This window comes from Peromyscus californicus, unplaced genomic scaffold (genome assembly GCF_007827085.1).
Source record: "Peromyscus californicus insignis strain IS unplaced genomic scaffold, ASM782708v3 Scaffold_5__1_contigs__length_169319896, whole genome shotgun sequence".
NCBI classification, from domain to species: Eukaryota; Metazoa; Chordata; class Mammalia; order Rodentia; family Cricetidae; genus Peromyscus; species Peromyscus californicus.
This window is the reverse complement of record NW_026294573.1, coordinates 76,942,912-77,087,090: the sequence shown is the minus strand read 5'-3', so window position 1 is coordinate 77,087,090 and position 144,179 is coordinate 76,942,912. Positions and strand designations below refer to the sequence as shown.

Below are 144,179 nucleotides of genomic sequence, written 5' to 3'. Positions count from 1 at the left end.
GATACTACTGGGCAGATTAGTATATGTGCTCTCCATATATATAGATATATTATGGGGAGAGAAAAAATACACACACACACACACACACACACACACACACACACACACACGTATGTGAAAATGGTAAAATAGGCTGGGTGGTGGTGACACATGCCTTTAATCCCAGCACTCAGAAGGCAGAGTCCCAGCACTCAGAAGGCAGAGCCAAGTGGATCTTTGTGAGTTCAAGGCCAGCCTGGTCTACAGAGCGAGATCCAGGACAGGCACCAAAACTACACAGAGAAACCCTGTCTCAAAAAAAAATAGTAAAATAGGTAGACAGATGATTAGATAGACTGACAAAAAAGGTAGATAGATAGATAGATAGATAGATAGATAGATAGATAGATAGATAGATAGATAGATAGATGACAGATAATTAGAAAATTTCTAATGCAACATCTGTGTCTTGGGTAAATCCTAACCTGGACATAGCTTATACAGAAAGAAAGAGATAAGGAATTTGGTATGTCAGGCAAATACTGGTCCATGAAACATTTCTTTTGCTAGTAGACATTGAGACCTCATAGCACACAAAACTATCTCTGAAAACCCCAAGTTCTGAGAGTACCTCAACTCTTCTAAAATTCTTCACATTTAGAAGTAGATCAAATGTTGTATCACTATATGACACATCACGCTATTTTAATTACTGGACTACTTGTATTTCTGCTAGACTGTGAGCAGTTCAAGGAAAGAGCACTTCTTTTGTTTTCCAATTTTATATTCCTAACAGAGAACACTGAAGTTGTCACATCACAGACACAATTAATTAATAACTATAGCCCTGAATGAATGAGCACCAGTGGGGTTCAGAATAGGGGCTCTAAACTGAGGGGATTTCCACTTACCATCTGGTTTCTAAAACCACCAACACCAAGTCCAGATATGACCTTGGTATCATAGAAAAGAATCTTTCTCATCTAAATCACTCCCATCTGCCTGTCTACTACCAACATAAGGTCTAGAGGCTGAGACACACACCTTCATTTGTTAAGGAGGGAGAAAGGGGGAAGCAGATGGTAAATTAAGGTAGGAAAGCTCATTAATTCCTAATGGAGGCTTTCTCTTGGATGTAATTAGAACAAAAAGGCAAGAGAGCCAAAGGATGGATGTTTGGGGATTGAAGTCAGCAGCTGGAAGAGGTTTATGAAAAGTATAAGCCCTCAGGGAGCTTCCCACTACAATATCCATACCTCATAAGTACATAAAGCTTTACAACAAGCAAAACATTTCTCCTCATATGGTTCCAAAGGAGTCTCAGGGAATGATTACAATACATTAGGGAAAGGTTTTTATCTCTGTAATGATTTGAACATATTGTGGCTATGAATGGAGATTATTTTAAGGCCATTTCTAAAGGTCACATGCCAGTTCACCTAGCTGACTTCTATACACCAAACTTCCTTTCTGCAGTTCCCACTATCACCCACTTACAGAATTTCCATTTGTGTCTCTTTCTGATTGGCAGATGGATCACAAATGTGCTAATAATCAAGCCTAGTCTTTTATATTTGTAAGTTCTCATAGAAAACATTGGTATCTAGTCAGTATTCCAAACCAGGAAAGAAGGGATATCATTCCATAAGACTAGTTGACATTTCCTAATTTCTTACTACTATTCCTAGCACAACATAAAGATATTCACATGCATAGTATAATAGTTTACATGAGAAATGTCCTCATAGGCTCAGGATTTTGAACACTTGGTCCTCAGTTATTGTTGCTGTTTGGGGAAGTTTAAGAGGTGCAGCCTTGCTGAAAGAAGTGTATGTCACTTGGGGCTGGCTTTCAGAGTATGAAAGCTAACTCTACTTTCAGTCCTTTCTCTGTTTCTTGCTTGCAACTGAGATGTGATTTCTCAACTTCTTACTCTTGGTAGCATTCCTGCCACTTGCAACCATGACTCCTCACCATGATGGACTCTTATCTCTCTGAAGCTTACTATAAGCCTGAATAAACTCTTCCTTTTATAAGTTGCCTTGGTCATGACATTTTTATCACCAAAAGAGAAATAAAACTAATACATATAATTTCATAAAATTTTAGATAGGAACTCTACTGTGATCTACTGAAAAGTATGAGGTAAGCATCTAAAATATCAACATTAAATATGGAGGATTAATTACCAAAAGCTCTCAAGAAAGTGTGAGTATCCTTAGACAATCCAAAAAGAAGTTTATTACTTGAAAAATGATTTCTTGTGTCAACATTAGCTTGCCCCTTGATGTCTTCCTCTTCTCTCAAGTGTACATAGCCGATGTAGATTAAAAGTAAGTGGAAATTAGCAAGGACAGTGCTCTGTTTAACCTGGATCAGTTGCTTGTAGCCACCTACTTCTCAATAAATATTTTATCCTCAAATAAGCATTCATCCAAAATTATTATTGGACCAATGCCCAGATGTGCTTCATTAATTTGTGCAGTTATCTATGCTAGAGTGCTACAGTATTGTCATCCATGAATTTAGAGACATCAGCGTGTTTCTTGAAATGTAGCAGTTTGTATTACAAATAATCCTAAAGTAACTGCATACATTATACCTTCAAAGTTAATCCAGGAACACTGAATGCCTTCTGTAATTTGCATCATCTTAACGCCACCAGGCATAGCATTTTACTTACATAGCAATTTACCTAGATTAGCTTCATAGTATTGGGTCCTTTGGTTTTATCGGTCCCACTGTGGTATTTTTGAAGATGACTCATCTGTAAATCTTACTGGAAATTGTTCTGATTTGTCAGTTTTATCAGTTCACTCCCCCTTCTGGTTATGCTTTCTTAAGATCTATTACAGCAGTGATGAGGGACTTGGATTGTTTTTTATCTCTAATATTAGAACTGTTAAATAACCAAAAAAAATTAAAATTTTAAATTTTGTATGAAACCTGTCCATTTTTTTGCTCCTAAGACATAACTATTGTATACTTAATTATTAATTTAGGTACTCTGTCATTGTAAAATTATCACTACACTAGCATGATAATAAATTATTTTTATACATCCATTTTAATTCCAACCAGTTATAAAGCAAGCCATATTTTCATCCTTTAAATGTACTGACCATCTTTTAGTGACTGTACTTGTCTCAGAGGAAGAGTCTAAATGAATGAAGCATTACCCAGGAAAGAACCATAGAAGTATGTTGATTTACTACATTACTTTTAAAGGTAATTAGAAACATAATGTTCTGCAATATACTGATTTGAAGATAGTATGGAACAAACAAATTCAGAAAGCAACCATGACATTCATCTATTTTCTTATGACCTAAGAGCAAAAAATTATTTTTAACTTCTATAAAGATGTGTGTGTGTGTGTGTGTGTGTGTGTGTGTGTGTGTGTGTGTGTGTGTGTGTGTGAAAGAATAAGAATTGACCTATAAATAAAGATCATCTACCATTAAGATCATTTTCATCTTCTCATGTGGGTAATAAGTGGCTTGCAATGAAATAGTTTAAGAAACAATATTTACCTGTAGTAGAAAAATTTGTCTGAAGCATTATTGGAACTAAAAGTTTAACAGCATATAAATATTCCTGAAGCTTAGCAAAAGTTGTGAAGACTAGACATAAGGAAGCTCGTGTCCTCAGATGGCAAGCTTTCCAGGGGTATTTTAGAAACTTCTGAATGGACTTTGCTTTCCTTCTTCTTTTCAAAGGCTGCTCTGACATATTCTTTGAGACATGAGGATAAAGTCTACTCTTAGGAATTAAGGGAGCAAAAGACTTCCTGACTTTCTGAGTCTGTTCAAGTGATTCTATGAGAATATGTTTATCAGGCTGAACTCCATTCCAAGCCTACCTGTTAGTTAAAATAAACAATTTATATATTTTACAACCTGACTACATTTTCTTCTCCCTCTTCTCATCCCATTCCCTCCCCCAACTTCCCTTTATACCTCTTCAATCCACTCCTCTGTTTCTGTTCAGAAAGGGGCAGGCCTCCCATGGGTATCAACAAAATATGACATATCAAGTTTCGTTAAGACTGAGCACATTTCCTTGGATTAATGCTGGGCAAGGCAATCCAGCATGAGGAATAGGTTCCCAAGAGCCAGTCAAAGCACTAGGACAGCCTCTGCTCTCATTGTTAGGAGTGCCACAAGTAGATCAAACTACATAACTGTCACACATATGTAAAGGGCATAGGTCAGTCACATGCAGGATCCCTAGTTGTTGGTTCAGATTCTGTGAGTTACTATGAGCTAGGCTAGTTGTTTCTGTGGGTTTTTTTGTGATGCCCTTGACTCCTCTGACTCCTGCAATCCTTCCTCTCTCTTTTCAGCAGTATTTACTGACCTTGGGCTAATACTGGCTGTGGGTTTCTGCATCTGTTTCGATCAGTTACTGGATGAGGGCTTGCTGATGACAATTAAGGTAGTCACCAATCTGATCATATAACAGAGCCAGTTCATGCTATATATCTACTACTGTTAGGAGTCTTAGCTGAGGTCATCTCCATAGATTTGTGAGTGTTTCCCTTGCATCAAGTTTCTACCTGACCACAAAATTCCTTCCCTGCTTTCCAGTCATCTCTTTAATGTAGACGAATTTCTAAATTCTTATTAAATAAGTCTAAAATCTTACTAAATAAGAAACACAGAGCCAAATACAGGGGTGCAAGCTGTAGAGATCAGAGTGATAGTGATAGTCACCAAACTAACCTTAGCTCACCACACCACTGTCGCTTCCCAAGAGAAATGAACCCGTTTCTTCCTGTCTAACCTGTGCCTTTATTGCCTTGCTTCTGCCTTCTCATTGGCTCTAATGCCAGCCATATCACTTTCTCATCACTGTCTGTCTATACAGACCTCCAGGTCTCTGTGGTTGGTACTGGGATTAAAGGTGTGTGTCACCACACTTGGCTGTGTCCTTGAACACACAAAGACTCTGCCTGCCATGTGATCAGATTAAGGGCATGTGCTACCACTGCCTGACTTCTGTTTATGGCTGGCTATGGCCTCTGATCTCCAGGCAAACTTTATTTATTAACATACAAATAAAATATCTCCACACTTTAGTATTCTTCCCCCTCCACCTACTCTCTAACCTAATCCTTCAAGTTCCCATCCCCCAGTCCTTGTTACCTAGCCTCTCAAGGTCTATTGATTACAGCATAGTTTTCCTTTACTTTGTAGCTAATATCTACTTATGAGTGAGTACATACCATATTTTTTTACTTCTTGATCTGAGTTAATTCACTCAGGATAATTTTTTTCTAAATCCATCCATTTGCCTTCAAATTTCATGATGTCATTGTTTTTAACAGCTGAGTAATACTTCATTGTGTAAATGTACTACATCTTCTTTATCCATTCTTTGGTTGAGGGACATCTAGGTTGTTTTCAGATGCTGACTATTATGAATAAAGCTTCTATGAACATAGTTGAGCTTGTGTCCTTGTGGTATGATGAAGCATCCTTTGGGTATATGCCCAAGAGTGGTATAACTGGGTCTTCAGGTAGAATTGATTCCCAGTGTTCTGGGAAGATATCATACTGATTTGCAAAATGGCTGTACAAGTTTGTATTCTCACTAGCAATGGAGGAGTGTTCTCTTTGCTCCACATCCTCTTTAGCATATGCTGTCATTTGTATCATTGTGTTTTTGATCTTAGCCTTTCTGACAGGCAGACAGGTATAAGATGGAATTTCAGAGACATTTTGATTTGCATTTCCCTGATGGCTAAGGATGCTGAAAATGTCTTTAAGTGTTCTCTGCCATTTGAAATTCTTCTGTTGAAATTCTCTGTTTAGATCTGTACCCCATTTTTAATTTTTGATTTTTTGCTATCTGGTTTTTTGAGTTCTTTATATATTTTGGAGATCAGCTCTCAGTTGAATGTGGGGTTGGTGAAGATCTTTTCCCATTCTGTAGACTGCAGTTTTGTTCTACTGACAGTGTCATTTGTCTTACAGAAGCTTTTCAGTTTCATGAGGTCTTATTTATTAATTGTCAGTCTTAGTGTCTGTGCTACTGGTATTCTATTCAAGAATTCTCTTCTATGCAAAATGAAGCATATTTTTTTTTTTTTTTGGTTTTTTGAAACAGGGTTTCTCTGTGTAGTTTTAATGTCTGTCCTGGATCTTGCTCTGTAGACCAGGCTGGCCTCAAACTTACAGAGATCTGCCTGGCTCTGCCTCCCAAGAGCTGGGATTAAAGGCGTGCACCACTGCTGCCTGGCAAAGCATATTCTTTATAAATTCCTGAATGTTCTGATCCTAAAGGTGCTTTTACCCAGTAATGAGTTTCAGAATTTTTTCTTGCTCAATAGAACAAAAATATCTGAGGTCATCTAGTATCTAGTGGCAGAAATTTAAGTAAAGACCTGACTCAGAGTATAAAAAAAAACATAATTTTTAAAAATATGTAATTTAACCAAAACAGTAGGAAGCTATGCTCTGAACTAATCATTTGGTATCTGCCACAAATCCCTAAATAATGTTAGGTGATGAATAGGGCTAACTTGATATGATGTCTTTTCTAATGTCCACTTGATTGGTAAACTTCATAAACCACAGATTTCTGCTTTTTACGTTATTTTCACATTAAGCTTGCCCAAATCAATAGTCTCTTTTATTAAAACAAAGAATTATGAAATTATGTTTAAAATACTGGCTTGTTTTCTCTTTTAGAAGTAGTTTAAGGTAGTAGGATTATGTTTTCTGGACAAGGTAGAAGAAATGTGTTCTCCAAATCCAGGCTCTGACTTTTTCTTTATTGGGATCTTATTCTACAAAGAACTCTCCAGAAATACTGATCCTGGTTATTAACTCTCAGAAACAGAGCATGTCTTCTAAAATACGTTGCAAAAAATTCTTGTACTGTTTTAGGTTCTATGTCCATTGCCATATTGTTCTTGGCCCAAAGGGGTAGAATACAGAGTGAGATGACCAATGTCCATGGCCAAGAGCTGAAGCAGGAATCCTCCAAGGAAACCAAAGTGAACGGATTTAGGACTGAAGTCTCAAGACAAGACAAACAACATGTGTCCATCACAAAGGAGGTTGGAGGGAACTCAACAAGTCTGCTAATTGAGGTATTGATTATCATGCTTGAGACAAGTGAGATGGTGATAAGCAGAATGTGTCTATCATGGTTTGAGTAAGTATGGTTCACATAGGCTCATATATTTGAATGCTTAGTCACCAAAGAATGGCACTATTTTAAAAAATTCAAAAGTATTAAGAGCTGTGGCCTTATTGGAGGAAGTATGTAATTGGGGATGGATTTGAGGTTTCAATAGCCCATGCCCAGAGTGTCTCTCTCTCTCTCTCTCTCTCTCTCTCTCTCTCTCTCTCTCTCTCTCTCTCTCTCTGCCTATGCATCAGGATGTAGTTCTCAGCTACTTCTCCAGAACTTGTCTGCATTCCACCATGGTCCCTGCCATGATGACAATAATCTAAACCTTTAAAAGTGTAAGCAAGCCAGTAAGCAGTACATCTCCATGGCCTCTGCATTCAGCTTCTGCCTCCAAGTTCCTGTTCTTATGTATTTCTGCCCTCACCCATTCAATGATGAACTGTTATATGGAACTGTGAGTGAAATAAACCCTTTACTTCCCAAATTGCTTTTCATCATGGTATTTCATCACAGCAAAAGTAACCCTAACTAAGAGAGTATCCAATGAAAATTGTGATGTGAGCCGTGCAGGGTTGACACACTCCTATAATCCCAGCACTTGAAAGGCAGAGGCAGGTGAATCTCTGAGTTCTAGGGCAGCCTGGTCTGCAGAGCAAGTTCCAGTATAGCAAAGTTTAGGCAGTGAAGTTAACCATAGAAAACAGAAAGTTAGTGAAGATGTACTTGAACAGGGCCCGTGTTCTAGCCCCCAAAAGCAGCTGAACTTGGCAGCTTCATCCATGTTGTTCTGGCTTCAGAGCCAAGGATAGAAAGAAGGAGTTACAGAATCTTCCCCGTAGACTGAGGAAAGCATGTGAGACCAGGAATATGGCAGGAGTGTCTCTGCATGGAGGCCTATAGAGGCCATTGCATGAAGCTATGAAGGTGAAGCCTGAATTGGCTTGGAGAACCCAAGATGTTGGAGATACTAGAGTCATGGGATACTTACTGAGGAGAGATCCTGACAAGGAGTAGAACCAGCCCAAGAGAAAGAAGTGTGTTGCAATCAACAAAGCTAAACAGAGTTGGAGATCTGAAGAGTGCTTTGACATCAGACATGGAGATGCAGAGGTTGGAATTTCCCAGCTTTATTTTGGCATTGCTTTGGTATAGTATTTCCTTACTATGTTCCCTTTCTTCAATGTTGGAATAGTAATGCATATCTTGTACCATTATATATTAGAAATACATAATATGCTTTTTTATTTTGATTTTACATAAATTAAAGTTAAGAATTGCATGATTCTCAGAAGAGACTTTGAACTTTGGACTTTTAAACAAGTATTAGACTGTTTTAGACTATGAGGACTTTTTAAGTTATACTGCCACCTAAGCCATATGATGTCTGTGGTCCATGCTTAGCTGTCCCTGCCCCTCACTGGTCCTGGGAAAGTTGTCTTCCCCAATCCTCCACATGGGCATAGAGGCCCCACCCCTCAACAATCTGGGAAATCTGTGCCTTCCCCTCAATGACCACTGCAGCAGAAGAGCTGGCCGCAGTGACTTGAGCATGAGAGAGCTGGCCCTGCCCCTCCCCTGAAGAGGGTGTCCAGACAGAGACTCAGGCTGATCAACTTAGGCCCACATCCAGTGTTTTGACTTGGCCCACCCAAAAAACTACACCATCTATGACCTGCTGTAGCATGTGAAGGGACTAATCATGCAGAATCATAGCCTTAGGATATCCATAACTTGGGACAACTGCAGGATATCTAGAGAAGTTTTGTTGCAGATCCACTATTGATGACATAGCAGAGCCAGACCATACCAACACTCATTACAATAAACATTTACAAGTGAAGATGCTAGGGCAAAATGGTATACTGTGTGACATACCACTACTCCCAATGCCACTATGATGGAAAAAAATATGAGATGGAGAGCCAAGCAAGACAGAGGAGCAAAGTGGGGTTTTTCAGTATGATTTTCTTTTCTTTGGCAGGACTTGACTACAAGGAAGGAAGATGGGCATGAAAGGACTGAGAAATGAGTGGGATTTGGATGCATGATGTAAAATTCCCAAAGAATCATTAAAAAATTGTTAATATATAATATATTAATATAATAATATAATATATATTATAATATATAATATATTGATATAATATGTATATTATATAATATTATCTATTTGATATATTATGCTAATTAATTTATATATTGATTAATATAATATATTAATATAATAATATAATATAATAATCTATTTGCTTGCATTATACTTAAAATTCTGAAATGCTATAATAAAATGACAATTATATTTGTGCTATAGAATAATCTGAATTAGAAAACAAATACATGACCCTTTCTAAAGAAAATAAACTAGTTTTACAAAAATGCCATGTAAGAAAACATGTTTAAACCTTTATAAATGTTGTGTGTTCAAGATAGCGGGAACATTTAAAATATGCTAGTTGATTTGTTACCTAAATTACTTAATGTTATAGTAACTGAACCATGCTAAACGCATTAATAACTTTGAGTAGCTCTTACTCCAACAGACTAGCCAAGCAGAATGTGTTTTAAGAAGCTTCTACATGGAAGCATGTGACTCCAGAAAACCCATTTTATCACACCTCTCTGCACATTCCTGAACTGGCATCTCACACATACTGGTAAATGTCTTCTTCCTTCCAAAATTCTGTTTTTACATGGACATAAATCATTACTGGTACCTGATAACACTAGTAAATAAATTGGCCATTCTCAATAACTCTGGATGTATTATCTCTAAAAGATCACACGTTCTCATTTTCATTTATTATTTTAATTGTACCAAAAGTAAAAATGATGCTGTTCTACAAAGAAAGTCTATTACAGACAAATAACAATAATCTGTTAGATCTGGTACCCAACTAGAGAAACCACTCTTTATATATGATATTGCTGACCAGTAAGAGAAAGTAAAACTGAGATAACATCATGAACAGTATAAACCAAGATACTCGGTGAAAATGGTTGTTTTGAAGCATGTAATTGGAGCTTCCATTCTGGACATGTCGATTAAAAACCTGTCTGTCAAATACAAGTTGATTCAAGGGCTGAATCTTTCTCCTTCCTCAAGAAATAATTTTCAAGCCTTGTGTTTTAGTGTGACTTTCATGTTACATAATACTCAAAATTTGTCTTATGGAGCAGGAAAAATGCTTTTTTTAGCCACATGTATTAAACTATAATTTACAATGATCAGAATTCATATTTCATGTGCATAGTTCTAGGAGTTTTGACAAGCAGATGTAATCACACTGCTGCTATCATAATCAAGATGAGGCTAACTGTACCTTTAAAAGCTTCCATACCCCTTTGAATGTTTTATGTACTTACTCTTTTCCTTAGCCCAAAAAGTTATATAACTGTAACCAAAGCTTATGAGTAGGGTTCAAGTTTGGCTTCACTTACATAACATAGTGCATTTAAAATTTGTTCATGTCTCTGTATATAAGTCACTCAGGAAATAAGAATTAGGATGTTTTTCTTTTGAGATTTTCTTACTTTTTTTTACTTTTTTTCACATTCTATTTTTTTATTAAGAACTGTCTGGATCCCATTACCTATGGGCAGACATCTTGCTCACGCTTGAAGCATCGGGGAGGGGCTTGGTCCTGCCTCAACTGAATATACCAGGCTTAGCTGTCCCCCCATGGAAGAACTTACCCTATTGGAGTAGGGAATGAGGGATGGATGGGTGGGGGAAGGTGGAGGAGGGGGAGTGGAAGGAGGATTGAGAGGGGGATCTGTGGCTGGTAGGTAAAATAAACTTTAAAAAATTAAAAAAAAAAAGAAAGCTAATGGAGCATAGACCTGGGAATATGCCAGAGAACAAGTAGGCAAGCAGTATTGCAATATTGCTCCATCGTTTCTTTTCCAGGTTTCTGCTCTGACTTACCTTAATAATGAATTGAGACCTGGATGTGTAAGATAAATTAAACCCATACTCCTTCAAAAAATTTTTTTTATTTGTTTTACATACTATCCACAGATCTCACTCCCATCCTTCCTCCCACTTTCCCCCAGCCTTCCCCTCCAGCCCACTCCCTATCCCCTCCTCTGAAAGAGTAAGGCCTATCTTGGGGAGTCAGCAAAGCCTGGTACATTCAGTTGAGGCAGGTCCAAGTCCCTCCCCCTACGTCAAGGCAGTGCAAGATGTCCCACCATAGGTAATGGGCTACAAAAAGCCAGTTCGTGTACCAGGGATAGATCCTAATCCCACTGCCAGGGACCCCTTAAACAGACCAAGCTATACAACTGTCTCACTTATACAGAGGATCTAGTCCAGTCCCATACAGACTCCACAGCTGTTGGTCTAAAGTTCATAAGTTCCTACTAGCTTCTTTTGGTTGTATCTGTAAGTTTCCCCATCATGATCTTCATGCCCCTTGCTCATAGAATCCCTCTTCCCTCTCTTCAACTGGACTTCTGGAGCTTGGCCTGGTTCTTGGCTGTGGATCCCTGCATCTGTTTCGATCAGTTACTGGATAAAGGCTCTATGATGACAGTTAGGGTATTTACCAATCTGATTACCAGGGTAGGCCAGCTCAGGCACCCTCTCTACTATTGCTATTAGTCTAAGCTGGGGTCATCCTTTTGGATTCCTTTTGAAGTTCATCCTTTTGAACTTCCCTAGCACCAGGTTTCTTCATATCCCCATGAAGTCTCTCTCTATCAAGACATCCCTTTCAGTGCTCTCTTACTCCATCCCTGTTCCAGCTCAACCATCCCCTACCCTATATTGCCCCCTCTCACCCCAAGTTTACTCAGAAGATCTCATCTATTTCCCCTTCCCAGGGTGATCCATGCATCCCTCTTAGGGTCTTCCATGTTACCTAGCTTCTCTGGAGCTGTGGCTTGCAGTCTGTTTATTCTTCGCTTTATATATAGTATCCACTGTGTGAATAAATACCATGTTTGTCCTTCTGAATCTTGGTTGCCTCACTCAGAATGATATTTTCTAGTTCCATCCATTTGCCTTCAAATTTCATGATGTCATTGTTTTTTACTGCTGAGTAGTATGTACCACATACTATGTACCACATTTTCTTTATCTATTCTTCAGTTGAGGGGCATCTACTTTCTAAAGCAAAATTCAATATATGGAACTCTAATCTCTGGCCACTGGAACCTTTGTCAGTGTTAGATGAGGTAAGAATGTAAGTATGTCTGTGCTGGTGGTCTACATTCCACAGAAGATTATAAACAGGGACTCTAACAGGCCCCAAACAAATAAGTGTTTATTTTTAAGTGATTAGACAGTATAATTAATCCCAACCATTAGGCAAAGCTTGAGTATGTTTTTAAATTATATTTTCATTACTATAATAGTAATATTCACATTTATGACTTGAGTATATAAAATATTAGGTTTCTTTTCTGACTGACATTTCAGAAAATATTTAATTACCATTCAAACAGCATATAGTCATAGTCAATAAGGCAGATATCTTAGCAAGAGAAGGTGATGGATGGTATTCTATACACCAATACTTCCATTATTCATATGCAATATTCATGACCTGTAGTCTGCTCACACATCAACTTTCTTATTTATTTAACAACTAACACAGTTTATAGTATTACTAAAGTAAACTTTTTAAAAATGAATTTATGAATATTAATGAAAAGTCACAGAGTAAAAAAAGATAACTATAAAAAGTAGGCAGCAATTTTAAGATTCTGAGTCCGTGCATAACTCCTATTCATATTGAACACTTGAGCATAACTGGAGGTGTCCATACATGCTCATATATTCTATTGGAAACCATGTACCTGCAGCAAATGTCCTTGGATAAGTAAGACCAAATCCAATGTGATCCAGTAACATTCTTCTTATAGTATCTTACACTTGGTAGATAGTGTATGTCTCCTTGTCTTGGGAACTAAAAACTGAAATATAAATTTAGCCTCTCAAAATTTTGTTGACGAATGTGCTTACAAAAGGCAATATGCACATCTTCACTCTTGTATGACTCTCTTACCTAACCTGGGTTGTTCTAGGACTCTACATAGACAAACTTCACATTTTGTAAGGAGATATAGTAGTAAATCTTCTGATCCTTGGTCACTGTGGCCCTTGACAAGACAGTTGGCTTCTGTGGTGTTAATCATTTAAATGATTTGAAGGAGACCACAGTGGTTATCCTGTTTCCTGTTTAATAAAGCTATCAAAAGGATTAATGAAAGGAAACCTCTAGAAGACTCCACACGCTTTCCAATAAGGCAGCAGCAAAACAGCAGGTGCTCCATGTGAACACACATTTGTCTTCCTCCTATGGACTCTTCCTGAAGGACATCCAGCTTCTAGCTTGCAACTAATGGGCTGATTATGTTGTCACTCTTGAGCTCTTTGCCAGATTGCAGGGAAGAGTTTTCTTGGAAGCCTTAGTTTCCAAACTTTCTCCAGCTATGCAGTTTAATTATATCTAGCAAAATGACAACAGAGCTCATAATTAGCCTGGAGATTAATTACTGCTGAATCAATCCAAACACAGGTGCTTAGGCAAAAAGAAAAGAGTTTTCTCAACACCTGGCAAAAGGTGGACATGAGAGATATAGTTTATGACTTCTCCTATGAGCTTAAACATATAAGTACTGCAAAATGTCTTGGACCTTCATTGCCAATATGTCCCTAAGTAATTTGAAAAGAACCAAACCACAGATGATCAAAATAGCGATATTGTATTTGCTAAATTATATGTACTATAATCTATAATTGCTAAAACAAATATTCCTTCCAGACAAATGCCTACAGTTAGAATTCTTTTTCTTTCTCCATTTAATCAAGAAAATATTAGTCAGCAATCAATCCGCTGCTTTACAAGTGAGCTATAGATGAAAGTTACTGTTTAATTGATAAACTAGTTATATTTCTGCTGCTGTGACAAATGCCAAGATAATCAACTTAAAAAGAAGAGAAGAGATAAGAAGTACATGCAGTCTTACTATTCCATTCCAGGTCAGGCTTACAATGACTTAATTTCTTTCTACTAGGTCCTACCTGTACCTCTTACCAGTACTGTATGTCATTTGGGAATTCAGACTTCAACATGTGAGCACCAGTACAACACTTCAACCCAAATCGTAGTCAATAGCATAGTTTCCATTATGTAAGATAAGTAAGTTCTAGAAATGTGCTACACAGTGTAGATCCTACAGTCAACAGTATCACATAGTTAAAATGATAGATCCCATTTAACATAAGTTAGATGTTTTTAACCACACAGAAGATAAGAACACCAAAAACAAAAGACACAGAAGGTATTTGAAGAAGATGTTTGTATCTCTGACTTTGATTGTGGTGATGGTTTCACCAATGCATGCTTATGTCCAAACTCATCAAATAGTAACTATTAAATATGTACAGGACTTTATATATCAATTATACCTTAATCAAGCTGCATTTTTTTAAACAAAAGAAAAGGCAAGGAAAATAGATCATTGTATCTCAGGTATATTCTGTGACCCTAAAAATGCCTGTGAACACACAGAATAGACTATCCTACTCCTAGACAGAGCAGCAAACCACTTCTAGATCAGACTCTAAAGCAATTAACCATCAATTTGGGATATTAAATTTCCTCTTAGAAAATCACAGGAACAGTAAAAGGCTAGATTATCTGAGTGAAAATAAAAGAAAAGAATTGATATCATTTACATATGTGTACTATTTCATATCAACACTTAGCTACAAAATATTTGAGATATTTTAAGTGCACACATATATAGGATCCAAAAAACCTAAATTATATTTCCAAGTGATTCAAATGTGTAGCCAGACTTCAGAATGGTTGATCTGAAGTCACAAAGAATTGGCCATATCGTGTAGTTACATAATACATGAGAGAACAGGGCAAAGTAGAACCTAGAGGACAGAGAAAATCAATACAGGAGACAGAGGGATTGAAAAGATGAAATTCAGAATTCAAGAGCCTTGTGTCCTAATAAAGTTGGTTAGGGCCATACTGAAGAATTCATCTAGTAGTTTAGAAGATATGTGTTATTTTGATTGTCTATTTGCTTCCGTGCTCAAACATTTAGACAAGTAAGGATTTCTTCCCATGTTTTTAATGACTCTATTACTGACTACAGAAAGTAAATTATATTCATACAATCCAAAGAAAAACCAATGAAACGAAGGAAAAATGACATTTAGAGAAAATTTATGAAAAGTTTTAAATAGATGAAATGAATGGAAGCAAATGTGTAGCAGTCCTCTCCCACCCCAGCCTACAGCAGCATGTCAGAGAGGCTGCAGAAAAGCCATTTGCTTTCAAAAGACTGGAGCAGAGAGGACATGGCAGCCAGGAGAGGAATGTTGTCAGAGCAACTTCTGAACGAGCACAGCAGAGCTCTCCAGTGCTGAAAGGCCCACAACTGTGCATCCAGCCGCACCACCATCTGCCTGCCATACCTGCCTTCTCTTCTAGAGCTTGGCTAGGCCCTGAGAAGTCACTGCTTTACCACTGGAGAAACAGACAGGCAGCCCTCTATAATGCAGTTCTGTAAAGAGAATTTCAGGAGTGCAAGGAACCTGTCTTACAGGCACACAAGTGCTTGCCATGAAACTGGAATGCATGTCTGGGTCTGTCCCCAGCTCACCTGAAGTGGCTCACATCCCGTTGTGTAACTGTAATGTGAAACCTAAAAACACAGTTCAACATTCAGTTCTCTTTACTCTTTCAAGGCTGCTAACCGGCAAACTATCTCATCCCTTTTGCTCCTTTGGAAATACAGATATTACAAAATTAAAAGTACATTTTGTAATTGGCAAGGGCTCCAGTGCACAGCTCCACACTGCTACCTCCACAAACCTGAGGACTTCCTCTAGAATTTTAAAGACTAGACTCGGGCCAGACCAGGATTCATGGTTTTGGTGCTGAAAAGAATTTCAGGACTAACAAGTATAGTGAAGCTGAGTTGGAAATTTTGTTAGAGGTATTTTATATACAGACTTAAGCATAAGAGTTCAGGGACAGAGATGTGTTCAGAAGACAATAAGACAAACTGGGGATAGGAATCTCCTCAAGACAAAGTAGGGAGAAGTAAGATGAACTCTAGTGTAAGTATAAACTTATCCAAGAGAAAGTAAGCAATTGATTGTTTTAGTATTGCACAGAGAGACAAAGAGAGAGACAGAGAGAGAAACTTTTGGTGACTCTCATGTTAGAGCTGTAAACAAATACTCAAGAGAAGACCACTAGCTTCTGCCAACCCCAAAACTAATAACACCATCAGATACCATCTTAGGCCTGTAGCAAAGCTCTGCTCCCCCCCGCCCCACATCTCTCTGTACATACTTCTTTGATTTAAAATACACCAATATATTTTAAACTTGCTTTGATTGATTACTTCCTTTGCTCTGTAAAACCATGAAAACTTTATGAAATTACTTCCATGTTGGAACATGGAATGAGGAGTCACCTAAATCTGTGTTCATGACAAAGGTCACAGAAAATGGCTACAAAATAAACTGTGTCTTATTCTCTTTCAGATGAGAGCTGTGGGTTTTCTCTTGACACATCTCATTTTTTTCTCTCTTTATAAGAGAGGGAGATACATGAAGTGGCTCCAGAGATGCCTTGAATAAAATTGATGTCTGGTAAAAAACAAAACTAGAAGAAGTTAGTATTGCACCTAGGAATCGATGTTACTGGAAACCTAACCAACTAACTAGCATTACTGAAATCATGGATCTTTGAGGAGAAACAACCACCATTACTTTACTTAACCACCATAATCCCTAAGTACATTCTAAATCATTTTCCTTAAACTCACAGGTAAGTGTAGTTCTCATCCCCCACTGAGGCAATTTCTCTTTGCAACAGATGGAGGTCATACAGAAAACCACAAGTCAAATGAAGAGTTGTAGAGCCCAGACCCAAAAGATGCACATACAATATAACTCCCAGATCTAAAGCTCAGGGATCATTTCGGAAGAGGGTAAAAAGATTGTAAGAACCTGAAAATAAGGAGGGTTGCTGTGAGGTTGTATTTTCTAGAATGTCAGAAGCTGCATCCATAAAGTCTCACCATCATGTTGTCCCCATCATGAGCTGAACAAGAACAACAATAGAATGGGGAACATAGGTGGACGGGGAGCATCCAGGAGGCCTCAGGCCTAAACAAAAAACTACAGACTATCATTGAATTCTGAGAGCAAAAGCAAGTCTTCAATATCAAATATCCAGTCCTGAAAACATACATACAAATAACATTATACTGACTGAGTAGGCTGTATGTATATTAATATACAGTGTGTACATAAATATATGTGTGTGTGTGTGTATGTTGTTACACACATATGTGGATATATATGTGTGTGTATGTGAAAATAGATGCCATAATTTGACATGCATTTGCAAAAAAAGCAAGGAAGAGTGTCTAGGATGATATAATTATATTAAAATCTCAAAAAAATAAAAGAAATAATTTTAAAAAGTACATCTTTGTCAACAAGACTTTATTGCAAATATTCATATTGGTAAATTTATTAATGGAGTAATCAATATTGTGCTTTAATAATAAATCTATGAAGCATGCATTATATAATAAATAAATTATAATTCATACATAATGTATGCTGAGCGTGAATGATAACTTTTGAAAGAAGCTATGTCTGCAAAGGCTAATTGATTGATTAGAATTCAGTGATGGGAAGACATTGGACTGTTGCAGAACCAGAGCTTAAATCCAATTTATTTTAGGATATGTTTCATCCCCTGTATTTGTAGTTGAAAGATTTCCTGTGTCCCACCTGGCCCACAGTCAGGACAAATCTCTCTCACCTGCAGTCTCGCAGCTGCTTATAAAATAATCACTCAGAGACTTAATATTAATTACAAACTGTATGGCCTATGGATAAGAATTCTTGCTATCTAGCTCTTTCATCTTTAATTAACCCATTTCTATTAATCTATGTATTGCCATGTGGCCATGGCATTACCGGTCTGCTGGCATGTTGTTCCTTGGGCAACAGGTTGGCGTCTCCTCTGCCTCTGCCTTTTTTCTTCCTGCCTCTCTCTTGGATTTCCTGCCTGGCTATAACCTGACTCACCACAGGCCAGAACAGCTTCTATATTAACCAATCACAGCAACATATATCCACAGTGTGCAGAAAGATATCCCACAGCATGTATTAGTTACTTTTGTATTGCTATGATAAAACATCATGACCAAAACAGTTTATAGAACACTAGTTCTCAAGATTCCTAATGTTTCAACCCTTTAACGTAGTTCCTCACATTGTGGTGACTCCCAACCATAAAATTATTTTTGTTGCTACTTCATAACTTTAATTTTGATACTTTTATGAATCATAATATAAATATCTGTGGTATTCCAATGGTCTTAGGCGACCTCTGTGAAAGGGTCATTCAACCAGAGGGGTTGTGACCCACAGGTTGAGAACCTCCAACAAAGCACATGTACTAAGCCTCCCCAAATAGCACCACCAACTGGGGGCCAAGTGTTCTAATGCCCAACACTATGGGGACATCATATTAAAATCAACATGCATTCTAACTAGCCATTTCTTATCCACATTTCTGTTGGACCCAACATCTTGGAATAACATTTAAAAAACATTAAAATATATTAATATAATAGAACCTTAGTCTCCCACAAACCCAAGAGCTAAGAATGCTATCAAATAACATTTAAGTCCTCTAAGCTACCCTTCACCTATACTTCTGTAACCCCAATAAACTCACTAGTTCACTATGTAGATATGGATATAATAATTTTCTTACCTATCATCAATTGTCTATACCAAGAAAAGTCACACAACAGACACAAATCAAAGATGTGTGGCTACAGAATTATCCTCTCCTAAAAGCACAGATAACTATGTAAGTTCACATACTGATATGGACTCCAGAAATGTCAAGATGAGGCCTGAAGGTCAGGATGAGGATTTTCCTGAGATAAATGAAAAAGAAAAAAGGTACCATCACAACTAAGACAATGGCAGTCACTTTTATATATGCACGTGATACACATATGAACAATTGAAAACACATTTACAGATATACACTGTGAAGTTTCAAAGGGAAACTTAAGGGTAGTATTTCTCAATCTATGAGTCACAACCACTTTGGGGGTCCAACCACCCTTTTACAGGGGTCTCATATCAGACATCCTGCATAACAGATATTTTCATTGCAATTCATAACAGTAGCGGTTATGAAGTAGCAATGAAAATAACTTTATGGTTGGATTCACCACAACATGAAGAACTGTATTAAAATGTTAGAGTATTAGGAAGGTTGAGAACAACTGCTCAAGAGTCTCTCAAAGACTCTCTTAGGGCTGTTTCTGTGATATATTTGAATTAAAAATCTGTGGAAGTAAGACCTTTCTTGCTTTACTAGAACAATTGGCTTTAGCTGGGGCTAAAGAATTACCTATGATTAATAAGAAATCAGCATCATTGAGACAAATCTTCTGGAAAGTGTTTCTTCATGGTCAGCATACAAAGAATATGGTCTAGTAAGGAAGGAGAAGCTAAGTCGACATCTCAGGATGGTAGCTGAAGTTGGCATTATCTAAAAGTCGCCTACACAGTACCAGTTTTGAAGGAATGAAGAGCACTTGGAGAGCTTCTCAGACTGTCACCTTCTGGCAGCATTAGAGACTCTGCAGAGAGAGATTCTAAGGAGTCATTGGTAAAGGTGTAGCCAATGGAGACCACTAGGTATGAAAAACACCACAACCATGTGACATTTGCCAAAAAGAGTGGTTGGCATGGAATACAGTGATCCCAAGCCTACCAGATAAGCTGTGTGTGTGTTACTAGTGGCACAGTTGGAGAGGTGGGAGATACCCAAGGCCTTTGGAGGCAAGTAGATTAGGAATCAGCAGTGGCAAACAGTGAGCTACAGAATTTGGACTTATACTGCTGTAATTTGGTTTTTCTTCAGTGCAACTGTTTTCATTCCCCAGTTCTTCCTTTTTACAGTAAACATATGAAACTTGCTTTTCATGTTTTAGGAGTCCACAATTATGAGACTTTGAGCTTTTAAAGTGACATCAAACTTTTAAAAAATGTATTTATTCTTCTGTCATATATTACATCCTGACCATAGTTTTCCTCCCTCCTCACCTCCCAACACCTTCCCCCATGCATTCTTCCTCCATTTCTCTCCAGAAAAGGGCAGGCCTCCCAGGGATATCAGCAAAACATGGCATATCAAGTTGCTGTAAGACTAGGCACCTACCCTTGTGCTAAGCCTGGACTAGGTAGCCCAGTATGAAGAAACATGTCCCCAAAGCAGGTAAGAGTCAGAGGCAATTTCTTTCCCTGGTGTTAGAAATCTCATGAGAAGACCAAGCTACACAACCCTAGAATACATTAGAGGGCCTAGGTCAGTCCCATGCATCGTCTTTAGGTATCAGTTCAGTCTTTGTGATAACCCATGAGCCAAGATTAGATGATTCTGTGGAGATTTTTGTGTTGTCCTTGACCACTCCAGCTCCTACACTCCTTCCTACCCCTCTTCTGCAGGATTCACTAATCTCTGTCTACTGTTTGACTGTGGGTCTCTGCATGTATTTCCATCTGCCTCTGTGTTGGTTCCTTGGGTAGCTGTTGCCTTGCTTGCTGACCTTGATTAGATGTCCTCCCTATGCTAATTCCCTGCCTGTTTCCTTCCTCCTAAACAGCTTACCCGAGGTTCCTTGTTTGTGTATCCAGCATATTGGTGTAAACAACTAGGATGCAAGAATGTAAAACATCTGTAGTGAACTTCTGCCCTCTGGGGTTCTCCCACTGTGCTGTAAGCCTGTATTTAAGGCCTCTTCCCTCCTTCAATAAATGGCATTCTACTGAGACAAATGACCTGCTGTCGTGTCTCTGTTTTAATCCTCAGCCCCTCGCTTGGACATGGTGAACAGGTAGTAGCATGGGCGCTACACCTCTGCTGAATGAAGCTTCTCTGATGACAATTGGGCAGGGCACCAATCTATGATTATAGCAGGATATCATTAAGAAACATTTTGAATTTTTCTCCAGTCATGTTTGGTTGTATCCAAGGTCTCTGGACTACCCAGGTTCTGGGTCCTCACCCTGAAGGCATTGTCATGGGTAGGCTCCCTTTAGTGGCATGGGTCTCAAGCTGAACCGGTCATTGGCTGACCACTCCCACAATTTCTGTACCAACTTTATTCTAGCACATCTTGTAGGCAGGACAAATTGTAAGTCAAGGGTTTTTTGGCTGGATTGGTGGCCCAATACCTCCACTGGTAGTCTTGCCTGATTGCAGGAGGTGGCCAGTTCAGGCTCCAGAAACCCTGTTACTGGGAATCTTTGCTAGAGTCAGCCTCACAGTTTCTAGCTTATCACCAAAATGCTCCCTAATTCTAGTTGTCTTTCCCAGTACTCTCTCCTTCCATCATCCTCCAAACTGATCCCTCCCATTCCTGCCCCCCACTGCCCCTCAGCCATCCGCAATATCTGGTCTGTTTTGTTTTCCCAAGGAGAATAATGCTTCCTCCCTTTAGTCCTCTTTGTTACTTAGCTTCACTGGGTCTGTTCATTGTAGCTTGGTGATCCTTGACTTTGCAGCTGATATCCACTTATAAGTGAGTACATAATATGTTTGTCTTTCTGGCTCTGGGTTACTTCACTCAGGATGATTTTTTTCTAGTTCTATCCATTTGTCTTCCAATTTCCTGGTGTCCTTGTTTTAACAGCTGAGTAGTACTCCATTGTGTAAATGTACCACATTTTCTTTATCCATTTCTCAGTTGAGGGACATCTAGGTTGTTTCCAAGTTCAGGTTATTACAAATAAAGCTGCTATGAACATAGATGAGAGACTGTCCTTGTGGTGTGATGAAGCATCCTTTGGGTATATGCCCAAGAGTAATATAGCTGGGTCTTCAGGTAGATTTATTCCCGATTTTCTGAGATGCCACTATATTGATTTCCAAAATGGCTGTACAAGTTTGCACTCCCACCAGCAATGGAGAAGTGTTTCCCTTGTTCCACATCCTCTTCAGCATGACCTGTCACTTAAGTTTTAGATGTTAGCCATTCTGACAGGTATAAGGTGGAATCACACGGTAGTTTTGATTTGCATTTCCCTGATGGCTAAGGATGTTGTACATATCTTTAAGTGATTCTTGGCCATTTGGATTCCTCGGTTGAGAATTCCCTGTTTAGATACATACCCCATTTTTCAATTGGATTGTTTGGCTTGTTGATATCTAGTTTCTTGATTTCTTTATATATTTTCAAAATTCATCCTAATACCCAAACCACACAAAGACTCAATAAAGAAAGAGAATTACAGACAAATTTCCCTCATGAATTTTGATGTAAAAATACTCACAAAAATTCTGGGTGGTGGTGGCTCATGCCTTTAATCTCAGCCTTCGGGAGGCAAAGCCAGGCAGATCTCTGAGTTTGAGGCCAGCCTAATCTACAGGCACCAAAACTACACAGAGAAACCCTGTCTCAAAAAACAACAAAAAAAAATACTCACAACTGAATCCAAGAACATATCAAAAAGATCATCCCCATAAGTAAGTAGGCTTCATCCCAGAGATGCAAGTATGGTTCAACATATAAAAATCAGTCCATAAAATCCATAATATGCACTAACTGAACAAAGAAAACCATGTGATCATCTCATTAGATGCTGAAAAAGCCTTTGACAAAATTCAATACCTCTTCATGATAAAAATCTTGGAGAAGTCAGGAATATAAAGGACATTTCTAGACATAATAAAGGCAATACCAGCAAACCCATAGCCAACATCAAATAGAATAGGGATAAACTCAAATCAATTTTACTAAAATCAAGAATAAGATAAGGGTGTCCATTCTCTCCATATCTATTCAATATAGTACTTTTCAATATAGTACTTAAAGTTCTATGTAGAAGAGTAAGACACTGAAATTAGATCAAGGAGATACAAATTGGAAAGGAAGAAGTCAAAGTATCACTATTTGCAGATGATATGGTAGTATACATAAGAGACTCACAAAATTCTATCTGTGAACTCCTACAGATGATAAACACCTTCAGTGAAGTGACTGATGTTCAGTTGGAGCCTGTAACTCAATCCTGCATGGTCCTGGAAGCCTTCTTCCCTCTATCTCTTTTCAAACCATTCTGAAATCCAAATGAAAGAAAGGCACCAAACGCCCAGGTCTGCATTCTCTGTGACTATTGCAACTTCCTCCCCTGATGCTATCAGCCTCCCAAGTCCCTACCTAGGCGCTCAGCTTTTGACCGTACTTGGGCAAAAACCCCCGCGTGTGGCAGACACATCATCACCCTCACCTACAATCTATAAAATCATCCAGCCTTAGTTCTGGTGTGTGATTTCTCTGGCCTCGATCTCTGGGACTGGTGACATGCACAGGAGTTGCTTTGCTCAATAAACCTGCTGTTATCATTTTTCTTTTCATCTGGATCTGGATTATTGTGTTGGCAGAGAAATGTATTGGGGTGGGGCGGACAGAATACCTATTATCCTGGTGTCAAAATTCTGGGAGGAGTACAGTCCCCAGCCAGGTGAACTGGGTCCTTTGGCAAGGTGGGGGGCTGCTCCTCTCCCTTTAGCTTTCTCGCTGTCAGAGAAGATTAACTTTCAACTCAGGGTAAATGTGTTTCCCAGCCACCACCTAAAGAGGTACCAGGTACCTCTTCTGAGTCCAGAACCCCGGGATCCCATGCCAAGCTGCATCTGCACCAGGGCAAGCCCATTCCAGAGCAGAGATGGTCTGTGTTTCTGGGAGTCTTTGGGTTTGGAGATATCTTTCGCAAGGCTACCCCATCCCTACTGCTCAACCCCAGGCTATTATGTGGGGCACCTCACCCTATGCTTTGGTCTCCTGTAGACACTTGGAAATGGGCAGTGCCAAGTTGAAACTTGACCCTCAGTCACCCCTGGGGTGTCTGCTGTGAAATTTATCCAAATTGGGGCTGTCTTACAAAATGCCTGATTTTCTTTTGGTTTGTGGCCTGGCCTCAGAACACTCTAGATAACTAGTCTATATGGCCACCAGAGGACACTCTTCGACATCCTCTGCAATCTTGGGAATTTCTGCCAGCATGTGGACAAATGGTCTGAGCTCCCTAAGTCCAGAGATTTGGGGTTCTGTGCTCCTGTCCCTTTTTCTGCAGCCAGTGCTTGAGAGCCCAGATCTTATTGTCTAGGACTGAGGTTCCTCAAAATGCCATTTCTTCCAGACATTCCAGACCGAACCCTGATGTTTCTGTCCTGACTCAGCCACCTGAGTCACTGGTACTCTTCCCTGAACCCTGCCTTCCCCTTCCCCTCCTACATTGTCATGTGGTGGATCACGTACTCCTTGAACTCATCATTCCTCAGTTCAGCATACCTCAGACCATCCAAATAGACAGTGGTTCAGCTTTTACTACCAGGGTCATTGAGCTTGTGTCTGAAGCTCTCAACATCTCCTGGGACATCTACATTGCCTATCACCCACAATCCTCAGGAAAGATTGAGAGGGCCAATGGACTCATCAAAAAAACAACTCACCAAGTTCTTTATCAAATTCAAGTTGTCATGGCTCACCCTCCTTCCCATTGCTCTTACCTGCCTCCAGGGCACCCCATGCTTTCCTAGAGGCCTCAGACCTTTCAAGCTCCTATACAGAAGAGCATTCCTTCTCAACTACCACCTTTGGCCCAGACACCTCCACTGGCCAGGTACCTACCTTACCTCTCTCCCCTCACTTCTTGGTACAAACCCAACTGTGGATGACACATCATCACTCCTTGTTTACAATCTATAAAATCTCCCCACCTTAGTTCAGGTATAGGAGTTCTTTGGCCTCAATCCCTAGGACCAGTGAACTCAGACTGGAGTTACTTTGCTCAATAAATCTGCCATTATACATTTTCAGTTCAGCTTGGTCTTGCTAACTGCAGTAGTGAAGAAACTTATGGGGGGGGGGCAGAAAAACCTATCAGCTGGATAGAAGATTAAATTAAAAAATCAGTAACTCTCCTATATACAAATGATAAATCAGCTGAGAAAGAAATATATCACCCTACACAAAACTCTAGTACAAGTGGATCAAAGACCACAACAACAACAAAAAGAAAAAACAGATATACTAAACCTGAAAGAAGATAAATCGGAGAATATCATTGAACACATTGGCACAAGAGACAACTTCCTGAACAGAATACTAATAGCACAGGCACTAATATTGACCACTAGTAAATGGGACCTCATAAAAAAGCTTCTATAAGGCAAAGGATACAGTCAATAGGAAAAAATAGCAACCTACAGAATGGGAAAAGATCTTCAACAATTCCACTACTGACAGAGACATCAAATTTTAGGCCACTGGAACTTTGAAAGACTGTGGGACTTCTAAAGTTGTAATGTGTTTTATATTATGATATTAATATAATATCTTGAGGAGAAATCTTAAGGTTTAGCAGTGATGTGCTTGTGTGTCAAGTGTTTATAATCAGCTTTGTTTAATACCTCCAGCCTCTACCTACTCCTGCTTGAGTTCCTGCCCTAACTTTCCTTAATGATGGATTGTGCCCTGGAATAGTAAGCTGAAATAAACTCTTTCCTCATCTAAGACAATTTTGGTCATGAAGTATATCAGAGCAACAAAGAGCAAAGTATAAAAAAAAAAAAAAAAGATATTCCTCCCCCTGCATCAAGGCTGGTCAAAGCAACCCAGCACGGAGAATAGGTTCCCAAAAGTCAGCTCAAATGCTAGGGACAGGTCCTGAGCACACTGCTAGGGGTTCCACAAACAGACCAAGCTGCACAACTGTCAAACATATGCAGAGGGTCCCATGCAGGCTCCCTAGCTGTTGGTCCAGAGTCTGTGAGTTCCCATGAGTTCAGGTCAGCTGTCTCTGTGGGTTCCCCTGTCATGACCTTGACCGCTCTGTGTTGCACAATCCTTCCTCCCTCTCTTCAACAGAATTTCCAGAGCTCAGCCCAGTGCTTGCTCCAGCCTCAACTTGATGTGCCATTCTTTGTTGACTTCCATGGGAAGTCTGCCCCTTTCTGAACACAGATGGAGGAGTAGATAGGGGATAGATAGGAGGTGGGAAGAGGGAATGGGAGGAGAGGAGGGAGAGTAAACTGTGGTAGGTATGTAAAATAAATGAAAAAATCAATTTAAAAAAGATAATTAAAAAGTATGATCCACTTTAATTTTACAATTCTCTGTTGTTTTAACTCTTCAATAAGAATGTATCTTTCTTCATTTTTTTGTTTGTTTTTTTGTTTTTTTTTTTTGGAGACAGGGTTTCTCTATGTAGCTTTGGAGCCTTTCCTGGGACTCACTCTGTAGCCCAGGCTGGCCTTAAACTCAGAGATCTGCCTGCCTCTGCCTCTCGAGTGCTGGGATTAAGGATGTGCACCACTATCACCAGGCTCTTTCTTCATTTTGTAAATGAAATAAAATTGTCATTTTTGGGGCAAGGTGGAGGCATTATAACATGTTCATGGATTCATGTTACCTTCTTTGCGCTGAAGAAATTGCCTGTTATTCTGTTACTTCAGAATCACACGCAGCCACTCTCTATTGCCAAGACATTGGCAAACACTATATATTTTTTTATTTTTTTTATTTTTAAGAATTCCACATCAGGTGTAGTTTTAGAGATTGTCTTTTTTCACTTACCATTATGTCTCCAAGATTTATTAAAAGAGTTACACCCATCAATACTTTGCCCCTTCTTGCATGCCGTATGGTATTCCTTCCTATAGAGGTACCAGTTTGCTTATCTATTAACCTACTGAAGGTCATTTGAGCTGTTTTACATTTTGAGTTTGTTATGAATAAAGATGCTGTAAGCTTAATGTATAGATTTCTTGGGATCAAAGATCCTCATTTCTCAAGAATAAATACTTAGGCATGTGCTTGATGAGCACAAATACATATTCAACTTCACATAAAACCACATTGTTTCCCTCTATCAAGATATCTCTTTCATTGGACTAGGCCTTCTGCATAAGTGAGACAGTTGTGTAGCTTGGTCTGCTTAAGGGGCTCCCTGGCAGAAGGATCAGGATCTATCCCTGGTGCATGAGCTGGCTTTTTTGGAGCCCATTATCTATGATGGAACACCTTGTACAGTCTTGATACAGGAGGAGCTTGAATCTGAATGTATCAGACTTTGCTGACTCCTCATGGCCTTACCTTTTCAGAGGAGGAAATTGGGGATGCATTGGGGGGAAGACTAGGGGAGAAGCGGGAGGAGGGAAGAGAGGGTGATCTGTGGTTGGTATGTAAAATGATAAAAAAAAGTCTTAATAAAGAAAAAACACTACATTAATTTCCAGAGTTTTTATATATTTTTATATTTTCATCATCAGAAGATGAGCATTCTAGCAACAACACACCCATATCAGCACTTGATGTTCTCAGAATCACTTTATATTGTTTTTTGTGTTAGTCATTCCTAACGGTGTATAATGAGATTCTCAGTGTCTGTTTTCACTGTGGCTGTTTTAGTCATTCTCATAGATGTGTAATGAGAATGTGCTACTTTCTAAGTTTGAATATGTGAAATAATTAAATGTTATGCCAAGTGTAAGAAAGTAAGTTGCCTCCTCAGCTCTTGGTAGTAGAAATATGAAGAAGAAATATTTTGAACCATTTTATTCACACATTATATATTTCTTGAACACCCAACAAATCCCCATGTTCATATTTCAAAGTATTAGCAGTACTTACTGTCTTATGATGTTTCTTCTCATTTTGTTATCTTTATTTTCTGGCTTATCTGTGATACCCACAGTTCATTTTAGTAACCCCAAACTAAATCATAACAATATTTAAAGTAGATATTCTAAGAGACAATTTATTAGACAGTTGGATATGGTGTTACTCAACCCTCCAATTAAGCCCGTGGAATTAAATTAATGCATCAGAAATCATTTTAAAACTCTTTTCTCCAGGATCTTAATCACAGGGTCTGGGGTGGAAACTGTTTCAATGTTTGGTTTTACACAAGAGGGCAAGAAAGGGAAAATGATTTGCTTTAAAAAAAATTGAGATCAGAACTATAAGAAGGAAAGTTCTTAGATCCCAGCCCACAGCACGAATCAGGCTTACTTCTTTCTAGTGTTTTTCCCGCATCCTCAAGGACAGTCATGGAATACATTGCTTTTGGAGATTACTGACCTTATCAGTTTGAGTATGTACTGACATTTCATAAAGAAATGACATCAAGGAAGGATAAAGATAATCATCAAGAAGAATAAATAAGAGGATAAGGAGTAAAGGAAGAACTCTCAACATGCACATTAAAATCCACTCTAATAGAAAAAAAACTACTAAAAACTGTTTTAAAGAATAAGTTTTCTTTTTATGAAGATCTACTTTACAATTGATATTTGACAGTTTTACCATATCTGAACTTTATTCTAGTATTTTGGTTGTGTAGGATGAAATACATGAGACTGCAAACTAATTCTCAACTTTTTCATCAAATTTTAAAGAATGAAACTTGGTCACCCTACTGTTGACTGTGCCTATTTGTACAGGAACTCCTAATATGCACTTGGCTTTCAAAATATGTAAGAATAAAAAGATTCCAGATGCGTGGTAGTGGTGCATGTCTTTAATCCCAGCAGAGCCAGGTGGATCTCTGTGAGTTCAAGGCCAGCCTGGTCTACAGAGCGAGATCCAGGACAGGCACCAAAACTACACCGAGAAACCCTGTCTCGAAACCTCCCCCACAAAAAAAAAGAATAAAAAGAATCCAAGAAAATGGATGTGATTTCTGAAAGTAAAGATAAGTAATGGCTCTTCAATTTCAAAGAGTTCATTTTTTGACTATGTGGAAGAATAATTAAGCTCACTTATGGCTACTTAAAGTTTTATAAAATGTTTAAATGTAAGATGTAGATAATGACCCTACCAGAGTGGCCTCTCCTCTCCATAACATATGCACTGACAGGACACCCCTTACTGCAATGAAACCTCTGTTCTCTGTGCCCACATGATGGCCAATTCTGACTACATCCTTGTGTTTCTGATTTCCCTCCTTGAAATACTTGAGCATGTCCTTTGAGCCTTGGGTTTTATGAATACTAGTCATACAAAGGAAGCATCAAGCCCTAACTGTGTGCAGACATTCTTCTAAGGAAAAAGCATAATCTAGTATATGCAGTTCTCAAGCCACTTTTCTGAGTTTAAATACTTGGCTGTTCTCATTCTGCCGCTGAAAAACTGGGGTAAGAGGGGTTAAGATAAAAATGCCAAGCTTATCCACCATATAGAGTAAAACTGTGAATTAAGCTCATACTTATGCAGAAATAAAACAAAGATGTGGCTGAATTATGTAGATTTTAGTACAGTTAGCTTATATACACAAATAGTTAGGATGCAAGGTGAACTTTAAATTTACCTAGTTAAACATGGCCTGCTTGAATTGTTAATTCCACTCAGTAAGCATATATTGGAGGTACAAAAGACTACCTAGAATTGGAGTGACACTATTGTCCTCTTGCACGGTCACCTGCACCATCTGTAGTTAACTGGATATCTGTTGTTTATTCATGTTGCATTTCTTTGGGCAGACTTTTTATAGTAATGGTTTGGTGGCAAAGAGTACTAAGTCCTTATACTACCTGCACAAATGGCTTTTGAAGGAGATTTTTGTTATCTTAACGCTAAAAGCTTGTATGTGGATGGCAATGATCTCCATTTGTTCCTAATTCCCCAGTCTGAATTTGTGATTCATTCAACTGTCACTGTCTCTGCCAAGGCTTACTGGGGACTCATGGGCAGCATATGGATTTGATGGGCCTCCTGGCTTTAGTCTTGTCAAGTTTAAGACATGTTTATACATTAGAGTTTCTTAAATTCTAGTGGCTTGCCTGCAGATCTCATTAAATTGCAGAGTCAGGTTTGGTGTCTCTGGAGCCTGAGAGTCTGCATTTCTGACAAGCTCTTGGGAGATACGCCTACTGCTTCAGAGACTAGTCTGAATAACAGTAACCTGACAGATTTCTTCCTTATTAGCTCAGTATTCCAAGTATAAACTCTCTAATATTGTCTTCTACCTCCTACCTCTGGATTATAAACCTTCATTATATGACCAATATTTTCTTATGGACTTTTGGGTTTTCCTATTTCTATGATTTCTGAAACATGATACTTCTATGTTTTCTTTAGGACAAGATAATCTAGAAAGTTTTTCAAGGTAGCAGCTCAGGGCCAGTGAGAGAATGAGAGTCAATTTTAAAAATAGTAAGTCCATAAAAAAATAGGCTATAAGTTTTGGGCTTGTGTTTATTCTCTGTAGCAGGTAAAAGTAGAACTCAGTGGAAATGGAAAATAGACAAGAAGAGAGGTTTTCCTAAGGGAGCTTGCATCTCTAAAGTACCAAAGTAATTACTGCACCTGACAAATTCCTATTCTTTATTGTAGCTCATTTTTAATAAAAGAAGATTCAACACTGGTTTATATTCCCAGGCATTGCCTTTAATTTCATCAAGCTACAATATCCAATATGAAGACTAACCACATTTCCACGGAAACTGCCTTTTCTCTCAAAGTTCATTTGCAAAGGCAGCCGCCAGGGTTTTAATCATTGTCTATAATCTTTCATTTCTAATACACTATGATTGATAATGACTCTCCCAGGTACCCCTGTGAGGTAGGCAAATTCCCATTCACCTCAGTCCCAGGAAGTGGTAAAGAAAGTATCTTTTAGTTAAGAGCAGGAAGGCTTTTTTTCGGGTCCACGTGCTATAAAGGTGAGCCTTTGTGCTAGCATCATTCAAAGGCAAAATTCTCCCTCCTGCCAACCAGTTTGTATGCCCCTGTTTTAGAAATGGCAGACATCCTTGTCACTTCGGAAACTACTGAAATCAAGAGTAATGAATGCTGTCTCTATGTGAGAGCTCAAACTCTTTCAGTAACTAGCATAAAGCAGGTCACAGTACTTCAAGTCTTAAGCACTGAGGTACTATCTTAGTTAGGGTTCTATTGGTGTGACAAAATACTGTGACCAAAAGCAATCTGTAGGGGGAAAGGGTTATTTCAGCTTGTATCATAGTCCATCCCTGAAGCAAGTAAGAGCAAGGAGTGTGGCAGAGGTCATGGAAGATCACTGACTCCACTTAAAGGCTTGCTTCTCAGCATGTTTTCTTACAAAACCAAGGGCCACCTGCCAAGGAATGGCATTGCCTACAGTGAGTTGGGTCCTCCCACATCAATAGTTAAATAAGACAATATCCTTACAGACTTGCCTGCAGGCCAATGTTAGGGAGGCATTTTCTCAGTTAAGATTCCTGCTTCTCAAATGACTCTAGTTTGTATCAAGTTGACATACAAGTACCAAGCACAGGTACCATTATTTTGGTGAGCACTTAAAAAAAAAATAGCATGTTTTATGCTTCTAGAATAAGGTGTTGGCAATAATGCTACTTTAAAAGTTTATTTACTATAACTTCATTCTAAAACGTTCTAGGTAGCAAGAGAGTCTAAAAGTTCAGTCTAATTTGTGGGTAAGACATAACAATGTTTCTATTGGGGAGGTAGAAATCTACAATTAAAATACATTTGAAATGTTACTAAAGTGACATGTTGCAATAATAATATTCAAAAGGACTTCATCCCAACATTCTTGGGCTTATTAGACATGCACTGAACAAATTCTTATTTCGAATATTTACCTGAAGAACTAGGACCTACTTAAACTAGGTTGCTGGCTAGATTCTAAGGCAATGCCTCAGATCTTTACTCACAAATTATTGAATTTAAAATGCTGCACACAAAGGAAAGAACAATTCCACAAAGATGGTAAATGTTAACAATGCAAATAAGTAAGTAAATACATGAATAAATAAAGCAAACATATAAATAAAATAAAATCTCCATATTCTAAAAACATGGTGAAAGGTGTTTTCATGAAATACCAGAAGACAGGAGCAAAAATTGGATACATCCACTTTTTAAAAACTCTGTGAAAGCAATGAGAGCAAAAGCAAGAAGTGACAACAAGCGGAGATTTAGCAGAAAAAGAACTGTAAGTTCGGTAAGACAGAGAAGGAAAGCAAAGACTCACTATTTTCCTTATCAAGTTGTCTGAATAAAACTTCTTCTAAAATCCAAAGGACTTGTCAGATTCCTATGTATAATGGAGGTTTTTGATTATAAAGCAGATTAAGCTCCATTCCCCAGAGACTCCTCTGAACCTTGGTGTAGACTCAGTTTTCCTCCTTATTGTAGACTCTCTCAGACATCCCTTTAGTCCATCCTTATTTCTTTGTGTCAGCCACCAATACCTAGAAACACCTCTATCTGGGACCCCTAGTGGCCACACTTGGCAGGAATATAACTTAAATATATAGTTATTTATTTCTGCTTTGTACCGGTATGTAAATTTTCCTCATTTCTTCATTCCTAGTTCATCATGAGATGATGTGATCACTTAGCACATAAATTCTTCCAAAGAAGAAAATTCAATTCAATGGAAAACTTCCCACACTGTTATTTTAAAAGAAATACAGTAGACATAAAAGTCCCAGCTAAATGTGTGTAAGGAAGAACTAATGCTTACTTTCAAAGTCCCCAGATCCTTAATTATAGTATCATCTTTCATAGAGTTAAGGTTCTGTGAGCTGTTTACAAGAATCTGAAAGCAGAATGAATTTAACTATAGTCTTCCTATTCAAAATAACAAATTCCCTTAAACAAGAGAAAACCAACAGAAGAGCAAACCACCTCCATCATTACACGTCTCGAGATTGTGCACTCCTTTCACACTCCAAAGAGCTCACTTTCCAGTCAGCACATTAAAATATAAAGCAGATTGACTGCTAGCCCTGACAACTTTGTAAGTAACTAACTACTACCCCTCCACACACAGAGACACACAAAAGGATCAACCTAATGATGTTTCAAAAGTGTCTAACATTTTCTTAAAAGTCTCAGGTAAGTTATATTAAGTGATTTCAGCTAGTGTGAGTTGGATATGTCAAACTGTGCTCTGCATTCAAATGAAACACTGCTCTGTGGGTTTTTGTTTTTTTTTTCTCGGAAATATAAACTCAATCTCATCTAGATCTTTTACCGTATACATTACTAAGCTTCAATCGGTAGTTGTCTTAGTTAAGGCTTTATTGCTGTGATAAAACATCATGACTACAATCAACTTGTGGAGGAAAGTGTGTATTTCATCTTACAGCTAGCAGTCCATCAAATAGAGAAGTGAGAGCAGGAGCTCAAGGCTGAAACCTGGAAGATGGAACTCAAATGAAATAGGAACAAACAAATGATCTTCCCGTGAGTTTTCACAAAAGATCTTGAAGAACTGAAACCACAGTAGATTGATCAAGGGTGTTAGTTGTTGTGGGATATTTGATCATGCTATTAATTAATTAAAATCAACCTTGGGTCTGATATAGAGCCAGCAACTAGCTGACAGAAAGTAGTCATAGAGAGTAAGGAGTCCAGAAAATGGACAGAGAGATACACAGGAAGCAGTAGGGAGGGACTTTGAGTTTCAGACTTTAAAGATATGCTTAATAAACAGAAAGAGATAATAGAGACCCTCAGAGATAGATTACACAGTGCTTTATTAACTTAAAATTTTTAAAATGCTAATGAAAAAGGAACAACAGCTGTGGAGAAACATTGAATAATAGAAAAACACTGTTGAATTAAATCAACCTAAGTATTTTAAAGATGTGTTAACTGTTCTGGAATAATCTTTTTGTACACTGTGGAGATATGTCACCATGATTGGTTTAATAAGAAGCTAAATGGCTAATAGCTAGGCAAAATTTCCAGGCATAGAGGACACTGGGAAGAAGGAGGGCAAAGACATAGAAGAAGAAGAAAAGCAAGATGGACAGTAGGCAGATGAGGTAAATGAGCCTCGGAGCAGCACATAGATTAATAGAAATGGGCTGATTTAAGTTATTACAACTTGCAAAAAAAAAGCTTAAGCTACCAGCTAAGCTTTCATAATTAATAATAAGTCTCTGTGACATGATTTGGGAGCTGGCTGGTGGGACAGAGAAAGACTTACTACAGTTAACCTCAGAATAGAAACCAGGATATGTGTTATGCTGGGGAAGAGGTTTTGTTTTTGTTTCCACATGAGAAGAAAAGCTATGGATACCATAAAGATTGATAAAGATCAGATTTGAACAAGATTAGGAAATTTTGCCTAGCTATTAGCCATTTGAACACCTCTCTCTTGATTAGGAGAGGTGATAGTTTATCAAATAGCTTAGTCATTCAATCCAAACTAACTGATAAAACTAACAAATGCCTTTCATTTGACCAGGTATGAAAAAAAGTTTTTTAATTAAGAGACAATACTTTCTCTGTTCCCAAAAAAAACATTTTGCCTTTACCAAGAAATAATCTGCCAAAAAGGGAACTCCCCAAAGTTAGGGTTGGGGCAGGGTTTTGTTTTGTTTTGTTTTCTTTCCAGGAGAATAAAAGCATCCAACAATGCCGGGCGGTGGTGGCGCACGCCTTTAATCCCAGCACTCGGGAGGCAGAGCCAGGCGGATCTCTGTGAGTTCGAGGCCAGCCTGGGCTACCAAGTGAGTCCCAGGAAAGGCGCAAAGCTACACAGAGAAACCCTGTCTCGAAAAACCAAAAAAAAAAAAAAAAAAAAAAAGCATCCAACAAAAGAATCAGGTGACCACTGAACAAGTGAGACCTGAAGTAGAAGGATAAATCATCAAGAGAAAATGTCCCAAGAAAAAGTAATAGGCCAAATGTTATAGCCTACCTACAAATGGGTAGAATTTCATAAATCTTCCCGAATGCTTGTTTTTGCTGCTCTCTACAAACAAAAAAGGCAAATGGTATTTTTGTGGTCTCAATTTAATTAAAAATCAAAGCTGACTTTGGAATTGGAGTGTGGCTCTCTCCTTCTCTAAACCCACACACGGTTGTTAAAGAAAAATCCAAAATCTCTGACTCATGTCATAAGAGTCTCCTGGTATGGGCCAGAAGAAAACTAAAGTTGAGACTATTTTCTTGACACTAATCTCATAATGCTTTAACTTCATTTTGACTCTTTAAAACTTTTCTTAAGGCATAAATATTACCTCAAAATCTATAAGATTATTATACATATATAAACTTATTATTGGGACGTTGGTAGTCATACAGAGTACTATTAATTCTAGAAATAAACTTCATCTGACTTCCTGTATGTGTTTTCAGGTTTGAGTATGAAGTAGGTAAACTAAGAAACTAAGTTTGTGTACTCCAGATGTACTTAATAGATTGTGGTCCTTCAACCTTCTGGAGATCAGCTAAATATGGCATTTTCTAATAAACCATGGCCATTCCTAAAAATAACCTTTGAGGACTCCAAGAAGATGATGGGGCCCTGCAAGGATAGATTCACCTGGATTGTGGTTATGCCACTTAGCTGACAAACTCCACTCACAGATCAACTTTGGACTACACACTGCTCAGGAAAGCTTGTCTAGCCAAGATGGTCCAGCCTCACAGATTACTCAAGCCAGGACTTCAGATAAGCCATGCACTTCCCTGTCACACAGAGACTGAACAACAAATGATACAGCTAGCTCTCCCAGGACTTGACAATTATCCCTATTTTCTCAGGATCCCCTAGGGGTGCCATCACCCCCAGCCAGTAAGAAGCAATTTTAATTACACAAATTTAATTATGCAAAACCAAAAGGTGGGGTAGGTGACTTTTGGACATTCAGTAGATTATGGATGTTTGTTGTTGTTTGTGGGATCTGGTTACAAGTTTTTATTGTTCATGGTCAGGGAGGAAACTAAACAAGGAAGTTAGATTAAGGGATTTCTTTTTTCTTTCTTTCTTTCTTTCTTTCTTTCTTTCTTTCTTTCTTTCTTTCTTTCTTTTTCATTCCTCTATCCTTCTTTCTCTCCTGTTCAATGTTGGGAGGAAAAAGGGAGGAAATGATGAAAAGAAAAAAATGGAGGATATAGGAATGACAAAAGGGTAGATTATTGAATCCACATTTAAACTAAAAAGCAACTACTAGTCTCAAATATTCTACATTGGTATGCATTTTTGTATATTGATAAAAATTTAAGGTTATTTTTGTTACAACACACTGTATATATGTTTTGACTCTTTTTTAAAGTATCGTACCTATGCAACTCATTTCAAAATTTAATGTAAAGTTTTTGTCCTTGAAAGTTACTATTACAAACTGTTTAGGATAATTAAGAAATTCTGGTTAGTAGTTAGTCACCTATTATAATCAAACTTGTAGTTGTGTTAGGTATGTTTTCAAGGTTAAGCAGAGATATATATTAGCTAGATAGGTGGTCTTCAAACACTTTGAAGAATTACAGAATATGGCATTTAAGATACTTTAATAACATAAGGCTTTTCATGACAGTGAGACACGTCTGCTCCTCGCAGCAGCAATCTACTTCAAAGATGATGGAATTGAAGAACTTCCATATGAGGTTTACTTCAAATGTGGCAAAACTAGACACTGGGCAAGAGACTGCCCTTGCTTCAATTGCTGACAGTAAGTTGACCTAATTGGACAAGCAGGATACAAAGGAAGTCAACTGCCGAACTTTGCCAAGACAAGGTAGGCCAGTCCTTCAAGTTTTCTGCCTCACAGAAAAGTCTATTAGATATTCTAGGCCTGTAAGTTAAAATGGATTCCCCAGTTGCAAACGAACCTTGAATGACTGTCCAGGCAGCCAGCTAATGCAGTGTTTACTCATAGTTCACCAAGCAGGACCCATAGGAAGGTGATCACTGAACTTTGCAAGGCAAAATGGTTCTTCAGGTTCCTGCTTTATAGAGGAGACTGCCAAATATTCTACAGGACACAGGGAGAAGCATCTAAAAAACTCTAGGCCTATTGGCTGAAGATGGATGCCCCAACATTACAGAGGAATTTTGGATGACTATCCAGGCAGGTGACTGTCCAGGCAGGCAACTATCTCTGTCATTTCCAGAATTTTGAAAATTGCTTACAGTGCATTTCCTGTTTACTTAGGTAATATTATATCCTTCTGAGGTCTTTGATGTAGTTGAAGACTAAATAGTTATAATTTTCTTTAGTCATGATAAAAGATAAATTAGATATGAAACTTTAGACTCACAAATATAGGATAAATTATAGAATATTTTCTTTAATTTTAAAAATACAAATAGACTAGATATTGTAACTGTAATTCTTGCTTGATGACTGTTCTATTATATGTAATTTTACTATGTTAAAGTTAAAACTTTCCTTTTTGATGAGAAAGAAAAGGGGAAGTGCTGATTATTTTATGTGACTGCGGGACCACAGACCAGATGGGACCAGAGAAACGTGGGACCACAGGGACCTGGGTGGGACTAGAAAAAACATACAACTACAGTATTTACTTATTCATAAGTAGACATTACCCCTGTAAAGTAAAGGATAACCAGACTATAATCCACAGCCCCAGAGAATATACATAACAAGGAGAGCCCAAAGAGGGGTGCATGGATTTCCCTGGGAATGGGAAATAGAAGAGATCTCCCGGGTAAACTGGGGGCAGAGTGTGGGGGATGGTGATGATGGGATAGGAATAGGAGGGATCAGGTTGGACAGGTTGGGGGTCAGATGGAGTGAGAGAATAATGAAAGAGATATCATAATATGGGGAAATTTTAGGGTTAGGGAGAAACCTGGTGCCAAGGAAACTCCCAGAAATGCACAAGGATGATCCCAGTTGAGACTCCTAGCAGTAGTGGAAAGGTTGTCTGAACTGGCTTTCTCCTACAATCAGATTGGTGACTACACTAATTGTCATCAGAGAACCTTTATCCAGTAACTGGTGGAAGCAGATGCAGAGGTCCACAGCCAAACACCAGGCCCAGCTCCAGGACTCCTATTAAAAAAGAGGGAGAAGGATCATGTTCATGGTCATGATGGGGAAATCCACAAGGACAGCTAATCTGAGCATGTAGGAGCTCACAGACTCTGGACTGACAGCTAGAGAGCCTGCATGGGACTGACCTAGGTCCTCTGCACGTGGGTGACAATTATGTAGCTTGGTCTGTTTGTAGAGCTCCTAGCAATGGGATCAGAACCTATTCCTGGCACTTGAGCTAGCTTTTGGGAACCTAGTCTCCATGATGGGTTGCCTCACCCAGCCTTGATGCAGGGGGAGGAGCTTGGTCCTGCTTCAACTTGATATGCCATTCTTTGTTGACGTTGTTGAACCTGAAATTTGTTCACCATTAAGGTAAAATGGAATCTGAAGTCAAAATGGCAGTACTTAGAACAAGGTACCTTTGCCTGTTCCCAACAATGAGACTGACATGAACATTTTACAGAACTTTGAACTCAAAAATACTTAATATTAAGACTGCCAAATACAACAAAGCTGGACATTATGGGAAGATTAGCAAGAATAGCTTCATTATTGTAAATAGTTTTATTATTTTTAAGTAGTTTTAAAATAGTGTTTGAGTTAAAACATTTTATTTTTATTTAGACAAAAAGGGGAAGTGTTATGAGATATTTGTTCACACTGTGAACCCTGAGATTGCATTAATGCTGGAAAAACGTGTTTCTAGTTGTGGTATGACTCAACTCTAGCACACACCTTTACTCCAAGAGCTTTTTGCTTGATTACCAAAAACAGGATTAAATAAAATCAATCATAGGTCAAGGGGTAGAGCAAGTGACCAATTATAGTTGGACTTTACTTTGGGTCACCAGCTCACAAGTAATGACACGGAGACTTATTATTATTATTAATTATGAAAGCTCAGCCTTAGCTTAGGCCTGTGCCACTAGCTCATATAATCTAAGTTAACCTGCTTTAATTAATCTACATTCTAGCATATGGCTTTTTACCTTTTTTTCATTCTGTATGTCTGACTGTCTCTAGGTCTTATTGGCATCTCCTCTGTGTCTCGATTATCTCCTCCTACTTCTTCTCTCTGCCCAGAAGTCCCAATATTACCTCTGGCCTAGCTATTTGCCATTCAGGTTTTTATTACACCAATCACAGTAATGTACCTTCACACAGTGTACAAATATCCCACAACAACCAGTTGACAGGAAGTGAACAGAAAAAACTATAGAGAGTAAGAGGGAGTCACAGAGAGAGACAAGCAAGACAGAGAGACACACAGGAAGTAGAAGGGAGGGTCATTGAGTTTGAGGAGTATTGTTTGAGATGGAGTAGGAGAACAGTCTTTTTCTGGATGTCATCAGAGTAGGAACGTCAGCGGGCACTATTTCTGCCTCTCTAAGACGGCAGACTTTCTTCACAGCATCTGGCTCCCAAGTGTTTATTGATAAACTCAAACGATTGAGATTTTGATAAAAACAACCTATTTGTTCTCATTGTACAGTCACATTCACACTACAATCACAGTACAAACTCACATTCACACTAGGATCACACTATACAGTCAAACTCACACTAGCATTCACTGTACATTCATAGTCAGATTTGTTCTTATTACATAGCCTCACCAGTATTAGATCACAGTGTACAGGCACACTCATTTGAATCACACTTCAGTCACACCAAAATTTGGATTTCATTCTAGGATCACAATGTACATCACCCCCATACCACTATCACACTGTTCAGCCATACCTACATCACACTACTGTAGTATCAATAAGAATTCCTGGAAAAAAAGCTGAGTCTGCAAAGTGTCTGCAAAGACTGATTAACTGATTACAATTACAGCGATGTGAAGAATTTGGAATACAGAAGGGTCAGGGGCAAATTGCATTATCTCTGGCTACCTTTAACACCCTGAATAGCCATTTATTACCCACCTCTGTGACAAAACTAACATCCTATGACTAAAATATAAAAGCTTCTTGGAATCTATTAACATTGCAGACCTTTGCTTTCACCTACCCAAAAGCTAAGATTGTCATTATACACCATCCAAGTCCTATAGAAAAATCTTCCCTCATCTTGCTGTAAGCACCTCTCTGTCATACTCAGCAGTGTATTTTAAACTTGCTTTGATTTATATTCTTTTGTTCTGCAAAACTGTAAATTTCATGAAACTGCTTCCATCTTAATAAATGGAATTTGGAGTCTGCTAGTTAGTTTTATGCTAACTTGACACAGCTGGGGCCATTTAGGGAGCAGGAACCTAAATTGAGAAAATGCCTCTAACAGATTGGCCTGTGGACAGGCCTGTAGTGCATTACTTTCTTGATTGAAGATTGACCAGGGAGGGGTCAGCTCACTGAAAGCAGTGATAACCCTAGGTTCCTGGTCCTGTGCTGTAACAAAGCAGGCTGAGCAACCCAAACAGAGCAAGCCAGCAAGCAGCACTCCTCAGTGGCCTCTGCATTAGTTCCTGCTTCTGGGTTCCTGCCTTGAGTTCTTTCCCTAACTTCCCTGAACTGCAAACTGTAATATGAAATAAACCCTTTCCTCCTAAAAGTTATTTTGCTCATAATGTTTTACTACAGCAATGGAAACCCTAAATTAGAAATGTGGTATCTAAATATGTCTTTCTGTACCATTGTTACTCAAATTTAGCTGTAGAATAAAATATCTCTTATTCCCCTTAAGGTTAGACCTGTTGGGGGTTTTGTTTGATTTGGTGTTGGTTTTGGTTTGTTTTTGTGTGTATGAATGTGTGTGTATGAATGTGTGTGTGTGTGTGTGTGTGTGTGTGTGATGACACTAGTAACACACACACACACACACACACACACACACACACACACACACACACACACACACACACTGGGGAGCACACTGTAGAGTTAGTCCCATGCTAGAATCATACTGCACAATAAAACTTACACTAATATGACATTGTTCAATCACACCCACACCAGGATCACACTGTACAATCACAACTACACAGGATCACACTGGGCAGTCACACCAACATTAGGTTCATACAATATACACATTTACACACACACAACAGGATCACACACTGTACAGTTATATCCACACTAAGATCACACTGCACAGTCACACCCACATTAGAATCATATCATACAGTCATAGATTTAACCAGTAAAGGCACGGGTATTTCAGGGTTTTTAAGTTAATGTTCAGTTAAAATGTAATTTAGTCTTCCAAAGTAGTGACGGCCATGTTTCAAGATTCGAATGCTACAAGCTTTAATCTAGAAAGCAAGCCCACATGTTGAAAGGCTGTGTAGGGCCTTGGATTCATCTTGTCCCTCTCCCTAGAGGATCTCTTCTATCTGTGGGGATATATTGTGTACCCTAATAAAATTTGCCTGAAGATCAAAGGACAGAACAAGCCACTAGATTAAACATAGAGGCCAAGCAGTGGTGGCACACACCTTTAATCCTAGCACTTAGGAGGCAGAGATCTGGATCTCTGTGATTTCAAAGCCACCCTGGACTACATGAGATTGATTCAGTCTAGGAAAGAAACAGCCAGGCAAGTGGTGAAACATGCCTTTAATCTCAGTACTTGGGAATCACACGCCTTTAATCCCAGCACTTGAGATCTCATGTCTTTGCTACCAGTATTTGGGAAGCACACACACTATTAATCCCAGCACTAGGAAGGAAGTGATATGGCAGGGTGGAAAAAGTTATATAAGGTGTGAGGAAACAGGAACAAACAGCTTTTTGGCTGAAAGCTTTTTCAGCTTCATCCCTTTTCAGCTGAAGCCTTTCTTTGACTGGACCCCTTTCATCTGAGGACTCAGAGACATTCAGTCAGGGGATTTGTGGAGTTGGCAAGGTGAGAAGTAGCTGTGGCTTGTTCCTTTGTCTCTCTGACTTTTCAGCATTTACCCCAATATCTGGCTCCAAGTTTTTTATTATAAGATTTATTAGATTTTGAGCAACACCTAGAGGATCTCTTGCATCTCCATGGGCTGCAGAAATATCTGAACCCTGCTGATCTTTTCTTTTCCCCACTTTCAAATGATTGTCTCTACATGTCTTATGAAACCTCCACTCACAGATTTCTATCATAATGAAGCCTATATTATATCCTCCCATAAGCATCAATAGGAACTGTTTAATTTTTATCTATAGTTCACTTTTTGATAACAAGTATTTAATGAATGATAAACTGGAGTCATTGTTATATATACCAAGCTGGACTCCCTTATGAAAATTCATTTTGTGTTTCTTACTATAAATAAATTTTCAAATAAAATTACATGGAAATTTTTTATGATAATAATTTGTTATATTTGTTAACAAGTTATATTTGTTTTCTATATTACTATTTTAATAAAATTGGTTATACATCAAATATACCTATTATGAATCTCTTTGCCTTTGTAAATAATTCTTGACCAGCCAATGTAGACATATTTTATTACTTTCAGGAAACTCTATTATATCTTCTTATGATTCTATATGTAATATTTACTTCTTTTGATGCATCTTTTATCTGACTACTCATAATAAAAACTTTCTTGCTCAGAATATCCTCATACCTACATCTTTGTATACACAAGTTATTATTATAGAATAACTAATCCAAGATAGGAATTTGGAATTATCATCAATAACCAGGTAAGGCTCCCTGCAGTGGGACTGGAAAATCAACCCAGCCACATAACCTTCGATCTACAATATTCCCTGCCTACAAGATGTGCTTGGGTAATAGTGGCAGAAAACTTGTGGGCATCACCAACCAGTGACTGGTCTGACTTGAGGCCCACACCACTAGAGGGAGCCCATGCCTAACACAGCATGGATGGCCAGGAACCAGAGGCTGCTCAGCCCAGAAACCCAGGATAGAGACAAATAAAACAGTCAAAATAAAAAGTTAATGGAATGATTCCTAATGATACTCTGCTATCCTCATAGATTGATGCCTAGCCAAGTTTTCATCAGAAAGGCATCATCCAGCAACTGATAGGAGCAGATGCAGAAACTCACAGCCAAACACTAAGAAAGCCAAGAGAACCCTGAAGAAGAGAGGGAGGTTTCTAGGAGTCAGACAGGTCAAGGACACCATGATAACACAACCCACAGGATCAACTAAGCAGGTCTCATAGGGGCTCACAGAGAGAGACTAAAGTGACAATTACCAACCCTGTATGCATCTGAGCTAGGTCCTCTATATATACATTATGGTTGTGTAGCTTGGTGTTCTTGAGGGACCCCTAATAGTGAGAGTGTGTGTATGTGGGGGGAGTATCTCTGACTCTTTTGCCTGAGCTTGGATCCTCTTTCTCCTGCTGGGTCACCTCACCCAGCCTTGATATGAAGGTTGGTGTCTAGTCTTATTGTAATTTCTTATGTCTTGCTTGGTTGATATTCCCTGGAGGTCTCTTCTTTTCTTCCTTCCTTCCTTCCTTCCTTCCTTCCTTCCTTCCTTCCTTCCTTCCTTCCTTTCTTTCTTCCTTTCTTTCTTTCTTTTTGGAGGGTAATTGAGCAGGAGTGCATCAAGGGGAGAAGTGAGGTGGGGGGAAGACTGGGAGGACTTGGGTAGGAGAAACTGTGGTAATATATATAAAGAATAAAAAAATAAGAAAAAGTTTAGAATTATAGTTGATGGTGTATTTTCCTTTAATAAAAAAACAATATGTCAATACTCATAAGCTATTGAATAAATTAATATAGTACAACATGCCACACAGTAAGACCAGTGGTGGGGCATATAATACAAATCATGTTAGACTATGGATACTTAGCTCTCAGCCTCCAAATGATTACATCATTCTTTAAATGTCCGCTCTTTTGTGTGCTATAAATATTCATTTAAAGACATACAGTATACTAAGCAGCAATTTGTCTGCATCCCCATCAAGCAAATTCACTGAGGCGTGAGGGCTCTGTAAACAGTGGAGCAGAAGGCCATGCTATGACATGGATAAATGCTCCAGAATTACCAAAGCATGACAAAAGCAGTCACAGGAACATGGATTTCAGAATGTACGAAGCACCCATATGCGGTGGGTTGGGGGAAAAGTGGCTTGTTCCCAAATGGGAAAAACAGATCTCACGGCAGTCCAGAAAATCCATTTTAACATTTGGGGATGATTCCCATAAACGGAAAGTTGTTATGCTCTTTACCTTTAAGGTATTTTAAAATCACCAGGAAGCCATTTAATGGACATGTGTAACTGAACCTTTTATAGGGTGATTTCCTTTTGATCACACAAATGTCTAATGGGGTAGTTTGTCTGTTTCCTTAATAAAATTTAAATCGCTTTTGCTTCGGGTCAAAGTGAAGTCTTTTGTCCTAAAAAGAATTCATCTGTGACATGCATAATCATTTTCCAGTCTCAAGTGGCAATTTGTGATTACTGTGTCTGTCAGGACAACAAATGAGGAACCAGATACAGACACGGCAGTAATTAGGAGGAGGGGTGATGGAAGCAGTTTCCAAACCATAACCAGTATCAAATTTTCTTTTATTTCTCTGCCTTGTGATGGCCTGTGTGGACAGTTCAGACTCCTGTATCCCCTTTCATTGTCACAAACTTGTGACTACTTCCTCACCTGCTACTGAGTCCAGAACTGCCATGTAAAAGAGACCCCAAGTCATCACCCAGCAGTTCAAGGCCTCTTTGTAGATCCCATTCTTGCCCTTCAAGTTCTCAGTCTGTGACCTTTGATCTACAGTGTGATTCTGTAGCTTTCTTCCATTTTATACCTCTGAACTACTTCAATGCTTCTACTTGGCCTTTAGTGATGGTCCTCACCTGGAATTCTGACATGAATTTTCATTTCTGTCTATTATCCAGTGTTGATAATAGATCCCAGGTCCCAAGGCTCTTAGCACATAGTTGGTAAGCATTACATACATTGGTTAATCACACATGTGAAGTATGTGCACACACACACACACACACACACACACACACACACGCACGCACACACACAAACACACAAACACATGCACAAGCAAAAACACACACATCTTAATAAATTTACCTCGCCATATATGGTTGCAACTTGTATAAGAAAGGCAAAGATTTGCCTAATAGTTTCCTTCTCTCCCTCCATCCCTTGGTTCCATTGTCTCTGTGGGTACTTTCCACAACTATGACAGTGGGGCATAATAACTATGTAATTCTATTCATTTATTTTTCTATTACTAAAAATAGATTGTTCTCATATAATATATTCTGATTACAGTTTCCCCTCCCACAATTCCTCCCACCTCCTCTCCCATCTTAGTCCCTACCCTTTCTCTCTCTCTCTCTCTCTCTCTCTCTCTCTCTCTCTCTCTCTCTCTCTCTCTCTCTCTCTCTCTGTCTCTCTCTTATTAGAAAATACACAACAACAATAAGAACAAAAAGAAATAGAAGAAAAAGAGCAAAGGAAGTACATATAGACACAGAGAAACACATGTTCACAACACAAAAATCCTATTTTAAAAAGAAAAATGAAAACCATAACGTCTTAGTTAGGATTTCTATTGCTGTGATGACACACCATGACCAAAAGCAGATTGAGGAGGAATGGGCTTATTTATCTTACATTTCCATAGCACTTTATCATCAAATGAAGTCAGGACAGGAACTCAAACAGGGCAGGAACCTAGAGGCAGGAGCTGATGCAGAGGCCATGGAAGTGCTCTGTTAATTGGCTTGCTCAGCCTGCTTTCTTATAGAACCCAGAACCACCTGCCCAGAGATAGAACCCACAATGGGCTGGGCCCTCCCACATCGATCACTAATTAAGAAAATGCCCACTGGCTTTCCTGCAGTGGGCATTTCCTTATCTTACAGAGAGATATTTTCCGAATTGAAACTCTCATTTCAGATGACATTAGCACGTGTCAAGTTGACACAAACTAGCCAGGACGCATAACATATACACAAAAGAACTCTAAGGCAAAAATAAACAAATAAATAAATAAAAATAAAGCCTTGACAAAGCATTATGAGACAAAGAAACTCCAAAGATGCCATTAAGAGCATTCTGTGTTGGGCATCCATGGTTGGGCATGGGGCCTGCCCTTAAGTGTGGTTTATATACCCAGTGAGACACCGTTGGAGAAAATTAATTTTCATTTGTGAATGGTACCAATTGATGATAGCTTCTAGATTAGGGATGTGGGCTTGTAGCCCCTTCCTGTCCATGCTGAGTGCTGAGACCCCATCTGTCCCAGATCTATGCAGGCACTGTGCATGCTGTCACAGTCTCTGAGTTCATATATGTAGCAGTCCTGCTATGTTTAGATTGCCATGTTTCCTTTGTGTCCTCCATCCCATCTGTCTCTTACAATCTTTCCACCTCCTTTGCCTCAGGGTTCCCTGAGCCCTGAGAGGAGGGATTAGATACAGATGTCCAGTTCAGGACTGAGGGTTCTGAGATCTCTCACACTCTTGACATTGTGCAGCTGCAGGTCTCTGTATTTGTTCCCATCCACTAAAGAAGGAAGTTTCTCTGATGATGGCAGAGAAAGACACTGATCTATGAGTATTATAGTGGGTAGCCGGTCCAGCTTTGACCTGGAAGTACCACCCCCATTGAGGTTTTGGTAAAAGTCACACCTACAAGGTGGAGCCGTGAGAAGACCCCTGAAGACCTGAGATCCAGATGGGCCAGCTCTCTTGGTTCCTGGATCCTGGACGCTGGAGATAGAGCAAGCAGAGTTCTCCAGAGAACACCACTGGACTGTGCTTCATCATTCCCAGACCCTGTTACCTATCCCTTCACTTGTAAGTTACCCCACAAAATAAACCTCCCTTTTAACTACATGGAGTTGACTTAATATTTAAACCAATAGAGTGTAGCAGAATGTCATTGGGGGTCATTTTATTGCTACATTCTTTTAGCATTACAATAGTATTTGGTTTGCCCTTAGGTCCCTATCCTACCTAGTCTCAGGTTCTTGGCCACCCAAGCAGTGTCGAGGATTGGTTCCATCTCATGGAGTGGGCCTTAGATCAGATGGTGGTTGGTTACTTTCCCCACAAGGATTGTCCCATTATTTCAGTGTCTTCCAGTACTATGAACACTAGTCAGCAGGAGTGAAGGCTCAAAGTAGGCACCACCTCAACTTTTCCGTGTTCAGTGAGTCGTGTAGGTGTTGTCTTTAGCAAAAAGGCCTTACTAGCAGTTTGTGGGAGAGCAACCAATAGTCCTGGCAACAGCCTGTGTTGTTTGTGGGTATCTATGGGGCCCCTTTGGACAAAGCTTGATTAGCTGCAACCCGTTCCTGGAACGGGAAGTTACATTTGGTGATAGAAGATGTCCACTTAGGGCTCTGTCTCCCCTGTTATTTGGTGATTTCATTTATATTGCCTTCATATATGTACATATTTTAGGAAACTTCTACTGTATTAGGTGTTCATTCACCCCTGTAACTGGTCCTTAGTTATAGAAGTCCCTCCTCGTATTTCCTCATTTACTCCCTCGTCCACTCTTCTCTCAACTTTATCCTCCTGTTCCAGTACTCCCCTCATCAATCTCTAACTACCTCTTCTATTTCCCCTTCCTAGGAAGATTTACGACTCATGCTTACTCCCTTACTTTGTACCGATCCTCTGGTTATATAGATTGTACCCTGCTAATTCAGGACTTAAAGGCTAACACTTACATATAAGTGAATATATACCACATTTGTACTTTGGGGACTGGGTCACACATCAGTTGGGTTACCCCAGCTTCCCAAGGAACAACCACACTGATTTCTGTAGTGGCTATACAAGCTTGCACTCCCACCATCAATGGGTGAGCATACTGACTTACTTACTTTACATTCTTGTCAGCATGAGCTATCATTTGTTTTATAGATAGTGGCTGTTCTGACAGGTGTAAGATGAAATCTCAGAATAACTTTATTTGCATTTCCCTGATGACTAAGGGAATGTTACCATTTCTTCAAGTGTTTCTTACATTTATTTTGCATTTATTCTTTTGAGAACTTTCTGTTCAAATCTCTGCCCCATTTTTAAATTGGGTTATTTGTTTTATTGATTTCCAGATTTTTTAGTTCCTTACATATTTCAGATATTAGCCTCATTAGATATGAGGTGTATAGTTAATAAAAATATTATCATGTTCTGTAGCCTATTGGTTTTTTTAAATGATGATGTCCTTTGCCATACAGAAGCTTTACAGTTTCTTGAGGCCCCATTTATTAATTGTTGTTCTTAGTGCATGTGCTATTGCCATTTGGTTCTGAAAATCTTTTTCTGGGCAATGCAACTCTAACCATTTTGAGTTCAAGTTTACCAAGAACAAGTTACTTTGTCTCTAAATTCCAGGAATACATTTGGTTGCATATTTCTGGATTTGAACCCTTTAAACAGTCCTTGAACCAATTGTAGTCAAATGTTTCCAGCATTGATACTTCCAGTTCTACTAGGATTAACAGTTCTAAAGAGTATCCAGAGAAGCTCAGAAAGAGTGATGGATAATGGGAAAATAGGTGTTGGGGCAAATGATCATGTAGTACTATATTCAGATAACAGGATCAATTATTTTATATTTTCTTTTGATCATTGAAATTAAACACTTCAAGACTTTTAAAATACAAAATAAGATAGTAGAAAGCCTCAGTAGTCATGTAACTTCTGGCAACAAAATGTGCTTCATGGACCATTCCCCAAAACATTAGCAGGAAAAAAATCACTGGATTGAAGTATCTGGGATCCTCTGGACCTAATGGGCTAGCTTTATTTCAACAAGGTGTCCCGTATACAATATAAAGCCAAAAAGCAATGATCAGGCTTGCTCTTTACTTACAGATCTTAGATTTGGGCTCATACACATGACAAGACTTGTTCAAAATTGTGCAATTTGCAAAAATAGGATCCAAATCTCCCACCATCCACAGATACCTTCACTCCAAGTTGGCAGTACTTTACAGAGTAAATGTTTCTTTCAATCATGTTTTTATTTTGTTTTATGTGTATGGGCTTGTTGACTGAATATGTCTGTATGTCACTTGTATGCAGTGCATTCAGAGGCCAGAAGAAGGCATCATATCCCTTAGAAGTAGACTGACATGAGCTGCCATGTGGGTGTTAGGACTCAAATCTGGGTCTTTTTGAAGAGCAGCCAGTACTCTTACAATCAAAGCCATCTTTCCAGCTCCACATTTGCATCTAGCTAGCTATTTTTGTTTTATTTTTCAAGACAGGGTTTTTCTGTGTAATAGCCCTGGCTGTCCTGTAATCCATTTTGTGGACTGGGCTGACCCCAAACCCAGAGTTTCACGTGCCTCTGCCTCTGGAGTGCTAGGATTAAAGGCATGCATCACCATGCCTAGCTCCCAAATTTTATTTTAAATTATGTTTTCCTTATAAAAATTTGCCAGGATTTATGACACTGCAGGATATCAGTGCACATGTACAACTCTTCAAAGAGGACTGGAAGGAAACCTCAATTATTTGTGTAGCTAATATAGACCCATGGTACATCTTGTGATCATAGTTCTGTGGATGCTAATGAATGAGGACTATGAGTTCATGACCAACCCGGGCTATATAAGGAGACACTGTTTAAAAATAAAATGAAAACAATGGCAACAGAAAGAGAAAGTTATTTGCTTCCTGTTCAAAACCACCCTCATCTACCTGCTTCACAGAATTATTACAGGAATTGAAAGTCACAAGTTGCTGAGCATCTTATGTACTCTAAAGAAATTTGCTTTATTTTTATCTTTAGAACTGAGCATAGAACCCAGATCTATTCTTAATATTATTTCTATCAGTGTTTTTATAGATTAACTTTTTCTATCCATTTATTATTTTACCCTATATGTACTGTCAATGGCAGCAGGGTCAGAGACACAGTTTCAAGGTGTCACCATCATAACCTAGATAATTTTCTCTCTTCTTAGGAAGCTCCACTCAGGCAAAACCAGAATTTTTGTTGCCACAGAAAAGAGTGTCATTATCAGTTGAGATGAAGCAGAGTTCAACTTTATTAGAAGACATTTTAAGCACAGATGTTAAGCATGGGGCTTAATATAAAGAGATGCTCAGGAAGAGAATAAGACATATCCAGGTGTGACTTCTTAAGAGAGAGTTGCCCTTAGTTACTTTTACAATAGGCATATACAGGATTTTCTTGGGTCTCTAGCTACATCTCTAATGGTTTCGAAGAGCTCCTTGTGCTTTTTCACAATGTTCAAACAGTGTACTTTACAAGGGTAAAGTGTTCTGAAGAGATTGTCAAAATTGATGTAAGGGAAGAGAAGTGTCAAAATGGGTGGTTTCAAGTCACTCTGGGTCTAGGTCAGTAAAGATGGCTTTAGGAATCTGAGTAGAGTGTTAGAACTCAATATTTCTTGTTATTCTGGCCTTAAGTGGACACAGATGGCTTTAGGAGGCAGCATATAGTCTCTGTAGGCAACTTTATCTGTCAGTCATCTTTGAGGTTTACTGGTTCTGTGACTGTCAGCAGGAAAGCCAAGCCGAATTCTCCCATGCTCCCTCAGTTTTCTGTCTTTTCATCCTGCCTCACATACTGGTTTGGACTTCATCATAAAACACAAAGATGGATAAAAATAAGCTTGTTATCAAGGAGGATGTTCTGTATCAGAGGAAGTAAAGAAGCAACACATCTCTCTACAATCCACACAAAACCATCAGTGTGAGCAGAGCACATCTAAAGCAGAGATGAGCGGCAACTGATTTTACCCATAATAAAAGAGAAATGATTCACAAGGTTCTGTTTTGATGGGGGTCTGGGAGTCATAAAACTGCCTCCTCAATTTAGTTTCTGAGGATTTAACATGCATTTGATGTTATTGATGATGTCATTCAAAAGGAAAAAAGACTATACCCATCTCCAACCACAGAATCTTATAATGCAGAGCTAAGAGGATTTAGGAGAGAGATTGTGATGTCTGCCTGTAATCTTCCCACTTCTTCGCAAAGACGTAGGACTATGTAGTTATCTCTGAACAATGGAGTTATCGGCAGGGTCAGTGGGTGGGGGTTGTGTGAGGTGAGGAAGGGAGCAACTCAGTGATTTTGTTCTAGACATAGCATATGACAGAAGGCCAAAGAACACAGACTATAGGCATAGTTTTACTTATTAAGTTTTCAGTAATATCACAAAGCACTGCCCTTGAGAACCCAATCACAGGTGTTATGTGGGAACTACATCCTGGTAAGGTGAATCAGTTGTTTTCACACCAAACTCTGCCTTGATACATGGATATTCATGTCCTCAGAAAATGACTTCTCACTGACAGTGGAAGAAAATGCACTCACAGGAGATGCAGGGAATCAGGGTAACTGTGGTCTCATAAAATGAATTGGACAATGTTCCATCTGTTTCTATTTTGTGGAATAATTTGAGAAGTATTAGTGTTAACTCTTCTTTGAAATTCTGGTAGAATTTTGCATGAAAATCATCTGAACAGGGGCTTTTTCATTGTTGTTGTTATTGGGATAATATTAATGACTGTTTCTATTTCACTAGAGGGTATAGTCTATTTAAATTACTTCTTTGGTCTTGTTTTAACTTCAATAAGTGGTATCTATCAAGAAAATTATTCACTTCTTCTAGCACTTCCAATTTTGTTAGGTAAAAGATTTTAAAGTAAGCCCTTTTGATCTCTGGATTTTTTTCATGTCTGTTGTTATGTCCCCCTTTTAGTTTCTGATTTTGTTAATTTGAATATGCTTTCTCTATACTTTAGTTGGTTTGGATAAAAGTTTGTCTATCTTTTTTATTTTCTCAAAGAACCAACTCTTGTTTTGTTTCTTGTTCTTTGTATTCTCTGTTTCTATTTTGCTGATTTCAGCCCAAGGTTTGATTATTTTTTGCTGTCTTTATTTTTCCGAGAGGGTGTGGAAATCTAGGGCAGTGGAAACTTCCTTGAATCTACGAAAGTGATCCTAGGGAGGACTCCTATTAATAGGGGATACGGAGTCTCAACTGGTCATCTCTTGTTGGCAGGCAAGACTTCCAGTGGAGAAACAGGGTTGTATTCAATTGAGTTGTTGACCAAGCAGATCCCATGGAAATCCCCAAACAACCGAGACTGATGCTAAGAAAAAGGGTTGCCCTTCAGAAACTGACAGCGGAGGCCCCATTGCCAAGGACAATATCCATACAACTCATTGGACACAGAGAAGCTGAGCTAGTGCGTACATGAAGCTTTCATCCCTACACTCTAGACTGTTTGGCACTTGAAGGTACTGGGCAGGCTACTGAAAATGAAATGTGGACAGCACCCAACCACAAAACCTTGGGCCTACGGCTGCAATCTGTCCAGCCTGCAAAATACGAGAGAGCAATGGTGGCATGGAACTTGTGGGGGTAGCCAACCACTGTTTGATCTGACTTAAGGCCCACTGCACAAGAAGGAACCCATTACTGACACTGCTTGGGGAACCAAGAGCCAGAGACTAGATAGCCCAGAGATGTATGTAGGGTAAAACCAAATATGACTGGTCTAAATAAATAAATGCATAAATAAATAAATAAATAAATAAATAAATAAATAAATAAATAAATAGATTTCTAATGCTATTCTGCTATGCTAGTATATCAATGACTTATCCAGTCATTATCAGAGAGGCTTCCTCTAGCAGCAGATAGGAACAGATACAGTGACCCACAGCCAGACAATATGAGGAGAGATAGTCTAAATTGGAGGTCTCCATCAAATCTCTCTCCTCAGAGCTCATGGAATCCCATAGAAGAAGAATCAGAAGGATCGTTAAGTATCAGAGAAGATGGAGGACACAAGGAGAACACACCCTCAGAATCAACTAAGCAAGGCACATACGAGTTCACAAAGACTGAAGCAACAAGCATAGGTCTTACATGGTTCTCCAGCAGGTCCTCTGCATATATAATATAGCTATTAGTTTAGTATTTTTATGGGACTCCTGACTATGAGAACAAGTGGATCTCTGGCACTACTGTTAGCTCCTGGGACTCTTTTCTTCCTGTTGAGTTGCCATGTCCCATTTCAATATGAAAGCCTTTGTTTCATCTTATTATATATTTTTGTCAAGTTTGGCTGTTATCTCTTTTTTTCTTTATTAAGAAATTTTCATTATTCATTTTATATCTCACCCCTCCTCCCACTCCCCCTCAGCCTTCCCCACCACCCCTCCCTTCATCCCCTCCTCCGTAAAGGTAAGACCTCCCATGGGGAGTCAGCAAAGCTTGTTACATTCAGTTGCGGCAGTTCCAAGTCTCTCCCCCCTGCATCAAGGCAGTGCAAGACGTCCCATCATAGGTAATTGTAACACGAATCTTAAAAGGTCTTATTAATAAAAACAAACATGGGGGAGCCAGGTATTGGAGTGAATTCTGAAAGGTCAGAGAAGCAGAACAAGCAACAGCTAACCTCACTTCACCAACTTCTCAGCTGATACTGTTTCCTCAAACTGGAAGCCTCTGAGTCCTCATCTGAATGGATCTCAGCAGAACTGCTGCTAAAAGCTTAAAAACTTAAAAGCCTGAAAGCCTCTAGTTCCTGGTCCTCATACCTTACATACCTTTCTGTCTCCTGCCATCACTTCCTGGGAATTAAAGGCGTGTGTCTTTCCCAAGAAAAGACATGAGATCTCAAGTGCTGGGATTAAAGGTATGTATCACCATACCTGGCTCTGTTCCTAGTGTGACCTTGAACTCACTGAAATCCAGACGGATCTCTGCCTCCCACGTGATAGGATTAAAGGCATGTGCGCCACCATTTTCTGACCTCTGTGTCTAATCTAGTGGCTGTTCTGTTCTCTGACCCTCAGATAAGTTTATTAGGATACACAATATATCAACCACAAGTAATGGGCTCCAAAAAGCCAATTTATGCACCAAGGATAGATCCTGATCCCACTGCCAGGGGCCCCTTAAACAGACCAAGCTACACAACTGTCTCGATTATGCAGAAGGCATGGCTATTATCTCTTATTTAGAAGCCTGTTCTTTTCTTATGAAAGACAGAAAGGGATTAGATCCAGAGGAGAGGGGAGGAAGGGAGGAACTGGGAGGAGTAGAGTGAGGGAAAACTATAATCAGGATATACTGTATGAGAGAATAATATATTCTCAATTAAAAAAAAAAAAGATAAAGATGTAGGGAAGACATTGACCTCAGGTAGAGTTGAGGCAGAGGTTGATGCTAACAATAACTGGATTATTTTTGTAACTAAGCAATAGTTATTAAGCATTTTTCTTCTGCTTCCACAAGTGACTTTTTCAGAACTTAAATTGGAAGTCCTAATAAGGACGTACTCTCTGATGTGGCCAATGAAGTTGCAGTATGTCACTGGGTCACAGTGCACTTCAGTGTGACAAAAACGGTTATGAATCACCTGGAGCAAAACAAATCCATCTGCCTTTACATACTACATCAAAAAAACCCAAAATCTAAAATCAAACTTAGCAAGAAAAAAAAAAAAAAAAAAACAGGGTATAAGACTGAGTTTTTAACCTCTAACAAATGTTTGCAGCCTAATAGCAAACTCTGCTCAATCAACATTTAATGGGAAATTGATATACTTCTAACTAAAGCAATTCCAGTGCTCCACTATAATAACCTACTTCTAACAAAAATAAAAACAGAAAGTGCATGCAAGCAACTTCCAAAAAATTTGTGAGTTGACAGAAACAGCCAGCTGCCTGGACAGTCACCTGAGGTTTCTCCACAGTGTTGGGGCATCATCTTCAGCCTATAGGCTTAGCATATCTGACAGACTCATTTGTGAAGTAGGATGTACACAAGGTCGACAGTTCAACCTCACATTGGGTGAGAGCAGTCCACGTACCAGAAACACCTGAATTCCACTAGTGTCATGTCATGATTCAGGATTTTAAATTCTGGAAATTGTTGTTGATTTTTTAATTCAGCTGTCCATTCTTGGCTGTGTATATATGGCTTCATCTTAACATCCCGTTCTTCTCCACATCCCTCTGTCAAATGCCAGTTTACTATTGCGAGGCGTGAGCTTAGTTACTCTTCAAGAATAACTGTTTCAGCTGCTGTTCCATTGCACATCAGAAGCCATCGGCCCACTGCCTATTCAGCTGCCTTCGAAGAAAAGGGCACTGTACCTTTTCCAAATTGCGAAGGCCACTTCAGGGATGGTGCCATATTGTCCTGGCCTCAGAAGATGCCTTTTGATAAAGCCATAACCACACTCGTTTTGGCAAGAATCAGTAGTCCTTTGTTTCAAGTCCTGTCTGTCCATTGTTGAAGATTAGTTAGTTATAGTTGAAGGTTAGTTAGTTATAGTTGAAGATTAATTAGGATAGAAAGTGAATTAGATACATTTTGGACTTAACAAAATAGGATAGATAATGAAATTATTTTCTCTGAATTTGTCAAATACAAATGGACTAGACATTGTTTAGACATTTATTACTTGTATATATTGTATATAGTCATTGTACTTTTGTATATAGTTTTTCTTTTGTTAGTTATAACCTTTTTCTTTTTTTTCCTTTTTATTAAAATAGAAAAGGGGAAAAAAAAAAAAAAAAAAAAAAGAAACAACACAAATGGGGGGGGGCATTGGGGGGAAGGTGAGGGGGACGGGAGGGGGGAGAACAAGGGAATCCGTGACCAATATGTAGAACTGAATTGTATTGCAAAATAAATTAAAATAAATTAAAAAAAAAAATAAAAAAAAAAAAATAAAAAAAAAAAAATAAAAAAAAAAAGAAATTGGACGCAAAAAAAAAAAAAAAAAAAAAAAAAAAAAAAAAAAAAAAAAAAAAAAAAATAACCTACTTCTTTTTATTGCGTTTATTTTTAATGATTATCTTCCCCATGCCAATCTAGCCTCTGCTGCCAACAATGAGAGGAAAGGGGAACCCACGAAGGTCCAAGGAACATCATCTTTATGCTGTACTGCCACCTAGCGATGGTAGTGAAGAACTTGCGTGGTGCTTTCATAGGAGATGCAGCCTTGAGTTAATATGAAATGAAAGCAGGACCTTCCACCTACAATGGAAATTATTCACTCAGTGTTACTTTCACATGAAAACAAAGGATTTGAGTAAACATGGGACATTTTAGGAAACACTAGTAACATGCATTTCATGATGAAATTATTCTTTTCAAAACTATTAATGCAATAAACATTAGTCTGGGAAAGATCATTTGGGTAGCCTTTGGGAAGACAATTACTAACTGTATCTGAGAGAAAAAAAGGACAAAATTGTGAGAAAAAATTTTAATATGACTACAGTAGAGAAACATTATCACATTATAAGCCAAATGATGATGGGCTCCTGTTTGAATCTGGGAGCACATATACACTAAGTGTATTACAAACATGTAATTTATTAGAGATTTTTAAAAGTGTGTGAAAATAATAACAGAAAAAGCTACAAAGTTACTAAGTGTTCTGTAAAATAAAAATTTTATTACCCACACAAGTGCAGAACTCAAAAATTAAATAAGTTAACATTCCTACTCCGGGGAAATATAGACCTTTGAAGATGAGTGACTTAACCACCACTAAGATAACTGCTCCTGTTTTATAATATTTACTATACTTCTAGGATATTTTAGGACTTGACTCAGTTTCAACCCAGCTCATGTGATGGATACTGTATGTCACCACTTTACAGATGGGATTGTGAGGCACAGAGGGAAACAGCCCGGGTCCAAATCTAGATTGTCTGTCTCTTATAAACTCCAAGAACACTTTCCATGGAACAGTCCAAGTAATAAATCTTTTGTTTAGTGCCATGTTCAATATGGCATCACTGTCTGTCGCCACCGCCTGCCCTTTCTTGACTTCTTGGATGACCAGTCAAATGAGGTTGCATAGCTTTTGATGATAGTCATAAACTGTAATTACTGTTCTGGAACTCAGAAGGTTTTTCTCCTAGATTGCTCTCTGATTGGAACTGGAACCATCAGTCATATCTCAGACACTTCAAAAGATATTTCCTTCTCTCACCACTGTTAAATGTGCCTCTCGGTACTACTATACATTAGACAAAAATGAGTTTTCTGAAGTCAATTAGTATATCACGTCTGAGGTATATATTCAGTAAATATTTGAATAGGATAATTGAAGGCATTTCTGAGACATAATCCAAAACCAAAGTCTTTTTATATTGATGAGGTTCTGGGAAAGATTTATTATCTTACCCAAGATATCTAGTGGGAGTTAATGGTGTACAGGCCTTTTTTTTCCATAAGACATCTTCGGAGAAGATAAGAACTCTGAAATACTTTAATAATAAGAATCCTACTGTTAAAATAGAAAAACCTCTCAGCCAGGGGAAACAAATTTCATCTGCAATGGTCGTTAAACTAAGTGTCTGTTGTACCTGGCAAACATTCTGGAAGGTGAATGTGAACAAGAGATCACTGAAAACCACCCAACTCCCCAAGTTGCCATTGTTTATGCTACATACTCACCTGGAAAAAATAATTATTAAACTTCAGATTAGTCAGATATAATAACAAGCTAAACTATCCAGAAATGTGGGAAAAATTGAGGTATATGAAGCTTCCAGGTCCATTCTTAATACTAAAGTCTATTGAACTACAGATATTGTTTCTTTTGTTCAGATGAATTGAATGAATAAATGAACAGAAGAATCAACAAATCAGTGAATGAAGAAAAAAATGGAATAAGAAAACAAGTTCTCTAGGACTAATAAAAGTAAAAAGTAGTTGCTGACATTCCTGCTTATGTATCTTTGCCATGACCAATTAGGTAGAACATTCCTCCTGCACCCAGGTACTTTCTGAAACTGTGAGGTACATGATTCTGTTAACATGACAGGCTTGTCCACAAGACGGTAAACTCTAGCTGGTAAAGTTGGTAAGGGACAGGGCAGTCATACTGCTACCTCAAGCAATGGATGCTGGAAAAGCAAATTTCAAAAGAGTTTTCAGGACAAAGGAGACTAGTGGGGATGAATAGAGGGAGAAATCCAAGGTCAGGACCAACAAGAATTCTTATGGGCTACAGATAAGTCAAGTAAACTGGATTAAACAGGCAAGAGTGAAGTCAGTTTTAGAGACCAACATGCTTTACTTGGCTGGGCTTTATTTTGTCTTGGTCTTGGTTGTTTACTTAATACCAATTCCTAGAGAAAATATTTAAGGTTTCAGAGAATACGTAAATATCACAAAATCTGAAAATGGCAAAAATGAAGTTCATAGAAAGGCTGTGCTATACCAATAATCTGTCGTAACTCCAAGATTCCTGAGTTCACTTCTTATCTAGATTATAAATTATCAATCAGGGCTCAATTGGCTCCAAGGGAAAAATAGTCTTGTGGGAAGTGGAAGAGGACAGGGACTCTTCTTTAGTGTATAAAGCACAGATATGCCTATTATGTAAAAGATGTGAAATATATCTGTGGCATTAAAATTTGAAGGGAGTAGAATGATTAGGAAAATATGTCTAAAAAGTATCCCTAGTGGAACAGTGTGTGGCAAGGTAGGGGGAAGCTCCAGACACACTGATGCAGATATCCCTGACAGGGATGGCTTCTGCTGTGTTCCTCTACTTCTTCCTATTCACTTTTTTCTGACATAGAAATGTCTTCAAGATTCACAGTTGATAAATATTAAATTGTCTGTTAACAGGCTGGTAATTTTTAAAATTGGATCATCCCACTAAGAGCTTTTTGAGGTTCTAGTTGGAAAACATTCAATTAAGGGTCTATTGAGGTATGAGCCTAACTCCAAGTATCCCTTGGACTAAAGCAAAGTAACTGTCCCTATTTGATTATGGATAATCCATCTCCCTATCCTCTCCGTGTTTCTCTTAACTGATTTCACACCTTTTATTTAATCTTTCAAAGCGGCTACAAAGGAAATGGAAAATTTTTTCCCATAGCAATGAATTCAGATAAAACTTTCTTGTTCTCTCTGATTTCTTCAGGCCTAATCATCTTGGACAAATATTCCAATAAAAGTCAAAACAAAAACCTAAAAAACACTATCATTCCTTTGGTAATTGAAATGTTGACCTTCAGTTCTCTGAGAGAAAGCTCAATTACTATTTGAATCTAAAGACTGTTAATGTCTATGGCTATATAGCAGCATGTCATTAGGAGGCATTTGATCACTCTGTTCCTTTAACATAATAATAGCATTATGTTTTCACCTAGGTCAATGAACTATCTAGTCTCAGGATGTTGGACTCTTCACCAATGTCAAGCCTGGGTTTCATCTCATGGAATGAGCCTTAAATCTATTCAGAAAGTGTATACACCTGTAACATTTTTGCAGCTGTATATCTTGCAGGCTGGTTACTATTATAGTACACAGGGTTTATAGCTGGGAGATATTAATAATTACCTTTATCCTCCAGTAAGGTGCAGCACCTCTCAAAACAATGTGCACTACTCAGTAGGGATGAAGCTTCTAGCTAGGCACTGGCTTGACTTCTCCATGTTCTATAGCATCTGTGTTGTCTCCACCAGTAGATCAGTGGTTTGCTCAGTCCTGATCAGAAATCTTCTTTCAGTAGATGAGAACTAACACACAGACCCACAACTGGACAATAGAGAGGTGGGGGAGAGAGAAAGAAAGATTTTGGAACACTCAGTCTTAAATAGAATTTCTTTATCAAATCTCTCTCTATTGGTGAAATTATTAAGGCCACTCCACGAAGTTAAAAGGGAGATTTATTTAGTGGCGTAACTTACAAATGAAGGGATAGGTAAGTTGCAGGGTCTGGGAAAGACGCAGCACAGTCCAGCAGTGTTCTCTGGAGAACTCTGCTCAGTCTACCTCCAGCATCCAGGGTCCAGGAATCAACAGAGATTGATCCGGATCTCAGGTCTTCAAGGTCCTCTCTTGGCCCCGCCTTGTAGGCGTGACAGTTACCGAAGCCTCAATGGGGGTTGGAACTTCCAGATCAAGGTTGGAATGGCTACCCACTACATCTCTCCTCAGAGCTCAGTGAACTAGACAGAAGAGGACATGGAAAGGTAAAATCCCAAGGTAATGAATGGCTCCATGGAAACAAATGCCTGCCTTTCAGTCCCAACAGGACTGGTGCACATAAGAACTCATGGAGACTCTGGCAGCATGCACAAGGTCTGCACAGGTTCAACTCAGATGGGGTCACAACCCTGACAAGGGGAAGAAGGCATGGGCTCCCACCCCTACTTACGAGTTATCTGAAACTGATACCTACTGGCAAAGGAAAAGTCAGTTTCCTCCAATGGAGTCTCATTGGGTATATTAACCACACTTCAGGAAAAGCCTTGTGTCCAGGAGTAGTTTGTTAACATAAAAATAACTCAGTGGTGTTTTTGTATTTTTTTTTTTTTTGTCTCATTTTGCTTTTCTTGGGCTTTTTTTTTTCTTATTGGTCTTATGCTTATTTATTTTAATGTCTGTTTTTGTGAGGGCTTTTTTTGCATGCTCTTATTTCTTTCCTTCTTTCATTTTTTCTATCTTTCAAAAGGGAGACAGAGGAAAGAAAGAACTTAAATTTGGCTGTGTAGGGAGGTGGGGAAGACCTGGGAGGAACTGTGTGTAAAACGAATTACTAAAAGGTCTCGCCAACTCCTCAGCCGATATTGTTTCCATGAATCCTTAGACTGAAAGCCTCTGAGTCCTTACCCCTGAGGATCTTAACTGAACTGCTTAAGAGCCTCTAGTTCCTGATCTTCATGCCTTAAGAGTGTGAGTTCCTGTATCCTCACACCTTATATAACTTTCTACATCCTGCCATATTACTTCCTGGGATTAATGGGATGTGTCCTTCCCAAGCAAAGACATGAGATCTCAAGTGCTGGGATTAAATGTATGTGCCACCAGGCCTGGCTCTGTTCCCAGGGTGGCTTTGAATTCACAGAGATCCAGACACATCTCTGTCTCCTGAATACTAGGATTAAAGGCATGTGCTACCACTGCCTAACCTCTATGTTTAATATAGTAGTTGTTCTGTTCTCTGACCCCCGGATAAGTTTATTGGGATGCACAGTATATCAACCACAATTGTGGGAGGGAAAATACGTTTAAAATATATTATATAACAATTTTTTTCAATAGAATTAAGTTAAAAATCAATCAATCCATAAATAAATAACTAGGTAGATAAATAAATAAATAAAATGTCAAGAAAGATGACTTTATCTCTCTTTTCTTCATTGTCTTTCTTGAAATCAGTCCCTGTTTTGAGAGTGTAACATACATGTCATTATAGATGTTACCTGTCCTTACTTGCTGTTCTCAAAGGACTATAGGACTATACCTATGTACATTTTGGTTATTTGAATGAGAAATGTCTACAATGCTCATAAATTTGAATACTTGCTTTCCCATTGGTAGTCTGGTTAGTGAGAGTATGAAACTTTTAGAAAGTGGAACCTTGTGGGAGAAAGTACATTACTGGAGGCAGGCTTTCAGGGTTTATACTTCATGACCCTGGTACCAACTTCTGTCTTAGAGTTTCCAAGGCTGTGATAAAACATCATGACTGAACTTGGAGGCAGGAACTGATGCAGAGGTCATGGAGGAATGCTGCTAACTGACTTGCTCTTCATGGCTTGCTTACTCTGCTTTATTATAGCAGCCAGAACCACCAGCCTAGGGATATCACCACCAACAATAGACTTGGCCCTCCCACATCAATCTTCAGTCATGAAAGCAATGATCCACAGACTTGCCCATAGATCAGTCTGATAGAGGTATTTTCTCAGTTTAATTTCCTGCTTCACAAATGACTCTAGTTTATGTCAGCATACAACTAGTCAGCATGAAGAGTAGGTTATTTACCAGTCTACACCCTATGGGTGGTGCTGGGCAGATGCTGGTGTTTAAATACCCATCAAGGTGCAACTTCATTCTCCATCTTCAAAATGGAGTCAAATATTGCTTGTAAAATGGCGTCTCTCAGGGTAAGGTACAATTTGAAAAACTACTGTTTTACAAAATATGGAGTAACTTATGACCAGGCAATATGACATCATTTTCTCAGGTCTACTTGTGAAAGATACTGAAGAAGTGTTTCCTGTTGTTACTGCTGGGGGGAATATGCTGGTTCTTATAAAATGATTATTATTGCTGCAAAGTCGAGACTCTCCCTTATAGGTAGGTACTCCATCTAAGCAATGGCTAATTCTGGGAGTTTTGGCTTTCTCTGAAATGCAAGGTGAATGCAGATATATGACAATGGCAATGCAACTTTCCTGGCAGGCATTCTACAGAGACATTTGTTTTCTTCCCTGACTATCAGATTACTGCATCAGTGGACCTGTTTAACCTTAAATTTAGCTAGTCTCATTCTCTAAGATGGACAAGGCTGGAGTCAGGTGCAGAAGAAAAACTTGTCTCTAAAAGAGGATTGACAAAATACTTACAATTTGTTAGACCACTTGGCAGAGCAAACTGGAGACAATCATGGGTCTCTTTGTCAGATGATGGTCAAAGCCCCATCTTTACAGAACTGATTAGTTATATATACTACTTATACTCCACTTAAACCTATATGTCATGACTCCAAGATGTATATGTGTGAAATAGGAGGAGGGGTCACTGGACCATTTTATTCATTCCTCATCCCAATATTACCACACTGAGAAAAAATATTTCCTTTCTCAGATTGTCACTATTACTTGTATTTTAATTGTTTCATTGAAGACAGGTGTCTAGTACTAGCTTAGTATGGCTGTGCCAGGCCAGACTTTAACTGTAGAAACTCTGACAAAGGTATTTACTGTTCCTTTAGGCCTGAAGGGATACAGAATAAGTTAGTTAGACAGACATCCCTTGAGATTAACAGGACTATGTAGAATCAAGTGGAAGTCTGAGCCAAAGCAAAAGAGGCACAGAGTGAAGGCAGAGATGCCAGGCTTCATCCTGCTCTTACTCATCTGCAACTGTCAGTGAGGAGACAACACTATTAAGCAAAAGCAGATTATAAAGTAAGACTTACAAATTAAGGAAAGCTGAAAACAAGGCCTATGCCCTAATCCAAGGGAAAGGACTGGTTAGATTACTTCACTGCTAAATTTACAGATGTTATGGACTTGGTCTCACAATTTTTAGTAAATAGCATGATGGCCATAGGCCTGCTGGGAATGCAGTTAGAAGTCTTTCTCCCTCTGCTCTAAATGACTTGTAAAAAGTTCCATTTTCTCTGCCATTTTTTCCCTGATTTCTTTGGAAAGTCAGGAAACTGAAGTGGCAGGATTTTTTTAGATCCAAGCGATACTGCCACTGTTTATAACATTACTCAGGAAATATTGGAGCTCAATAAATGTTAACTGATTCAGTGATCAGTCCACAGACAGGCAAGAGCTGTGTCACAAACTAGACACTACACTGTTTTCTGGATTTTACCTAAAGAGTTATCTATTTCTTACATAATTCACAAAAACATACCTGTGCAAATTTAAAGATAATTATTTTTCCCCTAAAATCACACTGAAAATGTCTGCAAGACTTTCCCCAGAAGGATCCTCATCCCTATCATGGATGTGGCACAAAGCTAGGAAATGTTCAGAAAAACATTGATAGGAAGATACAAAAAATAATAATAATAAAAATAAAAAATAAAAAAAGAATCTAACACCTGAGTTGATAAAGAACTCTATGAACTAAAACCACAACTGGCCACAGGTTCTGGGGAGCCCAGCCCACAACTCCTGCACCTAAAGTTCAACAAACACCACAGAAGAGGGGGCAGAAAGATTTTGAGAGCCAGAGGAGGACAGTTTTCTGTAAGATAAAGTCTTCTGGAAATGGCTGCCTATATAACTGAGCAATGACAATATCCATAGGCATGCTAATGTAGAAGGGGAAAATTTCACAGAATCCCACCCTTAGGCAAAGAACTACAGATAAATAATGACTGCCAAGAAAGGGAGAGTCAGCCTCTCTCAAGGACAAGCCTATTGTTGAATGCAAATTGGTCAGCCCTGAAATCACATATACACAAGCAAAGAAACTAAGTACTTGTGTTTATATATTTGTGAATATCTATTTATCTATCTATCCATCATCTATCTATATGTAATCATAATAAATAAAAAGAGACTGTCAAGTTCAAGGGAGATGAAGGGATGGGAAGAATTCAAGTGAAAGGACAAAAGAGGGGATGGATGGAGGAAAGAGAAGAGAGGAACTGATATCCACTATCTCCACTCCTTTTTAATATTGTGTTCAAATTCAAGTTGTAGCAATAATGCAAGAAGGAAATTAAAGGGATACAAATAGGGAAAGAAGAAATCAAATTATCCCTATATGCATATGACATGAGTCTATATGTTAGAGATCTCAAAAATTCTATCAAAAAATTCTAGAAATGATAAATAAATTCAGCAATGTGTTAGGATGCAGAATCAACCTGCACAAATCAATAGCTTGTCTATATAGCAACAATAAAAATACAAAGAAAGACAACATGGACACATTCCCTTTCAAAACAGCCTCAAAGAAAATGAAATATCTAGGAATAAACTTAATCAAGGAAGGAAAGGACCTCTATAATAATAACTTTAAACCTTTGAAGAAAGAGACAAAAAAACACTAGAAAATGGAAAACATCCCATGCTCATAGGTTGGTAAAATTAACATTTTAAAAAACGACCATTTTAACACAAGTTAATTATAGATTCAATGTAATCCCAATCAAAATCCCCATCATATTCTTCAAAGAAATAATAACTATTCTAAAATTTACATTGAGTAATAAAAGGCCACAGATACTCAAAACAATTATGGGCAAAAAAAATGCTGGAGGGATTACCATTCCAGATGTTAAGATATATTACAGGGACATAGAAATTAAAACAATATGATCCTGGCACAAAAACATGTAGACCAATGAAACAACGTTGAAGATCTAAACATGACTATACATAGTTTGAGCCACTTAATATTTGACAAAGACACCAAAAACATGAGAGAAACAACAACAACAAAACAAAATAAAACAAAACAAACAAACAAACATCTTCAAGAAACAAATGGTGCTGAGAAAACTGGATGCCCACATGAAGGAGAATGAAATTAAGTCTTTATCACTTGCACAAAAAAGTAACTCCATATGGATCAAAGACCTAAACATGAAACCTGAAACACTGAAATTGCTAAAGGAAAACATAGTAGCAGTACTCTACATGATACAGGTGGAATGAGACTCCTATTGCCCAAGAACTAAGGCCAACAAATGACAAGTGGGACTACATAAAACTAACATGCTTCTGCTCAGCTAAAGAAACAATGAACTGGGAGAAGACAAAGACAATAGAATGGAAGTTCATATTGCAGAAGAAAGCACACAATTCAAAATAAGGCCCAGAGGCCCCTGAGTTGGAGTGGACCTGAATAGTCCCCTAGGAGGAAAAGTTTGCACAGTACCAAAAAGAGCCTTGCAAGATTCAAAAAAAAGGGTAAGCAACCAACAGTCCTACCCAGCTATGATGCCTATGAACCACATTAACAATGAGCACTGAATGAAAACCCTAGGGATAAGAATGGTCCTCATAGGTTCATATATTTGAATGGTTAGTTACCAGGGTGTTGTGGAATATTCCTTTACACAGTGAAGATTTGTCACTGTGATTGGTTTAAATAAAAACCTAAATGGCCAATAGCTAGGCAGGATTTTCAGGGCAGAGAGAATGCTGGGAAGAAGGCAGAGTCAGCAGCCAGGCACAGAAGAAGCAGAAAAGCAGCATGGACAGTAGAGAGTAAAGGTAACAAAGCCATGAGACAGAAAGTAAATTAATATAAATAGGTTAATTTAAGTCATAAGAGCTAGTTAGAAACAAGCCTAGGCTATTGTCTGAGCTTTCATAATTAATAATAAGTCTCTGTGTGGTTGTTTGGGAGCTGGCAGGTGAGACAGAAAAAAAATCTGCCTTCACCAGGGAGTGGTATTACTTGAAAGTATTAGAAGGTGTAGTTTGGTTGGAGAAAGTATGTCACTGGGGGTGGGCTTTGAGGTTTCAAAAACCCATGCCATGCCTAGAGTCTCTTCCTGCTGCCTATGATCATGATACAGAACTCTTAGCTACTTCTCCAGTACCATGTCTGACTGCATGCCACCATATTTTTCACCAAGATGATAATGGACTAAGTCTCTGAACTGTATCAAACTACCGATTAAGTGCTTTCTTTTATAAGAACTTCTGCGGTCATGGTGTCTCTTCATAGTAATAGAACAATGACTGACACATACTTTGGTGGTAACCAACAGATCTCTAATTGGACATGTTCCACAATGGGGAAAACATGCCTGGTACTGGAAACCTAGTTAACTACTCAGTACTAGTGAAGTTATAGATTTTGGAAAACCTACAAGTACTAATTTACTAAACCAGCATAATTCCTAACTGTACTCTAAATATTTGTCCTTATATCCACTGATAAATGTACTCACACTTCATCAAGGAAACTTCTCTTTGCCACAGATGGAGACCACTACAGAAAAGCCCAAACAATAAAGTGCAGAGTTCGGGAGTCTAGTCCCAGTGGATATATCTATAAAACACTCCCATACCTAAGGCTCAGGGAACACTACAGAAACGTGGGAGTAAAAATCTTAAGAGCCAGAGGATCAGGGTATTTGCTGTGAGACTGTGTCTCCTAGTAATATCAAAAGCTACATCCAAAAAATCTCATTGACATGACTGCCTAAAAATAAGCTGAACAAGAACATCACCAATAGACATGCCAAAGTAGACAGGAAAAACTCCACAAAGCCTTAACCCTACACAACTAACTACAGGCAACTAAGAAATGCTGAGAATAGGAGGAACAGTCTTTCTCAGGGAAGAACACAGCAATTTATTATCTAATACCAAATAGTCAGGTAATATCTAACATTATAAAGGTTGAATAGGTTATATTTAGAAATATATACTCATGTGGTTTCTATTCTTGGTTGCTAACTTGACTACATCTATAATAAACTAACATCCAAGTGGCTAGGTATACCTGTGAGAGATATTTTCTTAATTAAATCATTTGAAGTGGAAAGATTCACTTTTAATCTGTGTCTTTTGAGGTGAGAAAACACACCTTTAATCCATATGTTTTGAGGTGGGAATATTTACCTTTAATTTGAGCTACACCTTCTTGTGGCAGCCTGTATAAGGGACATGGAAAAAGGAAGTTTCACTCTTTGACTGCTTGTTCTCTCACTTGTTGGCAAGTTCATTTACTCACTGGCATTAAAGCCTATCTCCTCTGCCATAAATTGAAGATCAGCCATGATGTACAGCTTCATGGAATGAACAAGTACTGAATTCTTAGAATTTCTGTTGATAGACAGCCATTGTTGTGCAAGTTAGACAACAGGCTGTGAGGCACTATAATAAATCCCCTTTATATATTTATAAATATATACACATATATGTACATATATTTATTCTATCAATTCTGTTCCTTTGGAGAACCTTGAATAATACAGTACATATACATATACCAATAATTAATGAAAGAAAAGAGGCCAAGAATTAGAAAAGGAGCCAGGAGGAGTATAAGAGATTGCTTGGAGGAAGATGGAAGGGAAAATGTTGTTATATTATAACCCTAAAAGTAAAAATAATTTTTAAAAAGACTTAAGTCAAACAACACAGTATTGTAACTGGAAAACTGGAAATCATGTTGTCTATCATTATGGACCCAGTAATCAGAGAGAGAAATTCAGTCCTTAAATTTTCTTTATTCAAAGAACTAGGAATTTGAGAAGACAGAAGATTAACATTCTAAAGATCTGTCTTCCATCTCATCTTCATTTGGAGAATAATCTTGGGAACAGAAAGAAAGGCAGCCAATCACTCCAAAGTATGATTCTCTTTCCTCTATTCATGTAGCCAGTCTGGTCTTAGATCCAAGGTGATGATGCTTCTCTCTTACACTTCTGTCGACTTTTCAGCTGACCTGTGAGGATCTTGTCTGCTGGACCTTGGATTTGAGGACCTGAAAGAATAAAATGGATTACAGTCTAATGCTGTAGACAAACTTACTTCACTTTCAGTGTACTTTTATACAAGAATGAAACAAAAAATACAATGATCTAAGGAAGGTTGCTTGAGTTCAGAAAATATGATCAGAAAAAATGTAAATGAATGCCAATAACCATGTATTAAATATTAATAAAGAGCCCTTTCCCAGAACTTTCTCAGTACAGACCAATTTAGACACAATTGCCTGGCACATACTATAGATTATATCTGGGAAAGCATGAAAGCAAAGCAGAAGGCCATATCCAGATTCAGGGTACACTGACCAGATTGAGTTCTATAGCTATGTTCTGAAATCCAAAAATAAATAAATAAACATATCGTATAAATTAAATGTAAATGTCACTGGAAGCATGTAATCACATCCAAGAATGATCTAGGGAACAAAATGCACCTAAGGTAAAAGGCCCTCTGCCTTTTCACTGGAGCTTCTCACAATTCTCCAAGGCATTGTTCATCATGCATCATATTTTTGACTGTGTTCTGGCACACGTCTTGTACTTTTCCTCATTATTGTTTCTCTCTGTATAGAGGAAGGTTCACATATACCAAGGCCATGACTGCTTAGCCTTGCATTGTAATCAGATGGTTTCTATGGTCCTGCCCAGGCCCCATGGTCCCACATTCCCATGGCAGCTTATAAAATAATCATTCAGAGGCTTAATATTAATTATCAATTGCATGGCCTAAGACAGGCTTCTTGCTAGCTAGCTCTTACAACTTAACCCAATTTTATTAATCTATAAGTTGCCACATGGCTGTGGCTTGCTTCTCTTGGCAGCAGTTGGCATCTCCTTCCTCTCCTTTCTCCTCCCACTGTCTCTCTTGGATTTTCCCGCCTGGCTCCATCCTGCCCTGCCATAGGCCAATGCAGCTTTATTTATCAACCAATCAGAACAACACATACTCACAGCATACAGAAAGACATCCCATAGCATTGCATTCTTCTCCACTTGTGAAAAGTTAACTCAGAACAGGACCATCATTAGCAACATCTAGATTCCTTTCTATAATACGAAGTGCAAACATGGTATTATAAATCAGAAAGGTGCCCCTTATCTGTCCTTCTTGTTCCCTACCAATGTGGCTGATGGACTGTCATAGAAGTCACAAGTTAAGAGATTTTTAACTAAGTTTTCTCACTATAGAAAAATAATGAGATAAATTCATAAAAAAAACTTGACACACAAATTTTAAAAATGCAGAAAATAAAGAAAAATGTTAGTCCTAGAATTTTGCACATGATAGATTTTTACTCTTTAATTACAAGTATTTTGTAACTCCTCTTTTATTTTCAGATATGAAAATATAGCTTAAATTCAAAATCTGAAAAGAACATTATTATGTCAAAGCTTGCAAATGACATGCTTCTTTGGGGACTTACTCCTTTGTAAATTTTTGACTACTTGATGTAGTATAAACATAAAGGTTACTTTCCACTTAGTAAACCCCATTATGTACCAGGACTTTGAATGTCTTACAGACTTGAGGTTTCAGTCAAAGTGTTATCATTTTTTTTCATCCCTTCACTGCTTGATCTATCAGTCACTTGTCAGTGGAGATGTGACCCTAGTAGTGATTCCATTCATATCTTTCCATTCTGATTTTCATATATTCATTTCTCCCTAATCATTTCCTCCTCTTTGATTACTCCCTATACCATATTCTATAGGGTATAATATCACAAAATTGTGTCATTTAAACCCCAAAGCTAACGCAGCTTTATTTATTAACTCAGGAAGAGACAAGAAGAATAAAGAAGACAGATGATGATTGAAAAGGCCATAGACGGTTTATTTAAAATTACATAGATATGTACATGTGCATATATATTTTTTAATAAAATTATATCATGTGGGGTAACAATGCTCCACCCAAAGCCATAGACTATGTAATAAAATCCCCTATTCCAAACATGGGAAACTTCTCTTCAAATTGCTGGTCAGGGCAGTCTAAAGGACTTCATATATTGCCTTTGGTTGCTTTCCAGAACTTCAAACAAATAAACAAAAAACAAGCTATACATGCCATCAGGGGCTGGAGGGATGGCTCAGTTCAATCATTAAGAGCACTTGTTGCTTTACAGAGCATTGGTTTGGTTCCCAGCAGCCAAATGACAGCTTACAACCATATGTGACTCCAGGAAATCGATGCTTTTTTTTTTTCTGACCACCTCAAACACAGGATTTGGAGGAATTCAGCAGGAATTGATGTTGAAGCCTCTTTCCTGAGGACTAGCCCTCAGAGTATCCAAAGTTGCTATGAAGCTGCCAAGGGAGAAAAGCAATGAAAATCCTACCCAGTCTAAAACCCACAATGACCAGCATGACAAGTATATTCAAGGATGTAATAGTGGCATTTATATCTTAGGGTAACCAACATCTGACTAATTGGATTTAAGTCCCATTCATGCCTGATACTACAAATCTAGACAACTACCTGTGAGTGGTAAGGTCATAGACCCTAGAGAAAAACCTAATTCCATGTTCCTAAACCAGTATAATTCCCAACTACATTCTAAATACCTATCCTTATATTCACAGAGTATACATCTCACCATTCATCAAAGAAGCATCTTTTCACAGCAGACAGAAACCATGACAAAAATCCACAATAAGGCAAAATGTAGAGAACAACTGATTCCCAACACAAGCCTTACACCTAAGGCTCAGAGAACATTTCAGAAGAGGGATGGAAGAATTCCAAATGCTAGAGGTCCAGGTTATCTGCTGCAAGATTGTGTTTTCTAGATATGACAGGAAATTCTTCCCATTAACTCTTTTTTTTTTTTGGTTTTTCAAGACAGGGTTTCTCTGTGTAGCTTTGCGCCTTTCCTGGAACTCACTTGGTAGCCCAGGCTGGCCTCGAACTCACAGAGATCCGCCTGCCTCTGCCTCCCAAGTGCTGGGATTAAAGGAGTGCGCCACCACCGCCCGGCCCCATTAACTCTTAATATTATAATCATCTGAACAAGATTGTCACAATGACACCACCAGTTGACATCTCAATATGGGTGGATGAAATCTCACAAGGCCCAACCCATAGATAAAAGCTATAGACGATTAATAACTGCTGAGAGAGGGAGATTCAGTCTTCTCAAGGGATGAGTAACCTGATAGGTTATCCAATACAAAGTATTTGGCCCTAAAAGTGTGTCCACAGACAAGCAACACTCCACAAACTCAACAGGAGTGTATGTGTGTAAAAATAATTGAAGCAAAAGAGTCCATGAAAGTTGCCATGAAGTGGAGAGGACATGGGGGGAATCAAAGGGAAGATAGGGAGTAAAAATGTAAATACAGTGCAAATATATGAAATTCTCCAGAAACAGTTTTAGAAAGGATGGATATAGCATATCCAGTAATGCTATTACAAAAGCCCCACTACTGGTCTTCTAGTGTCCTCAATGACCTCCCTGTTGCCCTCTACTGAGGCACCAACTGCCACACATTCACCCATGTTTTTTCTCCCATTGCAGGAATGCCATGCTCAAAAAAGACAAGGGCTGCAGAAACACTGTCTCCTGCAGACACTTCAGAATCCTCACAGGAAAGCTCAGGAAACTGCTCAGGGGCCAAAATAAGAACACTTTATTGGATGTACAAGGCACAAATTTTGTAGCTCCTTAGATATTTGCATGGCTATGCAATTATACTTTGCAGTATCATTATTGATGGTCTGAAAAGATACAAACAGCATAAATGAAACACAGCTCAAACTATGAAAAATGTAAACCATAAACATCAAAACCATAAAACAGTCATTCAGTTCTCAGTTGCTTACCTGCCACATACATAATTTCTTATACATATATACAAAAGCCTAAAAAACAATATTCTGAGACTAATCACTATATAAATATGAAAATAATTCTTTACCCTTAACCTCAACTTTATCTTTAGAGGAGGGAGGACAGTCTGTATTTATTCAAATTACACATAGTATTAAAAATCAAATGTTGTAAAATACCATATAAAGCAGCAAGTAGAAAAATAAATTATGAGAATGAACAGACCTCGAAGATAACAGTGAAAAAATGCCTACTTTACCAACATTATTTTCCATAATGAAATTAAAATATTATCTAATATGTTAAAGTGCACTTAAAAGGTATATATATCATCACTGTGATTTTAAAAGTTGTCTAAGGAAAAAGGAATGCAATATAAGTTACTTGAGAGAAATGTGTGAATATTTCAAAGTAAGCTTAAACTGAAAATATTTTGTCCTTACTTAAAATATACTTTAAATTTGGGAACACTTTTGAGAAATCAAAATATAGTTTCCTAGCAAGTCAGCTAAAAAATAGTTTTGAATTGCTTTTCCTTAAACAAGTTTGTTAAGCAGAGATGGAAACCTCTAATTTGAATATTTTATATTCAGATAACTGAAGATGTTGACTTGTTGTTCAAATTACCTAGACAACATTCCGGTTAACACAGCTGTTCTGGCCCTACAACTAGAGGCAAAACCCCAGACAGAACTACTATATTAATAATACACCTTTTTGTGTTTTTTAAAGAGTGTAGAAGACACAAAATATATATATGAGGGAAATAAAGAGAACATGGTAACATACATGCTAACAGAGTCTATTCAGTTAGTGCCACACACATATCATCTAATAATATGTAAGATTCACCCTTGTCTAGGATCCTCACTCTGTAAGGTACACACTAATGGCAAACTTAACTGTGTCACGTGTTATAAAAATAATCACTACTCTCACTTGCCATCTGTGTCAATTTCTCACAAAGCATTCTTCTTGATCAGAAATGTAACCTATTAACTGGAGCTGCAAACCACTAAACATAAAATAGCCATTCGTTTGTAGTTGCTGGAGATTGAATTTTCTTATTTGGGATAAGGTATGTGGCTTTTGTGGATAACTGTACCTAGTCAATTCCCAGTCAGGAAAAAAAAAATGAAGCTCAAAAAAGTTAAAGTTTGATAACAAAAATCAAAGGCACAAAAGGTTGTTAAAAAGAAATGTTATTTAAAAAGAAGTATTTATTGCTCTGTGTATATGTGTACACGTATCATTTGGTCATTATAGCACACATGTGTGAAGGTCAGAGAACCACTTTCAGGAGTTCAGTTTCCCCTACCATTGCAAGTTCAGGCACGAATTTGGCGTTGGCAAGCTTGGGCAACAAGTACTTTTACTTCCTGAGACAAGTTGTCAGTCCCGGGAATTGTTTTAATTCAAAAAAAGAAAGAAAGAAAGAAATGTTTGAACATACATAATACAATTTACATAAGTAACCAGTATTATTTATGTTCTGGATAAGCTATTCAAAACATAGACCTGGATGAACCAAAATATTTAAGTCTCTTGCTAAGAATAATCTAACCGGTTCAGGCTACTGGAAACCCCTTTTCCTGGCCCATCCTGGCTCAGATAGTGAGGCCTTTGCCTCTTAAAGACATTTTGGTCAGAAGGAGTGGGAAGCACTGCAAGTTCCAGGAGAAAAGCAAGACTAATCATGTCCTGGGTGATGAGTAGTCACAAGTCACATTATCTAAAGGTCAGTCTCACCTTTTTAAAGCCAATTCTCCTTTAAATACAGCACTTTCCAAAGTTATGCCTAATAACAATCTCCCATTGTTCATGAAGAAGGAAATTAATGATTAAAGTTAGGGGCTGAGGAACTGACACTATGCTGTAGATAATGCTCTATGTGAAAAAGCAACAATATATTCATTTGGTAAAATATTGTTACTTTAAGTACCATTGTATTTTCTATGAAACATATTTCACATTCATAAAATTAATCCTTTCCAAAAACAAACTTTCCAGATTTAAAATTATGCCACTACTACTGCCCGCCTAATTTCAGAAGACTGTGTCCATACTCCTAAGAAGGCATATGCACATTAGTCATTAGTGCCAACTACCCTCAGCCTCTGGCAGCTATTAAGTGGAATATATTTTTGTGGCATTGTTCTTTCAGTAGTATGTATTATACATAACTTCACTAAAATTTTCACATACAATTTAAATCACAGACTTTACAAGTAGTCTTGAAATTGTATTTTCTTGTTATACACATTTTTTTCAAACATACCTTCATTTATTGATAAGAAGGATTTTTATTTACATTGGAGTCTAAAATATTTCTAATTTCTCAAATAAATTCTATCCTTACTTCCGAAATTTAAAAAACCAATACCTCAATATCAAAAGGTATGCTTAACAGGGTTCTTAGTAACTGTGAACAACTGTGCTCTTCCTGCTTCTTAAAACATACCCAACATTATTAGGCTAGGGAATAGCAAAGCCAATTTGCCAAATGAAAATACTCACGCTATCTTATACCATCCATGGTTTAAAGATATAATACATAATATACTACCCATCCCATTGTTCTTTGTATTAAAACACTGAATTCCATAAAACAAAGTATTACGTGTTTGTGTTGAAATTTAAGTAAACACTGTCACAGGTTAACTACAAAGTCAGTTTTCTTATGAAGCAATTTTATAAGTGGGTTCTCAATAGTTTTGTTCTGAGAATGTAATTTTATTTTTCCATATCATATTAAAAACATTAACACATTTTCTCTTCGTGATCTATAAGGGCCAGACATCCCAAATAGTTCACTGAGATAGAACAAAGAAAGCCCGAGGTTCCTGAGAAGAGGCAAGAACAGCTTAATTTGCCGGGCTGTGATCCTTCATAGGCTGGTGTTGTGTGACGCACCACTCCATTGAGAATCAGTGTCCCACAATCAGTATTCTGGAAACAAGGACTCTATGAACTGGAGACAGTCGGGGGTTAGCCATTGCAACAGTTCTTCATCTGTAGTGACTTTCTGGGTGTGGACCCAGCTAGACTGGTAATGGATCTGCTGTCATCATCCTCTGTCCTTTTCTTCACTTCCCTGGGAGATGAGAGAAAAAGATTACAACTGAAGTAAGCTATTTGTTTACTTACTTATGGAGATTAATTACAGGACAATGGAAAATTATCAGTTTCCAAATACAAAGCCTTGATAATTTTACCATTTAAAAAAAGTCTCATCTATATCTAAATTACAGGTTGTCCGCTACAAAAAGTCATAGGGAGAGATTGATATCTAGATAAACAATTACAGGGTCACAGGTTTGTACTTAATATACCTGTATAGTGTCTTCTAGGAACCAAGGTCCTTCTAGGAGATGCTGATACTGAAGAACCCCTGTGGTTGTTTGAATTAAATGTGCCCCATATTCTCAAGCAAGTGAATACTTAGTCCCTAGATGGTAGTGCTGCTTATGTAAGTTCAGGAGGTGTGACCTTACTGGAGGATGTCACTCTAAGCAGAATTTGAGGTTTCAAAATCTGGGTACCATTCCATGTTTGCTCTCTGCTTCCTGTTTAAGATTTGACATGAGAGCACTTAGCTCTGTTTCCATCTCCAGTCACCATGCCTACCTGCTGCCACACATCCCTGCCGTGATGATGATAATGGGCTCTGAAGCCTCTGGAACAATAAGCTTCCTAAAACTCTTCCTTCTACAAGTTGCCTTTGTCATGGTGTTTTATCACAGCAATAGAAAATTAAGACAGTCTCTTTAAAAAATAAGGGATCCCCTTTCTCAGAAGCCATTGAATGCCTATAGCTCTTCATCTTGAGGTGGGATGAACTCCATGATAGGTTATCCAACCCCATGTGGTCGATCCTAAATATATTTATATATAAACAACATGAAAAGGGCTCAGTAGGGGGTTGTGTGTGTAAAACAACTAAAGAAGACATGGATTTGAGAGGGAGTCAGGAGGACATGGGAGGAGTTGGAGCAGGAACAAGGAATATTATAAATAAGGCAAACATAGTATTCAAGTATGAAATTCTCTAAAAAATATTAAATTAATTTTAAAAAAGAAGTGACATTCACCTGGTGTCACTTCAGCAGGGGAATTCTAGGTTCAGAAACAGCATGCACAAAAGCTAAGGCCTAAAAGAACTTGGGTAATACTAGACAGAAAGTCTACTGTGTCTATAAATTATTATATATTTGCAAAAAAAAAGTGGATTCAAGTAGAGATGTAAGTAAAATGAGGCCATGAGGCTTATTAGCCACATGGGAAGGAGCCTGGGCCTTACACTCTATGTAAAGTGCAAGGTATAGACTATGAGCAAAACCAGAAACTGCAGTTTTAGTTATAAATATTATACTAGAACTAGAGTGTATCACAGTGGTGGAGAGGTTGTCCACACAAGGCCCTTTCCAGCACCGGGGGGGGGGGGGGGGGGGGGGGGGGGGGGAATGAAAGAGCAAAATCAGGCAACCAAACAAATACTTTATATATATATGCGATGATGGAGGAAATCTGAGGCACAAACATTTGCACCTAAGTAGGAAATTGTAATACTCAACTAGATTCAAGAGAAGGAGAAAGTGAAGTACAGATTCAAGAGACATACAAACACTAATGAATCAAAAATTCTCAGAAGCCACTGGCAGTGGAATTGAATCAAGACTGACTTATGTGACTAGGCTTTAATTGAAGCTGTGTATTATGGCTCCAACTTTTACACTTTTATTTTATTAGGTATAATGCTAAATTCAAGGCTAGTCCCTTATTCACTTAATATCTTACTGAATCTAGTACAGGGCTGTACACACATCAAGTCTTCATAATAATGCACATATTATTAAGCCTGTAAATAAATATTAAGGGGAACATATGCACCTACAGCTTTCATCTGGCCTTCAGTTTCTTGAATATACTAAAAATGCAGGTGTGTCCTATGTTAAGGACATACTGATAATAAAACTAGAGGTCCAAGTCAGGTCAATTAAAGCTATAATAACAATAGCACAGCAGTAAATGACTCATAAGAAGTCTGTCTGATTTAATAGCCTAAAAGTCTACTAAAGAGCTATGGCCTGACTGTTACAGAACTGAGATGACCATTCCATCAAAATGTCTTTGCTCACCAATTGTTGGTTTTTAAAGACTTGCTGGGCGGTGGTGGCACACTCCTTTAATCCCAGCACTTGGGAGGCAGAGGTAGCCAGATTTCTCTGAGTTCATGGCCAGCCTGGTCTGCAAAGTGAGTTCTAGGACAGACTCCAAAGCTGCACAGAGAAACCCTGTCTTGAGGAAAAAAAAAAAAGATCTATTTAATTTTTTGTTTATTTATGAGTATTTTGTCAGCATATGCTAGTGTACACATGTGCCTAGTGCCGGTGAAGGCCAGAAGAGGGCATCAGATCCCCTGGAACTGGAGTTACAGACAGCTGTATACCAGCACATGAATAACTGAGCCCAGGTCCTATGAAAGAGCAGAAAGTGCTGCTAACCAATGAACCATCTCTCCAGCCTTGCACACCAGTTGTTTAAGTAAAGCTAGTGTCCATGCTACACTGTAAACAGCAGCTCACATAGGACCAGACAAACAGCAATGGTCTTTCCTTTCTTTTTACATAAAAAGACTTGAACCTATAGTTGGGATGTGACTAAGATACTCTATCCTTGTAACTTTACTATGGCCCCACAAGACAACTGAGTACTAAATTGTGACTTATTTAATAGAATGAAGGCTATTTCACAGAAATATAGACTTCTAATATTGGAAAGGACCTTTGAGGCCATTTTAATCAGTCCTCTTTGTAATTGTACAGATTAGGGATGTGTGGATGACTCCAGGGCTTCCATTTAGGAGTGGACTTTGAGAGCCCATAAGATATCTCAGAAGTACAGCACCTTCCATACAGGCCTGAGAACTTAAGGTTGATCCCCAGGGCCCATGTGAAGGTGGAAGAAGAGATCCAACTCTGTACATGTATACGATGGCATGTGCATGTCCACACTCACAAACACACATCATATGCACACACACATATATAAGCACTCAAGTATGACACATATAATTAATACTACTACTACTACTACTAAATATAATAATAATAAATAAAGCTTTTTTGTGAAGAATGAACTTTGAGTCTCACTTTGTCACTCCCTTCCAATATGTAGGCAGCAGCTTGTTGCCACTTACAGGGTATGAGTATTTCTTCGCTGAATGCTTGTACCCAGAAATGTTTCAGATTTTTGAATTTTACAGGTTTGGGGAAATTGCATAGATTTTACCAGATAGGCATCCATAAGTTAAAAAAATAATTGAAATGTTCCATGATTAAACATGTTTTGGTCATCATGACAACATGTCACAAGTGTACAAACTGAGACTGAGTATAATGCCAGCTTTTACTAAGCCTTGGCCCAGCAACACTCTAAGGCCTGTGGGTTCTTTCCTTCACTATATGTAACTTGTTCAGACATAGAAACTGATGCTCCCAATGGTCCCAAAAGCACAGAGTCATCATTTGACTTAGCCGATAAAAGTGTGGCAATGGCTGCTTTCTGCCAACAGTAACGTTAGCTCAGGCTAAAACAAAGCAAAAATTCACATGTTCAGAAGACTCTGTGTTTAAACATCCAAGTTTCTGCCTATTCTACGTTACATATAAAGTCAATGCTGTTTTTTTCTTTAAACAGATGATTTCCTTGGCTGAGGTGGGAGTCCTTAGACCATTGTTAATGCCCAAACTGTTCAATGACACTAAGTCTGAGCCCAGGACACCTGCTGTTCCTTGCCACAAACAGATGTTTCTTGGACCTATGGAAGACCTGAGGCCTGTTTCCTCATTTTTTCAAGTCAGGGTAGTCATCTATTCCTAGATCACACTCCAAGTTAGACACTCCAGAGTCTAACTTACCAGGTGCTATAAATCTGTGTCACCAATTAAAATGTAGCAAGGCCAGGCCTGTGGAGAAGGCCATGCACATATTTTGGGCCGCCTCCAAGATTATCAGACTTTTTCCAGACGTCCAGGAGGGACGTGAGTGTGACAGAGATCCTGCTTGGTGCCTTGAAACACATCAGAGAGGGAAAACTTTCGGAGGTTTAGTTTCAGCTGGATTTTGTTTCTTAGACAGCCGCATTGCCCTGGTTATGGAAAAAACTAGTAACTATGGAGTGATGATAATCTGAAAGGGCCCATCTTTGTGTCCTTGGCCCTTCTTCTGAAACCCTAATCAGTTAAGATACTGCTTGGTTTCCCACATGGGTTTTTTTTTTCTTCCATAGAGGGAGTAGATTCTGTCCTACCTCAGATGCTGAAGTCACTGAAAGAATGGTGCTATTCTTTTCAGTGCTTGGAAACAATAAAAATACATGGCTATGAAAAAAAAAAAATGTAGCAAGGAAAACCACAGGTCAGTTTTCACACTAATTATTCTTACATGAATTCAAAAATCATCAGAAAAAGAACTGCATGCAGAAAACTATGTAGTTGTTCGTCTATAATTAGAGAACACTGTCCTTATTTAAATTTTGTGGATTTTTTTCCCTTTTGGTAGATACATAATTCCTTTATTACAGCAAGAAATCATGCTTCCATTAGTGACAGACTGCCTTAGTTAAGGTTTCTGTTGCTCTTATAAAAAAACATGGTCATGTTACTTGGGGAGCAAAGGGCTTATTTTAGCCTACAATTCCACACCACAGTCCACCAGCCAAAGAGGTCAGGGAAGGAAACTGGAGGCAGAAACTGAAGCAGGAGCCACAGAGAAACACTGCTTACTGGCTTGCACCCCATGGTTTTCTCAACCTGCTCTCTTATCCACCACAGGACCACTTGCCCAGGGGTGGCACCACACACAGTGGGTTGTGCCCTCTCAGGTTAGTCACTCATAAAGACAACACTCCACATGCTTGCTTACCACATAGTCCATGGAGGCATTTTCTCGACTGTGCTTTTCTCTTACCAGGCAAGTCTACCTTGTGTCAAGTGGACAAAAAACTAATAAGGAAAACTGACCCATTGTCAACTTGAAACACAAACACACTACTGTTAAATCATAACCTTTCCTTTCTTGTTCATCTCCAAGATCTCAATATTAGTATTACAATAGAAAACATTTCAACTTTTAAAATACCAAAGTCTTTAAATTCAAACACAAATTTCAAAATTCAAAGTTTCTATGATATACTCAAAGTCTCTTTAAAATTCCAAGTCTCTTAACTGTAGAATCCTATAAACAAAAAAAAAATTTACATACTTTTCTACTCCAACATGGAAGAACCAGAGCAGTCACAATTAGATCAAAGCAAAGCCACAGGAAAAGTTCAGTGTTTGATTTATGAGACCCACTCATCTGGGCTTCAAAGGTACGTGCCCAGTCTAAGCTCTATCACACACACACACACACAGTGTGGTTCATAGGCTGAGACCAGCTACAAGCTGAAGGTGCTTTGGTCTTTGATGGTCACCCCATGGTACTGGCATCTCCAAAATGCTGAGTCTCTGTGCAACTGAGCTCCATTTTGACCAACAGATTCTCCTGAGCTTACTTTAGGAACCCTGCCCTGCCACACAGTACCAAGCTTAAATTTCTCTTCAATCCCTTCAATCCTGGGGATTCAACTGTAGGTGAGACTGCACGCTCACCAATGTCCTCACATGGCTTCTCACAATACCAAGCCTCATCTGCTCTCCATTACCCTTTTATCCCTTAAAAACCCAGTACCACCTGGGAGACATCAACAAGTTTGGCTGTCACTGTGAAATACAGCCTCAGCCCACCTATGGACCAGGGCTTTTGTATGCTGACCCTAAGGAAACACAGAAGATTTTACCTTAGTAGTACTTGTCTCTTAGTAGTCATCACTAATTTATCAGTTCCAGCTGACCAGTGTTGATAGTCCCAGAAAAGCAAAGATTCCATTTTAGTGCTTCTGGTCTCTTCTCAAACACAGCTGATTCAGCCCCAGCTGACACAGATTATATATTCTCCATTCAAAATATCACATGAAGAGTCCCAATAAAGTCTTTGAAGTCTCTGACACTTCAAAATCCAAGCCCCTATCATCTGTATTTTTTGTATCTTTCAATTTTCTCTTCATAACTCCCACAGAATAACTCATTAAGTTATGGACATCCAAGATTTTTCTAGCCTAAAGTTCAGTTCCATAATCCTTTCACAATCTGCCCAAAACAATATGGTTAGGTCTGTCCTGGCAATAGTCCACTCTTTGGTACAAATTTCTATCTTAGGGTTATTATTACTGTGATAAAACAGCATGACCAAAAGGAAGCTGGGGAGGAAACATTTTTTTTGAGCTTACAATTCCATGCCACAGACCATCATGGGAGACAGGACAGTGACCTGGAAGTAGAAACTGAAGCAGATACCATGGAGAAATGTTGCTTGCTGGTTTCCCCCTCATGGCTTGCTCAGCTTACTTTCTTATATAACCCAGAACCACATGGTCAGGAGGACCAAATGGCCAGGGGTGGTAGTATGCAGAGTTGTACCAAATCAATCACTAATAAAGAAAATATCCCAGAGGTTTGCCCACAGATCAATCTGGTGGGAGTACTGTCTCAGTTGAGGTTCCCTTTTTCAAATGGCAATATCTGTGTCAAGTTGACAGAAACCTAACCAAGGAACACACCAATCAGAAAATATAAATCAGGGAGATAGTACAGGCATATCTAATAATACTTGAAGAACTGACATACATGTTTTTATGTAAGTCTTCTAATGATGAGTTTTATTCTAATCCACATGTGAAATGTTATGTATTCTCCACACCACTGCCTTCTTTTAATAATTACAAAGTGAGCAATTCAGACAGTGATTCCAAATGGTATGATATGAATTTGCTATTTTTACCCTAGTTGATCAGCAAAATTTCCTAATAGATAAGCTAATAACAGCCTGTTGTGTTTAAATTTTGGTTTCAGTAGATGATTCTATAATTCAAGTATCACCTTTCATGGTGATATTTTACAAAATGTTCAAAAAATACTGCAGCTATATCTCTTTTGTTCAGTAATAAAAATATTTAGCCAATGTCGACAATGAACAAGCAGAATTATTAGATTTTATAATAGATACATATACTGTTTTCCTTACCATGAAAGACAGAACTATGTTCTACAGGAGATATTTTAACTACATGCTATTCGGAAGAAATCTAACATATCCATTAGGTCAGTGAAAAATTGAATTTTCTAAAGACAAGGCAAACTTTACCGAGCAAGATGGAGAACAGCTTCAACCACATTGGAGCCATCTTTGGCACTGGTTTCACAGAACAATGCCCCATAGGTCTGCAGAAAAGAAGTATACAAGTTCAGTGAAGGCTTTGGTTAGATTTCCTGATACTTGAGTTACTATATTATAAACATTTTTTCCTAGCCAAGTATGGTAGCATGTGGTGATATTTGTATTTGTGCTCTAACAAATAAAGTTTGCCTGAACATTAGAAGGAGGAGTTAGCCACTAGTTAACCATAGGAGGTTAACCATGGAGGTCTGTACAGACAGACAGGAAGTGTTAGAGCAGGGTAGAGAGAGGAAATGATAAGGCGGGGTGGAGATAGGAGCTTGCTCTCTTTCTGCAGAGAGTTTCGTAGGAGTAAGAACTTGCTGCTCTGCCTGGATGATCTTTCAGCTTTTACCCCAATATCTGGCTCTGGGTTTTTTATTAATAAAACCGTTTAGCAATTTGTGTTACAGTGGCACACTTTGGAGGCAAAGGCAGCTTGATCTCAGAGTTTGAGGTCAGCCTGGTATATAGAGTGAGTTCCAGGCAACCAGTGCTACAAAGAGAAACCCTGCCTAGAAAAACAACATATATTTATGGAGTGGAGTGGAGTGTGCCTGGAATACCAGCACTAGGCAGGTGGAAGCAGACTTTCAAATCCTGCCTGTTACACGTGACTCTACCCCAAACAAACAAAACAAACCAGTCTAAGCACAATAATACTAGGAATAGTTGCTAATCTGAAGATTTTTATTTTATATTTAAAAAATGCAAAATTTCATTTACAATAATTAAGCACATAACACCACATATTCTCTTCAAAAATTTGAGACAGATGAAAATGACAGCTTAAGGTAGTCATTTAGGAATTACATATATACCAAAAGAATGTTTGCAGTATCAGGTCAGTTGGAAGTCCTTGATTACATAGCAAGACCCTGTCTCGGTGAGGGGAAAAGGGTGTGTTTGCTTGGTCCAGGGGCTAAGGCTTCTTCCATCATACTCTCAGCTTCTTCCATCAGAGTACAGAGCTCCTGTATTGCTCAAGTGGAATATTCCAGTCCACAGACAATTACCATTAGTTGCCCTTGCATAGTTAGTTGCTCCTCTGCTTCTAACCTTTAAATGACTCTCACCCTTTTTGAGGCAATATTTAAATGCTTTTCCCCAGCCAACCATACACGGCTTAATCTCAAGTTGAGGTAATTTTCCAGCTTTACCTTATATCATATCTTTACCCCATAAATCTCTAGGTACCTGGCCTTTCCTGTATTTCTCCAGTGGCCTAAATTCCAACTGACCTCAGGATGTTCACACTTGTTCTTCCCAATAGCTGGGTTGCCTACATCACTTCAATTCCTATTTTTTGTATTGGATTCTTTGATAATCATTAAGTTGTTTCTAATTCTGAAAAATATCTATTAGGTCTCCCTGTCATAAAACCCCAGTTTTTTGGTTTTTATTTTTATTTTTTTGCACTTGCCACAATTCTAACAGTTATGTATGGATGCTATTGTAAAGCAAGATGGAGACAAATTCTTTCAATAAAGGACAATTATGGATGCAACATCCTTGGGTGAGGATTAAATATTACCATATAGTGTAAAGGAAGGATTTGGTAGCTACTCTGTAGACTGACAGAGAAAAGATTCTACTGGGTTTATATAAGCAAACTAACAAAAAGAAATCTATAAAAATCACAAATACATATGTGTAGTAGAAACAGTACTGTTGATGGTTATATATGACAGGAAGAAGTAAAGTAAATCTTGAGGATTTCAAGAGTAAGTCAAAAGATGCATGAGGAAGCAACTTGAGAACTCAGATTGGCGCTAACAAATGCCAGGCCAAGATCCTAGGTCTAAAGAGGCTACGGGGAAAACTCCTGGCATATGAATGAAAGAGATAAGTGTCATGTTGGAGATCAAAACAAGTAAATATATAGAAGAAAAGATTGTGCTCCTGAGAGTAAAACATGCAGGCAAAGGACTGTCTCCAACAAAGTGAAGTACATTGTCCCCAAGTCAGAGAACAATATGGGTAACCACTGTACTAACAAAATGAATGGTACAAAGAGGAAGGAATGACCCTGTCTCCTGAAGAATAAAACTACACAGGAGTGAGGATTGTTCTCAACAGAGTCAATCACACAGGGTGAAGACTCTCCCTAACACAGTCAGACACAGGAGTGATGACTTAATCCACTACAGTGAACTATGTAGGCATGAGGACTGTCTCCAACACAAAGAACTACACAGTGAGAACTATATCAGAAATAGTCAACTACACAGGATGAGGACAATGTCCAACACCAGCAACTACAGGCTCAGACTCTTAACACAGTGTAATATACAGTGGTGAGGAATAAAGCATAGTGAACTACAAGGGGTAAGGTATGAAGTAGACAGGTATGAACTATCCCTAAAACCATGCAATGTGAGGACTGTGTGCAACTACTCAAGGTGAAAACTATCTCCAATAAAGTATAGGACAAGGGGTAGGAGATTGGGTCCAACACAATGTGTTGGACACAGTCTTCCACTACTGTGTATTAATACACAGTATGAGGATTGTATCTAACACAGTCAATTATACAAAGTAAGGGCTGGTTCAACACAAGGTGAGAATACTTCATAACACAGTCAATTATACAGGATAAGGACTGCCTCCAACACACTGAAATAAATAGGGGTGAAGACTGTCTTCAACACAGGAACTACACAAGTCTGTCAGCTACACAGAGATGTGAACTTTTATAACACGAATCTTAAATGGCCTTATTAATAAAAAACTTGAGAGTCAGGTATTGGGGTGAATTCTGAAAGATCAGAGAAGCACAACAAGCCACAGCTAACCTCACCTCCATAACTTCTCAGCTGATCTTGTTTCCTCAAACTGGAAGCCTCTGGGCCCTCATCAGAATGGTTCTCAGCTGAACTGCTGCTAAAAGCTTAAAAGCTTAACAAGGCTTTAGTTCATGGTCCTCATGCCTTATATACCTTTCTGCTTCCTGCCATCACTTCCTGGGATTAAAGGCGTGTGTTACCATGCCTGGCTGTTTTCAGTGTGGCTTTGAACTCACAGAGATCCAGATGGATCTCTGCTTCCAGAATGCTAGGATTAAAGCTGTGTGTGTGCCACCATTTTCTGGCCTCTATGTCTATCTAGTGGCTGTTCTGTCCTCTGACCCCAGATAAGTTTATTAGAGTGCACAATATATTGGGGGACACAATATCACCACAAACTCTGTCTACCATGGTGAACTACACAACATGAGTGAGAGCTGTTTCCAACAAGTGCAATATATAGGGTAAGAAATGTCTCCAGTATAGTGAACTACATAGTGATAAGATCTGTGTCCAAAATTGTTAACAACACAGGATAAAAAACATCTCCAACACAATGAACTACACAGGGGGAAAGTACTTTATCAAACACAAGGAACTAGAGAAGAGGACTTTCTCAACTCACACTCTCAGTGAAGTAGACAGATATGAACTGTCCCTAAAACAGCCAACTACACAGCATGAGGACTGTGTATAACAGTGAACTACTAAAGATAATGATTATCTCTAACAATGTGTGAGACATAGAGGTGAAGATTGTGTACAGCACAGTAAAGTACACAGGAGTAAGGGTTGTGTCCAAAACAATGAACTACATAAGCATGAGGACTGTCTCTAACACAGTGTACAATATAGGATGAGGTACAACACAGGGTGAGGACAGTCTCAGTGCAGTGAACTACACAGGGAAGGACTGCTTTCAATTCTGAAAACAATGATCTACCGTGATATTGTCTCATTTTGGACACCCCCCCACTCTTACCATGGCCAGTTTTTCTCCAAGATATGCTGAGATACACATTTGTTTCTCTGCACTAGCAGTATCACGAAGATCGGCCTTGTTTCCTACTAACATGATAGGAACAGGACTGTGGGCTCCATCCTACCAGGAAGGAAAAGAAGTGGACATACATCAAACACTGAAACCAACTATAGTGCTGTAACAATGGTACCAGTAGGTACCAGTAGGTACCATTGTCCATTTGTCTAAAGGAGCCAAATTTATTATACATAATCATTTATAGTTGTAGAACAGAATACATAGCTATTTTGATTATCTATGTCTTACTGCTAATTGCAACAATCAAATTGCTTACATTAAAAATAATATTTTTAAAATTCAACACACCTTTAAGTACAATTACCCTTCCTCCTCATTTGCAAATGAGAAGTCTGCAATTCAGAGAAATGAAAAGCTGAAAGTTAGGTCCCAACATGGATGTATTGCCCCACTTAGGCAATGTTCCACTCTTGGATAGTAAAAAAGGTAAAGGGTATGAGACTAGTCATATGCACAGTGCACAGTATACTACAATCACTATACAACCCAGTGGCATGACCACAGAATTCTCTTCAGTTGAAATGTCCACAGGATGTAGGGTAACACCTTCTCCTTAAAACAGTGTTCATTCTACAGCAACTGCTTTATCCCAGGTGCAAATTATAGATCATTCTTCATTTATCCTAGTAGAAGACTGGGGTGTAAAGTTCACACTCACTACTCTAGTTTACAACAAAGCAAAATAGTCATGTCATAAATTCCAAAGCCACCCAATCAGTGTGTGCAGACTTCTACAGGATCTCAGAACCACTAGTGAGGCCAGGAGCTCATGTCTGGAGGTAAGGGTCTCCTAGATCATTTTTCACCTTGTAAGGCTGCGATGTAAATAAAAGATGTGACATGCATGACAGAACAGAAACACACGTTTCTGGTTCCTAGCTACAATAAGCAGCCATCCCACAACAAACACTTGGAAATTAAACTTTGAAGTGCTTAAACGACATGCTCATTCAGTTTGGTATGTTTCTCATACAGGGTCAAGACATAAGGACAAACATGAGACTATATTTGACATTCATCTTTGACTTAAGGCATAAAAGTGTATTTAATGTGAAGGAGAGCAAGGAGCACATGGCCCTCCTCCATAATTGTTGTTCTACACATTCAGATGCTCATGAACTATCTTCTCTGGTGATCTCTTCAGGATTCATGGTGAAGACAAACAAATAATTAGTCACACTAGCCAAGGAGCTGAGTGTCTGTTGGGGCCCAGTGTTGAGGTCAAGCTGTGACCTATTAAAGGGTCCCTTGAAGAGGGGAGTGAGGAATTGAGAGATGCTAGATAGGAAATATAGAAGTAGATGGAGAGAAAGATAGAGACACAGGATAGCTTTGAGGGGCCCTGGGTCAACACCCAGCAGTCCTGAGTTGATTCATGATGAGCTTTTTATACATCAGCAAGGGGAGGAGCAAAAGACCTTCCCCTCTCAAGGTCGTAACCTGGTAACCACACCTTTGGCCAAATATTCCTATTACTCAGCCCTGCTGAGTAAAGGAAGCTCAGACTTTCTGATCTTGAGTAAGGCCTTACTAGGGAGCCTCTCTGGGCCCCCACACTGAGTAAATAACTTCCTAAAGTCATATAAATAGAATGTAGCATCCTTTCAAGTACAGATGTAAACATTACTTTCTCTGTGAGATCCCCTTGGTCCTGTTGCCTCATCACAGGCCTGGGCTCCACCTTCTTTATTCTTCTGCAATCCCTGCCACTTCCTGCGCACCATTTACTCGCTGTACAATTCCTTTAGTTTGCTGTCTTATCCATGTCTGCAACTAGCAATGGTGACACTCTCTTTAAGCCAATTAATAGGGACTATGTAATTTCAGTCCCTCATCTTAGGAAGAGCCATGGAGTCTCTTTCTGGCCATTCTTTTTCTATAGTGAAATTCAAATGCAATGTGATTTGTCTTGAATACAATTTTCTTCCTTTTCTGGTGCCATGAAAAAGTGATATGGATGGTTGAAAAGCTCATTTGTAATATGCATCTGCAGTGTCTCACTTAATGTAAGGACATTTCCGCATTGGCTGACCTTGCCTTTTGAATTACCATTTTCTGAGCATTTTCTTCAGCATACATAAAGCCTGAAAATGGAGACTAAGCCCCAAATATTAATGATAAGATGTTTGGCACAGGACTACTGAGTTCTATTCCATAGTAGAAGGCTCTCTTGCAGAGACAAGCTCCTTAGTGTTCCTTTAGTTTCAAGGCAACTGCTATTCATTTGTAACTCACTATTGTACTTTATCAAAGTACTGGCCAATGTTGAGTCAAAAGGTTATGACTCATTCCATCCCTACATACTAGTATTATGAAAACAAGCAAGTATCATATACTTTCTATGCCTCAGAGTTCTCACAATATGTAAAAAAAATGCTTGTTTATTTATTTTTTCAGATGTTAGAGAAATAAATGTAATATATTGATAATTTTATCAAGTAAAATATTACATAAATGTGAATAATTTTAATTACATTCATAGTGACTTTAAGATATAGTGCTTTGGTAAAACATGACATATTTATGTTTCACCATCAAAGAATTATTCCAATCACACAACATCTTTTCCATAAATTCTGTAGTCAGGAAGCAAACATTAATTCACAGGCACACTTGAGATCAGACAACACTAGTCTTCAGCCTGTAACTTAATATGTTTAAAATACAGATGGTATTACTTACTTGGGAAGTAATATTTACCAGTAGTTTATATTTTCTAAAGAGTACCCTGTTGTTTTTATGCTTGTTAGTAACAACTGGCAGTAAACATAATACTTTTACAAATTCTGACTGTGAAACCAAATGATATGAAAGGTCCTTAAGTGGAGACATAGTCATCTTGACATAAAAGACACCCATCTCACATGTTAAAAATGCCAATTCATATTTCCAAGACATCTTGTGATTTCTAAATATTTCCACATGACAACTAGAATAATCTTAACTTTGGATCTTATCCCTGTTAACATCCCAGTATTGTCTCAGCTGTTTCTAAAATTCCTGCCACACTGTACATCCAATCCAACTACTTCCATGTTTGTCAAAGTTGCTTTTCTGTGTATCCGTGTTTCTACTTCATTACACAGGATTCCTATGTTTTATCTATCAAAGAATCCAAAAGTTGTTTCCAGAAGCTACTTGCAGAAATATCTTCAACTTGAGAATCCATCTTGGAAAGGTTGCCAATTGACATTGGAAATTGTCAGTCTTCTTGAGAGCACAGATCAGTGGCTCCTAATCACGTTCACACCAGCAAAAACAAACAAACAAACAAAAAACAATTGCATTTCTTAACAGTCCATGACTCCCTTGCATCTTCTGTTTCTTCATTATAATCCTTACCTCAACCATATCCACCCATTCTCGTACGTTCAAAAAGCTTTTTTCACAAGTAACATCATACAGCAGTAGGACACCATCTGCTTTTCTGAAGTAAGATTTGGCAATACTTCTGAATCTGGAAAAGACAAAGCAAAAGCTCGGTATCAACCTGTCATCTGGTCCTTGCCTTGCACTTCATCTCTCGTATGGCCTTTAGCTTTTACTTTCTATATCCAGTTCCAACAAAGACTACCGATAAGCTTCTCTAAAAGAGGTCTAGTGATCATTGAGAAAGCCCATCCTTTTCTCCACCTGGAAATTCCAAGAATGTCTCCTAACCCCAAACTTTAGCCCCAACAATGGTGAAAGCATAATGAAAAAAGTTCAACCCCAGAAACCAGCAAACAGACAGATGGGAAACCAAATATTTGTCTCAAAAATCAGGCAGTGAGTGACTGAAAAAAACATCTGATATTGACCTATGTCCTTTGCATGCACCTGTGTACCTTCCCACATACATATGTGCAAAGGCACAAATATGCAAAATGGTGGAATGCCCAGTCTGATGGAGAATTGTGTTCTGAAAGGGCAGGAGGAGGTTTTAGCGTTTGTTTTGTTTTTTAAATGAAAGGAGATAATATATTAAGGAGTGGGGCCAGAGGAACCTAGATGTATGCTGTTTTTTGCCTGTGGCCTAATCTCTAAGAGGCCAAAAATGGGGAAAACAATGAGGTAAGATTTGCAGTGACCAAGGGCAGATTGTGTCTCCATGGTCATCACTGAATCTTAGTGCAATGAATAGTACAGACCCAGGCCATAAAACATACTCATTGCAAAACTGAGAAAATTTTGACCCACAGGGATTTAGATAAAATTAAAATTTATGCTTCATACTGCTGGTCATTGGCAAGAAATCTAAGATATGGCATAACCAGAAGTTTATCTGCCTCTTATCTTGTGTAACTGTTGCCCTTCAATCAAGGATATTTGGTAGGGTCTGTTTGACTATCATGTAGTGCTTCAAAACTAAGTATCCCTCACAGTGACACTGTATTCAGAAATATTGCCTCCTTTCCACAGCAAAGCATGCAGTCACAACCAAACATCAGCTCAAAAGAAGATCAAAGACCCTCTTCTCTTACAAATGATACAAACATATGGGAGGAGATGTTGGAAAGATGAGCTTTATTGGTATTACATATACCTTACAATTACAAATACAGAATCTTCAAGCACAGTAATATGTTATGACTATAAATAGTATAGTCAACCCCATGAGGCTTTTATTTGTATTCTTTCATTCAAAACACTATGAAAAGCACTTGCCTCTCTTGCCCAGCTGTATCCCAGAGCTGAAGAACTGTTCGTTCACCATCTACAATCAGAGTTTTCATCTGGAAATCAACTCCTGAAATAGAAATAGCACAGGTAATTCTGTAAGTTTTGGCTAAAGCTAAAGCCAAAGCCAAAGTAGAAAGAAATGCACTTGGACTTCAAAGAACAAGCTTCAAATAAGTCAATTTACATATGTAGATATGGATGTACTAACTGCAGTCTTCCTGACCTAAGGTACAACTGACTATATGGAATAGAGCAATCTCAGCTCTTTTCTCCTAGATGACTGAACTAAGTCCTATATGTGTACATGCAAAACTATAAGAATGTATGTGTATGCACATGCATGTATGTTATGTGCATGCTATTTGTACAAGTATATGTATGCATATAACATTATATGTATATGTACATGGATGTTCACATATGACTATTGTACCCACATACACATGTATATTTATGTGTGTGTGAATATGTGTGTGTTTATCACACACAGAGACACACAAACACACATACAAATGTATGTCATGGTCTCTAGCAACCACAACAATACTTTGGTTATTTTATTAATTAAATTGAAGTGAAATTTCACTTTTGTTTTCTTAAAGTGTTTATCAGAGAACTATAAATTTACAAATATGTCCAATGTGGTGAAGGCAATCAATTTGGTTTATCATTTCTGACTGTCTAAATAACTCCTTAGATGAAGAAAAGTAAATGATAATTAGTATATTTCAGACACCTTCTACTGTTTATTATGTAAATTTGAAAAAAATGACATTAAAATTTTCTTTTTGTTGTTGTTTATGTAGTTTTGTTATCAGAGTAATAGTGGTAAGAAGAATTAGGAAATGCTCCCTCAGTTTCTATTTCGTGGGATAATTTAAGGAGTATTGGCATTAGTTCTTTGAAGATCTGGTAGAATTCTTTACTGAATCAACTTGGCTCTGGACTGTTTGTGGTTGGGAGATTGTAATTACTGCTACTATTTCACTAGGGGTTCTAGGCGTCTTTAAATTGTTTATTTCATCTTGATTTAACTTTGATAGATTGTATATATGAAATTGTTAATCCATTTCTTTTAGGTTTTCCAGTTTGGCGGAATAAAGTTTTTTTTTTTAATTTTATGATATTTATATCTTATTATTTCATTTGTGTGTATTATATATATATATGCCATGTGTGTGAGTGCCTATAGAAGTCAGGAAGGAGTGTAGGATACCCTGGAGCTGGAGTTAACAGGGAAGTATGAGCTGACTGATATGGGTGCTAGGAACAGAACTTGGGCTCTCTGCAAGAACAGTACATGCTTCTCAATGTCTAGGAAGACATCCAGATGTCTTCCTAGCCCTAGAATACAGATTTTTAAATTTATTATTCTCTAAGTTATCTTGGTGTCTACTGTAATGTCTTCCTTTACTCTCTTTTTAAATTTGAATCATCTCTCTTTTCATCTTTGTTTAATTTGGCTATAGATTTGTCAATCTCATTGATTTTCTCAAAGAACCAACTCTTCATTCACTGAATTTGTATTTTTGATACTGTTGTTTCTATTTCACTGATTTCAGCCCTCGATTATTTCTTCTCCTCTTCTATTTTGGATATTCTCTATTGTTGTTTTCTATAGCTTTCAGGTATGTAGTTAAGTTACTATTATGAGATCTCTCCTAGTATATGATATAGGCACTTAGTGCTATGAACTTGCCTCATAGAACTGCCTTTACTGTGTCCCAGAGATTTAGGTATGTTGTGTTTTTATTTTCATTCTATTCTAAAAGGTGTTTCTTTGATTTATGCGTTCATCTAATTTTCATTCAGTACTGACTTGTTCAGTTTCCATCAGTTTGTATACTTCCTGTTTTGCTGTTGTTATTGTTGTCAGGATCCTTAAGCCATGACAGTCAGAGAAGATGCAAGATGTTATTTCAACTTTCTAATATCTGTTGAGAATTGCTTTGTGTCCCACCCCCACTCTGATATATTATAATGTTCAGGGATGATTTATTCATTTTGGCCTCTTGGGTGTAGTTAATCTTTTCAGACTGAAATACTGCATTATCTATTATGAATCTAAATGCAAAATTTCTCAAGAAAAGACTTGCAAACTGAATTCAAGAACACATCAAAGAGATTAGCTATCCATCATGATCAAGTTGGCTTCATCCCAAAGATTCAAGATGGTTCAAAGTATATAAATCAAAAAACATAATCCACTACATGATCATCTCATTTGATGCAGAAAAAGACTTTGAAATAATACACCTACCTGTGATAAAAAGTCTTGGAGAGATTAGGAATACAAGGTACCTTTTTCAACATAATAAAAGAAATTTGCATCAAATCTACATCCTCAACAGTGAAAAACACAAAGCATTTCCACTAAAATCAGAAACAAGACAAGGATGTCTACTCTCTTTATACATATTTAGTATAGGGCTTGAAATCTTACCTAGAACAATAAGACAACTTAAGGACATCAAGGGGATTCAAATAAGAAAAGAAGTCCAAGTATCTTTATTTGCAGCTCTTATGATAGTGTATGTAAGTTACCCTAAAAATTCCACCAGGAAGCTAATACAGCTAAGGAGCAAAGAAGCAAGACAAGCAAGACACAAAATTCACACACACACACACACACACACACACACACACACACACACACACACACACACACGAGTACCCTCTGTCTGACATCCAAATGAAAAACAAACTGAGAAAGAAATCAAGGAAACAGTACCTTTCACCACAGCCTCAAAAACAAAAAAATCTTGGGATAACTTTAAGTAAGCAAGTACTTGTACAATAAAATCTTTAAGGCATTGAAGAAAGAAATTGAAGAAGATATTAGAAAATGCAAATACCTCTGACATTCTTATATGGGTGGGAGTATTGTGACAAAGGCCATTCTACCAAAAGCAATCTACAGATTAAATGCAATGCCTACCAATATTCCAACACAATTCTTCACAGAAATTGAAAATGAAAATACAGTCTTCAACTTCATAAACAAACACAAAAACACAAGATCTCTAAAATAATTATGAATAATAAAAGAACTGCTGGAAGTAACACTATCTCCAAGCTCAAATTGTGCTAGAGCTACAGTATTAAAAAACATCATGTCTACACAGAGGAAACAAACAACAACAACAAAGAAAAACAGGATGTTATTGGCATAAAAATAAATATGAATGAATATTGATGAATGAAATTGAACTGAATATCAAAACATAAGTCCACACACCTATGATAAAGAAACCAAAAATGCACACTGGGGGAAAGACAGCATCTTCAACAAATGGTGCTGGTCAATCTGGATAGCTACATGTAGAAGAATGCAAATAGATCCATACTGTTACCCTGTACAAAATGCACTCCAAATGGATTAAGAAGCTTAGCATAAGACCAGATACCCCGCATTGATAGAAGAGTAGATGGGGAATAAGGATGACTTCAGTGGCACAAGAAAGGATTTCCAAACATGGTGTCAACAACACTGTCCTCTACAACAAATAACAATCAGACCTCATGAAAAGCTTCTGTACTGTAAGAACACGGCCATTTTTGCCCACATAATGAGAAAAAAAATCCTTACCAATGATATATCTGATAGGAGATTAATATCTAGAATATATAAAGAATTAAAAATAACTAAATATCAAGAAAACAACTTAATTAAAATATGGGATACAGAATGAAACAGAAAGTTCTCAAAAGATGAAACACAAATGGCTGAGAATTATTTAAGAACATGTTCAACATCCTAGGCCATCAGAAGACAGTAAATGAGAACTACTTTGAGATTTCTCTTACCCAGTCAGAATGATTAAGACCAATAAAGCAAATGTCAGCTGATACTGATAAGGATACAGGGAAAGGCGAATACTTATCCATTGTTGTTCGGAGTGCAAACTTGTACAGTCATTACTATGGAAATCAATGTAGTGGTTGTTCAGGAAGCTGGGAACAGATCTTCCTCAAGACAGAGCTATGCCATTATTAGGCATATAACCAAAGAACTCTATATCCTACTACAGAGATACTTGCTCATTCATGTTCTTTGCTGTTCTATTCATAGCAAGCAGAATTTAGAAACAGGTCAGATGTCTTTCAACTGAGGAATAGGTAATTAAGAATGACATATATTTACACAATGGAATATTATTTAGCTATTATGAAAATTGAACTTATTAAATTCATAGGCAAATGATTGGCTCTAGAAATATATAATTCTGAGTGAGATAACCCAGGCCCCCCAAAACAAATATTCCATGTTTTCCCTTCTATGTGATTGTTTGCTTTTACACTTTCAATATGCTAAAGTAACATAACAATAAAATGACTCCTGAGGACGTAGTGTTATACCTACATATAAGTGTCTTGCTCAACCTACACCAGAGAAGCTTCTTGTTACAGTAAATGGGAATTAACACAAAGACCCACAACTGGACCAGACACAGAGAGTGAGAGATTTTGGAGCACTTGGTCCTAAAAGAGATCCAGGTTCATTAATCTATGTGGAAGAGGAGGCAAAAAAAAAAAAAAAAAAAAGATTTTAGGAGCCAGATTGGAGGGATGACTCCAAGGAAATAGTGTCTTCCAGAGACAAAAGAACTGATGAACATATGAACTCACAGAGACTACATTAGTAAGCATGGGACCTACATAGTTTCAAGCCAGATGGGGTCGCAGTAGTGAGAGAACTGGACAATGGTTCCTACCTTTAACAATGAAGATACTTGTAATTGGTATCTATTGGTGAAGGGAAAATCAGTTTTCTACAATGGAGTGTTACTGCATATATGACCCTCCTCCAGGGCAGGAGTAGTAACTCAACACAATAGAACTCCATGGCTTTTTTTTAAATGTGGATTTTGTTTTTGAAAGACATACACACACAGAGAGAGAGAGACAGAGACAGAGACAGAGACAGAGAGAGACAGAGAGAGAGACAGACAGAGACAGAGACAGAGACAGAGAGACAGAGACAGAGACAGAGACAGAGAGAAGATGATGAAATTGGGTGAGTAGGGCAATAGGAGTATCTGGAAGTAGTTGAGGGAGGGGAAAATATGATAAAAAAAAATTTAACCAAAAAATATTTTTGTTGGTTTGAAAAAAAAAAAACCATCCCCCAAGGGGAGTGGCACTATTAGGAAGTTTGGCCTTGGTGGAGGAAGTATGTCATTATTGGGGCAAGCTTTAAGGTCTCTTTTGATCAAGCTTCCCTCAGTGTTATGGTCAGTTGACTTCCTGTTGCCTGCAAGCCAAGATGTAGCCAGCATGACATCTGCACACCACCATGTTCTACATGATGATAATGGACTGAACCTCTAGTCCCCTCAATTAAATGTTTTCCTTATAAGAGTTGCTGTGATTATGGTGTCTCTTCACAGCAATAAAAACCTTTACTAATACAATAAGATTAAAAAGACTAAGAAAGACCAAAAGAAAGAAAGAAAAGAAAAAAGAAAAGAAAAGAAAAATTATTGCTACATAAACTCATTTTCTTGTGGACATATGGAAAGGAACACAAATACAAATTTGAATTTGACTTAATCTCAAATTTTCCATGGTTATTGAGAAGTTCTTAACATAAAATTAAGGGTCAGAAGGCTCTCTATCCCTAGCCACCAATGGAAATATGCACTTCTTTCCACATAGCATTTTTAAAATTCATTTTGGTCCACTTATATCCATTGGGGCGAAAGTTCCTTGAAAGTTGAGATTCACTCAGCTTTCTTCACTGTGCACCTCAGCACTTCAACAGTGCCAGGTGCTCAAAAAAAGGCTTGAAAAATAAGGGTGGAATTAAAGAATCTACTGTGTCTTAGCAGGGTTTGTTTGATTCCACTATCTACAAAGATTCCCACTGTCAGTCAATTTCTTTATTTGATTTTGGTGAAAATAAAGGATTATTCTACCACAAGGGCACACACACAAACACACACAGCGTCTGTATACCTGAATGAATATGTAGGTTTTTTTTAATCTGTGAATCTGTGTATATAATCCTGAAAGAAAAGAAATCAAGCTAGAGATGGTCATTCTTCTACTATCAGTGGAGGTAAGAGCCATACCTAGGGTTGCACTTGTGTTCCCTTGGAATTCATTCTTGCAGAGTCTCATGAGGAAGCTGGACTTCCCCACCGCAGCATCTCCGGCAAGCACAATCTTGTAAGCCTTCTGAGATGTGGGTTTGGAGTTATTATCTACCATGTCTGTCTAGAAGGAAATAGCCACACAGGTGATGATGGGAGCCATTTTTATCCTAAGTAACATGTCATGAACAAAAGAGTCTCAGATGATACCTACTTGAAGTGAAAGAGCTGAGATGGGTTTTCTGGAGGAACTTCCAGTGCTGCCTTCACCAACAGACCCCCGTGGCTTCCAGTGTAAGACAGAGGCCACACTTTCAGAATCAAACGCTTCTTCATCCCTTATATCAGGAACCTATCCAAAAAAATCAACAATTAAAAATCAAGACTCTCACACATACATCACACACCAAAGAAAAATAAAACTATGCTACTGAGTCTACTATCAGTGTGATTATTGAACAAACCTCCTCTTAAGGCAAATCTTTGAGAATTCCTCCTTAGGTTGGTAGGGGGAAAATACATTCTAATGAATAAGCTTCCTATTTATGATCTTAACAGCACATAATCTGTGGTCCCATAAAACATGGTCAAGATTTTAGTCAAAGGAAGGCATCAGAGTACCATGGTTTCTAACTTACATCTGTGTCTGATTCATCTCCCCCAAGGCCCTCCTGTGTTCCATGTAAACTCTGAAATCCTCTCTGATGCTTGTAGTCCATCTCAGAGTCACACTCATTGGAGTCTCTCAGAGTAGACAAGCCACTGTCAAAACAACTCTCAGGCAAGCTGTCAACTTCATAATTCATCTTCTGCAGAGGATCACAGAGAGCCAAAGAGTCACAATCCTCATCTGCATATGAAGAATGGAATGACCTTGTGATAAAAGAGGAGACAACTTTACCAAGGAGTTCACAATGTACGAGAGCGCAAAGGAACAAGCTGACAACATTGTCACTTGCCAGGAGATTCATGATGTTCCCTTGGCATAGGAGAGGAAGTATAAAGTGCAATCAGTTCATTCTGTGCAATAATCTACAATGACAAAAGCCCTCAAATGCGAAATCTTATACATATAATTCTTTTAAATTGGCTGAACTATTTCCTGATACAAAGAATGAGTACCCTAGATACAAATACAATCTTACACTAATTAAATATCCCTAGAACACAAGATCTTTTTTACTATTGTACAGTTTGACCATATTTGGAATAGTTTGTCTATTTCTAGATTGTAACTCTTTTCTATTTGTTATTCCATTTGTTTGTTTGTTTGTTTTCAAGACAGGGTGTTGGGAAAATTTTCCCTTGGGAAAGAAGAGGGGCTATTAGGCAAAGACTACCCTCATTCAAAGTCCCAATGACAAAACTAAGTTCAATTTTACCAAAGTCTACCCTGGAAAACCAATGAGTTTATTGTGTATACATACAGAGCATGGGTCAGGGTTTACTGACCAGAATGTGAATGAGCCCAAACATCTGCACAGGAAAGTCTCACCCAGTGGGGAGGATGGCTTCCCCACAGTTGCACAAATAGAGCTCCCTCTCTTAGTCTTCCCAATACATACGTACTCCAGAATCTCCACAAGACTTCAAGGCCATGTGCAATTAGGGTAAAACACGTATAACTGGTTACAGGACAATGACTGAATACAAAGGTGAAGGTCCAATGACCCTCTCTATCCCCTCCTTCTATGAGGAAAAGTCAATAGTCAGTAGCCCAAACTTCAAGATTTTTTTGCAAGCAATCAGAGTTTTTATATTACCATACAAAAGAAAAGCACCCCGTTAACTTCATATATCATTAACCATCAGAAAAGAAGATCTATACAGGCCACGGTGGTTTCTAGTTGTGTTCAGAATGAGGAGCAGATGAAGCTGACTTTGCCTCTCTGTGGTCCTGATGATGTGATGAAGACACTGTCTCTTAAAACATACTATAGAGGAACTCTTATTCCAGTACCAGAGTCTCATCTGTGGCATCGTTCTTTCAAGAATAAATCATGAGATTTCTGAAGTAATTTTGTTTTTTATGCTTTCCTCTACATCTTGCTGAGAACTGCTCTTAACTATTAGTCCAGAAAAGTAGCATCGAATCTGCACATTTTAAAAATATGTATTTTAGTAATAGCATATTTCAACTACTTAAAAATAAATAAGCCACATTTTATAAAATTAGTAAATCAACAAACAAAAATCGGAACCATGTTTTTACACAGGCAGTCTGTAGTGAGGGACTTTCCCAATGGAAGCAAGAGCATCAGCTATCACCAGGTGTGGTAGAGCACTACTGTTCTGTAGTGAGAGACTGTCCCAGTGGCAGCAAAAGCATCACACCAAGTTTGGTGGAGCACTATTGATCATGACCAATTTGAAATCTGAGCAGCTATTGAATAACTTTCCCAATATTGAGACTGATGACAATCCCCATGGGGGAGAGAATGAAGAGCATCATCAGGAGGGGGATCAGATCATCATCCGTGCTTGAATGGGACTCTCCAGTGACACTGTTGTTTGGGGTCCCTCCTGTTCCTGTAAGTAAGCCCTATAAACTCACTGGTTTATCAAACTGGACTAGTATGGAACTGTAGCTTTAGCCTTTCCTTGATGTCCACTTATCCCAAAGAAAAACTCAGGCAATATTTGGATACTAAGAACATACTTATTTATACTGAAAGTACTCTCCCCACATACAAAAGGGGACAAACCTGAGTTAGAAAGCTTCAAACACACAGGAAACTTTAATGTATCCTTTTTCCTTTTTTTGAACACTTTGACATAACACAAACTTAGCTTTTAGCTACCAATGTTGTACATGAACATCCATGTGCGAGCGCACACACACACACACACACACACACACACACACACACACACACACACAAATAATCACTGTTTATTATTTGGTCTCTTAAGAGTCAAGTTAAATTCTAATTTTTGCAACTTTAATTCTAATTTTTGGTATATCTTGGTGGGTGTTTTAATATTTAGTACCTGATAAACCTAGTCACATTTTCTACTTTTTTACTTTTTTTAATATTAAACACTGACAGATCATGACAAAAGGCTCAAAACAATCACCATCCATAATGCAACAAACTAGGACATGATTAGAGGTAAGAATGGTGGATGTGCACACAATAAATCAAAGCATATTGAGAAAATAACTGCCCTCTAGGAAATATGTTTACTGTTTCTTCTTTTTTGAACTTATGGACATTAATGTTAGATCATAATAAATATAAATTATTACTTAAATATATTTCCTTATTTTAATTCAGCTCAAAGATAATTTGTCTTTCAACCTCAATGTACAACTCAGATAATAATAGAAGCAGGTGCTACATACCTGTCATAGGCCAATGGTTGAGAAGAATGGTGATTAAATTTAGGACTGCTTCTAGAAATTGTATTTCCTGGTGATATGTTATTTATACGCTGTAATACACAAATATTTGTTTAGTATGCAGACATTTTCTTTACCACAGATATATGTGTTTATGCAAACCCATGCAATTTAACTCCCAAAATAACCCCAAATAAAAAGTCTATGACTCCCACATGAGCAAATATAAACATGAAAACATCATTTGGAAAGTTTCAGCAAAGCTAACAGACATAGTTTCTCTTCCTGATCAGTCTTAGCTCTTACACGGCGCTAGTGCACATTCCACAAGAGTCTGCTAGCTCCTCAGATTTGCCAGGACCCCACAACATCAGATTTGTCTCTTCTGGAAGCATAATCTTGTTGAGTGACTATTCTGCATCCTAATATGGTCCTAGACTCTCCTGCCTAAAGCTGAGTCACTAAAGTGCCATAAGAGGCTTCATTGCAAGTGCAATCTGAGGAAACTTGTTTCCTACTGGAGGGTTTAAAATCCAAAACCCAAGGCCTTCATTCTTGCAAGAATCTGCTATAGGGAAGATAAACTAGCTGCCTCTTCTTGACTGGAAACATTTTTTTATTTTTATGATCACAAGAGTTCCCACTGTTTCTTATATTTTGCTTTCCTTCTAACTAGCTCTAATATTATTAAATCCTCCAAGCCTAAAATCCCATGTTCAGCAACTTTCTCTAGTCTCTTAGAATATACAATTTAAGAGTTTGGTTAACATCGTTGCATTTATTTCTACAAATGGGCAAAACATATTTTTAATTTAGAAAATTTTTATTTTATGTCAAGAGTGTCTCATCATAAAATCAATGTGAAGTTATTATAAAATATCACATGATGTTCCTATGCCAAAACATTTGATCATGAGAAAGAACAGACTATCTTGTAAGATGACATCACATACCAAGGATCTGTTGAGCTTGCTGTAAGTGTTTTCCAGCGCACTCCTGAGGCCATCATTACTGTCATGCAGCTTCCGGTTAGCTGTTCTGTATAGGAAAGAAGTTGACAAACAGATACAGGAAGTACTAGGGGATCAATGCTCCCACTCTAATTTCAGGTAGTGACATTCACAATGTACAGATATGTCACACATTTTGTAAACTTCTATTTCCTTTCCCTTTGAACCCCAGAAACAGATACAAAGTGCAATGACTGAATTGATTAGCTCTCTTTCCTGAAGGCCTGGGAGAATTTTAAGAATAAATTTGCTGGGCTATGGCACTTGCTCTTACCTTAAATAATTCCTGTGCCAATAGGCTTAATGCAAGTCTCTGTTCTCCCAGTTCACACAACTCAGCCCCAAGCACTGATGCATCATGCTATAGCATGCTGGCTATTCCTACATCTCATTCTCTTTACACCCTGATGGTATTTCAGTATCAAGCATACACTTAGTTACTGATCTCAGACTGATTGGGGTGTAAATACGAACTTTAGTAATTACTTCATGGGATATCATGAAAGTCATTTAATATCTGCTTCTCTTGGCTAAAAAATGAGGATCACAGAGTCCCTGTCTCATAGACTATCTAATTTTCCTGTTTATAGCCACTTCATCCTTCATATCACAGCCCTGTTATCACTCCCACCACGAGCACTTTATTAACCTTCCATAGCTCTCCATGGGGGAAATGCACTTTTCCTCTGTCATACCTCTCTCCTTTGGTGATATCTGTCATTTATTTCTATGAGTAAACAGTTTCTGTCTTCCTCTTCTCTCCTAGACGCATAAGCAGAGAGTTTTTTTTCTCTGCTTCTCACTATTCTATCCTCAGTTCCAGGGGTTCCTCACCCATGAAAGCTGCTAACTGAGAAATCTACTGTATGAGTTAACAAGTAAATGAATTAATAATACTATATAAAAAGTGACTTCTGCACTTTCCACCATAGAGAGTTAATGAACATTAAAAACTGGAAACATTTGCCCAGGCCATTTAGTGGACTGGAAACCAAAGAATATACTGTATAAGTGAAACAAATGAGGGAATATCAAGATTTCTTGAGAAAGTTCCTCAGAAGACGGAATTACTACAACTTAGTTGTGAAGTTGATAGATTAGGATAGAATTTCTTAGGAAATATTTTTTTAAAAAAACAAAGAAAAGAAAACTAAAAAAAAATGTATATCTGTAGTCAGCATAATAAAGTGAGAAAGAATGACTAAATGCTATCCGATTATCCCATTCATGTGAGGATGTGAGGAGCTCTCCAGATATGCAGTAGAGAGCAAAGAAGGTGAAGACTGAATTCCTCACAGAGGAATAATACAGATAGGTGTCTGACATACGCTTTTCTGACATGGAGGGACCTTGAGAACTAGACTGCGTTAGAGTAATTTAGTTAGAGGCAGATGAGTCAGGAAGTGAAGTGGACATGCCAAATATACTGCAGTAAGAACAAACAGTGACCTGAACTCTGGACATGGCAAATAGTTAATAAAACATGTGCCACATGTAACACAAACATTAGCTAAAATGCAATGAGCATTTCATATGAGAACTTACTGGAGGATTTCAATTTGCCTCTCAAGACTACTGCGATCTTCTGTGTACTCTCGGATTATTTCCAGATCCCTGAAAAATTATACGTAAGGTTTCAGTGAGGAGAGATGAGACAGCAGGTATGAGCATGAGGCACAGCAGATCTCAGCACTAGCTTCCAATCCTTACAAGCTACCATGCCTCATCTGTAAAAATCTGTCTTTTGCTGCTGAGGTAAAATCCAATTGCATATAGGAATCTAAGTTCCTCAGTCAAAAATTCTGATCCCTTTCAGAATGTCTGTAAACTAGCTTACCAGTTTTTAGTGTGTTTTTAAAGGTATTTCCTATTCAAACCATTTTTTTGTACAACAGTCTGATCATTTCTTCCCAAGTCAGTCTTTCTTCTCTATTTCATTGTTTCTCTGACTTTCCTCTTACCTACAACATCTGTAAGACTTTTTTTTTCCATCTGTGATGTGGCGATAATAAAGGTTCCTACAAGATAGGATAGTCTATGGATGAAGGCATAAACATTAATAATGTGCTAAGGATGCTCCTGGTGGATGTCAATGTTAGTTGTGTTCGTAGATATTACTGCCACTAGGTCCTCTTGTCCTTGGTCCAACATAAGCTGACCTTTGCTCCAGTATTCACCTCCTGTATTTCCTTAACACGGGCTGAAACAAGGCAGTTACCCAGCCCTGATGTTGCTAATGGTATTACTGCTGACCCTCAGTGTATACTGCTTAACTTTTTGTCTTGGCTTTCCCAACTGAACTTGAAATTTTTAAAGGGCAACAGTATGTTTCTTTTATTTTATATATGCTGAACTCACAATCCAGAAAGAACATATCCAGTAAAAGTTGTACAGTTTAATACTACAAAGCCTTAATTCTGATTGAAGTATGAAAATGAATAAAACCATTTCCCCCAAATGCCCAAATTTACTCTCTGTATATGCATACATCTTTATCTCTTACATAGAATGCCTGACTCTGATTATGAGAGGTTCTAAGTTATTAACACCAATACCTCAAAACAAATGCACTGAATAATTAATAACTCTTATTCTTATGTTTTACACCAGCATTCCTATTTGAAAAGCACTTTTAACAGAAGATTGTATTTACACAGTATTTTCTTCCCCCAGCCCCCTAAACCAAACATTTGTCAAGTCCTGCACTATCCTACGAGGCAAATAATCAAATAGTTACTCTTTTAAAAAGATTAAGCATGCATACACACACACACACACACACACACACACACACACAGAGAGAGAGAGAGAGACATGGAAATTTGTCATTAAATGTACCATAATTAGAAATATATATATGTATATATACATATATATATATATATATATATATATATATATATATAATTTTCCCCAAAGTTAATGAATGACTCTCTATTATGAATAGTTTCCTACCGTTCAGAATTCAGACTCTGGTCGGCAAAATCACTTTTCAAAGCATCTAGTTCACTCTGAAGGAAGGCTACATTTGTCTGGGCTTCCAAAAGATCTTTCTTGAGTTTTTGATTTTCCTAAAGAAAATGAACCAAGAGGGACATTAGACTCAGAGTTTCTTGCTTCTAGAAAAATGAAGCAGTACATAGTATAACCCCATACAAATAAAGCTCCTGCCTTTCTTCAGTTTTTCACATCTTCCTATTCACAGAACCAATTATATACTCAAATATTGTACATTATGAAAGTTTAAAATGGTTTTTCATTTAGTACCTGACACCAGTCCCAAATTATAATAAACAAGGTCTGGTAATAATGCACTCATATTATTAGAAAATTAATCAAGATGAAATATATAAACACCTTCCCAAAATTAGTTATACTGGTTGCTTTTAATAATAAATACTATCATCTAATTTGTTTGAAAATGTAATTAATAATAGACAGGTATAGTTATCAAATTTTACATTTTTCTTTTTCTTTTTTCTATTTATTTATTTATTTATTTATTTATTTATTTATTTATTTATTTATTTATTGGTCTTTCGAGACAGGGTTTCTCTGTGTAGCTTTGCGCCTTTTCCTGGAACTCACTTGGTAGCCCAGGCTGGCCTCGAACACACAGAGATCCTCCTGGCTCTGCCAGGCTGGCCTCGAACACACAGAGATCCTCCTGGCTCTGCCTCCCGAGTGCTGGGATTAAAGGTGTGCACCACCATCACACAGCTACATTTTTCTTTAAAAGAGAAATCACTGGACACTTGTGGTTCAAATAGTTGATTGTGCACACAGATGGTCTATTTCCCCTTCCCAGAAAACCTCATGAATATGAAATTACATTGGAAACAAACCATTTACAGTTAAAGGAATGGAAGAAGGGATCATGAATTGCCAAATTACTTAAACACATTTCTAGAAATTGGAGACTAGATGATGGGTGCCACCCCAAAGAAGAGTTAGGAAAGACAATGGGTAATGTGGGGATATAATAACTTTAGACAAACTGCTGTGGAGCCTCCATGGGACTGGACTAGGCCCTCTGCATAAGGGAGACAGTTGTGTAGCTTGATCTGCTTAAGGGGCCCCCTGGCAGTGGCATCAGGATCCATCCCTGGTGCATGAGCTAGCTTTTTGGAGCCCAATGCCTATGGTGGGACACTTTGCACAGCCTTGATGCAGGGGGAGGGGCTTGTACCTGCCTCAATTGAATGTACCAGGCTCTGTGGACTCCCCATGGGAGACCTTTCCTTGTTGGAGGAGGGAATGGGGGATAGGTTGGGGGGAAGATGGGAGGGGCAGGAGGAGGGAGAAGGGGATCTGTGATTGGTATGTAAAATGAACTAAAAAATTCCTTAATTAAAAAGAAGAGTGTACCCCACACCACAAAGCTTTTCCCCCAGTTTCCAGGTGTAGAAGTGACACAGAACCTTTTAAGAAGAAAAGCCAAGTAGGTGTTCCTTAGGTCAGTTGGGGTGCTGTATATGGAAGTGATTTTTGGAGGTCAGTTGCTGCTCCCTGTTTACACTTCTGGCTCCATGCTTCAACTGTCTACTAGGAGGTCCACAGTGAAGCTAAGCTGACACTGTCCCATGATCTTGAATCCCTACAACTCTGAAATAAATAAAACCTTTTCCTTATAAAGTAAGCCTGCCTCCAGTATGTAATCATGCTAATAAAATGCACCAAGGCAGCATTCTAAAAACAAATGTTTAGGAGGTCCTGCAGAAGAAAACAAGAGAGGCCAAGTGGCCACATCAAGGTAGAATGAAAAGTGGAACTAGGGGGCTAGAGAGGTGGCTCAGGAGTAAAGGATTCTTGTTGCTCTTCCAGAGGATCTGTGTTCTATTCCCAGAACCCACATGGTGACTCACAATCATCAGTAACTACAGTTCCAGGGGATCCAATGCCCTCTCTTGGCCTTTATGAACACCAGGAACACATATGGTGCAGAGACATACATTCAGGAAATATACCCATATACAGAAAGTAAAAATAAATAAATACTTTAAAAGGAGAGGGCAGGGAAAAGAAATTAAAATGAACTGTGCATGGTAGCACTTGTCTTTAATTACAACACTGAGGAGGTGGAGACAGGTGGATCTCTGTGAGTTTGAGGCCAATCTGATCTACATAATGTTTCTACTCACTTAGTCATTTAGACAAACTTTCAAGGAAATGTGTGTGTGTGTGTGTGTGTGTGTGTGTGTGTGTGTGTGTGTGTGTGTCTGTCTGTCTGTCTGTCTGTCTCCAATAACATATCAAAGGTATAGTGACCAGCACTGGTCTATCATAGTTTAGTAACAAATGCCACATACAAAAATAAAGAATGATATTAAGAATTTAAATTTTTTAAACTTTAACAATGTACAATATTTGAATCAATAATTGGTTCTTTGAACAAGAAGATTTGAAGAACAGGGAAAGTTAAGAGTGTGAGAGTTATGTACTGCTTCATTTTTCCCAGAAACAAGAAACACTGAGTGTAATTCATTTAAGGAAATATTATGTTATAATGAAGTAAAAAAATTCAGGACCACAGCCTAGGAGTAAGCCCACCCACAATGAACTCTGCCTTCCCATATCAATCACCAATTAAGAAAATGTCTGACAGGCTTGCCTATAGGCATATATATATATATATATATATATATATATATATATATATATAGAGAGAGAGAGAGAGAGAGAGAGAGAGAGAGTACATATATATGTATATCAAGATTAAAACAATCCAATAAAAATTGTCATTTCATGACCTCCAAAATCAATATTTTCAAGGGAAAATAAAGAACTTTACAGTAATGGTGACATAACAAAGATGGTTGAGTATTTTTGTACCACCTAGTTCTATAAGAACTTGATATAAGTTGCAGTTATTGGATCTGGCTATAGGCAAGCCTGGCAGACATTTTCTTAATTGGTGATTGATGTCAGAGAGCACAGCCCATTGTGGGTGGGCTTACTCCTGGGCTGTAGTCCTGGGCTCTATAAAAAAAAAAAGAAAGAAAGAAAGAAAGAAAGAAAGAAAGAAAGAAAGAAAGAAAGAAAGAAAGCAGGCTGAGGAACACAGAGGAAGCAAACCCATTAGCAGCACTCCCCCATGCCCTCTACATCAGATCCTGACTCCACATTCCTACCCTGCTTGAGTTCTTGCCCTCACTGCTTTTGATAAACTGTTATACAGAACAATATGTGAAATAAACCCTTCCCAAGTCACTTTTGGTCATGGTATTTCATCATAGTAATAATAACCCTAACTAAGAATCCTTTAAAACAAGAAACCAGGAACAGAGTCAGAGAATCCAAGAAAGCAAGCAACTCTTCATGAAAGTCATGATCAAAATTGTGGTAATATATTGTGTTCCCCCAATATATTGTGCACTCTAATAAACTTATCTGGGGTCAGAGGACAGAACAGCCACTAGATAGACATAGAGGCCAGAAAATGGTGGCACACACACCTTTAATCCTAGCATTCTGGAAGCAGAAATCCATCTGGATCTCTGTGAGTTCAAAGCCACACTGAAAACAGCCAGGCCTGGTGACACGTGCCTTTAATCCCAGGAAGTGATGGCAGGAAGCAGAAAGGTATACTAGGCATGAGGACCAGGAACTAGAGCCTGGTTAAGCTTTTAGGCTTTTAGCAGTAGTTCAGCTGAGATCCATTCGGGTGAGGACACAGAGGCTTCCAGTTTGAGGAAACGAGATCAGCTGAGGAATTGGCGAGGTGAGGTTAGCTGTGGCTGGTTCTTTTCTCTGATCTTCCAGCATTCACCCCAATACCTGGCTCCGGGTTTGTTCTTATTAATAAGACCTTTTAAGATTCGTGCTACACCAAATAAAGACAACTACGATGCAGTGTCGGGAACGGCTGAGACTGTGAGGCTAGGAAAATTCTCTCCTAAGTGGGATAATGACAACTGACTAGATAGAAAGCTATGCAATCTCAGCTCAAGAGTCAGAGTAAGCAAAACACTTTTAATATTCGAGAGTAATATAAAATAAAACCAAATCAGAGGTAAATGTTACTGATTTTTGCAACAGAGAAAACAAACAGAAACAGGAACATACAGAAAAGGCCTAAGGAAAAGCTGAAGGCAGGGAAAATCACACGTACAAAAGCAGGGACGCTTCTAAAGGCATGAGGTTAACCAAAGTAAGATAGCATTCAATACTGTGTGCACATTACTTTAAGTAAATTAACTTTAAAAAAAAATCTACTCATAAGTGATATTTAATAAGAGGGGTCTTATAGTTACTCAAATAGATTTTCTGTAATTATACTATCAGTTTCTCTTAAAACTTTTATTCCAGAATCACAGAAACAACAAATAGCATGCATATGTACATGTTGTCTGTGTTGGTTCATTTTCTGTCAACTTGATACAAGTTAGAGTCATTTGGTGACAGGTAATCTCAACTTAGAAAACACCTCCATCAGACTGGAGTAGAGGCAAATCTGTTGGGCATTTTCCTGATTAATGATAGATGTGGATGGACCCACTGTGCATGGTGACATCCCTGGGCAGGTGGTCCTAGGGATGTAAGAAAGCAGGCCATGGGCATAAAGCAGTAAGCAGTGTTCTGCCTTGGTTTTTGCTTCTCTTCCTACCCTAGCTTCCCCTGGTGATGGACTGTTACTTGAGAGCTGTCAGATGGAATACACTTTCCTCCCCAAGTTGCATTTGGTCACGGTGCTTTATCATACTTAGAGAAAAATAACAAAGACACTATCTAAAAGGAAATAAATTTCTTCCAGTGAAGGGTGATTCTTACCATTGTTAAATCATAAATTTGTTTCTTTAATGCTGTCACATCTTGCTTTTGACTTATGTGTCTTGACTGTTCTTCAAGCTGAAAGAGCAAACAAAAGATAGGTATTTGGAAACTCATTTAGAAGCATTTTGGTGAAGATTAAAGATATGCTTGAATATTAATGTGGGAATTCTAGCAGTTTTCAATTTTTAACATCTTATGGATTTACAAATCACTAAATGACAAAATCTATAATATTCAAGATTTTTTTAAATAATACAAACAATTTGAGAGGGACTTTTATTATTAAATGTATTTTCTTTAAAGCACTGCAAAAGTCATTTTGGAAACCACTCCATAATAAAACAACCTAATCCTTTCTTTCCTTATTTGCTAAAAGAATATGGGCATTCTCTTTCATCCTGTATGCTTAACACTTTGTTTTACTTTGTAATATTCTTACCTCCTGTTAGAGTGTGGGAATTTTTTTTATTGTTGATTGAGATAGTCTCATATCATACAGGCTGGCCTCAATTTTGCTTACTTTGCTGAGGCTGGCTTTGAACTCCTGACAATCCTACCTCTCAAGTGCTGGACATATAGATAAGTAGTAGAAACAGAGGTGTTCATTACCACAATCTTGGGCTTTTAACTCTGTATTTGGCTCTGTGTTTCTCATTTAATAAGACCTGTTAAGATTCCTGCTACAACCATCAGCTATAAAATTTTTTTTAAAAAATGAGTGTTAATGTCAGACTCTCCTGTTTTCTTCATAGTGAACTTTAAAAATGCTTACAATAATAAATGAAATCACTAATATCTAAGCACATAAGCATGATGTGAAGCTAGACATGCACAGAGAGAGAATAAATTATAAATGTGCATACATGAGGTCTGCTTGCTGGCTGATACATTCATACCAGAATTCAAGAATATCTAAAACAAAAATAACTTTCCCATGAGTCAGCTGTGGTGGTATACAACTGTGAACCCAGAATTGGAAGGAACAGGCAGGAAGAGCATAAGTTTAGAGCCAGCCTAGGATACACAATGAATTCAAGGCCAACCTGAGAAATAGATTAAGACTATGTCTCAAAAGGAAATGTCAAAAAAAGGGGGGGCCCAAAGTACCACATTTTCTTAGTACTGCAAACAAAAACAAAAAGACTTGACTCCGAAGAAGTAACTTCCCAGATCTGTGAGGTTTTGTTTGCAGGTGTCCTCAAACAGAGGGCTTCTGCACTAGCCAAAAGGTTTACCAGATTTCATCATGCTCATGTGCTTTACCTATGAGCATTACCCATCTTGCCAGAAGCTATCATGTGACAAGACTTCCATGTGACTAATTGTGACTGACAGATGCATATTAACTGGGTTTGTTGTCTGGTGAAGACTGTCTCATTTTCTAGGCATTGCCTTCTGCTAGATTGCTTTCTTTTCATATACCCTTTGTATTGACTCTCCTCCAGAGCAGGAGGCAGATCTGGATCCAGCCTTCTACATGTGTTTATCTAGTTTACTTAGCACCACTTGCTAAGAAAGCCTGTTGATTCTCCAATAATGTCCATTGATCTGTGTGTCTTTCAATATGCCACTTCTGTGTTGTTTTCTATTACTATGCCTGTAGTATAATTTGAACTTAAAATTGGTTATCACAACATATCTAATAAAAAGAGAGATGCATTATAACTTCACAGAAGAAAATTATGAAGGAAAAAAAACCTAAGACTCTCAGAATAATGGCAGTCACAATACTCTTTAAAGTATTTTCTTTATAATTTTTGAGAGCACTTAACATTCTCTCCGATAAATAGTTTTACTGTTCTATACAGCAAACATACTACCAAGTGGGCAAGAAGTCTGAAAGGAAAGTAACACAGATTCTACCAGCTGGATAATTTTGAGCAGGCCACATTCATCCTATCTGGAACTTAGTCCTCATTTAATACGATCCTCAAAAGTGAGTTCATATTTAGCATTTCAAACTCAGTGAATGATCTTAATAAATTATAGTCAATAAAATAACAATTACTACAGTTAGTCAGGATAATTCATTATTAAAACTATGTTTTAAATGAGAAGTTAAGGATTGAAAATATTAAGAAAATACTTCTATGTGTTATACGGAAAAAATGGTATAATTTCAATGAGGGCTCAGGTCAGGCCTCATCATCCTCACTTATGATCTCTCACTGTTAGGACCTCATCATATGTTATATCAGGTAACAATTTCCACATCTATCCTTGCAATGTAAAGAGCTGGGAACTCATAGAAATAAATGAAGACAATGACTAGAAGAGTCCATGGATAAGCTGATTCATAATTCTGGAATCTATTCATAGTATGATGGTCTAGTTATTATTTAAAACAACTACATATAAGATAAACATGGTTTAATTGCTTTATAGAGAACTCCTAGATGATTCTCAGTCACTGCAGAGACTGAGATGATCATGGGTTACAATGGCAAGTTAACTGTAACTTAACTTTTCTTAACTGCTAGTGATGCTTATGTTAAGGGCAGTCTCATTTGGGGTGCCACATGTTACTGGGGAAATATGGTTCCCCTGTTGAGGGTCTTAGTCTCAATAACAAACAAATTAAATAAGAGACTCAAAAGAAATCAAAAGGACAATTTTACTATAATTTAAAGGAAAAATCTTAGACAGGTAAGCCTTAATTTTTGCAGCTGCTCAGGGGAGAAAGATGTTTAAAAGGAAGGCATGCCCTTTGGGTAAGACTGGTATATTCAGCAATGGAGGTCTGCCACAATGCAGACAAGTGCCCCATGGCAAAAAAAATGTGGTGGGGAGGAGTTGAGAGAAAGAATAAGGCGGCCTTAGACTGCATTGGGAAAAGCATGCCTAGAACAGACATGGAAGAAAACAAAAGTTAGGCTTTCCTGGGTAATTAAGAAAAGCTGGCCGGGCGGTGGTGGCGCACGCCTTTAATCCCAGCACTCGGGAGGCAGAGCCAGGCGGATCTCTGTGAGTTCGAGGCCAGCCTGGACTACCAAGTGAGTTCCAGGAAAGGCGCAAAGCTACACAGAGAAACCCTGTCTCGAAAAACCAAAAAAAAAAAAAAAAAAAAAGAAAAGCTGGCAGAGGAAAGGAAGCTCCATGGATGCCACTCAGTAAGCACTGCACAGAAGGCAGTTTCTGGGAAGGATAACTCCATTATCTTATATTAAACGGTTAATCATCCCTCCCATCTCTTTAGCATGGCATTAGGTGAATCCACCTTCCTGAAGGGTGATCCCTTAAACCAGGAGACTCCCTGGCCCAACTGGATTAACTCTTAATATTTTGGGTAACATAGAATGGTAGGTTTCTATACAAGTTAAGTTAAATAGATTGTATGCTCTTGACCGGAAGGAAATGGCCTTCCCTTAATGGCCCTCTGATGATACTGAAGTATTTAATTTTTAGTTCTGTTTACTTAAGCTATTCCCACTACTTGTGGAAACAACCACAAGTTATATGTGGTTGTGAGCTTAAGATGTGATATCTTAAGTTATATAAGATGTGAGCTTAATTCTGAGATAGATCCATCTTATAGTGACAGGTGAGAGTTTACTTCTGCATATGGGGATGTGAATTTGTAGCATGATGTCAATAACACTACAAGCATCTGCACCACGGAAGCTGGTAAGGGCTACAAAACTCCCCTGTCCCACTGCCCCACTCCAGAGTCACTCATTAACATGTATAAGCCTATCTGAGAGTACAAAGAACCTGTTCATTGGAACCAAGAAGGAGAATACCAGTAATCAAACATGCTTTTGCTTGTTTCCACAAATGTTTTCTTACTTCTCAATGATCAGGTGATTGTTAGACCTGGAACTTTCTACTTAAAAGACAATTTTTATTTCACTTAATATTTACTAAATATCTGCTATGCACATTATAGTAAGCTAAGAACACAGGGATACCTGGCATAGACAGACAATGTTTCAATAAGGAACACACTTTCCTCTGCATGCAGGGGATTCCCTCAAAGCACTTGGTGAATGAAAAGTAAAGAAGTAGGTTTGATGAACTGTTCAAGGATAAGACTTTTTTTTTTTTTTTTTTTTTTGGTTTTTCGAGACAGGGTTTCTCTGTGTAGCTTTGCGCCTTTCCTGGGACTCACTTGGTAGCCCAGGCTGGCCTCGAACTCACAAAGATCCACCTGGCTCTGCCTCTCGAGTGCTGGGATTAAAGGTGTGTGCGACCACCGCCCGGCAAGGATAAGACATTTTATTATTCCCATGTTATAAGTCAGATGGTCCAAGAGCTAGAAGAACTATGGGGAGGGGGCTTTAAAAATCAGAGTCTCTCAAGGAGTTAAACTGACTCAGTAATGTCATTCTTTCTTCTGCTTCAACATAATTCTAAATGTTTTTCATTTTCAATGTCTTAGACACAGTGAGATACTAAAGCTATTTCCAGAATGTCTATATGCCATGTACATACCTTTTTTAACTTTTTAATGGTCACCTGTAGGTCTCCCACTTCTGTTTCATACTGACGTCTGAGGTCACTGAGGGCTTCCTCTGCTTTGCGTTTTTCCTAGAGGGAAAATGAAAGACATCATTTAGGTAATTTCTGTCTCTTAAATGGCCTTCAAATTCTCATAGGCATGAAGTATTTCATATCAAGCTAAACTGACAAAAATGCTCCTAGCCGGGCGGTGGTGACGCACGCCTTTAATCCCAGCACTCGGGAGGCAGAGGCAGGTGGATCTTTGTGAGTTCGAGGCCAGCCTGGTCTACAGAGCGAGATCCAGGAAAAGGCGCAAAGCTACACAGAGAAACCCTGTCTCAAAAAACCAAAAAAAGCCGGGCGGTGGTGGCGCACGCCTTTAATCCCAGCACTCGGGAGGCAGAGCCAGGCGGATCTCTGTGAGTTTGAGGCCAGTCTGGTCTACAAAGTGAGTTCCAGGAAAGGCGCAAAACTACAGAGAAACCCTGTCTCGAAAAACCAAAAACAAAAAACAAAAAACAAAAAACAAAAACAAAAAAAAAATGCTCCTAAACAGGAAGGGTGAAACTAAATGGCAGAAGGATACCAGGATGTTTTAGGTGTGCAGGAGTGCTGGACTTGAGACCTACAAAAATGGAAGAACTACAGAATGTCAAGATTCGCACATCATCCTGATGTACAGTCTCTAAGACTGTAGCACCGTGATAATACCACAGCATACCAGTGAATCAGTTAACCATTGCTCTCAAAAGATATAGTACAGCTGTGGGATCCAGTGAACACATACATCCTATGATGGCTCAGGACCTGTTATCCTATCCTTTCCATTTTACCTGAATTCAAATCACATCATCATAAATGTCTATGGAGCAACTGTGATAGGCTGGGAGAGTTCCTTAACAGGGGTATAGTCTGAGAAATGTTATTAGGTGGCTTTGTCCTTGAGTCAACATGATGAAATGCACTAACACCAAGAAAGGTGGCTACAACCTCCCCAGGCATTAATGATGGGAGTGGAGACACTGTTACATAGCACATGACTGTATGTTGCACACTCCGATGTGTCCCATTGAGTTTCCCTGTAGATGACAGTAACAAAAAGGCACACCAGAGGGCGCAGGGACTGCTATGCAGACATCTCTACTGAGGTGGGAGGAATGGACTTGGGTAGAAGACTGGAAACTTTCCAAGCTGCTGGCTACATGCTGGAAAACAGAGTCTGTGAAAAAGCTGAGTAACATATAAGGGATCTATAAAAGACAACAATGACCCCATCACGGTCTTTTGGAACAGGACTTTTATATTACAGATCCATTAGCTGTCTTTTTCTGTCCCAAAAGCCACTGAGCCCCCTTGCAGTTTGTCCCTTATGACAAAGAGACAGGCAAGCACCTGCAGGAACAGGAGAAAAGCAAACCAAGTCACTCATTTCCCCACCCAGAGTGGACTTGCAAGACAAAGCTGATTAGCTGTGCTGTGAACTTGCAGCACCTCCCCCTTGAAGCTGCAAGACAAGTTTATGGTCAGGCCAGGTCAGGCTAGATCACAGCTTGTTGGGAATAAAAGAACAAACCCAAGACTCTAGTGACAACAAAGCAGTTTTTAATAATATACAATTCTGCAGAAAGAGACACTAGCATAAAGGAAAAGCAAAATAGCTAGTGTGCTGATTTGGCTCAATACGGTGATTTTTTTTTTTAAGTCCCCAGATATTGGGAAATTCCTGTCCTCTTCTTACATAGGCTGACTTGCCCCCTTATCAAATCCACCATCTTAATTGATTTAATGCACAAAGCCTTTTCTGATGAATAATTTGGAGCTTGAGATTGCCCTTTTCTGATCTTAGACTCAGTCACTTATCAGATTATGTGTAACTTCCCAACTCTTAAAGAGTTTTGATATGAACAGGTGCCACTGGACAGCTAGGGGTGAGAGGACCCATCTCCTCCTACTTATCTATAACTCTGTTGAACTCTAAGTGCTCCCCATACTTAAAATGGACAATGGCAATTTATTTCTTTCAAGTCTCTTTTCTCTCTTTTACTCTCATTGGTCCTATTTTCAGATTGTTTTAATTATTTTTGTTGCTGTTGTTAACTCATTCGCAATGGTAGTTAATCCTTGAGGGGTATTTGTGATTGTCTTATCAGGAGCTGTGCTCTTGCTAATCAAGGCATAACATCTTCCACAAAGTATGACACAAACATCTCCTTCTCGGTTAGTGTCATTAAGTCGATTCTCCCAAGCCATTCAGTTAAAGATATTCCTTCAAGATCATTCCTAGTATATTCAATAAATCCTTGTTAATTAAAACAAATGGTCATTTCAGTCGACATTCTTGTCTACTGCTGACCCTTAGAATATAGCCAATTCAAACCCTGTAGCTATTTGGTTTTTAGCATTACTTTGGAACTCCCCCGGTAACTCCTATAGAGTCAACATAGACATCAAATAATCTAGGCATTGGGGCTGGAGAAATGGCTGAGCAGTTAAGGTTACTAGTTGCTTTTGCAGAGGACCTGAATTTGGTTCCTACCACTCACATGGCAGATTACAACCATTTGTACCTCCAGTTCCAGGGGATCTCATGCTCTTTTCTGGCCTCCATGGGCACCAGGCATGCACACAGTGCAAAGAAATACATGCAAGCAAGACATTTATACACACAAAATAAAAATAAGTAAATGTTTTTAAACCTCTTTGCACTGGAATTGGCTTCACTAAGCAAAGGTGAATTGAATACCAAAGTTAAGGGTAAAGAACTACTGAACCAACATGCATGTCCTAAGGAAGTCAGGTGGTGACATGAATAAAGGTTCACCTGTATACAGTACCACCAAAAGTCAGCTCAGGAGACAATGAGGGTCCCTTTGTTGCTTCGGACATCCAGGATATCGGTATAGACTCAAAAAACAAAGAGTCAGAAGAAGACACATTCAAAAACTGAAAAACTATATATATAATAATACCTAAGGGGAAAAAATGTTCAGTATCCTTAGAAACTAGGAAAATGCAATTCAGAACAACTCTGAGATTTCATTAGACCCAAGTCATAATAGCTAAGATAAGCACAACTACCAACATACAATAAATGCTGGACCGGATGTAAAGAAAACAGAGCCCTCATTCATTGTTGTTGGGATTGCAAACTAGTATAGCCTATATGGAAATCAGTACAGAAAATTAACAAAAAACTAAAATAATTCTACACATAGCCCATTCCATTCTTTAGCATATGCCCAAAGGACTTGACCCCACAGATACTTGCTTAGCCACGTACATTGATGCTCTATTCACAATAGATAGGAAAAAGAAACAACCTAAATGTCCTTCAACTGAGGAATGGATAAGGAGTGAAAATGTGATTCATATTCACATGATGGAATACTACTCAACTGTAATAAAAAGTGAAATCATGAAACCTGCAGGTAAGTGGATGGAAGTAGAAAAAATTATATTGAGTGAGGTAACCCAGACACACAAAAAGAAAAATGCATGTTCTCTCTCATCTGTCGTTCCGAGATTCAAATCTTCAGATGTGAGTATTTAGCCTGAAATAATCACAGAAACTAGGAAAGTAAAAATGTACCAAGAGGGCAGGAGTTGGTACTAGAGAGGGGAATAGCAATCTACAAGTGACATAAATGGGAAAATGGGAAAAATGGTGGAGGCTTTAATTGAAGAAGAGAAAGAAAGTCAATACAGTAGGAAAGAGGGAGGCAAAATAACACTACAACTTTTGGAGGGAAAACATAAGAATCATTAGCCTTTATTTATCAAAAAGGACATATAATACATATAGATGCATATGTATACATATAAAACTTAAATCTTCAATATGTCACTTGGGCTTACAATGCTCTCCACAAGAGCCATGAATTAACAAAATCCTCAATACCAGGAATGAAAAACCCTCTTTCAAGTTAGGGGAGTCCAAGAGACTCCAAAAACAATATGGGCTATTGTGCTGCCCTTGGTTTCCTCTCAGAGTTTTATGTAAGTCCTTATTACTGAAGATGTCATATACTTTGTATGGGCCTATAATCCAAAAATCTTTTCCCTGGGGAATAACATTTTTTGTGGTGGAACTGAATTGAATTGAAGACCCTTATTATTAATCCACATACCTATGAACATCTGATTTTTGACAAAGAAGCCAAAACTGTACCATGGAAAAAAGAAAGCATCTTCAACAAATGGTGCTGGCATAACTGGATGTCAACATGTAGAAGGCTGCAAATAGATCCATACCTGTCACCATGCACAAAACTTAAGTCCAAGTGGATCAAAGACCTCAACATAAATCCAGTTACACTGAACTTGATAGAATGGAATAACTTTCATAATACCAGATATTGCTATAGAAGCTGCCAAGGAAGAGATGCAACCAAAGTCCTACTCAACTGTGAGCTTATATACCACAAACATGACCAGCATGGCATGTTATCTCTAAGGGTACAATTGTGGCACAAATTTGTTGGTGGTAACCAACAGCTGTCTAATTGTACTTATAGGCCACTCAACAGCAGGAAAATCATGTTTCGTACTGGAGACTTATCCAACTACCCATGGCTAGTGAGGTCATGAACCTTAGAAGAGAACCTTTTTACCACTTTACTAAACCAGCATAATTCCTAACTGCATTCTAAATACTCATCCTAACAGCCAAAAATAAGTGTAGCTACTGTTTTCCCTCACACCCCAACCCCACTCCCCCACATCAAAGAAGCATCTCCTTGCAACTGAAGACCAGTGTGGAAAACCACAAATGGTCAAAATACAGAGAACAATCAACTGTGAAGTGCCCAGTCACAATGGATACACATAAAGCACAACTCATGAATGTACAGCTCAGGGATCTGATGTGGGATGTCTGAAGTGGGATCTCTTTCTGTACAGTGTGAATATATGTTGCTCTGATCTGTTGATAAATAAAGCTGTTTGGCCAATGATGAGGCAGAATAATGTTAGGCAGTACATTCAAACTGGAGAGACAGGGGAAGAAAGGAGAGTGAGGCAGATGCTGCAAGCCACCAGAAGCAAGATGTGAAAGTAACAGTAAGCCATGAAGCCACGTGGCAATATATAAATTAATAGAAAGTAGCTGAGTTAAGTTTTAAGAGCTAGCTAGCAAGAAGCCTGACCCATAGGCCATACAGTGTGCAAATAATATAAGCCTCTGTGTGTTTACTTGGGACCAAGCAGACATGGGTGGTAGAGATTCATTCCAACCAGTGTCTGGGTAGGACCAGAGAAACTTCCAGCTATAGGGATCATCACGAAAGAGAGAAAAGAAATATTGTAAAAGCCAGAAGAATGGAAAATCTGCTGAGAGAGTGTATCTCCTAGAAAGACAGAGAAGCTACACCCATGATATCGAAACACCATCATGACCTGAACAAAACTGGAACAAGGACAACACGAATAAGCATGCTAAGATGGAGGGGAGACAAAAAAAACAAAACTCTAGACAAAAAACTACTAAGGAATGATGAAGGAGAGAATTAGTCTTCCTTGGGGATGAGACCTTTAACTGTTACCTAATACCAAGCAGTCAGCCCAAAAATCTGTATACATACAAGCCTGTATACACATGAGCAACACTAAGCAGACTCAGCATGTTGTATTTATATATAAATGCACATACATGTAACAGTAACAATTAAAGAGGAATTTGAAAGGAAATGAAGGTTGAGGACATGATAGGAGTTTGGCAGAGAAAAAGAGAAAGGGGTATATGATGTAATTATATTTATTTTAAACTTTTTTAAAAGTAATAAAATTGATGTTTAATGCAGAAAATCTCAGAAAACACTGAAGTACATTAAGGAAAAAATTAATCAGTGATAGACATTAATAATTGCTGTTCACTATCTTTTCATATTTTCTTAATAAAAATGATGTCATTGACCAAAAAAAAGGCCAAAATATAAAAAGCAAAATCCCCCACTTGCAGTAACCAGACCCCAATTGCTAGGCACCTAACCCAACAGCTTTGTGATTTTTTTTTTTTATAAAAAAATAATGCCTAACTCCTAATGGTTCCAGGGCCTTACCATAAACTATCAGTCCCTGGAATGATAAACGGTATGATAAAATACTGCCTAACTGGACAGTGAACTGAGCTGCTTACCTCCTATGTACCCAAACATGAATCCATAAAAGGGGTCAGTTCTGCTCTGATAAATATTGCAGATCATTCCCAGCATCACAAAACTAAATAATTATCTCTCAATGAGCTGTAATTATGCATCACAGACACATATATAATAAAAATTTAGCAAATGGAATTCATCATTACAGATGGAATATAATATATCATAGACCGTAAAACAAGAAAGCGTTATCCAGAAGAGAATTAAAATTGCCGTTATTCATTCTAGGTGGCAGTGGTACATGCCTTTAATCCCAGCACTCACAAGGAAGAGCCAGGTAGATCTCTGTGAGTTTGAGGCCAGCCTGGTCTACAGAGCAGAGCGAGATCCAGGACAGGCACCAAAACTACACAGAGAAACTCTGTCTCAAAAAACAAAACAAAAAAATTGTCTTTATTCATAGATTTTGCTATTATCAACCCCAAAAAACTACTAGAATACATCAGAAGTTACTGAATATATATATATATATATATATATATATATATATATATATCCAGTACAATATTCAATATATACATATATAATTTTCAATACCATCAAAATAGAACAATTAGAAGCAAATCATATGTAGCATCTGCACACTGAAGACTATTAAACACTTCTGAGAAGGGAGAACTAGAGAATGGTTCATTTATAGATTAGAGTACTCAGTGCTGTTACAATGTCAATATCCTACCTTAACCTACAAATGACTGCATAGTCAAACCCACAGCAGAATGTTGTTTTAGATTTGCTTTTAAATATCAATATGTTGATTCTATGGAAAAATTAAACAGGCAAAGCAACTCTATAGAGGAATGAAATCAAGGACTGAAACCACTGGACTTCAAGACTCGCTATGAAACAACAGCTGTGGACACAGTGCATTACCGACCCAGGGGCAGAGCAGAGCCAGGACAAAAGAAGAAGCTTACACAAACACAACTAGCTGGCTTTGGCAAAGCACAAGTGTGTTCAGTACAAAATGAACAAACCATTGCTGCTTTTAACAGTACTAGAATAAGTAGATTTAAACACATACAAATGAACACTGATCAGACTGTGGAAGGTGCTATGAACACTACCAGAGTCAAAAAGTAATCATCAGTCTCACTCAGATGTGAACTCTGTGAGCTATAATAACAATTGGCCCAGCAAGAATTTGGGTAGCACAAACTGGGCAAACATGAGCTTAAAAGAAAATGAGAATAACATGCAGCAGAGCCGGTAGAGAAAGGCCAATAGATCTGGGAGGAGCTGAGGAGTGGTGAATATAATCAAAATACATTGTATGAAATTCTCAAAGAATTAATAAAAATATTTTTAAAGAGATAGGACAATAAAGATACTCAAAGGGATCTATGTGTGTGGTAAAGACAAGTAAGATAAATTATCTGAAAGGAAACAAAGAAGGCACAGAAAAAGAAAGTAACAGCCATGGTTGTGCCTATCAAAGGCAACGCTTCTCAGTACTTTACATACATCACCATGACTAACCCTCCTTGAGGCTGGCAGGTGGCAGAGCAAAGACTCACAGGAGAGATTACTTTACAAGTGCCACCTGGCCTGGGTAAGGGCCAAGTCAGGACAGAGACTTCTGTCTGCTTGATGCCAGCACTGGGCACTGCACTTTCATTGCCTCTCAACACAAAAATAGAATTTTAAATCCCAATATTACCTACTCAAAGAAAATATGTATATTTTCTGCTTTCAGCAAACATCAACTGCCCAAACATTTTATACTGAAAAACACACCTCTCCTGAGGAAATCACTAAAGATATCATGTAACTTTCCACTTAAGAATCCCAGTAACAATAAGATTCCATCAGAAAACACCACAGTTAGGAGACAGAATTTTAAATTAACTGCAATCAAGATTTAAAGTCTGGTAGTGAGAACAACATACAGGTAGATGTTCAGCCATCTTCTCACCAAATCTGACTCCAGTCCTCCACTCCATGCCATGCATTTCAAAGAGACCTCTGCCCTTGCATGTAAGCTGACTCCTCTCCCACTCACATGAGCATTATTAGTACTGGAGAGGCATGTCCTCAGTGTACTTGATTACAATCTCTGTATCTCTTTAACTTAAGGCCACAAAACACTTCTGGTTATAAAAATCCTTTCTCTGCTCCAAATCTAGAAGGTTGCTATTTTGATACAGGGTACTAAGTAGTAAAGCCTACTGTCCCCAAGCTTTGTCACCAAGAGATGTGCCCAGAGCGCCACAATAAAAGGTGCTCCCTAAAGATCTGCCAAATGAATAAATGACCAGTCCACAAACTCACATCTTTCCGGGTCTCATTTTCTACTGCATGAATCCTCTGATCCATTTCCTCTTCCAGCTCACTCAGTTGAATGGCTGCCTTGTCTTGAGCTCTGAAATTCAAAAAGTTCATTGTATACTTAGATTGAAAAATGTAAAAAGAAATTCAAAACTCATCAGCTTCAGGCTTCACATTGTATAGATGAGGTTAGTATTCTCCATGATATTTCCCAGTCCTTCTATGTGATAAACTAAGGTTGCCAACATGACTATTTGGGTGTAAAATGACATTAAACAACTGAAATAGATTAAATATTAGGCTGAGGAAAAAAATAGCTAAAGACAGCAAATTTCTGGGAGACTGTCCACAAATGTGAACATCTTATTGCCATAACTGAGTGACAAAACTAGACAAAGGAAAAAACTTTATGGCAATAGACTATTAGATATAATTTTAAAATTCTATTTTCTAAACTTCACAATCGTATAGGCTAAAGTTAAAGTCAGAAGGATCAATTTCAGAAACTGTTTCTAATCAGTCTCTTACTGTTCCAGAGATAAAATTATCTGCTAGGAAAAATCTTGTATTCTACCCAAGATGTCGTGTACTGGAACTCATGACCCCAAAGAGTGCATCTTTATCACTCTTTTGAAAACTCAGGACTGAGACTTGGAAAGCACAGGAAATCTGCTGGCAAGGTCTTTACCTAGCTTGGCTTCAGAGTCTGCCTACCTCTGTTTTGGTCAAGTTTCCTTTAGTGAAGTTTCCTGTTTGGGTCAAATGGCTGGGAAGAAGACACAATCTGAATTTTTCAGGATGGAATTGTCAATTTTTAGGAGTTGACAACATAGGATGGCAATGACCAACCAAAAGATTCCTGTTTGACCCTGCAATTACTACCTAACACAACTTACCCTGTGTGGAATATTCTAGAATGTTTTGGATTCCAAAAGTTCAGAAAGACCACTTGTATCATAACATGACTGCTAGTCAGTTCCTTTACAACCCTGGTCACAGAACAAGTAAAAGGACTCTGTGTGTCCTCAGGAAAAAAGCAGATTGATACCTCTTCACTGCAATGGCCAGGTTTTCCATTTCTGTGCTCTGGAGTTTGATCTCACGGAGAAAGTTTCTTATCACATGTTCATACGGCTGGATTAATCTTGGCTCCACAAGATTGATGTTCTGGTACAGGGTACTAACTTGTTCTTTTCTGCCAAAAATATTAAAATTAAATGGTATCAGTTTAAAAGTAAAATAGAAAATGTATAGGGATGAGATAGACAACTAAAAAAGAAACAAGAAGGATTTTAGAATCCGTAGACGGATCTGGAATAAAGACAACAGAGAAGGCAGAGAGCCTTTTGTGTTCTCCATGTCAGAAGACGTCAAGTGGGAAATCCAGGGCAAATGCAAGGAAAGGGACTTAGAATGAAGAATTATTCATTTTACTTGCTAAAAATTGGATAGTAATGAACTTTAAAGAAAAGTGAATTGGTTACCAAATTCTGCTTCTCCAATCCCTAGCAAGATGTGTGTTAATCTTTGAACTTAGAATGGATATACCTATTATTTTGTGGTCAGTCAAAATTACTTCAGGCAAATTCACATTTGTGGATACATTCACACATTTTTTTTCCTTCCTGGTTCTTCAAATACTAAAAATTTGGAGCTTTCTCATACCAATCAATTTTCTGTTTTTCAGACACCAATTAGATGTTAAAATTTTTTTATTGAATTAATAACTACTGAAAGTTGGCACAAGCTCCCTGGCTGGAGCTCTAATCTACAATTTTGCCCCACTTCAGGCACCAGTCACCTGTCCAAGTGATGCCTATTTGGAACTAACCAGCTACAAATCAGCAGTTCCCATGAGTATATTAAAATGGCTCATGGAACTCAGGAAAATATTTACTTTCTTTTAACAGCTTATTATAAAGAACAGCAAAATGGAAAGGGTATAGAGGGGCCACAGAATTTTCATGCCTTGGCTATGTCACTTATGCTGCCAAAGTGTGAATACTTTGATGTATTCACAGACCCAGAAGTTCCCTAAGCACACCCTTATGACCAAAGGTCAAACTAAATTTTCAGCCCTTTTTTATTCCCCAGAGTCAGGGATGAGGCTCCAAGTTCCAGCCCTCCGATAATGCTTCATATCTTTCTTTCTTTCTTTCTTTCTTTCTTTCTTTCTTTCTTTCTTTCTACCTATCTATCTTTCTATTTATTTATTTGACAGTCAGCCTCCATTCTGAAGCAATCTATGGCCTAGAGCTATCATCTATTTCATTACCTAGTAGAAGAAAAGAGTGGTTGGACAGCTAGTGGCATTCCAGCCTCAGAGATCATCAGCTAATTCCCTAAGTGGAAGTGAATGTGGCTTTTATGTAAATCACCCTTTTACATCTTTATAGAAATACATATTGTGCTGGCTAATTTTGTCAAGTTGACACAAGCTACAGTCACTGGAGAGGAGGGGCCCTCAATTGAGAAAATGACTCAGTACGGTCTGGCTGTAGGAAAGCCTGTAAAGCATTTCCTTAGCAGTTTTTGTGGAAGGGTCCAGCCCATTGTGGGTGGGACCACCCCTGGGCAGGTGGTCCTGGATTGTATAAGAAAGCAGGATGAGCAAGCCATGCAGAGAAAGACAGTAAGTAGCACCTCTCCACTGTCTCTGCATCAGCTCCTCCCTCCACATTCCAGCCCTGCTTAAGTTCCTGACCTCACTGCTTTTGATGATGAACTGTTATATGGTACTGTAAGTGAAATAAACCCTTTCTTGCCCAATTTGCCTTTAGTCACAATGCTTCATCACAGCAATAGTAACCCTAAGACACATACTCTGGGTGGATTTAATAATCATTCGACTTTCTACCAGTACCAACATTTTTCTCAACAGATAGGCTGTGTGCTGGTATCCTTTGACATGGTACATGAGGGACACTGCAATCTATCCTACTTCTTATTCCACTACAGAGCAAGGAGTGTTGTAATTTTACATGAACTGTGACTGTGAGAACACATGACAGTAACAGGAATTCTTTTGTAAGGAAATAACATATATACCAGCTAAAAGATACACCAGGGTTTGGAAAAATAGGTAACTTCTTAGGTCTGAAATAACTTATCACAACACCAACCTGAAAGAATTATCAGTTTTCATCAAGATTAAAAATGCTAGGAATAGGTAGTCCTCAAAAAAAGGTAGATCCTTTCATATACACTGTATTATTGAATAATCATCAGCAGCACTTGGTTATTTCTTATACTTGATGATCTTCCCCTGTGATTTGATAGTCACTCTCTCAACACTGTGAAAGATCTACTGTCTCCTGACCCTAATATGGAGAGATTACTCTTGATGTGCACGTCTTACACAAGAAACACTGGGCAGGACAAGAAACCAGGAAGCTCATAATCCTTTCACAACCATCCACAGTACCCATGCATAGACAATGGTGTGATGGACACAGATCATTCAAATACCCTGAACACAGAACTCACACCATCTTCTCCATTCATTTTGGCTAGAGTCTCTCAAGGGCAGTCTGTTTTCATGTTTGTTTTAGATGTTCTTATTTATTATTTTATGTATATGAATGTTTTGCTCTCACCCATGCATGCCTGGTGCTCACAGAGGTCAGAAGAACAACTTTGGAAGCTAATGCAGGAGGATCATGAGTTCAATCAAGGCCATTCTAGCTAAATTGTAAAATATTATTATTTTAGTTAAAAGGAAACAAAAGAAGTACAAGGACTGAAGGTTGATTGGTGGCGGGGGAGAGACAGGAACACTGGGTCAGGTTACAGGCTCTCTCCCTAGACAGGGCTGAGTACAAGGTGTTCAGTGACCTTACAGTTCTCACAGAGTTCATTCTCTCCCTAGGGCAGCTGCAGACCATCTGCTCCTAGACCCAAGACAAGCTTGCATTATTACTTTACTTTATCAGCATCTTGTGACTTATACATCTAGGCTGGATTACATGGTATGGAACTTATCCATCTCCCCACCTGCCCTTGAAATCCTGTGAAAGCAAGAACTCCCCTTTTGTTCTTTGGACCCAAAGGTCTACCTTTTCCTTCAAGATCCCACTGTGCTGTAATTCTCTTTGTTCTTTAGACCTGAGGAGAAATGAAGGCTCTGTCCCTTCAGGATCCAATCAACACTATCCTTGACAGCTGTCTCTCATAATGAAGCTCTTATCTGGACCTGAATGTGTGTCCTTCTACTACAGGATGTGATGCTGAAATTCTTCTAATAAAGCTTATCTGAGGGGTAATTAATCTCTGCCTTCTTTCTACAAAGCTACCATTATCTACAACAGGCAGGAATGCAGCAAAGTAGAAAGGCAAGCAGGAAGAATTAGAATAAATGTTCTTCAGAGGAAAAAAAAAGACTCTGCTACTGTCCTACCCAGCCACATAGTGTGATAACAGCAGAAAGCCTGGCTCTCCACTTGTGCCAGAAGGGAAGCCATGGTCTCTTCAGGGTCTCTGATGTCGATGTCAAAGGATGCAGCCCATCAATCAAGAGAAGCTTTGGCTATGGTGCAGAAGTGGGTCTCTTTATGCCTACTCACCAGACCCCAATTTATTGCCACATAACTTGAGTACATCTTCTATTGGAATGTTCACAACACCCACAAAAAGTATTCTATTAACTCATTTTACAAATCAGGCAGAGATAGGGGCCTGTTATGAGATTAAATCATGGTCCCAATGCCCCAAATTCATGTATTAAAACCCTACTACCAGGAATTCAGATTCTAGTTATAATTATACTTAAGAGTCTTTAAGGAAGGAATTAAGTTCAAATGAGATAATTATGATGAATTCTAACCCAGTCTTACTAGTGATCTTATAGAAAGAGAAGATTTAGATACAGACATATATAAAGAGAAGACTGCATGAAGACTTAAGGGAAGACGGCAGTTCTAAGACCAGAATAAAGGCTCAGGACAAACTGACCCTACTGGTCCCCTGGTGTCAAATTTTAGAATCTATAATTATGAGAATGTCCTGTTGTTTAAACTAAGTGTGGTGCTTGATGCTACAAATGCCTGGGCATCCCATAAGACCCAAGGACACAGAGATTAAATGACAGAATTGAAATTCTGTTTTGTGCTAGAGACCTCATAATTAACCACTAACCTCCTACTGCTTCTCAATTCTGCTAAATACCTGAACTTTTGGCAGAAGAAATGGGATTCAAAATTAATCAATAGAACTTTGAAACACTGTATGACATGAGTTACAAATTAACTATGCTGCTTAATTAGGCATAGCCAAATATATGCCCCTGTTGCTTTAAATTTCTTAGGACCATTTCTTCTAAATAAAGAAATCCATTGCTCAATCCATTCAGAAGCTAATCTTGATTCTTAAAAGCTGTTCAAGTGCCGAGCGGTGGTGGTGCATGCCTTTAATCCCAGCCAGGCAGATCTCTGTGAGTTCGAGGCCAGCCTGGGCTACCAAGTGAGTTCCAGGAAAGGTGCAATGCTACACAGAGAAACCCTGTCTCAAAAAAAAACAAAACAAAACAAAACAAAAACAAAAAACTGTTCAAGCATTATTAATAAATTCATAATAGTAAGTCACTTTATATGATGATTTAAGATACTCAAACCTGTCATCCCTCCTCCCATTAGAGCTCAGGACAAATACTGGTTGTAAGAATGATCCACATTATTAGAGAATAGTAAATGAACAACAAAAAACTCTTCTTCTATGAGATCATCCTAAGTAACTTCATTACAGAACAGGACAATTCATGTCTTTACTTGTATCACTTATACTAGTGGGGTACAAAAATCTAAAAATATACTATGTGGTAGTAATCTGTCAGAGAAATCATTCTCTGGAGTCCTTATTTTCCAGCTAACTGCATAACAGTGAAACATTCCATTGCTGAAGTCTCAACAGGTCCTTCACTTTCTGTAAATGTCTAAAGTGGGAACAAATTATAGTGACATGAATCCCGTTGGATTATTTTCTGATTCATGCCTTAAACAAAGTTCTAGGAATAATTTACAGTGAGATATATACATAGATTATAAAAAAAAAAATCCACCACTGATAGAAAATGTGTATGCTACACAATCAACTATTATATAAGAATGGCCTGGATCCTCATCTACCCTACTTCTTATGTCAGGGACTTGTCGAAGGTGTACAAAGTTATGGGTTCAATCCTCAGCACCACATAAACTGGATGTGGTAACACACACCAACAATCCCAACACTCAGGAGGTTAAAATAGGATCAGAAAGTCGAAGCATCCTGGACTATATAACTAGTTAGGAGCCAGACTGGGTTTTATATGATATGTTCTCAAAAAATAAAGAAAAAAAAGTTTCCAGCTCAGTCTGTTTGGTTCCAGAGTGTTGTTCTCCAAGCAGGAATAAGGTCTTTACATCACAGAAAGAAAAAAGTACCTCATCCCTCTAGAGAAGAGTAAGAGTCCAATGCTTCAGGGAAAGAGTGTGGAGGCAAGAGAGATGTCCATCCTTCAGCATCAAATAAGGAATGGAGGAGTTAGCAGGAACCAGAGCACACATGGCCAGAATGCATCCCAAAGATGGAGATGGAGGATATAGTTCTAAGAGTACCAGAAGCCACTGAAAGAAGCAGTGGAGAGACAGCATGATCAGAATAGTCTGTTGAATACTGCCATTGTCTTAGGGTTTCTACTGCTGCAACCAAACACAGTGACCAAAAAGCAAGTCAGGGAGGAAAAGGTTCAATTGGCTTACACTTCAACATTGTTGTTTATCACTGAAGGATGTCAAGACAGGAACTCAAACAGGGCAAGATCCTGGAGGCAGGAGCTGACGCAGAGGTTGTGGAGAGGTGCTGCCTACTGGCTTGCTTCCCCTGGCTTGCTCAACCCACCTTCATATAGAACCCAGGACTAGCAGCCCAGGGATGGTACCACCCACAATCAGCTGGGACCTCCCTCATTGATCACTAAATGAGAAAATGCCTTACAGCTTTATCTCATGGAGGCATTTCTTCAGCTGAAGCTCCTTCCTCTCTGATGACTGACTAGCTTGTTTCAAGTTGAACCACAAAAACAATCAGTATACCTACCTTCACATAGTTCTGTTTGAAGCAGAAATTAATATAAACACAAAGATCATTAATTACCTGGCCCACCAAGATGAGCCACTCCAGGGAGTTGGGTTTTCCTGGCTTTGTTTTGTATTAAACCAGGGTCTCATCCAGGGCCCCCTGCCCAGATATATCTCTGGCAGTTAAAATTCCAGATGTGTTGTGACACATTTTAAATACCTAAGTACTTATCTGGGCCTCATTCTCCAAAAAAATTTAATATGCAAAGTTACTGGAAGATAAGAAAATTAACTAGAGTCACTCAAGTAGGAAGAATTCAGATTGTAAATGACTTCCTATTCAAAAACACTGACTTTAGTATTGGGGAGTTTGCCAATGAAAACAGTAAAATAGAAAAAACAGAAGGCAATATGCTACAGTTTTAGAGGAGGCACTGATATCTTCTGACGTCATGATGAACAGTATGCAGCATGTGCAATAGAGCCCAGTGAGACTTGAATTCATCCTCCACCACCATAGCTTTATAAGCAAGAGCCAACACCTAACCTCTCTTACTTCAGCTCCCTCAACCACACAGTGGGACAGTGGGTTTAACAGCAGAACTGGCACTTAGGTGTGCTGCACAGTCAAGCCTTTACTGAAGTTCACAATGTAAATATTCTGTTTCCTGCTCCTGGTTAATCAGATAACTAGATTTAAACAACAGAAGGAGACAGACAGCTCCTTCAGGGCATTATAGGCATCAAGTACAGAGGGCAGGAAGAGGCTGTCCTGACCCTGAGCAACTGAGTATTCAGTGCTCTGCCTTCAGTGATTCAGTAAATTTAAACAGTACTCACACTGTTTAAATTTACAAGTTATGTTTTAATTAAGTGGTAACGCATTTATATTCTGCAATAAACCCTTCTAACACCAAAAGACTAACTAAAACAAACAAAAGGTTTAATCTCTTTACTGGCTGGTTTTGTGTGTCAACTTGACATGAGTTAGAGTCATCAGAGGAATTAGTCTCAGTTGAGGAAATGCCTCCTTGAGATCCAGCTGTAAGGCATTTTCTCATATAGTGATCAATGGGGGAGGATCCAGCCCATGGTGGGTAGTGCCATCCCTGGGCTGCTGGTCCTGAATTCTATAAGAAAGAAGGTGGGCTCAGCAAACCCTGGGAAGCAAGCCAGTAAGCAACACCCCTGCATGGCCTCTACATCAGCTTTTGCCTCTGGAATCCTGACCTGTTTGAGTTCTTGTCCTGACTTCCTTCAGTGATGAACAGCAATGCTAAAGTGTAAGCCCAAGTAACTCTTTCTCCCCAACTTGCTTTTTGGTCATGGTGTTTTGTCTCAGGAATAGAAACTCTAACCAAGACAATCTTTTAATAAAAATAAATAAATAGATAAATAGCATCATCAAACTTCCCTTTTTCCAAAAAAATGATAAAGTCCTAACTGTTCATCAGCTTTACTGTAATAACAAAGAAGAGGATGGAGTGATTAACTAAATCATGGAGGTAATGCTGGTACCAAAAAGGGTCATTGAGGACAGCTAGAAAAACAATAGACTTAGTCAATAATAACAGACAGATGAATATCACTCATCAAATGGAACATATTATGTCCAAGCAGGATGAATAGAAGGGAAAGCAGATGTGTGCTATATAGAAACTACTCTTTCCATATTTTTGCTATGTCTGAAGACTCCCAGGGGAAAAAAAAATGTGCATTTTAAAACAAAACCTGAGTCAAAACCTCAGTTATTCTCCACAACAGTGTCCTGTGGTGGTATCTTTAATGACATGAAAAGTAGAGATGTAAATCTGAAGAAGCAATATTATCTAAGTCTTAGAGGTTCACTGATAAACTCCCTACAAAGTATGACTATTCCACAAGATCAAGGGACTGCCACTCTTGATTCCATACATTTCTCGTTTCAGATGTTCTTGTACAGATGCAAAGAATGAGGTGAAAACTATTAATGTGCTCTCCAGAAAGAGACAAAACTTCACAGAAGTCAATGAGCTTGTTTTCTGGAGGCATAAAATGTTTCAAAAACTCGTTCCAAATGTGTGCTAATTCCAAAATGGATCTATCTTTTCCATCCACTGAATGGAATTAAAGCAAAGTGTTCAGAAGTTCATTATGCCAAAGGGAAACATCCAACCTCATGAAAAATGCTGCTATGGTTCCTCTCACCTACACACACACACACACACACACACACACACACACACACACACACACACACAATAATAATAATAATAATAATAAATAAAATATTTTTAGTAAATTAAGAAATCAATGGGGAAACATATAGTCTTTATCTGTATCCTTATTTTTCAAAAGACAGGACTGCATTCATTTTCATAAATTGATAGTATTCCACTACATATACATATCATATTTTTACATTAGCTAGGGATTGATGGACATCTAGGTTCATTAAAAACCCCTGATATTATGGATAGTATTATAATAAACACAGGTTGAGGAGGGTGCAAAAAGTGAGTGCCAGAAGATGGTTGAAAAACTGGTACTCACAGAGATAAAAGTGGATATTTCTAATGTTCTATAGCAAAACAGGAGATTATAGCTCAGGACAAACTGTTAGGGAATTTGTGAGTAACCTGAAAAGAGGAACGTGAAGGCTCCCAACACAAAGGAATGAAAAGAAGATGGGGCCGGGCAGTGGTGGTGCACGCCTTTAATCCCAGCACTCGGGAGGCAGAGCCAGGCGGATCTCTGTGAATTCGAGGCCAGCCTGGGCTACCAAGTGAGTTCCAGGAAAGGCGCAAAGCTACACAGAGAAACCCTGTCTCGAAAAACCAAAAAAAAAAAAAGAAAAAAAGAAAAGAAAAGAAGATGGAAATGCTCTCTCTAATTTGATCAGCACACAGAGCATGCAGGTGTTAAAATTATCACACCCCTGAGTGTTGACCAACTCTTCTAATATTTAAGGAGACTGAATTATTAACTGCATGATTTGATCATTATATACTATACATATGTTTTATGTGTTCTAAGTTAGCAGGCTTTACCCCATAAATGCATCCAATTAACAAAATTACTAATGAAGACAAGATCTCTGTGAAGTAGAAATGTACCTGGAGGTGATGCTGTACAAGTTGTGACCAGGCGGTCTGGATATTCTACCTAAAGAGAACACAGACTCACAGAGTTTTTACTCTTCACACACAATAATAGGATCAAAGTGTGACCCTTTTTTAGTCACTGGACTGACCTTTGTTTGGGACCTATTTGCATCTCTGAAGAATAAACCAGTAACCCAGCTCAGATAGCATCTATTTCTGTAGAGTCTCCTAAGCTTTATTATATTTTTTTTCAAAAGTAGTTGAAAAGCATTAATCAATTTTAAAATCTTGAGCAAATTGGAAACAAAAGGAGAGTAAAGAACTAAACATACTAATGAGGGGAGCTTGTTGATGAAATTTAATTCTGAAGTTCAGTCTTTAAAATTGAACATATCTCAACTGATGTTTTGATGGGTCTCCTTATTTTTCACTGATTTGATTTATATTCAGTTATATTCCATAACAGAGTAGAATAAACCTAAGGTATCAACAATTTTGAAGAATCTATGTATGATTAAACCTAAGAATAATAAGTGAAGACACTTTCCTTAACCAGTCTTGTCTTACAGAAGTTAAAATAAGTAAGTGTTTATCAAAAAAGGACTTTGAAGGACAGCAAAGACTGCCACAGTGGCAACCAGGGGTCCCCGTGCATGTACATGTCACCACAGGTTTTCAGACCAAAAGAAAAAAAGTGCTAAAAGCATGCTCATTCCTTCTGCAATTACACTTCAACAGGAGTGCTCTTTAGTCAAAAACAGTCTCATCTGCAGAGAGCAGTCAACTGCTAATGTCTGCAAATTTTAATTTAATAATCACAGTAACAGTAATAATTATAATTATGTAGCTATCAACACTACAAGCAGTACTATGAAAACAGCACAGCAGAACAGGATCACACTGAAGAAGACCCTCTATGGTGATATTTTATTTGTACTGAAATGTGATTTTATTTGTATGTTAATAAATAAAGTTGCCTGGGGGTCAGAGCTAATAGTAAGCCATAGTGGAGTTGGGTATTCATGGTGCACACCTTTAATCCCAGCACTTGGTAGGCAGAGCTAGGTAGATCTCTGTGTGGTCAAGGATACAGCCAGCATTGGAGACACACGCCTTTAATCTCAATACCAACCATAGAAGACCTGGAGGTCTGTACAGACAGGCAGTGACGAGGCGATCATGTGGTTTACAACCAATGAGAAGGCAGAACAGAAAGTCTATATAAAGACAAACACACAGGAAGTAGTAGGTCTCTCTTGGCTGAAGAGGCTAGCTGCAGCAGATGGGGAAGGCTTTTAGCTCTGATCTCTTGGCTTTCTTCTTTGCATTGGTTCTGTGTTTCTTATTTAATAAGACGGTTGGTTACATCTACAACCCTCCTCCACAGAGAATGAGACTCAAACATGGGGAAGGACATCCAGAGTTTACATGGCTGAGATGCCTCCGTCCTGAGCACCTGGAATTACACACACCTGCACTACCCTGGATATCTTTATATATGTCAGAAATAACATTCTTTTAAGAAACACTTTGAATAGAATCATTTTATAAAACTGACTACAATAAGAAAAATTTGTCAGGTTAGAAAACAGTATTCCAATAAAATCATATTATATAAAGTATATTAGCTAACCTCATTTTCAGTATCTTGCCACAGTGACAGCAAGCAAACATAATTTCTGCACCACATGATCAGGTTTTGAATAAACCAGGTTCTGCCCGTATAGTGGAGAGGTGGACCTCAACCAAACAGCCAAAGCCTTTAACACACACTGCTGACCTCCAGATAAGACAGAATCACACTGTTGACCTTCACTCCTCCCAGAGTCTCCTTCCGGGTCTCCAGCCTTCCACCCAGACTCAAGCAGTTTGGACCTGCTTCTATAACAAGTGAGTTCTTGAAAATCATCCAGACTCCTCACTAGGCCAGAACAGGAAATGTAGACAAGTGTATATTTACTCATACACAGGTTCTGCTTCTCCCTAAAGACTCTAATATTAAAGTAGCATACGTTACTGAATGCTGTCTGGGGCTTAACTTCACAGAAACAAATTCACCAGCTTCTTGGGGCATGGTTATATTAACCACAGGAACTGGAATCAAACCTCAGTTTTCAAGGGTTCCTATTTTAATTTTAGCCACTCTACCAACCTGGATAACAGGTTTGCAACCTTTAACCTAAAGTCACCTCACTGTAACCTTGCAAGAGAGAGGTGATGCATTGTCCTTTTACATCAACACAAAACCCTCACATTTTCACTCAGAATCAATCAAATGCTCTGTCTGTAAGCCTAATTTCAAGCCTCATATGAGTCTATATCCAATCTTAGGACTACTCTGCTGTAATGCATGCATGCATGCACGGTCCTTTGACATCAGTTAACTCTTTGCTGAAGTGTGCAACACACATACACACATACATACATACACACACAGAGGGGGTGTGGAAGGAGAAGGAGAGAGAAAGAAAGATTCTGGCTGTTAATGTTTTTATGCCTCGAGTGGCATCCACAGAAAGCAAGCCACATATAGCTATAAGAAGTAGTGTATGGATGAAGGTCACACTGGATGACACCTTTTGAGCCATAGTTTTCTACTTGCCATGACTAAGCAGCCACAATCCCACACCTCCTTCCTTCAATCTTTCTTCACCTTAAAAAAAAGAAAATAGACAGCAAAATCTTATATTTTCATTTTTATTCAAACATCTATAGGTTTTTAGAATATTGAATTTTGAATTTTAAGCAACTAATATGACTTTTTATCGTGTAGTCTTTCTTTTAGATTGTCACTGTTTATTTGAGTATTCTGGTTACAGAAGTGTACAGACACAGCCTGAGGCAGAGGTAGGATAGAAAAACAGGAGAAAACATTGAGACATGGGAACAAAAAGGAGCTCCTCATCTTGGTTGAAGTCTCTCATTACCTGAGAATCAGAAAGTCCAATGCAGATGACTCTATCTACTACCTGCCCTGCATCAGCATTTCATGGAGCCAGATCATGAACTCCAGAATCACCCACAAAATCTGATAAGCCCCACACAAACTTCTGAAGGTATTTACAGAAATCTTCTAAGCCCACAGAAGGTTTAATCCTGGGTTAAGATTTCATACCTATCCCTAACCATGCTGAGATGACTTCTGACACCCCATTCCCACACCAATGCACAGTGGCCAGAAGAATGAACAACAAACACAATTTTGTTGGACCACGAACTGACAATATGGAGTAACTGTAAACAAGAATCCAAACAAGCACTCAACAAATGTGAGACTAGACATCCAGACCAGAAAACACTATCAATAACAAAATTCTAGATGCCTAAGACCCATCACAAAAAGTCAAACAACATAAATAAACAAGGCAACATGTCTCCTCCAGAAACTAGCAACCTCATTAAAATATTCCCTGAAAAAATCAACTTCTAGATAATTATTACTTCTAGAGCAATTATTACAAGACAGTGACTATAAATATGGACAAAGACATAGACTCAAACTGGAGCCTAACTAGAAGCATCACCCCAACTGATGAGCATTCATGATACAATATACCGCATGTTACCAGAGGAAAAAGGTAATTATCAGTATCACCCAGCTACAAGCCCTGTGACCTACAATGGAGACTTGCCTGTGATATACTGGCACAATAGTGGCACAAGCACTTTTTTATTAAACTTAAGGCCCACTCTTTAAGACGTAGCCCCTACCTGACACTGCTGAAATGGCCAAGAATTTGAGACTTTGGCAGGTAACTGGGGCCTAATGGAAAGCCTACTACAACAATTACTCCACTAAAGGAACATAGCAAAAAGATGACTCTTAATGACCCACTGCTAGACTCATAAATCAGTGCCTCGCTCAACCCACATCAGAGAAACTTCTTCTTCACATAGATGAGGACTGACACAGAGAGGCACAACAAGCCAATGTACAGAGTGAGCAACTTTGAAACATCCAGTCCTAAATGGGATGGTTTCATCAAATCCCTCCCTTCAAGGTCTAGGGAGCCATGAAGAAGAGGAGGCAGAAAGATAGTAAGAGCCAAGCAAACGATGCCTTCTGGACACAACAGGACTGACAAACAAACTCAGAGACTGTGGCAGCATGGACAAGACCTGCTAGACAGGGTCCCAGTACTGAGAGTGGTATGTGGGCACAGGGTCCAACCCCTAATCAAGAAGCTATCTACAATACGTACCCATTGGCAAAAGGAAAATTAGTTTTCTCCAATGGAGTCTCACGGAATATATTAGCCACACTTCAAGGAAAGGCCCCATGTCCATGAGTAGTTGGCCAAAACAAAATGAACCCAGTGGTATTTTTGTGGACTTTTTGTTTTATTTTGCTTTGTTTTCACATTGTTTTTTAATCTCATGGATCTTTTGTTTGTTTATTTTGACATTTATTTTAATGGAGTATTTTTATGTTTCTTGATTTTTTTCTTACTGTTTTGTTTCTTTTCTGTTTTTTTTAGAGAGAGGGAGAAAGTTGAGTAGGTAGGAAGGTGGGAAAGATCTGGGAGGAATTAGGGAAGAGGAAATGATCAAAATATATTGCATGAAAAAATTTCAATAAAGTAATTAAAAAGAGAGAAATGGTAAAAACAATATCCAATACTATGAAAGAGGATATGAACAAATGCCTAAATAAGGCCTGTGAAAACAAACAGTTGAAGGAAATAACACAAGCAATTCAAGAGCAAGGCACTCCAAACTGTCTGAAGGTGACCATCGTTCATTATAGCAGTAAAATGAACATGTCTCCATGGAGATGTATGATGCTAATGAGATGGTACTCCAGGGGTCCCTCAAATTTTGGAGGTTATGGCCATTGCTCCTGGTTGCTCACCATAACTGGGTGATCCTGTTGCTGAAGACAACACACATTTGGTCACAGAATACAAAGAAACCATGCTCGAACTGAACTGAAAGCTTTCTACAGATTTCATAGTGTAGGAAGTCATTATCCCAGCCACTGGGGGAGAAAAGTCAGCAATAGTCTTCCCCAGATTTACCCCCGTGGTCTAGAATACCAACTTGCTTGCAAGAGACGCTTATTGGTGAAACAATGGCACAACTATCTGAAGGGAATCAGCAACTGATTTCTGATCAGACCTGAAGCCCATCCCTAATAAAAGAATCAATGCCCTAAACCTTCTCAAACAGCACACCCAGCTGGAGACCAAGTGTTCAAACAGCTGTGTACATGGTCAAAGGCCCACGGCTAGAGAGGTGACAGGCACTAGGGGCGAACCTACTTCTGTTGTTCTGTGTAGTAGTTTGAATGATAAGTTCCCTACAGGATCAGCTATTTGAATAATTGGTTCCCAGTTTGCTGTGGGATGGTCTGTATGTCAAATGTGTTGCTCTGATTGGTCAATAAATAAAACACTGATTGGCCATTGGTTAGGCAGGAAGTGTAGGCAGGACAAGGAGGAGAAGAATTCTGGGAAGTGGAAGGCTGAGTCAGAGAGACACTGCCAGCCGCCACCATGACAAACAGCATGTGAAGATGCCGGTAAGCCACGAGACATGTGGCAAGGTATAGATTAATGGAAATGGATTAATTTAAGCTGTAAGAACAGTTAGCAAGAAGCCTGCCACGGCCATACAGTTTGTAAGCAATATAAGTCTCTATGTTTACTTGGTCGGGTCGGAGTGGCTGTGGGACTGGCAGGTGAGAGAGATTTGTCCTGACGATGGGCCAGGCAGGAAAACTCTAGCTATACCAGTTGGTAGCACTGTTTGAGTAGGTTTAAGAGGTGTGGTCTTGCTGGAGAAAGTAGGTCACTCAGGACCAACTTTGTGGTTTCAAATTTACCCACCATTACCAGTTATCCTTTCTCTGGTTGGTTCAAGACAGAGGCCTCAGCTTTTACCCTGGCTACCATTTCTGCTGCTTGCTTTGCAGCCATGATAGACTCTGGAACCAAATAATCCCTTCTGTTGGGAGCCAGGCTGATCCAAGTCTTTCTCAGAGGCCTCGATAAAAGAACAAATAGAACGCTAGTTCGGTGTTCTTGCCCAGGGGCAGACTTAGCAATGTCTAGAATAGGGCTGGGGCCAGGGTCTCAAAGGAGTTACGGTTTCAGTTCCTGGGAACCTGAATTTTTCCCCTGATAAGAATGAAGTTATCAGTTCCAAAGCCATTGTGTTCCTGATTTGGTGATACACTTGAGATCCTGTGTTCCTTTTGTACAGCATTGCTTGATTAGCTTCCTGTGAGTCTGTCCCATTTTTTTCCCCTGAAGACTGTATAGAAGTTGCTATATTTCTTAATAAACTTGCTTGATATAAGCCATCAACTTATGCAAGATCTCCTGGTCACAACTTTCTTCTTTATTTTCTCATCCTCAGCCCTCTCCCTTAAGAACTTGTCCCTGAAGAACAACCTGCTAGTCCAGGTCACACTTTCTTCTGTAAGTCGCCTTAGTCATGGTGTGCTTTATCACTATAATAGAAAAGTAACCAATACAGTTATCTTCCTCCCTCTCTTTCTAAGTACTGCCCTCCTCCTTCCCCAGATAAAGTCTTGAATCATTCCTGTTACTTTTCTATTGTACTAGAGCACCATGCCCAAGACGTTTTATAGATGGAAGAGTTTATTTGTGCATGTGGTTTCAGAGGGTTAGAGTTCATGATGTCAGAGCAGAGGAGGTAGGCAAGGCAGCTGGAACAGCCTGCTGAAAACTCACATCTTGAACCCCAAGCAGGAAGCCTCAAGAATAAACTCAAAATGGCAAGGGTCTCCAAACTCTCAAAGCTTGCCTCCAATGACATACCTTCTTCAACAAGGTCACACTTCCTAAACCTCCCAACCAGCACCACCAACTGAGGACCAAGTATACAGAGACCAATATAATGGGACATCTTAATCAAACCACCAAAGTCACAAATACATTTTGCTAAATGGACGTATTGTCAAACTGCCTCTCAAATATTTATCTTTATATTCATAGATTAGTGCTGTCCTCAGCCTTGATTAAAGAAGCTTCTCTATGCAGTGACTAGTTGTTAGTGTAGATTCACACTTGGTCAAGGTGCTAAGAAAAGCGAAATGTTGAGTACTCAGCATTAAATGAGACACCAACATTTCCCCTTCCAAAGTTCAGTACACAACACTTAAAAGAAGACAAAAGAATATAAGAGTTTAACTATAGGAAAATGGGTCACAGAGTAGTGTTTTATGGGCATGACATGGTTATGGCACTCAAATTCACAGCAGCATAGTTCCTACACAATACTGGCCAGTAAACATATAGTCATAGGTGCAAAGGGACTCGTAGGGGTTTATAGGACTTCACTCTGACTAGGGGACCAATGACAGTTGAGAGTTATGGGGGAGGGGCAGGGGAGTAAGGAGACAAGACATTATTGTCTTCAGTGATATAGCTCTGGTGGAGACTGTCCTGGTAATTTTTTTTTGCCCTGGTTTAATTTTTGTTGTTTTTTTGTTTGTTTGTTTGTTACGTTGGTTGGTTTTTGTTTTTGTCAACTTGACACAATCCAGAGCTAACTGAGAAGAGGGAATCACAGAAGAAAATGCTTCCATAGACAAGCCTATAGGCAAGACAGTGGGACATTTTCTTAACTGGCAATTGATGTGGGAGAGCCCAGCCCTCTGTGGAGGGTGTCACCCCTAGGGTTTGAAGTGTATATGAAAGCAGGCTGAGCAAGCCAGTAGAGTGAGCCAGTAAGCAGCACTCTTCTGTGGCTCCTGGTCCAGTTACTGCCTCCAGGCTCCTGCCTTGAGCTCCTTCCCTGACTTGCCTCAGTGATGGACTGTAGCCTAAGAAGTGTAAGATGAAATGAACCTTTCCTCCCCAAGTTACTTTTGGATTTTTATCCCAGCAAACAGAAAAGGCCATAGCTTCACATCCATTCCCAGATGAGTATCCCTGGTTAAACCGAGTGGATCACAAAGCAAAAATAAATACCTGAAAGTGGTATGGAGATGTGATAGGAGGGCGAGAGAATGAGTGGGGGAGGATAAGACAGGTCAGAGGAAATAATGTGACTAGAGTGTATTATATAAATGTATGAATTTGTCAAAGAACCAGTCAATTTAAACAAAAAGGACATGTAACACAACTTGAACAAGAAAGCTTAACCTTACTAATGACTCCCAAAGCCCGAAAAATCTAAGATAAAAGCCTCAATTCTTTACATAACGGTCACTGAGCTTCTGCTCTTCACTTACTTCCTCCCCTGGAAGTATGTCTTTTTCTAATAAACTGTTTCTGTTTCTGCTACTACCTACCTATCTCTGGTCAATTCCTTTCTCTGCGAAACAGGAACCAAGAATCTTCCTGAAGTGTCTACTTCATTCAGTATGGACCAATATCATAAGAACTTTAAAAAGCAATGGTGGGCTCTACCCAAAGAATGGTGAAAACTAGCCTGGGATCATTTCTCTTTACATATGCAAGAGCCAAGAACTCAATCAACAAACTCCTTTTCGCCAATATAATGACCCAGGCTCCAGGAATTTTCTAGGCTGCATTCTAAGTCTGCTCTATACCTGGACATCACATCCTAGCCATTTCTCTCCCTACCTCTAGAACCTCCCTTGACCTAGCACCGCTCTCCTTACTAAACTCTTTCATAAGTGCTTGCTTCACTCTGCTTTCTGTTCTGGTTTCACTGCTATGAGACCATATTTTATCTTTATATCTGCCAGATGCAAGGTTACAGGACACAAACTTCCAGAATGTAAGGGAAACAGTTCCTCAGTTTCCTAAGAGGAAACAAACTCATGCATGTATTAACCCACATCACAAAGGCCATTTACATTCCTTAACAGTACAATTTAATTTCTTTTCTAATCTCAAAATTATTGTGGATTGTGGAGTTTAAACCAAAAATGACTTAATATTTTGCTTAAATGTAAAGCATTTGTAAAAGTAAAATCAGTAAGCATTTGCTGAAATGTAAAATTAGTCAGCACTACCATGTTTTACCTCTATAGGAAGGACATTCTTGTATCTAGTGTATTTTTGTTTTAAGACAGGCATGGGGATGTACACCATCAAATAAGACAGAGTATTAGTTTGGGAACAAGCTAGAATGCCACATCTTCCTGGAATGTTCATTATTCCTGCAGAAGAAAACAGTATTTTATATCAAATCAACCCCAATATGTCACATAGTAAAATGAACAAGTACCATTTTTCTTAAAGATTAGAAAATTCAAGACTTTGGGGCTAGAGAGATGGCTCAGCAGATAAGAGCACTGGCTGCTCTTCCAGAGGAACTGAGTTTGGTTCCCAGCACCCACATCAGGCAGCTCACAACTATCTCTAACACACCTGAAGTCTCTGAGGAGACCTGCACATATCCACAGACAGATACAAATAACTAAAAATAAAATAAATCATTTTTTTAATCCCAAAGACAATTCTCAGATACAGCAGTCAACAATTTGTGGTTTCCCGCAAATAGCCCAGCGGTCTTTACATACTATTTAAAGAAATATTTAAGACATTGAATAAAATATTTAAAGAAATATCTATATGATACTTGTTATCCTTCCTTTTCTTTTTCTCCAGGGGTGTGAAACAATGCCTAAGGTAGTATTTGGCATCTATGGGGCATTCAAAAGCATTTGTAACATGAATTTGCCCATATTAATGCAGCAGAATTTCAATAACAAAAAGCTGTGGGGGGTTGTTTTGTTGTGTTTTTTAATCAAGAATAGATGGAAGAAAGCAAAAAAGTGAACCACTGTATGAGGAAGTAGAGTGCCAGCACTCCAACTTACCAAAACAGTTTATTGCTGCCATGGCAACAATCAGGTGGCTCAACTCAGTTTGGTTCTTCCCCCCTCCCCGTGAACAACACAGAAAGGCAAACATTGTACTTGTTAACTTTCCGTAAGAAGGGCTTAGGACAGAAGTTTGTCAGGTGACACTGATACCTTTAGTGACCTTTGACAGCCTTTGGAAAGGATGATGATAATCATCCACTAGTTAAGGTAAGTCCTGGTTTGTCAACTGATTGTAGAAAAGTCAATATAATCATTGAGAGGTTAAGTGTCATATGTCTACTGCTGAAATCTAATCAGGAAAAAAGGAGCATGATCATACCTACACACAGACGGTATCTCTCCCTACTTCGTTCTTAAATCGTTAATTTAAAAACAAAAATAACCAGGTGTGCTGGAAAGATGGCTTAAAGAAAAGCCATAGTCTGCAGCAACAGTGTTTAATTTTTTTTCTCCTTCCCCGGGTGAGACACTGTGGAGTTTGTTTTTCCCCCACGTGTATGCAAGGGATTAGCCCTCACACCCAGTTTCTCAAATAATGTCACAGTGAGTCACTCAACCTCCCTGTACAAAATTCCCTTATCAACCAGAGAAACTGGGATGACAAAGCATGTGTTGTGGAGCAATCTGAAGGAGCACGACACCTCCTTTCTCTGAGACCTAAGTCTTAGATACAGAAACTGACACTTAAAATGCAGCCTTTCAGGTCTTAATAACAGCATCCAGTGCTCAGTGAGACTGCAGCTAAAATATAAACACAAAGCTGAAAAACTTGCAGAGAAAAGCAGAAATGTAGCGAGAGGAGAGTGAAGGTCTGATCCTGAAATCGCCCTGTAGTCCTCCCCTCATTGAGAATAAAGTTAATAACTTGACAATCAGTTATCCTTATTAAAGTAAAGTCATGGTGTGACTGTCTCATTTTACTTACTGAATAAAAACAATTTTCAGCATAGAAGTCCTGGGATCATTTTTCTGACTTTAATTAACTGGGCAAGGCCCTTGAGGCTCCTGAATTTAAATTTCTAGAATTCTTTCTTGTTCAGTCGGAAAAAAATAAACCTACTTCCCAAGGTATCCTTAAAATAAAACGAGTGATGTAATGCATATCAATGAGACTGTGTATCCAGTGGTACTGGAGCTTCGTTTTCGGCCTTAGCAAACAACAAATGCACAACTTTTATATAGTATGCCAAGCTGGCAAAATGCCTAGGCTAGCCTCTGAGTGCAGCTGGGAAGCAGCAGTAGGGTGACCCGTCAGGCCAGGTGAGCCACCAAGAGTGTGCCCGCCTTGGCCGCTTCAGAGGGAGGCTACAGGTGTCAGTCACCAGGGTCCTTTCAGGAAGTGCTCAAACCTCACTCAGGGAATTTCTTCCCTACCAGCAACACCAGATCTCTTTTCCTTTTCGGAAAAGTCACCACCAGTTGTTGAGCAGAAAAAGCAACTCACAGATTGGGTATCCCGATTGCATAGAGCCCGCCACCAGCGCTCGCAGGACCACGCACCTGGGAATGAGTCGGGCCTCGTCTCCTAGGCGCTCGTGGAAGTCCCGCCACGCCGGACCCGGGCTCTCTGGTTCTGCCGCGTCCCAGGCGCCCTGGGACTCCGCACTGTCCCGGCCGAACGCTCCGCGGAAGCCGCGCGCGAACTCCGGGAAGGTGATGGCACCATCGCGGTCGGTGTCGAGCCCCAGGAACACCGCCTCCGCTTCGGCCTCAGCCACGTGCAGCTCGGCGCACAGCGCGCCGAACTCGGCACGCTCCAGGCGCCCGGAGCCCTTCGTGTCGTAGGCGGCGAAGACCGAGCGCAGCCGCGCCAGCTCCTCGGGGTCCGCGTCCGCCTCCATGGCGCCGCTGGCCACCGCCGGGCTCCGGGCTCCAGGGCTCGGCCAGAGGAGCAGGTCGGGCCGGTTCTGCCACCTGCCCACCTGCCGCGGGCGGGGATGTCCGGGTGAGGCGGGGCGCAGGCAGAGAGAGGCGCTTGCCTCCAGCTGCAGCCGCCAGATTGCTGCCCCGAGCTACCGAGTGCCACTTGGCACCTCCCAACCGGTCGGCTCCACCTATGGTGGAGCCAAGACACAGCTTGACTCCCAGGCTTTCATCTGCAGTAGCTGGACGGTCTTTCTGTTCGGCTTTGAGAGACTTAGCAGGAACTAGGGGCACTCTGCCCAGATCCTAAAGGCCTGTTACTCAATTTCCCCTTTTCTGAACCATGAATATGGATGCTGCCTGCCTGCCTGTGGAGTGCTAATTCCCTGACAAAGGGGGAAAAGGTGGGTAGGGATAAGTTCCAAACTGGCCAAAGTTATTGGCATTGTATTTATTTTCTCTTAATTCCAGACACATGATAACTTTGCCTATACACATCTTTACTTTTTAAAAATTAAAGAAGAAAAGACCTTTCTGTAATTTTACGGAAATTGGAATTGTCACATTGATCTTCCATATGCCTAAATTGAAACAATTTTGTCACTCCGTGACTCCTCGGCTTTAGAGAAAACTAATACCAAAATCACTTAGAACTAGCATTCTTTTTTTTTTTTTTCTTACTTTCTTACTTTCTTTTTTGCTTTTTGAGAATCTCTCCATTAACAGTCTTAGATGTCCTGGAACTTGATTTGTAGACCAGGTGACCTCGAACTCACAGATATTCACCTGCCTTTGCCTCCCAAGTGCTGGGATTAAAGGCATGGGCCAC

General features: G+C 38.6%; 1 protein-coding gene across 1 annotated transcript; it reads right to left on the bottom strand.

Annotated features, from left to right (window-relative positions):
• Nucleotides 1–71,476: 71,476 nt before the first annotated feature.
• Rasef (RAS and EF-hand domain containing) lies at nucleotides 71,477–143,408 on the bottom strand. Its single transcript, XM_052716796.1, has 17 exons — nucleotides 142,988–143,408; nucleotides 122,632–122,778; nucleotides 121,587–121,677; nucleotides 113,152–113,247; nucleotides 108,718–108,795; nucleotides 103,903–104,018; nucleotides 102,493–102,561; nucleotides 100,891–100,975; nucleotides 99,941–100,029; nucleotides 97,233–97,467; nucleotides 96,809–96,946; nucleotides 96,574–96,718; nucleotides 90,485–90,566; nucleotides 89,180–89,294; nucleotides 85,760–85,879; nucleotides 81,920–81,996; nucleotides 71,477–74,768 (listed from the first exon to the last, which is right to left on the bottom strand). The coding sequence occupies exons 1-17, from the start codon at nucleotides 143,326–143,328 to the stop codon at nucleotides 74,663–74,665; spliced, it is 2,130 nt and encodes a 709-aa protein (XP_052572756.1). The 5' UTR covers nucleotides 143,329–143,408; the 3' UTR covers nucleotides 71,477–74,662.
• Between the last annotated feature and the right edge of the window lie 771 nt (nucleotides 143,409–144,179).

What these genes read in the sequence shown, in the direction of transcription:
- Rasef (XM_052716796.1), bottom strand. Translation starts at nt 143,328, where the DNA reads ATGGAGGCGGACGCGGACCCCGAGGAGCTGGCGCGGCTGCGCTCGGTC. An exon ending in AAATTTATGATTTAACAATG is followed by an intron (nt 104,019 to 108,717) that starts GTAAGAATCACC and finishes CATTTTCTTTAG; the next exon opens with GAAAATCAAAAACTCAAGAA. An exon ending in GCTGTTCTCCATCTTGCTCG is followed by an intron (nt 74,769 to 81,919) that starts GTAAAGTTTGCC and finishes CTCATCTCCCAG; the next exon opens with GGAAGTGAAGAAAAGGACAG.